The following is a 139093-nucleotide window of genomic DNA, read 5'->3' on the forward strand; positions in this document are numbered from 1 at the left end:
GTTGTTTGTTCTTCAAGTCAGTTGTATTCTTAATTTATGCGACTGAAAAAGAATCTATCTAATGACACTTGTTTTTGCCTTCTTTTTTTATTTCTCGGAAATGGAAAATTGCATTGTCGTTGGACAGACTCGTTGCTCACACACTGCTACAGCTTTATTTGGGTAGTTGTTTCCTTCAAAATTTTGCACAGATTCCCACATTCCACACATTTCTATAATCTAATTTGAAGTGAAGGGCATCTCTCTCTTCTCACTTCTCTCTTCCTCAGACAAGATACCCTCCATAAGCTCTCCTGCTCTTGCGTGCAATAGAGATCTACCAGTGGATCTACGGTCACCTCCTGGCCATGTTCTTTCACTTCTTCTAGAATGTCATCCTCATCCACCTTCGATCCCATGGCCTTCCCCAAGGACACAATCTTTTCGACAAATGGTGGCTGCTGTTCACGAGCTAGCCCCTCAAAGTCACGTTCAATAATGCAATCAGCCCACAGTTTTCTCTAAGCAGAATTTAAAAAAAAAAAAAAAAAAAGCTTCAAGCTCACATACGCGTGGTTGCAATGCTATCTATACCTAGTTTCCTATCGTAAAACACAGTCATGTTCACACGTGTGTTCATTTTTCGAGTGAGGCACGCTTACCGGAGGGGAGAATATTACCCACAATTCCACTGTACATGTGTGGTACAGTTGTGATAACGTGAAACTAAACAAACAAAGCGCGAGTCAATGCGAGTCATCGCTCGTTAACCGAATCACTCGATAACCGAAGCTTCATTGTACCTGTATCTGTAGTTTTCAATATAAAAGCGACAGATCCATAGCATTCCAAGAATATTTTTTTCTTTAATAGTTTTGGATAATAAATTTTCAATCTATTTGAAATTCTAAACATCATTCACAAGAGTACCGTGAACGTAAAAAAATTAAAAGAATCCCTGAATTAACTTGTAAAGAAAGTCACATGCTCAGACAATGTGAAATTCCTTATTTAAAAAATAATTTAATCATCAATAATATTCCAATATACATGTTTTTAAGTGTGAGAGACAGACTATAATTTTTTGTTATTTAAAGTTCTCACTATTGAGGTGCATGTATCAGTGCTCTTTGAGCTTGGCACTAATCGCTTTTTCATGAAACGCGTCAAACAGTATCGCCCCCGATGCTTTTTATCTCTTTGATGTGTCCTAATGCGTTGAAGTTTAGATAAGCCGCCGGGAAAACCCACTCTAGAAACATCATCTCTCTCTTTTTACTATGTAATTCTCTGCGCCGATGGCAGATGGGAGGGGGAGCACTTGTTCTTTTTATTATTTCTCAATAATCTTACTGAAATATCCGTGAGAATTTCAAAACATATTCTATAATTAGTTTTGATCATTTTCTGGTTCTTTTCAACACCAATACGTCAAGTTTTCGTCTTGATAATCGGACCTAAATTTACTTTGAGGAAAACGGTAAGTTTCTTGTTCGTCCATTAGAAAAATTTTGTCAAATACAGCTACACCATACCGCTATTTTATGCAACCAAATGGGTCAATCGGAATGGAATAGTTTAACCCTCTAGTTCACACCCATAAAAACGTATTCAAAAAAAAAAAAAAATTTTAAGAAAGCGAATAAAAATTGTTGCTGTCACCATAATTTTAATTGAAAAATGCAACAACACAACAATTTAATTAGAGTGGATTTTTTAAATTAGCTAAAATTGTTAAATGGGTAAAATTTAATGTAATTGTTAAATGGGTAAAATTTAATGTAATTGTTAAATGGGTAAAATTTAATGTAATTGTTAAATGGGTAAAATTTAATGTAATTGTTAAATGGGTAAAATTTAATGTAATTGTTAAATGGGTAAAATTTAATGTAATTGTTAAATGGGTAAAATTTAATGTAATTGTTAAATGGGTAAAATTTAATGTAATTGTTAAATGGGTAATAAATTTAATGGGTAAAATATACAGTTTGCCTTGATTTTAATGTTATTTATAAGCAGATAAAATCTTGCTTATCTGAATTGAATAATATATTTTCACCTTTAATTTTATTCCCAATCCTTTCAATTAGGTGTGATTTGAAAAGAAAAAAACTTAAAATTTCAGCAGCTTTCAAAAAATGACATTAACATGGAATCAATTCTTTGTAGACAAAAAAAAAAAAATAAATAAATATTGTATTTATATATAGCTGCATTTTGTACTGAAATGACACTAAAAACATACTTTCAAATTAAAAAGAAAGAGAGAAAAATGGTATAGTGGGTTTCTCTTTGACCATGTATTTACCATGTATATTGAAATATCAACGGAACCACATAGAGTGTTAAATCAAATTGCAAACATTTGGATATCAATTTTCAAATTTGGAATTTTTTAGATCAAAATTATAATGTATGACGGAATTTTAGACAACAACATTACGATCAGATCAGCCAGGAGAGCGAGAGAGATGTCAAATAGAAACCGAACTTGAATTCAAATTGACATAATTAAGAGACGCAAGTTGTTAATCTAGTTATCTCCTCATTATAATTCGTTGTTTGTTATCGATACAACTTATTGATTATTCATTTACTTATACTTAACCGGAACACACCAAACAGCGACCGGTCTGTAGAGCGAACTGGTTGTCCTTGCGGATCATTTTGTAATATCAAACTTTGTTTCTTTTGTGATGCGAATCCGAAACTCGACAGTTAGTTGGCTTTCAATTTTCGTCCGAATCGGAGATGGTATTCAATTTACTTTGCGATATAGCCGAAATTTTTGAGCTTAAAACAACACAGGGAAAGAATAGAAAAGATTTGTTAGGTATTTTATGTGTAAAATCCTATTCCCTTTTTCTCATATTTGAAACAGAAAACAAACAGTAAAAAAGCTACTCGAATCGTCGTGCTTGGCGGGAAGCTTCCTTATTTTTCTCTTCCTCGTTTTTTATTATTATTTTTATTTAGTGAATATTTCCTTGATCACATTGGCAGCAGTAGTGCTTCTACTGTAGCATTCTGGTCTCGATGACTCGCCTCGTCTCGTCACCGTGACGTCATGCCGAGCCGGGATCCGACAGCACGAGCAAAAAGTGAAAATCAAAGTCAACAACAGCAGCCGCGCGACAATTCCAAGCGCTCTACTGGCTCGCCTGTCCTTGTTATTGTCAGTTCGGTCAACCAAAGAAATACTTGCAGGACAAGAAAACGGACAACCGCAAACAGGAAAAAATCATTGGTCAAGTGCATTGTCAAGGTTTTGAGTCCGGTGAAAACTAAACAACGAGAGATCTCTTTTGAAACTGGACAGGACAATCTACAAAGTTTCGATAACAAACCTGAAAGTTCTGAAAAAGGGTAAGTAAGCGATGATTCGTATAACAATTTTTCATCGCCGCTAATCAAAATGATTTATGCACGATAAATATAATTTTTTTTCCTCCAGGTGTTTGTGAGATATATTAATACTATATACCATTCAAATATTAAAAAAATATACATTATATACAGTGCTATATATATATTGAACGAGAATTATAATTGCCAAAAAAGTTTTCTGTGACTCGCTCTAGCAAAGAGAATTTTGAAATTCTTAACATACATGGTTTCATAGAAAACCAGTAAAATGAAATCAATCAATAAATTCAATGAATAAATAGAAAAAAACAGAGATGTGTGCCTGAAAGAGATTCCATTTTTTTCATTAAAAATGGCTCTTCGAGTCAAAAAATTCCTGAAACCGCTCGTGTGAATTGTGCGAATTAAAATATTACAGAAAAGGAGAAGTCTCTCTCTCTCAGTTTTAATAAATTGTGAGAGAAATGACAGAGGGGGATCGCAATCAACCTAAAACATTGAAAAATAGATGGTAAATTTTGATATAATTTGGCATATAATAGATTTAAATTTGGGAATCAATTAATGACACATTTTGATATGTTACCAAAAAAAAAAGCAGTAATAATTCTGTTAATATCACATTTGTGTGAAACCATTTTTTCTCTAATGAATAATATTAAAAAGAAAAACCAATTATATATAGTTAGAATTCGGAAGAAGCTTTAAGAGTGTTTCTGTCCAAAAAAATAAAATATTCCACAAATTTTTCAAGCTCAGATATTTAATTAATTTCGTTTCAGGAATTTCAATTTTTTTAATCATAAACAGCAATATGCTTTGTTATTAATAATTAATGATAATAATTAATTCATAATTAATAATTATTGCTAATACTTAAATAATTAAAGTTGCAATTAGTATTGTATACTGGGCACGATAATCTACAGTTTCGATAACAAACCTGAAAGCTCTGAAAAAGGGTACGTAAGCGATAATCCATTTACTGTACTTCATCACCGCTAATCAAAATGATTTATGCACAGTTAATAGAAAATTCTTCGAGATTTAAAGTGTTTACGAGATATATTAATGTCATACCATTCAAATATTCAAAAAAATATATACACAGTGCTATATATTCAACGAGAATTTTATAAACTGCCAATAAAAATTCACCGTGCCTCTACTAGTAAAAAGAATTTAAAAATTTTTTAACACTTATGGTTTTATAGAAAAAGTAAAGTTTTCTGATGCAAGTTTTTGAGTTGCTACCTAAGTGTTGTCAGTGGTGTCTTGAGTTGGCGGGTCAGTGGGACCTAAAATCTAAGAGGAGGTCCCAAAGTTGTTGGGGACTTCCATTCATTTTTAATTTTCATTGATTTTTTTAGTCCGTGCATATTTATGTGTATTTTTTCAGAATTTTTTTACATTCCATGTGTATAATCTGACTTTCTGTGTGAGCCGATTTTTTCATTCATAATATAATATTGTAGTTCAATGGAGTCTGAATCCCCCGAATTCCTAAAGAGTGTGCTAAAGAGTCAAAACCAAAACTACACTCTTTTAAGTTATAAATTGCGAAATAAGTCCTTTCGAAAAGATGAGATCAAAACATCAGTTTCTATGTGATTTATATATTTCATTGCCAAATATATTTCCATAAAAAGAAAAGGGTTTTGTGAATCGTCAGGATTTGTATGTAAAATAGCCGCCAGACAGCCAAACAAACAGCTGCTACTTCTCACTGAATTGCAAGCAGCTGCGAAAATTTTGCTATTCATGTAGAAAGGGAAAAGAAAAACTTTTCGCAATGTCTAAAGTGCAATTTGGAATTGTGAAAGAATTCTTGTAATTTTTCGTCCTAAGACTAATGAATGGAAGTGTACCTGTAAAAACAATCGATATCACATGCTATGTGTTTAAACAGTGATATTCTCTTAGATCAGAGTTTCCTAACTTGGGCAATAAATTCCCTTAGGAAAGTAGAAGCTATAGATATTACATGCGATCTTATGTGATTTTTTAACAATGAAGGCGATGGGAAAAAATAAAATTCCTGAGAGGGCTTTGAGAAATCGGTTTTGAGAAATTCGATGTTAGACACTTACGAAATATAAGTTTTATCTGTCGACAGGGTCCACAACCGAGGGAAGGCAGGCAGATGTGGTATCACGAGTGCCTCACCTGGTGCCAGTGCCGTTTTAAGGCATGAGCCCACCCGGGCACGGCCCGGGAGCCTCAAGAGAAAAGGGGGGTCTCACAAAAATGGGATCTGGTTGAGATTTTCAAAAATTTGCCTGGTAGGGCCTCAGAAAAATCATTTGGCTTGGCCCGGGGCCCATGATGCTTTTAAGACGGCCCTGCCTGGTGCCGCAAATTCAATCTTTGCTTTTATTTAACCACTCGCTAAACGTCATGATTGCCCCGGATGATGAAATACATTTTTGTATTTATGTAGTCATGCCCCCCCCCCCCCGTTCGTCGATAGTTTAACCCTTCAAGCGGCATGCTAGGAATCACTAAACCCTCTTTAAAATGCATTATCTTTTTCATGAATTAGGTTTTCCTACGATGTTCAGCAAATATAAATTGAGGCAATGTTTCTCAAAGTGTGCGTCGCGGCTCCTGCGGGTGTCGTCAATCTATGACAAGGGTGTCGCGGCGAGCTGTGGATATTGATTTGTGTGCCTAGTTATGCTTTGAAGTGGTTCTTTTATAAGTGAAAATATCTACTAAACTATTCTGGATAGGTGCAGATGAACCCATGAATTGGGTAAGAGAGCCGCGGGTGACAAAAGTTTTAAAAACACTGAATTAAGAAGCATAGGATAAAGTGTGTTTTATTGAAAAATGAGCTTTACAAAATATCTGGTCTTGTCTCAGAGTGTCAGTGATAAAATAAGAGGGTTTTAAGGAGGCGAGATATCTCGTAAATGCAGCTTAGAGGGTTAACACAACATCGACGGTTTATGAGAATCCTTAAGCTTTCAATTCTGCCCTGGCGGCTATTGACGAAAATTATCAAATTTATATACTTAGGTAAATTATATATATACCATACCCTTTGCATAGATATCAAGAAAATAAAAAGTCGGTAATATGCTAATAAATGACACATAAATATTTAAAAAAATTACAACCTACATTTTCGACTTACGGATTTGAAATGCGTTTGTTTTCATTTTGATGTCATATTAACATGAAACAGGTAACTAGATTCTCTCGAAATGTTTTATAACTAGAAATAGAGATGTCTAATTATTGTTTTATTTTTTTTGCCGCTCAAATAATTTATTGACTGCGAAGAGGAAAATTGATGAGGGAAAAGGAATGATTTGTAAACGAAATAGAGAAACGCTAACTAAGTACTAATAATGAATGACAAAAAAAAATTGTTCTTTTATGTATTTGAAGAATAAGGAAATACATGTAACCTTGAATGGGGTCAAGGAATTCATCCGCCGCTTATAGAGTGTTTCCACTTATAATATGGTTATGCATTTATTCGCCGGTCGAGTCAATCAGTTACAATGCATGTTCGTTTTTATGTCGGTCTTAGAACTTTATTGAATGACACACACTTGAAATCAATGAAAGTGTTTTTTGTCCTCCAAAATCTTTTGATCTGAAAAAATGGCCCCGACAAGGAATCGAGTCTTCTTATTTGTAGATCAAAAAGGTATAGTACTTATACATAGCAGGATTTTGTACTGGAAATCAGACTAAATGATGTACTTTCTAAAATATTAAAAAAATTGAAAAAAGAAATTGGTATAATAGGTTTTGTTTTTCCACCTTTGATATGCCACGAAGTTTAGAAATTCTGGCGTTATTTTTATGTAGCCTAAGTAGATCTCTAAACCTATATCAATCCTAAAATTTCAAAATGCTTAGACACGAAATCCTGTCTTTTCTTCTTCTTTTTTTTACCCCTCTCTATTGTCAATCACATAGGGTGACTAACTATCTACTGATAAAGTTCTACTGCTAATAGAAATCCCAGGTCTTTTAAAATTATTCCCCCCTCCCCCGGTTTGACAAGTTAAAGCTTTTGTAAATAACAGAACGATAAATGCGATTAGAAAATCGTTTATTTACTACTACTCTTTTGCTGTAAGCATGAGTAAGAAAACTAACAGAGACTCCCTGGGATTCTATTCCTTTTTGAAACATCTATTGGGAACTGTCGAAGACACTGATTTGGAAACACAAACAAGCTTTTCGAATCGGAAGAGTAAGTTTGCTAACATTTTTATCTTCAATTTCCAACAATGATTGAACTACTTTGAAGATTAATTACCAGGGCCCGATTTTCACATGAGCAAGTGGAAGTATTTCCTTGTGCCCCAAAATTTGAACAATATATCTGTGCTCAGATGGCAAAATGTCATAAGTCACTTTTCCTAAAAAATTTAATTTTCCTCATTCCGGAGTGTTGTTTTAATTTTTAGAAGGGGAAAAATTTCGTAATAAAAATAATCTTTCGGTTTAGGAGAAAACAACGGAGACAAATTTTAATAAGTCAAAAAGCTTCAGAATCACATGTTGGCAAAATATCATTTATAATTTGTCATCTTGAAATTTTTAAAAAAGTGACATAACATTTTGCCTCTGAGCACAGATTATATATTCATTGACTAACCAAAGATCTTTAACCTTATCCGCAGTTTTTCCACCAATCCCTGCTTTACCCAGGGCCGGCTCCCTTATGTCAAAGTCGGGCACTGCACTGCTAATTGCTCATAAATCTAGACAGAAGACTCCGTAACGCAATGTTTCTCAAAATGTGGGTCGCGGCTCCAAGGGGCGTCACAAACCTTCGTCAGGGACGAGTTGGAAATATCGATGTCTGTGTGTGTGCCTGCCTATTTATGTCTTGAACTGGTTCTTTTATGAATGCACAATATGCATTAAACTATTTTGGGGAGCCGCAGATGAAACATTAACTGGGCAATGAAGCCACGGGTGATAAACGTCTGAGAACCATTGCTGTAAGGCTGTAGCGGATGCTATGTCACAATGAATTATCGTCCTTATTTCTCGATTTTGCTTGTGAGCAGGTATGACGATTCGACACCGAGAACATGAATTAGCAATGAGCTTCAAAATTTTATTACCTTGTTTCTTCGAATATCCAGCACGCTGCTTGCGTTTTTTTTATATATGCCCAAGTATAAAGCGCTTGTGGCGCTTTATACTTGGTATATTAGTGCCTTAAAGAAATGTCTTTTGCATTCATGTAATGTGAATTGAATTATATTTGTTATATTATTTAAGAATGAATAGCCTCTAACACACCCAAAATTAATGAGTTATTGAAGGAATAAATGCTATATTTATTAACACAGACACAAGAAAAATAAATGCATTTTTTAAAAAATTATTAATTATATTATTTCAATTCATACAAAGAAGGCATTACATCAGTGGTTCCTAAGTTCAGACCATAGAGCTATCCCTTGCTGTCCTAGGATACTGAGGGGCCCACGGGTGAAAGTAAATTGAAAGAGGAGCCACGCGCTAGGGGATCAAGGTGTAACAGAGAGCTGAAAATAAAAAATTCAGATGTGAAGAAATGAAGCTTTTCAGTTAGACATATGTACCAGAATCATTTTATCGCATAACATAGTATAAAATAATTTATAATTTGCCTTTGATTATTAAATTAAAAGAAAATTTAAAAAGCATGGTACCGTCTCATGAATCGACTATATGCTGTTACTTTTTGTTTATCTACATCGGAAACGTCTCCCACAAAAAAGTCAATAATTTTATTTTTTAATTATTTTTTAAATACAGTCAAACTTGGTTAGCAAATGACATCGAGAAAAATTCAACCACGAAATTTTGCCATTATAACCGAGGTTGACGTTTTCAAGAAATTTTAAGTATAAAAGATGTAATCAAACACACACACGCAATCGAATGCATGGAATTATTTCATTATGATTAAGGTAACCATATTTTAGCGAGAATAATACTGGAAATTGAGATCATACATACAGGACATTTTCGATTCTCGACAAAAAATGTTTCCAAAGGTCGGCGAAATCATCAGTGTTGTTGTGTGTAAATAACTCTAAAGTGCTACAGCATGTCTGCGATGAATTTAAATGTATTTCACGGAAAGAAAAGTTAAAAAAACACTGCAAAAATGTGTGATGAATATTTATATTTATTATTTAAAAAAAAATTATGAACATTTACATTTTCTCCATCCTTAATTTTAGTAGATTGTAAATTAAAGTAAAAGCTTCATTGAAAAGAACACGGATCATTTTTATAAAAACATCGGGAAAATACGGGAATGTCTTGTATATGGGTCATACCAATGAGCAAGTCAGAGCGTCAAAAAAAAAAAAAAAAAAAACGTAATAATTTTTTTTCATATTAGAACAATTCCTAGTTCTAGGAATTTCTTGAGAAAAACACCAAAAAAAAAACAAAAAAAAACAACGGAAGCAAAATCATCGAAATAATTCCGTTATATCGGGAACTGGCGTAAAGAGAGTGTAAATATGATACATATTTTATGGGACATTCCCGTGATTTTAGCCGCATCAACTTTTTTATAAAATGTCCCTTTTTTCCCCCAATTTTTAACAATGCTTAGTTGAATTTTTGAAATCAAGAATTCGGATTGTTTTCATGACTTTTACGACTTTTCATGACTTTCATGCACTATATTATAGTAATTATGACTCTAATATAATTAAATATAGTCATATGAATATATTCATCTCACATATTTGTCAAACGAACAAACAAACGTTTTTTTTTATTTTTTTGGTGAAAAAATGTTGACTTACAGTACCCATCATCCGTGACTAGCGGATTTTTCAGCAATTTCAGCGAGAGTTGACAATTTTTTTTTTGGCTGCAATTCACATCTTTTCCCTCTGACAATTTTTTGGGCTATAAATGACAACTTTACTTTCCCTTTGAAAATTTTTACGGCTGTAACTGGCAACTTTACTTGACAACTTTTTTGGCGATATACCGTATTTTTATGAAAGAAATATGGTTATTTGTGGTTTATCGTGTTGCGTGTATTGATATTTTTCTACCAGAACACCTTTCGTGGGCCTGAGGCTGTGCACCCCTGGTGTATATATCCTTTAAGACCCTGGTGCCACAAATGTGTTGGTTGCTTTTTCTCACTGCAGAATTTTTGACCTCGGGGGGGGGGGGGGGGGAGTTAAGTCCTGACTTAAGCTTTTATAATAAATTAAAATAAAAGCATAAATGTAATGATAATAATAAATAGCTATGTGTGTAAATTATTTGGTAGGTCATTTTAGTTCTAATTAAAAACAAAAAAAACAATGTTTTTGAAACAATTAGCTCAAAACAAATTGTTTAACCTCGTACTTTAAAGTACCGTCAGAATATAAAGGTCTAAAGTATCAAGTTAAATAATTTGTTTTGAACTAATTGTTTCAAAACCATTGTTTTTTTGTCTTTAATTAGAACTAAAATGACCTACCAAATATTACGTGATAACTATTTATTATTATCATTACATTTATAATTTAATTTTAATTTATTGTAATTTTCTTCTTACCCTACTTTTCACAATATCGGATATAATGGTTGTAAAGTTTTGTGTAAGTTTTGAGTTAGAAATATGGTGAATATGAATTTTGGATTCTTTCATCAAGAGGGCAGCACTTAAAGCACTTAAAGTTGAACTTTTAGGAGGTTTTTAAAATGGCTCCCAGGAGAAAGTGACTCCGGGAAAAGTGTGATTTATTACATAAAATTTAGCAATAAAATTATGGAAAAAATTGTATGTGAACATGACTATACCCTGGCATCATCTTGGATGAAAAAAATTGCACGAAGTAAATTATTTCTCCACAAAATTTTTTTTTTAATAAAGATTTGATGACATTTATGTTTTTATAATGCATTTTTTGAGTATCAAAAATGCAAAAACATCTCGAAAATTGCAAAAAATGAACGCTCGGGTTTGAAAGGGATATGGTACCCGGTCCGCAAAAGGACCCTAGTTCTAGTCCCTCGGACCAGATGACTTTTCTTTCCGAGTTCACCTCGGCATAATACCCAGAAAAATATCTAATTCCTTGATGTATCGGGCTGAGAATAAGTCGTCTCACGATTGTAGAAAAATCCACAAAAACTATTCTTCATTATTTATGGAAATGACTTTTAGATTTGGTGGGGTGTAGTGGTATATTTTTATTATAAGGCCTGCATCATACGAGATAGGACGAATCAGCTATACATGCAGCGAGCTTGAGAGATTTATCCTCGACTTTATTTCCGTTGATATATAGGCGTGATGAATCATTTTCTGACACACAAAAAAAGAAGCTGATCCAGCTTGCTTTAAATTATGCCCGTTTTCGAAACGAACTTCAGACTTTTGATCGGCTTTAACAAAACCGCAGACTTCCGGCTGTCATTTTTGTTGAAAGTACCCAACATCCTTCCTTGCATTTTAATGGCTAATATTGATATAATCACTTGTCTTGTTTTTATTTATTTCTTTATCATTAATGCTTGAGTTTCGGAGCAAAAAGAAGATATCGTTTATCAAAGGCGTAAGTATTGCCAAACTTTCATTTTGCTGCATGTCATTAAATGACAAAAACATACGCCTATAGCCCTTTCAGATCCAAGCATTCATTTTCTGGAATTTTCAAGTTGTTTTTGTATTTTTAATACTAAAAAAAAAATAATTAAAACATAAATGACATCGCATCTTTGTTTTCTTTTTCCAATTTTTTTAAATTAAAATTTTTTTTTAAAGAAATAATTCGTCTTTCAAATTTTTACAATCACGATGATGCAGGGTGCATTCATCTTTACATTCAATTTTTTCCAGAATCTTATTTTACGTTATTAAATATACAGGGTGGGCAAAAAACGGTTTGCAGTGTCAGCATCGCTAGGCCACGGGAATTTTTTTAAGACAGGAAAAAGGACAAAAAAAAAACCCCTCAAAAACAGCCGATAGGTAGCACTGGTACAAGCGACTTCGGTGGAAATATGTAAATGAGACAGTTATAAGAACTTGCGCTCCTAATCCACAACCACTTCACCGTTGTAAACCGCATATGTGGACCTGCTGCACTCTGCTGTTGCTGGATTTGTGACTCGCCCGCAATGTGTTGTCCCCTGTGTGGTGGTGGTCATGTGGAACACATACTTCTGTAATAAACGATTTGGAGGCATTCTGTTCATTATTTGCGTATCTTTTTTTGACTTGTGTACGTCAGCGCCGCCTATCGGCTGCTTTTGAGTTTTTTTCCTGTCTTTAAAAAATTCCCGTGACCTAGTGATGCTAACCCTACAAACCGTTTTTTATTTCGGTTATTTTTCCGGTTTTTATGAATTTTTTAAGTTTCTACGGACTTTTTGCCCACCCTGTATATATCATGAAATCTTGCAATTTATTTGTAATTAAAAACTACATAACTAATATTTGCGACTATGATCCTATTCATGCATCGCAATCTGTAAAATTGTCGAAAAAAAAGGGCACCTGTTTATAAAATTTGTTTAAAAAATTTAAACAATTTAGTTTAAACAATTAGTTGTTTCAAATTTATTAAAAAACCTTTTTAATAAAAAAAAATTATACTCCTTTGGAGAATTTTAAAAATCCCCTGTTTAAACTGTAAAAATTTTGTGTCTTCATTCTGAATTTTATATATCTTTTTACATTTTATTATCAATATCATTCGTTATTTTATCCATTTTTAATATTTTTTAAAATAGTTCATCCGACGTATTTTCTATTTTTATTCATTTACCTCATGCATTTTTGATAGTTTTATTCGTTTTTTTTAAATGTCTTTATTCTTTTACTTGTTTTATTTTTTGTGTGCAACTCTTTATTGTTTTTCTGTCTCTCTACAACTGTAACCACTAGCTCCTATATTCTTCAATAACAATATAAGAGGTGGTGCCCTAACTCGATTTTCTGTTGTTGGAATGATTTATAAATAAATAAATAGGTAATGCAACCCACTCCGTGAACTCTAGAAACATGATAAAGTGAATATTGTGGATCTCCGTGCCTTTATGACTGAATATTCAACGATATCACCAGGAATATCATTTTTTGAAGTTTCACTCGTATCGTGTTAACTTTATGGAGGAGGGGTTTTTTAAGGTGTTGTTCCATCATTTATGTTAAGATATCGTTTGAATCTAAGAAATGTAGACAATGGGTTGTTCCTCGTTTTCTCATACATTAAAGATATTTATGGGGTTTTTTTTTTAGTTGGCCTTGATAGTTCTGTGAAAAATGTCACACTCCAAGAAGTGACGGTGTAGCCTTTGTTATTTGAGGCTCCGAAGATATGCGAAAATTGCGGTTTTTCTAGATTTTATTTCTTTCTATCGTTCGTGGGTATATTTTAACAATAATTTTCAGATTTATTTTTCATCTATAGCCAAAAAAAAAATATGATTGATGGATTTTGCAAACAAGTGAAAATGTTTTTTTTGTCCTATTTTTTATGGATGAAAATTTTATGATATTGGTTAGGTTCTGAACATACACACATATCTTAAAATAAAGCATAAATGCTATTTTGGCCGGAAGAAAATTTACTAATAGAAAAAGCTAACAATTTACTTAAACACGCAGATACCAGCAATGAACTTTCATACTTATAAAGGAAATGATGGACTGTATGCTCAGTGTACAAAATATGGCCACAAAACCAACTTCTGAAGTACAGTAATTTTCTGTGCATAATTCGCAGATGCAAATTTCACTACTTCTAAAAAAAACTATATCATCGTAAAGTCCACTGCGGCATATAAGCAAATGGAAATTTTATTCATTAATAACGAAATCTTGAAGAAATTTAGGGGTTTGTGACAATTTTTTTGGTTGAAAATTATTTCGATTTTTTTAATCGCATCTATACTCCATCTATAAATATTTGAAATTATTTTTGTATAAGTTAATTTTTAAAATATTTATTCCTACAGTCAACCCTGGGTCTACGAACATCTAGGTTTGCGAACAATTCGGTATATGAACAACGAAAAATGATTCGGTTTGCGAACTAATCTTGGCTTACGAACACGCGAAACGGCCTATAATTCTAGATGGAAATATATTTCAGAAGTCTGAGATTACATTTTTTTCGATAGCCTTTGGTTGAAGGATTATATATCATTAGAGTAAAATTCCCGACACCAAATACAGCTCCTGTTATCCAGCCCATGGATCAGCAGATCGTTCCAAACTTTACCAAGCTCAGAAGAAAATAACTTTTTCAAAGATGTTTTCAAATAATAGAACAGTCAGTAACTTATGGAAATATTATTTTATCATCCTGCATTGCATAGTTCTTATTTACAAAGCTTGGCAATGAGTGTCTTACAGAAACTATCAATTTGGCTTGAAGTATATACTGTGGCCAATAGTGTTGTAAGCGGAAATTTTGTGGGCTTTGACAATGATATTATAGATGATTCATATTGTAGAAACCAGACTTTTCCCTCTGACATCGTTTTCATTTCACTTGCATTTCATCTCTTACGAATTATGGTAATTTTTTCAGTGTTGGTTTGATGATAACCATTGGCTATGTACAGGAGCTGTTGTAAAAGTTCGCAATAGAAATCTTCGGAGTCCCAAGAATGGATTCATTCATTCTACATTGATCCCTAGGGAAAATTATTTTATTTTGCGAACAATTTGGTTTACGAATGGACTTCAGTTATGAATTAAGTTCGTAAACCGAGGGATGACTGTATTCCAACCTTTTAGAAGAAAAGCTGCAGATAATACACATCGGTGCAATGGCGAACGCAAAGCCCCCCCCCCCCCCCTTGAGCCCAGATTATAGTATTTTGCAGAAAAAAACGTAACCCCCCAGAAGGAGAAAATATTTGAAACCCTCCCCCTTGAGAAAATCCTGCGTGCGCCTATATGCAGCGGTGTATAACTCGCATCAAGAAATTCTCATGGTTTTTTTTTTCTAACTTGTAATCCACCGATTATACGCAGGAAAATACAGTGTATTCAAAACATATTAAAACCAGTGGGCTTAAAAAAGATAATTAAAATATAGCGTTGAATATATGATTTTGTAAAGTTATAAAAAGACTCGTAATGACATTAGCAACTTGCCATCTTTGAATCTTGCCATCTATGGCATCCTATTGCGACGAATTCCATTCCTGGATGAGTACTTTTTGTGACACCTGCAGAGTTGTAGGTGCTAGGACGGCGAAAATATTTGCATTCATTATGATAATTTTGTTTCATTTCATAAATCAATATATTTTTACAGAATCAAATCTATTCCAAGATCTTAATTTTAGAACACTTATTTACAGTAATGTACAAGCGAGAATTTTTTCTTTCTTTCTTGATTGTCCTGTTGAATAATCAATCAGTTAAAATGGATTATTAAGTAATCCTGAGGCAGCATGTAATTTTTTTAGGTAATTTGTTAACGATGAAGCAATTGCCAAAATGGAAATTCATGACAGGGTCTGACAGAAAGTCTATGCCCTTAAATTCATCTAAACCAATTTATCTACGGCAAATAACGCTCGCACTCTGTATTTTTTGTGGCCGGACAGGTCACGCTGGACAGAGAGGAAAAGAAATTATCACCAAAGGCATTTGTTTTTGATATTAGGCTCCGTTGTTTTTTATCTCTCCCATTTTTGCCACGGGCTACCAAACTGGAGTTTGGTTCCCAGAAGACGAGAAAAAGAAAATATGAAATGAGCAATGACTCACGAATATATCGTATATCTACGAAAACCGAAACTGACATGTTAACCGGTTTTTTTTTCGAAGAGAAATCAACTAAATTAACAAGCTAGAAATAAAGGAAAGAATAATAATAACATTGCCTTTACTTCCCAATTCTTTTCTTGTTAAGATAGAAAACGACCTTGTTCTTACACTGCCTAGGATCTTTCATTAGAGAAGAATAGAAAAAAAGAAGAAGCTGTGTGTTGCAAAGAAAACTTCGGAAGAAGATACCATGCAACGGCTTCTCTTACACGCGGTATTATCTCCAATATCGAGTTCCAAACAGTTTCTGATTTATATTACACGTTCTAAAGCGAATTCGATTAGTAATTCGAGAGCAAAAACCGTGGGGCAAATGCTAGTTTCTGTGGAAAGGACAAGTACCGGCTAGTAGTCAGTGGATCGTAGTAGGAGGTCTATAGGTTCGCCACCTAATGCAGGCCCCCAGGATACTCCAATATCTATTGTGCCTATGGCATGATTCACATAGGCTTTAGAAATAGAATCAAGGAAATTTTAAACTCTCGTTGTGTGCTTCTTTGATTTTTTTTTTTTTTTTTTTTGGTACAATGCAGGGGTTTTGAATTCCTTTTGATAAGACTGATTCAGACGTGAACTCATTTATAAGTTTGGCAGTTTGGCACGAAGAACGGGTGCATAATTGAAAATATGAATGACATGAAAATAAAATTAAATAGCAAAAATTCATGTGAAGTATACGACGAAAGTTGAAATTAATAGTGTTAATAAATAGAAAAAAAAATTGTTTTTTTTTAATATAACAAAGCACAAACATATGTACAGACCCAAACATATACAGTATATAGACACAAACATATAAACGTAAAAACATACAATTTGTGACCTCAGGGGACTTTAAAGGTCCTTCCAGCAGGTCTACAGGGTTAAAATTTCGAATATGTTTCAAGCAAAAGAGAGAGAGAGAGAGAGAGAGAGCTTATATAAAGACTAGATAAGCCATATTGCATATTTGTTCATGTATTTATTATTTATGATTTCAATATACTTCATATAGTTAAGTTACTCATTGTGAAAATCATATAGATATGTAATTAAATAAAATATTGTGAAGATCAGTGCAATTTTCAAATTTTTTTTTTAATTTTTCTAATTTTATTTATTTATTTATTTTTTGAATTGCGATTGTCTCTATTCACATTCTTTACAAGAGTGTCTAAAAAGTGGCACTATTTAGACATTCGGTAAACTTCTAAATGTCGTAATTATGAACAGTGAGATCTATCAAGATGTAATAATTCTTAAAAGATAGCTTATAACCCTCTATGAGTAAAACTTCGATTAAAAAGACTATTCAAACTACTCCGAACTATTTAGTTGTATTGAAAAGACAAGACAAAGTTTGTGCAGTTTCAGTGAAATTCTGCGGCACAAAATTCACAATGGCAAAATATGTCATCACTCGCAACCAAATACATACCTCATAATCGCAACCAAATAAATACCTCATTCACCGTTACACTGCAGCCCATTTTATGGGCAGTGTATTATATTTTTCATAATTATTAGTTTTTCGTGATAATAGCTATTATTTTGGGTTGCTGTACTTTAAATATATTTGGCATTCATAATTTTTTCTGAGAATCTATTTTCAGCAACCTTGTCGGGGATTTTGCTTGTTGTGGCTTTTGTGTTTGTAATTGTATATTTGATTGAAACATTATTAACATTTAATTTTACCTCATTAACCAATTATAGCTCTTGCTGTTTAAGTCAAGGAGCCAGATTGTTGAAATTTAAAAAATCTCGATGTACTATTTTCAAAAAATGTAAAAATTTCAAAATTATAAACTATTTCATCATAGTATTGTGGCCCGAACAGACTATTAAATCACTTGAGTAGCCAGTGCTCTCTATAAAGTGGAGCACCCCTGGATTAAAGAGAGCGTGATTAAAGCGAAAAATTCGCTATGTCAGAGTATGTTTCGACAGCAGTCGCATGTAAATACACATAAAACACTTTATAACAGGATCATTTTGCCCTGATTTTACTGGGTAAGAAATTTTGAAATAAACAGGGTGTATAAAAAAAAGTCCTTTTATTCTGGAATTATTACTCACGAACCGTTGATCTTAGGCACACTTCCAATTAGATAAGTGTCCAAATAAGGTGTAGACCTCACATACGTCGTTCAAATTGTAAGGGATTGTATGGTTATTAAAATAAAAAAAATTAACTTCTTATTTGGTCACCCCCGTCCTACCCGTCCATGCCGTCCCCCATCCCATCCATCCTACCCGTCCCCCATGGCACTCTCGCGTGATCCCCAAGGTGTGCCTTTGCAGTGTACCTTTTCGGGGCCCCGAGCCAGACTTTTCCTTGGGGCTCTTCTTGAAAGGGTTATTATTATGTAAATAAAAGTGTAAATTTTATTTTGGCTCCCTATTTGGCTCGGGCCCTGGGGCAGTGACTCGGTCGCTTCAGCCTAGTTACGGCTCTGGTGACCTCCCAGCACTTCAGTGGTGCCATAACGAGCCGGGATTCACCTGCTGAAAGCAGGTTGACGGGGTGAACTCAACTATGAAAAAAACTAATTACGTAGAAAGTAGTTGCCCTGTCTCTTCTGGGCCCAACAAAAGCATGTTTTTTACGTACAATATTCACTGAGATATTTGAATTACAAAATCGCTAAAAATGAGGGAAAGAACAGCATATGAAGTGTATAATCAGTTTGTTTGAATGAATGAGAGAGAGTTTATGTGGTTATTTCCTTCATGTTGAAAAATTTTCAAATGAAATACCTAAGCTGATATGGAACCTAAAAACACAGAATTTTTTTTTATTGGACTCAAGACAGACAGAGCAACAACTTTCTAATTGGTTTTTTTCAAGTCAGATTGACCAAATGAAAAGTTTTTTTTTATTTGAATAGCATACAACCCCTTGCGATATGAATGACGTATGTGAGGTCTAAAAGTTATTTGAACACACTTTTCCCCTTCGGAAGTTATACTTCTAGAATGAACAAGTTATTCCCAGGGTAAAGGGGCTTTCCTATGCACCCTGTATATAAATACAGGGCGCATAGGAGAGATTTTTGACGCGGACTTCATCTATAGCATTTATATTATTATTATACTATATGTGTACATTTTTCCTAAACTTACTAACAGAGATTTTTTAACGGAATTTTTTATCTTCAAAGAGTTTCTACTCTTTCAATACATTTAGACATTCATCAACAGTTTTCAAATCTTAACAACCGATTTCTTGGCTAGAAGTCAGTTGAGAAATCTCGATTTTGGAAATAAATGTCGAAATATTTCATCGGGAAAAATCAGTTTGGTTTTATTTCCCTTGTTTTTTTGAACGTTCTCTTTCTGCCACGCTACACGACTAAAAGTGACGGGAAATATCCGAGTAAACGGTATTTATTCTCACTTATACTATTGTGGAGGCTTTGTCACGATTATATATATTTGAAAAAGAAAATACTGTGCAACAGTGACGTCGGATTTGTCACTCACCAAGGTCATGTTCACACTTGATTTTTTCCTCACTGACTGGACAGTTTTCCATCATTCTTCTCCTTGCACCTGTTTAAAATATGCTGTGACAGGATGTGATAATAATCTTCACATTGTCAATGGGGGTGTGTTTTTTATGGAAGTAGTTTTCGAAAAACTATGTACTCTAACTCAAATACAGTAAATGTATGTAATATACACGTTATTATTATTCTACGAAAATTTTTCTACTAACACGGCGATCCTTTTGTTGTTATACTCATGATATGGTGTCTACAAATGATTTGAGAGGTTTTAAGATTTTATATCGTAGGCATATGTAATATTTACATTAGATCACAAAAATTTTATAATTTCACAACTGCATAGCAAAAGAACTGCAAATTTTTTGGCTTAATCGGGAGAGAGTGGAAGCCACAACAGCTGTTTGTGAGTATCATTCCCAACATTGATGATCTTTGATCGCATCTACTGTAGAATCTTGAAATAGGACAGAGCACTATCTTGTTAATAAATGAAGTCCGCGTCAATAATCTTTAACTGCTGCGTAAACAAATTTTTCAACGCGTCCTGGAGCAGTGTGTTCACAGAAGTAAAAAGTAAACGCATTCTTGCTGTTCGACGCTATCTTATAGACTAAACGACGACACACTGCCTTCTTACAACTCGAGAGAAAACCAAATACAACTTGGAGGAGATATACTTGATGATATACTTGGAGATATATATACATCAAACTCAATCACCATGCCTGTAATACTGCCAGCTATAAAAAAAATCACAAAAATAATTCAATCATTTGTAGACACTGCATAAAATAATTTCTTTCATTTTTGTCAAAACTGGCTCATTTTATACAAATTAATGAGTCACGATACCAAAAAAAAAAAAGAAGAAAGGTCAGAATTTCAAAAATCCCATGGCACTCTCGAGTGATCCACAAGGTGTGCCTTTGCAGTGTACCTTTTCGGGGCCCCGAGCCAGACTTTTCCTTGGGGCTCTTCTTGAAAGGGTTATTATTATGTAAATAAGTGTAAATTTCATTTTGGCCCCTATTTGGCTCGGGCCCTGGGGCAGTGCCTCGGTCGCTTCAGCCTAGTTACGGCTCTGGTGACCTCCCAGCACTTCAGTGGTGCCATAACGTGCCGTGATTCACCTGCTGGTAATCATCGATTCCCGGATGTTGCGGACCTAAAAAATTCTGAAAAATTACCACAAAAGTTCCCAAAAACTCGAAAAAATGCCTTAAAAATTCGTAAAGATGCCTTTATAACTGAAGAAAAATTCTCTAAAAATGACAAAAAATGCTATTGAAATAACGAAACAAATTTCTTTGGAAATTAATTGATTATGTTGATTATATTGACTGAAAGTCAATTTTTTTAATAGTATTGAAAATCACATTTATTCTCAACATTATATTTCATTTTTTAGACGAGATAGTGTTGTTTAAAAAAAATCAGATCACTTGGATAACTAAACAACAGTAACATTACATATTTTCGTATATAATTTCAGAACCAGAAACTTCAGAAATTCATAAATGTCATTTTCCGTTTCATCAGGAAATTGTAAGTTGTAAAAGCAATGTTTTTTTTTTAAACATTTTTTATCCACCAGGAGTGAGGATTCTTGAATTGGGGAATTTACGGGACACCCAGTGCCATCTTAACACACGAGTCCCGTCTGGGCACGGCACGGGGGACCTCATTTGCGTAGGGGCTTCGACGATAAGATCACAATGATTCATGACAATAAATATGTAAATTAAAAAGTTTTGCCTAAGCGCCCTCTCTCATTTTGCCCTGGGGATATGATGCTGTTGAAACGGCAGTATAAAGACACATTTTTTTAGATAAATATTCAAAACTAGTTTGAGTTCCGTGGAACAGCCTCATTATCATCAAGGGTTCCACGGAACAGCCTTATAACTATCAAGGATTCCGTGAGAAATTTTGCGTACGAAACCGCTGCTCTACTGTACCTCCTTACAAAATCTTAGTTACGGCCCTGGTTTATATATGATGGCCGATATTCCTTTCAATGAAAAATTTCTCTTCAATTTTACGATAAACAAGAAAACGTTTTAACCCGCAAAAGTGTTTGTCGCTAAGGGAAAATTCTAGTATACGCTCCATGCAGAGTAATGCTCTGGTGACCTTGTGAAATGACAAGTTATTGCATAAACGTAAGGGCGCATGGCTTCTCAAAGGAGCAAATAGACATACTAAAAAAGAAATCGTTTTTCTCTTCTTTTTGGAATTTTCCTGTGTTATTAAAGAAAATTCTTCCGATTTGTTTTTTTTTCCTTCTACGAAAATCGCCATTTTTTTCTGATGTTTCGAAATTCGACAGAAAAACAGGTTAAAAAATATTTTTGCCAGAGAAATGAAACAAATAACAGATATGAATGAATATACATACAGTATATACGTGCGCGTGTGTGTTTTTTCTATGTAGTAATAACACTCAATTATTTTCCCATTCTGCATCAACAAAACTGGTTTGATAACCGGTTGAGCCAATTCAAAGCTGGCAAAAAGTTACCGATTCTATTTTTGAATGTACGTGCATTGTAAGTTGCGAATTGTTTTGGTTCGTGAAGTGATTGATTTCTTTTTAAAGTAATATTTTTGTAAAAAACTTTCGAAAGATTTTTATTTACGTATACGCTAACATATTCGAACAAATTAGGAGATACCAATTTACACATCTCAGTGATCTTTATATACATATCACAGATACGATCCGCGATCTCAATCTCAATTAAAATATTAATCATTACGCGAAATGATGATCCTGGTTGTCCTTTAAAATTTTTATTATGCTATTTAATTCGTAACATTTCAAAATTCGAAACTATTTTTATTCTATTGAGTTTCGTGATCTCAGCTTGCAAATCACTTATATTCACTCTCAGAAAGTACTTCCATAAATCATAGATATACTGTTTTTGGTTAGCTATGAATGGTTTTCCAACAATGGAACCCTTCGTTTCGTTTAAAAAATGCTTTATATATTCCTATCGTTCTATATAATTTGTTTTCTATAAATTCTGTCACATCTTTTTGGTTTATTTTACTTTCTTTAGATATATGAAAACTGATCTGAAATCCATTCCTGGGATTTGATAGCGTCCCCCTCGTTCTAAAAGCACGAATGCGCATATTTTCACTTTTTTTAAATCAGCTAGTTAGATACCTTACTTTGCTATATCTAAGTTTTGCTTGAAAAACGAATGTGTATTCCTATTGAAACACGTACGTGTTACAAAACATTTTAGGAAAATAACTTCTATAAAGTAACATGGGTAGAGTAGATTCAAACGTCACACACACACACATTTCCCTCGTTCTTTTTTTTCTAAAGACAGTGTACATTCGTGCTTCTAGTATGAGGGGGGGGGGACGATATACTGTACAGTAATGTAGGCAGATATCAATTTAACAAATTATACATTAAGATGAAAACTATTTTCTCGATTTGTTGTAAGAGAAATATATACGAATTTTCACTAGAAAACCTCGCTGCTGTAAATGAAACTGGAGTTACAATAAGCTGCTTTTGTAGAATTAAAATCAAGATAAATGAATACAGTAAATCATATTTTTAATGTGAACTCGTCAGAGTTTGCATAAAATTAGCATTTACCACAACGACAATAGTCCTTAATATTTATCTGATGAACAAAAAATTTAAATACAATGTTACCATTCAAAAGTTGTTTTTATAATGAATTTACGTGTAACAATCGTAACATATACAGGACTGCCTCACTTTTAATACACTAGCCAATATCTCACAATTTTTGGTTGTTAAAATCATTGGTGAGTGATCTGGATCATAAATTTACTTAAGGTACGAAAAAACAAATAATTCGAGTTCTATTTACGACTTATTGCGGTTTATTTAAAAGCATTTCATTAATTTTTTTCTTCCAATCCTCGAGATCACTTTTTTTATGCTTTGAATACGTCAATCACTCTAGAACGAATAGTACTAAAAGGCTTAATAGTAACTGTATGTAATAATTACTGTATTTGTAAAATAAAAAATTGACTATTAACACATTCAGGAATGACAAGTAATAAATGGATTATTATAATCTAATATGAACTCGCAAAACAAAAAACGAAGTATCCATCATGTCAAGTAATCAAGTAGGCCATGCTATTACCTCTATTGCATTTCAATGAAGAACTTGTGCTCTAGATTGCCAATCTGCTTTTAGAGTTGATATTCTTTTTTCAGTTTCTTTGGCATTCGTTTCCGTACGTCTTTACCTGTCCTCAAGAAAAACCGAGTCTTTGGAGTCTCATTTAATAAGCGATGCCTTTAGGTCTTTTCCGCACAAATAGCATAAACAGAGTTTGTCTTTTTCTTTTCTCTACTCAAATACTTTTCTTGTAGTGTTCTGATTTACGTATACACAGGTACTTCACTGTTTAGTAAAGCTCACGAGTATATTTATTGAGGTTCATGGTTGTTACGCCGTAAATGACATTACAGTACAACTTCTAACAATGATCGATTAGATACATATACAGTCGAACTTATATACAGTCCAAAGTCAGTGGGGAAAAAATTCGAATTACACAATTAATCTATCCTGGATATGTAAAATGAACACAAATTCCAACTTAATCATCAACATTCATATAGGATAATACTAATCACACACATCATTAAAATTTTATTATCAGTTGCAAAACTGCTTCTTATATTTTAATAATTTATAATTTATTAATTATAATAATTGATCTTATCTGTTATATTGTTCCCCTCCCCTCACTGCTCTGGAACATGCATCACTGCAGAATTTCTTGACTACGTTCTGCTTTACGAAAACAGTTTATGATCATCAGTTTTCCAACTGTTTCCCAAATTTTGCTTATCATTCGTACGCTATCAAGGAAATATAAATATACTTTCATTAACGTATTACAATCTGAACTTTCTGATTCTTTCCATACTCTTGATGACGACAACAAAATTCAGAATTCTGAATGGTGCACCTTGATCTATAGATTAAAAAGCATAATTGGTATTCAGTGGTACACAGTCTCGATGCACTCCAGCTGAACAAAGTTAAAATGGGCATTAAACTATCAAAAAAAAGAGTAGATAAAAAACAGAATTTTCAAACTTTTATCAGTCTTTAAAAATTTGTTGTTTAACAACTTGATCGAGAAAAGCAAAGTCTAGCTTCTTGTATAATTTTTCCGAACTAAATTTTTTTGCTCTTACAAAAAACATTTTTTTCCACCAGCTTCGAATCATCCAAAAAATTCGAACTAAGAAATTTTAACATTAAATTTGATAGAAAACTGTCAATGGGAGTTCTTAAAAGTACGAATTATCCAGAATTCAAATTGATCAAGTTCTACTATATAAAGTATATTCAATTTGGAACAATAAGATGAATTTTCACCGAGAAATGAGTGTAACGATTAGCTTTCTTTTTTGAGTAGCTGCTGAACATATGTGACTTGAACCTGATTGTCTCATTTATATTCAGTAAGTTGCTGCATAGTAAATGGACCGGTTTGATTAGCATACAAGAGTTGCACAGTATTACTGTATACTTTCTTTTCAACGAGCTGGCTTGGTGTATTTTCATTGTTTTCGATGCCATTGTCTAAAACTAAAGAACAAAACTGTACTGTACTTTTCAAATGGTCGCTTCACAGGCTGTCCCGAATTGTTTGCACAGCGAATATCTCTGCAACCGTAGACTTTAGAAACATACTGTACTTCCAAGTACAATTTTGTTTTGGAATGACGGATAGGGATAAGAAGTATCTGACATATAGTGAGCGATGAAAAGCATTTTTATTTTAAAAAATGCAGAATAATCTAAATGAAACAAAAACCTGTTTCATTTAATGTGTCATTTGTTTATAGTCCCTAAAAATTAACATTTTGAGGCAATTAGAAGTTACTAAACCATAGTGATAAGCATAGCGGGTACAGGAGCCCCGTCTCGTTCCCCTCCTCGTTCAGTAAAAAAGTTGCATTATTAGCACAAGCGGGAGGGCAGAGCTGGACATTCGCCCTCCCCTGTAGGAGCCTGTATACGCTATGACCAAAAAGGTTCTCAGAATATAGTAATTTTTAATAACCAATATTTCGGTAAATATTACATTTAAAAAATGTGGAGTTTTTTGTGAAAACGACTTTTCAGAGCGGGATTCATATTTCACTAATTGGAAGTTTTAGAAAACACAGGGTATACATGAAAATTTATTTTTCTTTCGTATTGGGAAATTCACGACATTTTAAGTAACTGCACGTCATTTAAAAAAAATGTTGATTAGAAGTATGTTTTTCAAGTCGATGGTTATAGAGATATCTACTGTGCAAACAATGTGGGACAACCTGTATAGCAAAAGACCCATCATATCTCGATACACATGTTTATCTAAAAAACCGGTGATTGAATAAAAACATAGATAATTTAGGTTATTAAGTTAATTAGTCTTGATCAATTAGTGCATTCTACACGTATCCAATACGTTTTTCCAAAAATCAAATGAGAGGTTTCTTATTTTTCATCTATACTGTATATATATGTTGCGGTGAATGTGACAAATCCTGTTTATATCGCACATAATAACCAGTTATTATGCATGATCGCCAAGCATTTTGGTAAGTTTGATAAATTTCCCTAAATTAATAACTTTTGCCGGTGATTATGCATAATACCCAAGCGTCGCGTAATTGGTAATCGTGATAAATCGTACTATACATGATAATTCATACGTGCAATGCATCATTACATCGGGGTACGATCGTAAAATTTGTTATCATTATATCGGGGTCCGACTGCGTTCATCACTTGTACTAGAATCATTTGGAATGTTTTTTCATATTTATCAAATTCACCAATTACACTAAGGTATTATGCTTAATCACAGATAAAGGCAATAAATCAGTATTAGATCAAGTATTTATCAAATTTACCAACGACACTTGAGTGGTTATCATGTATATTCGCCGGTAAAAGTGATGAATTTATTAAACTTACCAAGACGATTGGTAAGTATGCATAATAGCCGATTTATCACATTTTTAACATATACAACAGTCGCCTAACGCGAACTATCAATATTTATAACGTAATTTTGTAAGCGGAACTTCATTAGTATATCAATTGAAGTTCATATAGAAACAGCTGTTTCATATCCGTATCTATAGACAACTATGCAATCTCATCTAACTTATCAGTGACACAGGTATGAAAGACATTATTGTTTCTATTGTAGATTTATTTGTTAGCCATCTAATAACAGTTACGATCTCTTTCAAACCCTTTCGATCCAAATTTCTCCGTATCTTGCAAATTCATCTATTTAACCTTCTTCTTTTATCAGTATCAGTTGCGAAATACCGGGGGTGGAAATGATTTTTTTTCAGGGAATCAGAGATTATTTTCAACTTACTCCTGTCTGCTACACTTTATCACATTGGATTGTATTCAATTATTACTAAACAGTCACAAATAATAATAATAATAAAGGGGTATGAGCCTTATGTGGAATTCTCCTTTCCATCCGGTGACATTTGTGCTATTAAATATGAGCGTGGTCATGAAAGAAATTGTGGTTTTATGACCACGTTTCCCTGTAATCAATAAGTTGCTAATAGAGAAGCTCTACAAATTTACTGTTTTCGACTAGACAGCAAGTATTATCATATCTACGGAGCAGAAGCGGATTAAGGTCGGTTGAGAAAGAACGCAGAAAGTCGCAGAAGAAAATATTGTGCCCCTTTAAATAAGAAAAAAAGGGTGAAATTGGTGTTTGGTGGGGCCTTTTTAAGAAGTGGGGGCCCAAGGCGCGTGCTCGGTGCGTCCACCGTTAAATCTGGCCTCTGCTGAGGAGATTAAGTACACTATTAAGATATTTATTTATTTATTTTGATCTCCAATTAATTATTAAGATAAAATAACTTGGCACGCATTAATGTGTGAAGACAACCGTAGAAAACTAATGTAACGGGCAGTACACGGAGAGTTACAACGTGAAACTGAGATGGTGGCCACGCGGCATTGGCTTGAAAAGTGGCTGAGAGTTCCCGTTTGTAATGTTCTAGACCCTAATGGCTATTCCCGAAACGAACTCTTCTTGCCATTATATAAATTTAGTAGAAATACGTGTTGTTAAATACAGTAATGTGCAACCAGGACCCCAACAAGGGAAGGGCAATGAGGTCTGGTACCCTGGGTCCTGAATTTATTGTTTTCTGTTTTGAAATTACGGCGGGGGGGGGGGGGCAAAATGGGCATTATCCCTGGGTGACAGTAAATTTTCGTTTCTAGTTGCGGCCGTGTGTACAGTATATGGATGTCACGAAAAGTACGGGAAGGCGAAGTTGGTATACTTTTAAGAGTGTATTATATTTTAGATACCTTTTACGCAATAAAATTATCAAAAATAAAAATAAGAAATCCCAACTAATATTTCGTTATTTCGAGGTATATTTGCCGAATCTGTGTTTTTAATTGTTATATTATTCACAACTTATTTGTTTGAAACTTCCGATTTGTACGTGGCTTCCAATATGCTGGCTTGTTAAAAAGCCTGGCTAGTGTAAGGTGTGATAGATAGTTTTCGCCTCAAGATTCGACTGATTCCACTATGACAGGGTTTGGGTTTGAGACTGAACAAGTAGTTTTCATTACTTAAAACCGTCTGAAAGTGTGCGAAACCTCAAAGTTATAAAATACTTACATGGTAAACAATAGATTTTCTTTTAATCAAAGTAGCATACCAAAAACCCTTCAAGCGTATTTTAAAAAAGACTTAATCGAAATCTGTCGAAAAGTGTTCTTAACAGTCAAAATCTGTCCAGAAACTATCCTTTAAATGCCAAAAATTTCGCGAAAACTAATAGATATTTTCCTATAACCTCTTTGCTTGAGAGGTATACATGTGTGTACCTTAGTTTTTACGGTTTTAAATGGTTTTTAATGATTCTTTTCTCAAGTTAAAACATGAGGCACACACATGTGTACTCAAATAGTCCTAGTAAAGATATCGACCCAAATTAATTAATTAATTTAATTTTTTTCCCTTTTTAAAGTGCATTCGCCATACAATATAAACACAAATCAATCAAAAATTTTTTTCATAGTCAATTTTGGCTCAGATGTGAAGAGGTTAATGATGCTAACATATTAACCCCTTCGCTTACAAGCTGTTGGCAAGAATTCGGATGATCTCTTTTTGACGAATCGGCGATAAATATGGTAACCTTGTCTTAACCTAACCGCACATTAGAAAAAGGAAGAGAACGAGAAGGAAAAAAATTGAAAAGAAAACAGTATAACAGATAAGTCGATAAGGGAGTAGGTACGAAGTAGATTTCTCTTTTCACCCTCACCCTACTTGCTCTCTTTTGCTCTTATATGTATATAAGAGCGAAAGAGAAACACCTCTAATTTTCTAACTCCAGCTTCATAATTTTCCAATAGAATTAACCATTCCCAAAAACCGAAACCCATCTTTACATCCACAGATTGTTTCAAATTTAGTTTTTTTCCTCGAACAATAACCGATTGGAATAACCTCCCATCAAACAATATTGATTGTACAACAGTTTCCGATTTCTTTTGTAACATCAACCGTCTCCTCTGTCAAATTTCACCACCGCATTCCCTTGTATAGGCCTCGGCCAAACAATATTGAATAATAAATCAATATATAGTAGAAGGATACATCATATGTGGGGAAAAAATCACTAATAGGAGAATAAAAATAAACGGAGATAAGATGAACAAATTATTTTCACAGGGTTACTCCAAAGCTTCACGATGATGAAAATGAGGGAAGAAAACAGAAAGAACTTGTTTAGGCGTAATATTACGTCCTTGATCGTGAAAACCACAAGCACATTAAAAAACTGTAGACCTAAAAAATCTGTTTAAAAAAATATATAAATCAGTCTAGAGAGTGTCATTTGATTAGTATCTTGGATGTTTGATTATTTTGCCAAGTTTGTGGTTTTAACTTTTTACCCGCCGAATTCAGAGATGGATTGATATTTATAATTTTTCTCTTTTATATATCTTTCCGAACCTGTAGTTAAGTTTTCATGCAAAAAAAATTGCCTGTTTGTTGTCTCGACTTGCCTATGATCATAGAAACAACATTAAAATTAAAAATCAAAAAATTAAATTTTATAATTCCTAAAAAAAGAAGTGATTCAAAAAAATTATGAAATAAGTGCTGAAACGATTTAAGTTTTTGGTTTGTAAATTAAGTTTGGAATCTCACGCCTTCAGAAAAAAACTGAAGTGCTTTAATGAACGGAAAATATTTTTTTATAATTAATTAAACCAATTGAGAAGATTGGGAACAGTGGTTATGAGGAGAAGGTTTCAGACAGTCCATCTCGACGAGAGCCGAGAGGGGTCTTGGGGTGTCCTCTCTTGAGGGCACCTCAAGACCCCTCTCTCCCTCTCGTGGGCGGAGCTCGAAGAGAGCCGAAGATGGGGGGAGGGGCTTTGGGTGCACGGCACCCCCACCGCATCCCGCTTGATAGGTGAGGGCTACAGTTCGCCTGCATCATCATCATGCTCCCCCAGCAATCATCATTGTGCCCCCGCCCCAGGCTTTCACGTCTATCTCCACCTATCATCTTGAATTTGCAAGCCAATTTCCAGGATTGAAGTTAAACTCCAAGCCAAATTTCTCAGGTTGGAATTCCTAAAATCAACTTTCAAAAATTTATAATTAAATCGCGTAAAGCGATGGATACCTGTACTATATTTGTTATGTCTCCCTAACGTTTTTATAACATACTGTACATTTCAATTAACTAACATTTTCTCCATAGATCTCTGAGCAGAATGTGATTTAAAATGGAGTTCAGCAAATTATTTGAAGTATTTATTTTTTTGTGATGATTATACAAGTATTATAGCATTTTTAGGAATTTCATCAAAAATTGTTTTTTTTTGGCGAAAGTTGGCGATTTCCTCTAATCTCCAGTTTTCATGCCGAGGAAATACGCGAACACTTTATCTCGCATATATAATAAATAAATAAATCATATCAAAAAAATTTTTCTCTTTTTTCAGTATGATTAAATCATGAGAAAAGGGATGTATAAAAAACAAAAATTGCAATGATCCCCTCAGATATTAGATTTTATCAGTAATGCGCGGTCACGAAAACTCATATCCTAATAGTTTTATCATAAGTTTACTATGCATTTATTTTACAACTCGAAAATATTCTTTTAGAAATAAAACTTTTCGGAAATTAGTAGCGTGTTTTTAGAAAATATTAAAATGTATTATTAAATTTTTCGAGTTATATATATAAATGCAAGGTTTCTAGAATATAAATGGGCGATGAGAGCACTCCACGTCTCTCTAACCGTACCCGCAAAAAGTCGATAGTAAATATTGTGTTGTGATCGCTCGTCATCAGTGATTGCGTGATTTTTATGGCGCCAAATGAGTTTCGGTGATTAACTTTGAAGACTTTTTTTTTTTAGTGAGGTGAGTGTTTTACGCTGTCAACTACATATGTTGTTATGGACTAAGAAATAAGTAAGGAATCAGTTGGAAACATACGATGAGGTAAAAAAAGATCTTAGATCGTTTCGAATGGTTTCGATTCCATCGGGATCACAGATGTCAATGTTATGATTCATCACAGAATTTAGTTCGTGTTTTTAAATGTCATGTAGCTCAATGGTCCTGATTTTCAGCCAAGTATAGCCATTTCAATGTTTTGACAAGTCACATTATGTTTTGTATTCAGTATTATAAATAATCAAAGGGATATAAATGGCTGTGTTATGGAGTAATTGTAGTAAGGAATCAGTTGGAAAGGTACGATGAGGAAAAAAAAAGATCTTAGATCGTTTCGAAATGGTTTCGTTTCCATCGGGATCACAGATATCAATGTTATGATTCATCACAGAATTTATTAATGTAGTTCGTGTTTTTAAATGGCACGTAGCTCAATGGTCTTGATTTTCAGCCAAGTATAGCCATTTCAATGTTCTAACAAGCCACATCATGTTTTTGTATTTAGTATTATAAATAATCAAAGGGGATATAAATGGCTGTCCAGGTAGACATTCGTGTTCGAAGCGACATGCGAATCTTAACTTTCCCACCCTCAAGGAATGATGCGCTAACCACTTTATTGTTAGGTAGCTCACTTTTTTTTTTAGTGAGATGAGTGTTTTACACTGTCAATCAACTTAATATATTGATGTGGACTGTTTATGGACAAGTCAGTCCATAAATTGGTTGGAAATGCTTGATGAGGAAAAAAAAAAAATCTTAGATCGTTTTGGATGGGTTCGATTCCATCAAGATCATAGATGTCAATGTTATGATTCATCATGGAATTTATTTATTCAGTTTATGTTTTTAAAATGCAAGTAGCTCAATGCTCTTAATTTGTTTAGCCATTTCAATGTTTTGGCAAGTTACCTTACATTTTCGTATTCAATATTTTGAATAACCAAAAAAATCTAAATGATTGTATCTGTATAATGGTTGTAAATATGCAAACCTAGTCATGCCCACACTCAAAGAATATGATGCACTAACCACTTTATTGTTAAGTAGCTCATCCTTTTTTTAGTGAGATAAATTTTTTACACTAGTCAACTTAATATAAAATGACAATTTATGGACTAATTGTAGTAAATCAGTTAGAAATGCTCTATGAGGAAAAAAAAAGATCTTAGATTGATTTGAATGGTTTTGATTCTATCTAGATCATAGATTCATCACAGAATTTATTCATGTAGTTCGTGTTTTTAAATGGCAGGTAGCTCAATGGTTTTGATTTTTATGAGCCAAGTATAGTTCTTTCAATGTTTTGACAATTCATATTCTGTTTTTGTGTATTCAGTATTTTAAATAATCAAAGAGATCTAAATGACCATCCAGGTATAATATGGTGAATATTTACTAGACATTCATGTTTGAAGCGGGATGTGATGCTAAACTTTCCCACCCTCAAAGAATGATGCACTAACTATTTTATTGTCGGGTGGCTCATCTTTTTTTAGTAAGATGAGTGTTTTATGCTGTCTATCAACTCAATATATTGTTTTGGACTATTTATGGACTAATGATAGTAAGGAATCAGTTGAAAATGCACGATGACGAAAAAAAAGGATGTTCAATCGTTTTAAATGGTTTCAATTCCATCAAGATCACGAATGTCAGTGTTATGATTAATCACGTAATTTAGTTATGCACAGTGGATCCTGTTTATAATGCTTTTCAAAAAAACTGTCATGAAAGAAACATTGTAAGCTGGAAAATGCTTTAAATGGGAGAAAATCTTAATGTGCATTAATTAGAGTGGAGAGACCGCAAAAATAAGTTGTACTAAGCAAAAAAAACTTTCAAAGTGGGAACATTATAAGTGGGATCGCCTGTAGTTTGTGTTTTTAAAACACAAGTAGCTCAATGCTTTTGATTTGTTTAAACATTCAGTGTTTTGATAAGTTACATTACCTGTTTGTATTTGGTATTTTAAATAATCAAAGAGAGATCTAAATGATCATACATGCATAATGGTTGTAATATTTACTAGACATTCATGTTTGAAGTGAGATGCAAACCTAGACTTGCCCTCACTTAAAGAATGATGCACTAACCACTTTATTGTTGGGTAGCTCATCTTTTTTTGAGGTGAGTGTTTTTACGCTGTCAATTAACTCAATATATTGTTTCAGACTAATTACAGTAAGGAATCAGCAATGAATTCCCAGTTGAAGAAAAAAAATTAAGATAGTTTTGAATGTTTTTGATTCCATCAAGCTTATATGTGTAAATGTTGTGAATTAATTGTAAAATTTATTTACAAAGTTTGTGTTTTTAAAATGTAGGTAGCTCAGTGCTTTTTATTTGTTTATCAATTTCAATGTACAAGTTACAAGTTTTTACAAATTACATTACATTTCTGTAGTCAATATTTTAAATAATGAAAGGGATCTAAATGATTGTCTAAGTATAATGATTATAAATAAATATTTACTAGACACTCATATGTTCACATCGTTACCCAAACCCAGATTTGCTCACTTCTCAAATGAATGATGCAGTAACCACTTGATTGCTGGGTCACTCAGACTGTGTGCCATCTGATCTTGTCACTGAGGAGAGGCAAATATTATATTCTTTACTTTTCAGTCATTCACGAGTGTCCATACCATGGAATAAATTGTTATTTGTAAATCCTTTCAGTTCCCAGGGTTTATAAACTCATTTTACAAATAAAATTTTATTTTTCTACTCAATTATTACTTCAAGATTATTGGCATTGAATTTTATACACTTGTGCCAATAATTTAAAGAAGCGAAAGTTTTATGCTGTTGAATAACTAAGTATATATAAGAAGACAAATGTTGCATGAACAAATAATGGCCAAGTATCAATTGAAAATAGACTATGAGGGGAAAAAAGTCTTTTATCGTTGTGAATGTTTTCAATTCCATTGAGCTTTTTATGTCAATGTAGTAATTCATAACAAAGTTTTATCTATGTAATTCATGTTTTTAAAATAAAGGTAGCACAATCAATATGCACTTGATTTGTTTAGTTATTTCGATGTTTTGGCAAATTTCATGGTGTTTGTGTATTCAATATTTTGGGTAATCAAAGAGATCTAAATACAAATACAACGCCACAACAGGCAAATTGCCCAACGAGATGGCTGACTTAAGAACATCATGGATCCTGGAGCCATTTTTTGGAGGCCCTACCTACTACTGCTACACCACACATGCACCCCGCCCACACCATATCACTGATCATACCACAATGATCATATGAGCATTTTTATCTCATTTCTTAGTTTTTATTTTGAAATAATAAAATACATTCAGTGGCCAAAAAATTAGAAAAACTCCTCACTCAAATTTTGACTCGTCTGTGCAGCAAGCGGACGTAATAAATCAGATTTGCTGGTAAAAAGTGTTTTTTCATGGTCAGAAGCACCAATTAACTTTTCAATTTGCCTGTTCATGGGAAAAACAAGAGATTTGAGTGACTTTGAATGTGGTATGATTGTGAGTGTCAGAAGGGGCGATTCAAGTATCTCCAAAGCCGCTAACCTTTTTGGCTTTTCTTGTACAACAGTATCTTGAGTCTTCAAAGAATGGCAGCTAGGTCAAAAAACTTCAAGCGGAATAGTGGACCGAAATCGCTTGTGAGCAAAAGAGTTGCCAGGCAATTGACACGCATTGTGTGCAGCAACAGAAAAGCTACAATGCAACAAATTGCAGTGCAATACAATCCAGGGTCATCGTAAAGTATATCTGTGGGCTCTACAAGATGGATCTTAAAACAAATTGATTTTAATATACAACAACCAACAAGACTCCCTTTGATTTTGCTGCAAAACCAAAGAAAATAGTTTTTGTGGGCTAGAGAATGCCAAAATTGGTTCCGTGATGAATGGAAGAAGGTTGTCTGGTCTGACGAGTCAAGATTTCTTCTCCATGACGTTGATAGCAGGATCCATATGTGACACATGCAGCACAAAGCCATGGATCCAGCATGTCACATGACAATTATTTAAGCAGGTGGCAGTAAAATCATGGTCTGGGGAGCATTTTCCTGATACTCTTGGTCCCTTATCTCCATTGGAAACATCCGTCAATGCTAGCGCCTATCTTCACATCGTTGCTGACCATGTGCACCTGTTTATGGCCATAATGTTTCCTGATGATAGCTATTTCCAGCAGGACAATGCACCCTCCCACGGGGCTGGAATTATCTCAGATTGGTTTGAAGAACATGATTCAGAGTTTCAGTTGCTTCAGTGGTCCCTTCAGTCACCCTATCTCAACCCAATTGAGCATTTGTGGGACAAGGTTGAAAGGTCTGTTAAGAGCTCTGAAACACCACCTTCTAATCTGAGGTGATCTAATATTCCTCATCAATGGTTTCAGCAACGTGTAGAGTCTGTGCCTTAAAGAATATCTGCTGTCATCAAAGCCAGAGGAGGTCCCACACAATATTAGTGGTGAGTAGCATGGTGATCCTAATTTTTTGGCCACTGGGTGCAAATGTAATAATAATTTCAATTTATAGCATTGAAATTTGTTTTTATTTTCACTTGGTGTACTTCAAGATACTATATGACATTCATATTTTTATGGGAATTTTTTTTCTTTGCATTTTTATACTAACAGCAATTTTGGGCATTTTGCCTGTTGCGGTTCTTGAATTTGTGTTTATAATCAGTGGCATTAGAAGTGTTTAAAACCTGAGAGTGCTCGGATTGAGCTCTATGTAGGAGATTTTGACTTCCAAGTTGATTCAGGTGTGTTCAAGCACTCACAGCGCCATACACTCCAACGCCAGGTAATAGGTCTAAATAGTAAAAAATAGTTATCATGTTTTGTGGTGCACTAACTGTTTGATTGGCAGGCAGATCATACTTTCAGTGAGATGCTACAGTTGATGCTCACTGTTTAAATCCAGAAAGTTTAAGACTCATCATATGTTTGAAAAAAAAAATTGAATTTCTTGCTGCTTGATATATGAATTTTTTTTTCCGAGGTTATATAGAATGAATATAAATATTTTATGATAACAGCAGATTAAATGGTAACCAGGAGAGGATTGCATTTTTTCCGAGATTACATAACCATCAAATGATTTAATTTAAAAGATTTCATTGTGATACAGATCAATATTAAAATGTTAAACAATCGCTTCAAAAAGAATTGAGGTTCCTGTGGCCACCTGCTCTCTCTCTCACCAACATTTGGTGTGAGAAGTATTATGTATATCAATAGTTTTTCATCACTATGTTATTGTGGTGACTTCATTGGGATAGCCTGGGTTTGATCTCTCCATGATTGCAAACTGGTGATTGCTGAAACTTTTTTTTTTTTGTAGTTTTCAAATTTTGAGGCTCACAGTGCTCATTAGATTCATAATGCAATCACTACAATATTCTTCCACTGCTGATTTCTTATTTCTAGTTTAGAAGTTGGACAGTAGCAAAACTATACTTAAATACATACACATACTAAACTCTTATGCACACTTGTGTATTTGCCAGCAAAATACTTCAATGCAACTCAACTATCTGGGCGTAAGCAATAATACAATTGTATCAATCGCTATAGAATAGAGTTGTGGATGTTCGGGAAAGGTACATTGGTTTTTTTTGCCATTTGTCTTTCACGCCTAATTGTTATAAAAAATAGAGATGAATTGACAGTGAAGAGAAGAAGAGAAATGATGTCAATTATAATTTTTAAAATGATTGTTTTAAAAGACTAATTTTATTTTTCATTTATTTCTGTATTCATGCTAATTATTCATTTTTAATAACAGAAAATATCCTCTATTCTAGATCAGATTATCAGGACATTATGATTAGTAGAACAAATTTAAAACAACAGCTCATGAGGGATCAGACTCGGATGCTGGAGAAGAAAGAGAAGGAAATTTCCTCTTCACCTCCTACAAGCTCCTTGTCTCATCTTCAGACATCAGCGATTAAAGTGCCTATAGATTCTTTGCCACAAACAAAAAGTCCTCGTCAGATTCCTAAAAAAGTATTAACGGTAAGCATCCGTGTGCTCCTTTTGTTGCTCTTTTTGTTTGACTTAACTGCAAATTCTGTGAATTAGAACATTTTACACATAGATGAAACATATTAGGTGTTTGCAGCCATTATTTGCAATACAATAGATTTTTAATTGTTTGGCTGTCATGAACAAGTGATAAAGCATGACATTTCCTTCACACGAGTGACAAGCATACAGAAACTTATGCCATCTGGTAATCTTAAAGTTGTTATACATCCTTTATAGTTCACAGTATCAATGTGTAACAAAATATGTAAGGATGTTACAGAGTTAAATGAGTGCCATCAATAGATAAAGGATTAAGGAAGAAAAAAATTTTTTCAACTGCTCTGCATATGCTCAAGTCATGCTTATTCCAAGAAATTCTATGCATAAAATTTTGAGTTCTATATTTTGAGATGATGCTGTTTTTAAATATATTTCTCTCTAAGTGCTTGTTGTATGAATGTTTTTTGTTTTTTTTTTGATAAACCAAAGATATTTCATTCATATGTATGCATACCTCATACACTAAGACTATCACCATAGCCAATGAAGTTTTAATTGATTTTTTTTAGGTGAAAAGTAAATTAGAGAATCCAACTCCATATCATGTGAAGCAGAGCCAGCAGAGACAAGTTCATGAGTACCTATCCCAATCTCGTTGCTCTGAAAAAATAATTGCTCTGCCACTAAGCAATGAAGAAAGTCCTAATATAGTGACAGGGATTGGTGATTCTACTAGCCCAGAAGTAAATTTTTTAATTTTTTGATTGCTTAACGTAATCTAATAAATTTAAATTTAGAAATTTATATGTCTAATCCATCTATCTTTTTATATAGGCTCATCAACAGCCAGTCATATGTTTATAAAATATTACAATGATAAAAATGATTAAAACATTTTCATTACTAAGACCTGAATTAATAACCTATGTATATCCAATGTTTATACACCTTACAGAAGCTTACCTAGAGGTGTAAGAGATATGTGACACAACCATCTGGGACAGTACTATCTACTCATGCTTATTCTGATCCCATCCGAATCATAAGCATAGGGTCATAAAAATGACTTTAAGAATAATTCGAAAAACGCTACCAAGGAATCATTCTTAAGTCCACTCCTTAAGGTCACTTGATGTGAATAAGGGAAAAATAAAAAAAATGCTTTCCACACTCAGGGAAAGATGATTTTTCCCTTTGACTGATCTACCACTGACCAATCAACACTACACTTGGGATATACAAGTACTACTACACGTTTACGAAATTTTTTGCTCGGCTATGGTGGCAACGCAAATTCATTTTTATTGCAAGTGCAAAATACAAATCCTAATACTGTAACGTTAAGAAAACTAGTATACAAAGAGCTTGAAGCAAAGAAAAAAGGTACTCTTCCCCATAGGCGTATGCAAAATTTTCTCGGGGGGGGGGGGGGGGGTTCAATTTTTTTTCTTCTCGGGGGGGGGGGGTTTACTTTTTTTCTTGCAAAATAACACTATAATCTTGACTTGAGAGAGGGGTTATAAACCCCCCTACATACGCCAATGCTCTTCCCTCTTTCATGCAACTAATTTTTATGACCATGTTTGGTATAAACACGAATATAAGAGATAAGATCTGAGAAAAGAAGCATTGGATTACATAATAGAAATGTGTGGGTAGGTCTTTTGCGGTGTGGAAAGCCCATAATAGGTTATGACCCCGGCTTTGATTGATTTTTTTTGTCTGACAATGAAAGGCTGTTTCACAATTCTAGGTATAGAGAAGCCAAAAATGTGGAGAAAGGTAAAGGATATGCAACCACACACACATACACTATATACCATATTATATAGCCCTGACATGCAACACCCTGTTTTTTAAGCAGATAAAGATCAGTGCAGGAGGAAAATATCTACAGCTTTATGGGGTGTTGTCCGAAGACACAGGAATGATCAATGAACGTGATTTAGGTTTTTTTTTTACTTTAAAAGGAGGTGACCCTGATCGGCTTTTTAAATACCAAAACATTGTTATGCAAGTGGGAGAATAATTTGTTCACAGTTGAAACTGCAAATATCAAACGTTTGCAAAGAGGAAAGGGGGATGGAGGATGAGGGTTACTGTGTGTGTGTGTCTGTTTTTGAGGGGATATTTTAGTGACGGAACACTTTTTAATCATTTGATCATTTTTGTCGCACCACAGTCATTTCTGCTCACTAGAGCTAATGTCCCAGGACCTACAGTTTATTGCCAATTCAGATTGGCAGCCTTTTTTTATACTCACCGAGATGTTGGTGCAGTAACCCCCCAGTGTGGTACTCCCTGTTTTTTTCAGGTTAGCCAATGGTCTTTAATGGTCACAAATCAATGCTGTCAAAGTTATTTATCAAGACTTGGGATTGCCTGAAAAGACAAGTCAATGCCTTTGAGGAGGAGCTAAGTGAATATGATGGAAGATGAAAATTTGGGACTTGCTGATTTTAAAAACTATTAAACTTCCACTATTTCAATTGTTTACAAAAATACTTAAAAATATTTAATGGGGAGGGGCTTGAGTTCCCACAATGTTCCTTGGTGCATGCCTCTGAATAGCACCCAGAATTATTGTAATACTCATAAGAGCAGATATAGGCTCTGTGAATGGGGGATAACAGCAAGTGTGATGGTTCATATATATATATATATATGTCAATATTAATTATTTTATTAAATTTCTCTAGTTATGAAATTCTAATTGACTATTTGATTTAGCTTATTTTACTTTAAACTTATGGGTGTGTATCTATGGAAAACAAGGCTGTTCCAGAGAAATTCTACTCCTAGTGGAATTTCTTTTGGTTGTGGTACTTTGCTAGCTGGCCATATCAAATCCAATGTTTCTAATGTCCAGAGGAGGCTTAAGCGGGATGCAAGGGGTGCGGCAGGTTTTAAGGGGCAGTAGCGTAGACTTTAGCTAGGTTTAAAATTTACTTATTAACTTATTTTTTGTGCCATCTGTCTATTCTCCCCCCAGGCTGGAATTTTTCTTGGGACCCAAACCAGATTTCCCACGGGACTGCTTCTGCAGTTAATTTGTAATGTGAAAAAAGAAAAATTATAAGGATTTTTAGTCCCAGACCCCCCAGCTGGACGAGTTGTGCCCCTCCTTCACAATTTATCCAAACAATTCCTAACAACAAAAAAAAAATTTATCCTTTCATCTTGCTCCTCTCCAGAGAGAGCAGACAGAAAACTTTTTTTTGCGACCAATGGAACCTTCTTTTACCCATTCACCTCGGATTTAGCACCCTTCTTGAGCAGTGCCCCGTGCGGCCGCAATGGGTCGCATGACGAAGCGCCACCTCTGTAGTCTATCACATAGAGCACAAGTGTGCATTTTGGCTCCCTCATTCAGAATTTGTTCCAAAATAGTCAAATGAAAGCAAAGGAAAAATTTGGCTTCTCATTTGTTCGGTCCCTGGAGTACCAGAAACACCTTTGAAAAAATTTCTTAATAAAAATAACCTCGTTATAAATCATCTTTATGGGATAAGTGATGATGGCTCACAAAAATAAGTGCTGTGTCGAAGTCTGACATTATTAAGAATGGTAGAATAATTCTGGAACAAAAAAACGAAACATCTACTTCAAAAGCGGGACGTATGGTCATGCACATTTTGCATGGTAAACAATGGTGTGCTGCATTTTTCTGAGAAAAAAAAATCAGGTTTATCTCGGTCCTCTTCACTGAAGCCCTGTCAGCCTATTACCAGGGGTGCCATATGAGGCTTTGCACCCGGGTGGCAGGTAAGCTCAAGCCGCTCCTGCTAATGTCTGTTCCTAAAGAAGTGAAAAAAAAGAACAGAGAGAGATATTTTGTGGACACTTTCGTATCAGCAGACCTAAAATGTCTGAGTGGGTTTTTCAATGCTCCAGGAATGGAAACATAAGCAATACAAAAAAGAAACACAGTTATGTAGTAAGAACTCGCAGGAGACTGAAAACATTGTGTAATTGAAATTGTGCAGCCCATGAATGAAATATTATATCAAACTCTTGATTATGCTCTATACTTTTTATCAAAAAGTATAGGGAATAATCGAGGTCACAAACCTAAACATTGCATAAACGGAGAAAGTCATATAAACAGAGTTCTATTGTAAGTGATTTTGGGAATTCTGGAGAAATATGATTTCCTGTTCTTGAAGGCTACAAAATGTTGGGAATTTGGAAATCTTTAATTCTGATAAGTTAATAAACTTATTTTTGTGTTTAAACCTTGTGGTGTTTAGTTTCACTATTCTCCAATAGCAAACACTCCTTGTAATAAACAACATTTTTTAACCTGTGCCAAGAAATTCCATTGTATACATATATATATACAGGGTGGGTGCATAGCAAACAGAGGTTATGGCATTTTACTGGTGAACCATTGATCCTAGAGGCATACTTCCAATTAGAAAATGTTTTCAAACAATGTTTAGTGCTCAGATATGTCATTCATGTTTCAAGGGGTTGTATAGTTATTAAAATAAAAAAAATGAACTTTTTATACAGTCCCAAGTGTGCCCCAAAACCCTATTAGAAAGTTGTTGTCCTGTCTCTCATAATGCCAACAAAACAAAATGATGTTTCTAAGTGCAATATTCACTGAGATATTCAAATTCGAAAAATGGAGGAAATTGGAGGAAAAACAGCTCTATATGCGGAAAAACCATTTTACCTGCATTTAATGCTGTTTCTTCCCAACTTTCGTCGATTTTTTGAATTTGAATATCTCTGTGAATATTGCACTCAGAAACATGGAATTTTTTTTTGTTGGCATCATGAGATAGGACAACAATTTTCTAATTGGGTTTTGGGGCACACAGGGACTGTATAAAAAGTTAATTTTTTTTATTTTAATAACTATACAACCCCCTTGAAACATGAATGACATAGCTGAGCACTAAATGTTGTTTGAAAACTTTTTCTAATTGTAAGTATGCCTCTAGGATCAATGGTTCACCAGTAAAATACCATAACCCCTGTTTGCTATGCACCCTATATATACAAAGTGAATCCGACCTATTCTGCCAATGAAAAAGGATGGTAGACGAATCCAACTGGATTACGAAACACCCCATCAATCCTGTCCTATCTCAAACAGTTTTCGAGTTATGGTGGGTAATCGATTATGGAAAAAAAATGTGCCAAGTCTGGAAAAAAACCAGAATTTGTGAAGTTTTTGAATGGTCTATATACAAACTAAGCACAAATTTTGGAAAAGCAGAGAAAATGCTATAAGGTGGCACCAACTTCATTGAAATGTTTGGTTTTAATGGCGAGCTACAAGCGCGGAAAGATAGGCAGAGTTCAAAATCAAATTGTCGCCAAAAGTTTTAATTGCCAATTCTGCAGACACCCTTTTAGCTACAATCTGTCAAATTTGCTAAAAACTTGTCCATCCCACCAGCTTCCGAAAGAGCTTACAATAAAGCATATCAGTTTTCTGGTTCAGGAGAAATTTAAAAAAATACATCACTAAAATCAGTGTTTGTCAAAGTAGATATTCGACAAAAATTTGGAATTGATAGTTACAGATTTTGGTGACAATTAGATTTTGCACAAAAAATGCTATATGCTGCCACTACCTCTATCTACAGGATATCCGTATTTAATGGGGAACTACAAGCGCGGAGAGATTGGTAAAGTGAAAAATCAAATTTTTGCCGAAACCTACTAAAATTACTTTGACGAATGCAGATTTCAGTGATGTATTGCAAACAAATAACTAAATTTCTCCTGAACTAGACCAATTTGGTTTATTGTAAACTCTTTGGAAAGCTGGTGGAATGAACAAGTTTTTGGCAAATTTGACCGATTGTAGCTAGAAGGGTGTTTGCAAAATTGCTGATTAAAAATTTTGGTGGCAATTTGATTTCAAACCTTGTCAATCTTTCAGTGCTTGTAACTCACCATTAAAACCAGATATTTCGATGAAATTTGTGTCACCTTTTACCATTTTTTCTGCTCTTTCCAAATGTGTGCTTAGTTTACTTATAGGTCTTTTGGTAACTTCACAAATCCGGGTTTTTTTCAGACTTCACACATTTTTTTTCCCCATAATCAGTTATCTACCATAACTGGAAAATGGTTTGACATAGGACTAGACTGGTGGGGGTGTTTCATGATCCACTTGAGCTGGTCTATCACTCCCTTTCGTTTAGCAGAATAGGTCGGATTCACCCTGTATATATATGCATATAATGTTTCAGTTTTTTTCTGCCTCAGAAGCATAAAATCAGTGTTTTAATGAAATTTCTTAGGTTGAAGAATTCTGGCAAGATTTCATTAACATTCAGACTAAAATATCTGTAGCTGACAGTGGTGTTGATCCAAGTTTGGGTAACATAGCTTCAGTAAGTTGTCTTTATTTTCAACTGCTCATTTTGTTTGTAACAATCTGAGCAATATTGTAAGTCTAGATGAAAAATTTTAAAAATAAGTTTGGTATTTCCTTTAATTTAATATTAAACTCATCTCAATATATAATGATATAAATATTTTTGGTATCTTCAACATTAGCTCTTTCACAATTGCTTGCAAATAAATCACTCTTAATGGTGAGATTCTTGTTATAACAGACTTTTGCTGTATTTTTTTTTTTTTTTTTTGGTCAACAGAATATCAATTGCATTGAGATTTCACTGTATTATATTAATTTGTCTGTACATTTTTTTAAAAATTATATGCAGTTGAGTACACTTATAACATATCCTAGGTATAACATTCACCGTGAACATAACATACGGTTTTGTAATATGGATATAAAATATTTTGTAAATCCCCTATTTTTGTCCCATTCATTTCCATATATTTTTACCTCTATTATTACATACCCCTACTTAAAACATACAATGTGGATATAACATACCAAAATCATTCCCTTAACCTAGAAAATAATTCGCATATAATATACTGCAAACAAAAACCTGGAAAAATGTAGTCAAAATGGACTTATTTGTGCACCTTATATTAGTGTTTCTTAACCCCGGACCACAATTAGCCATTGCATTTTTCTTCATTCATTTTCCATTGTTCGTGTGTTTGACCAAGCCTTCCACGCACAAAAATGAATTGGACTGGACCACCAGCTTGCAAAGGTTGAAAACCACTGTCTTATATTGTATGCCGGTGATATCTTGCTTGATGTGTTTTGTTTTTTTTTTCACGTGGCTACAACACATTTTATTCGCATTTATGCTTTCCCCCCCCCCCCCAACTTTTCTCTCTTTTTTTTTAATTCAAGTACCACAGCGAATAGTGAGATACTTGACTCACTTAGAAATGTGGAACATTTTTTCCTCTGCCTAAGTAGAGACAGGGCAACAACTTTCTAATACAATTGAATAATCAACATTTGCGTGTACCCAAAATTCCAAAACGAACGCGACTATACGCGTTTCGGAACTATATGAAGTTCCTTCGTCAGTAGCAGAAACAACACACTTTCTAATTTAATAACTATGCAATATGAATGACGTATAAGGATGTAACTTCTGATGTCCACACGTTATTTGAATTCTTTTTCCAATTAGAAGTGTGCCTCTAGGATCAATTGTTCACCAGTAAAATGCAGGGCAAGATGTTAGCTATGCACCCTGTAAACCTTGTACTATGTACTTCAATAAATTTTCAAAATTTTATTCATTCTATATTAAATTGAATTACATGCTGTGCAAGCTTATTTCGTTCGAGACAATCTCAATAATGCACTTTATGCATGCATACAAGTGTTATATAAGCTAATTTCAAGGCCTTGCTTATAACATACACTTCTCGAATCACCAGGGGGGGGGGGTAAATTCATGATCACACATGCGTGCACATGCACACACACACACAAGAATATTCTTTAATTGAAAGCTGTTATAACATTTTAAAGTGACTATGCCAAAAATTGTTTTGTTTTAAATGTTTCAGGCAATGAAAACTGAATTATATTTCATAATACTGTATGAAAAAAATTAGTGATTTTATTCAATATTTAAAAGAAGAATATTCTTGATTATTTTTAAAATTTTACATTAAGGAGAGAATATTCTCCTTCCTCATATCTCTAATTGTAAGGTTCTAAAACTTGCCACCTGGCAGTCAAGTGTTCGTATCATGAAACCTGTGGTTCAACAGATCAGAGTTTTTACATGAATATAGTGTTCTAGCAGTTCAAAATAGATCTGAACTGTTGATCTGTGTCTAATTTTCCCCACTAAAGAGTTAATAAAATATCTGTAGTGTGACAAAAATAACAAGATCTAACTTCTATTTCAAAGGAAGAAATTAATTTTCCCAATTAAATTCCCTGGAAGGATCATGCAGATCCCTTAGGAATATGTGAGGATCACATTATTATTTTAAAAAAACCTACAAATCAAAGATTTATAGCTGCAAACTACAAATGAAAAGTTTTACATATTTTTAGATGTGTTAATTGGCACCCCTATTTTATATTATCATTTTCATATCATGGAATTTAGATGGGTCAGTTAATAGAGCCATTTCAAGAAAATAAACATGTTTTTAGACACTATAGAGTGCAGGGGTGTAGCGTGCCTTCTCTCTTAGGGTCCCAGGGCAGGCTTTTTCTTGGGGCTCCTTGAAAAGACTTATGCAAAATAAGTTTAATATTTTTGTGGGGGGGGGGGGGCCTTTCAGCTCAGGGCCATGGGACAGTGTTCCAGTTGCCCCAGCCTAGTTACAGGCCTGATAGAGTGTAAGGCTTTTAAAATGCATTGTAATATTATAATACAGCAAAACCTCTTGTATCCGAAACAAGTGCTCGAATGGCCTTTTTTATAGCTCTACAGAGATATTCCCTCATGTACAGTGGAATCTGTATGAAACAGAATGTCAAGGGACCAATAATATTTTATTTTAAACAGGTTTCTGTGGGGTTTCTGTAATGGGTTTTACAGGTAAACAGGATAGCAAAATGGGTAAACAGGTTTTTTTTTGGGGGGGGGGAAAGGGAGACATGGGTTCCCATGTTCTCTCTGAGTTTTGCTTTTGTCGAAACTCTGGGTTTGGAACCTGCGATTGCGCAGTGGTAATCAGCTAAATATGATTTTCTAAGGTTTTCCAACTTTGAGTTGGCTACCCATCCCCCATTAGTTCTAATATTCAACCCTATTTCTCAAATAGGGGTTGTTAATCTTCTCTAATAGGGTTGTTAATAAATGGAATAGCTTATCCCCGGGGTAGTAAATTCTAACACAATTGACACATGTGAAAAGAAATACAGTAAGCATGTTGGGGATATTCGAGAAGCTATCCATACTTAGAATAAGACAATCATAAATATTTTTTATGGACATTGTATAATATTTTATTGTGTATATATAGTTTTTATAGTTGTATTTTTAATTGGGTTGCTGTATTTTAGAAACATGATATCCATATTTGTTATAGGCATCTTTCTCTCAGCCACCTCTGTGGACATTTTGCCTGTTGTGGCTCTGTATTTATAAAGGTGCATATTAAAGCATTAATCACTGATAGGACTATCTTTTGATACTGTCCAAGATATGTTTCCATCTCATGCAGTGGTTGTCTTAGACAGATTTCAATGTATAAACATTTTCTTATCTAATATGGGTTCAAACCCCTTTATTTTGGATGAGGAAGGTTCTGCTGTATATTTAAATTTAACAACAAGCTATATTTCATCAATATATGTATGATTTAGGGGTGTAATGTGATAGGCCTCCTCGTGGTGCACTCTGGGTAATGCTAAATCTATCACACGTCATTGTCATCGCTTATTTGTGCTCATATCCTTCACTTTCAATAGCCCAAGATTACATGTATATTTCCACACATCTTACAATACTTGTCTTGCATCTAGTTTTGTCTTGTTTATGTCCTTGTCTTTTGTGTGCAACCCCTCGTGGGCCCCGCTCAGGCAGGGAGGGGTCCTCCCAGACAGGGCATTGCTTCTAGCACATGCCCTATCTGGGACGCTGTCTACCTGCGTGTTTGCCGTGCGTGGAGACCCGTAAGGCTGGAGATGGGGATCCTGGTTAGCCTGATGCTCTAGCTTTGGCCTCGGATTCAGCCGAAACAGGAGGCCTGGATTATCCCCATCTGGGTCAATCGGCTGGTCGCCTCAGTGGCTGAAGGGGTTACACTACTGGGCAGGTAGAGGGGCCGGGCCTGCCGGACGTCGTTGAGGTTTGTTGGTGCTGCTTCACGACGATCTTGGATCTGGAACGCGTCTGCTCGCCTGTTTTGGTGATGTATAGTTCCTAACCTGGCGTTGCCACTAACCTTCATCAGTTACGTGTGCGCGTCCCCTTGTAGGGCTCCATGGTGGGCATGGTCAGTAGGGGCCAAACACATTATCCCCAAAATGGGGAAAATACAAAATGCACCAAAATGTCAACGAATAGCTATGAGTGAAACAATTGTCACTGAACCTGCTCCTATCATCTCATTTTTCTTCCTGCATTTTTCTGACACCGATAAACAGCTGGCTAAGGTATCACCATTCTTAATAGACAAAGCTCTCTATGGCACAGTAGGCACATTAAAATCAGTGAAGGCCCTTCGTTCAGGAGACCTTCTGATTGAAACTAGCACTCCCAAACAATCCGAACTTGTTCAAAAGCTCACATCTCTTGCAAACATTCCCATAACCGTCAAAATCCATCCCACGTTGAATTATTCACGTGGTGTCATTTCAGATACTAACTTGATTAACATGGATGAAGAACTACTAATAGAAGAGCTGGCGTCTTAAGGCGTAACATCTGCCAAGCATATCATGAGCCGCAAAGATGGCAATCCAGCTCCGTCACGTAACATAATCCTGACATTTTCATCACCAACATTGCCGAAAGATATCAAGATTGGCTATTACAGCCTCGAAATCCGGCCATACATACCTAACCCTGTAAGATGCTTCAACTGCCAGAAATTCGGTCACTCACGAACGGCGTGCCGAAGTTAACCCACCTGCGCAAAATGTGGTGAGAAGGACCACATTTCGGACAACTGCACTAATTCTCCATTCAAGTGCGTCAATTGCGGTGGCGACCACCTCGCATTTGACAGGAAATGTCCGAAATGGAATGAAGAAAAAAAGATCCAGAAGATCAAGGTACTTAATAACATCTCATATATTGAAGCACGCTGTCGTATAACCTCTAACCAAACTCCAATAGCCGGTAAATCATATGCCAATATGACTTCACCATCACCGACTACTAACAAGACAGTGTCACCAAAATCTCTATTACAACTCAGACCGAACCAGTAGCTAACACATCTACTCAAACTTCATCCAATCAACCATGCAATAGTTGTGGCTGCTGTTGCTCCGCTGGATTCCGGAGGGAGTCTACCTCCGAAGAGGAAGAAGCAGGAAAAGCAACGGCAAACACATGCAAAATATCTACTGGTAAAAAACCCAAAATTAGTTCTGTAAATAAATCAAAAAAGAAACCATTCACGACCGGATATTCGGAAAAAACCATACAGAGAGCTCTGAAACATCCCACAACTAAAAATATGTCACTTATCTATGATACATTGATTGGTGACATGGACCTCGATAATCCTACAGAATCCGGTACTACCCGCCGCAAGATTGACCGGAATAAATTCAAAGACCTTGAACCGTCTACTTCTATTTGAAATTTAAATTTATGGCCAACATAATTCAATGGAACATTCGTGGTCTTAGATCCAATTATGAAGATCTCAAGGATTTGATCAATCATTATCATCCTGTTTGCGTGGCACTCCAGGAAACTTTTACGAAGCCCTCGGAGACATGGAACATCAGGCGACATTCCCTTTTCCGTATTGATCACGATGACGGGAGTAGAGCCTGCCACGGTGTTGCTCTGCTGGTTCCACATCACGTGTCGTCACGCATTTTAACGCTGCCCACGAACCTGCAAGCCATCGCTGTGGAAATCTCTACAGGCCTAAGAATTACCATCTGTTCTATTTATTTGCCACCAAATGACACCATCTTACAGAGAGATCTAGGAGATCTAATTGATCAATTACCTCCACCATTTTTTCTTCTTGGAGACTTTAATGCTCATAATATGATTTGGGGTTCTAACAGCAACACCCCTCGTGGGGAAATGGTTGAACGTCTGTTAGACAATATGGACCTCGCCATCATGAATGATGGTAGTTTCACTCATTTCCATGCCCCAAACAATAGTTTCACTGCAATAGATCTATCCTTATGTTCACCCTCACTCTTGCCGAACTGGTCCTGGTTGGTTGATTCAGACCTCCATGGGAGCAATCATTTTCCTCTAGTGGTTAAGTGCCTTGATTGACGCCATAGCTTACCTGAGGGTCCTCCTCGGTGGAAGCTTGTGGCAGCCCGATGGGCCGAGTTCATGGTCAGGGCAGAAATCACAGAGGATATGGTCTCACAACCCGATGTCAACCACTGTGTTGACCTTGTGACCAGTTGCATGATCTCAGCAGCCAATGAAACAATACCCAAAGTCTCCCCAAAACTTCCATGAAAACAAGTTGGCATTTTTAAAAGCAAAGGCGATAGCGAGAAGAACCGGGCGCCAGGCTCAATGCGAGTCCTGGGAAAAGTTTACGACAGGAATCAATTCATCAACTTCATCCAAAATCATTTGGGACTGGATGAGAAAAATAAATGGCCATTACCAGTCTCATCCCATCACCATTTTAAATACCAATGGCACTATCATCAGCGATGTGAGGGCTATTGCCGACACCATCGCCACACATTTCGCTACTGTCTCCAGTGATGCAAATTATCCTCCATCGTTTCATCGCATCAAATCATTGGCCGAATACAATGCGTACACCTTCCGGCCTTTTATACCGGAGGGGTCCAACTCATTGTTCACCCTTCGTGAACTGACGACGGCCTTGCAGCGAAGTCCTGACTCAGCTGTAGGGCCCTATGCCATTCATTATTCCATGATTCGGCATCTCTCACCAGAATCACTGTCACATTTACTCATTTTGTTTAATCGGATCTGGGTCAGTCATTCATTTCCTGACACCTGGCGACCAGCCATTGTTCTTGCATTCCCGAAGCCTGGCAAAAATCCTCAGCAACCTAATAGTTACAGACCTATTGCTCATGGAACGCATGGTCAACTATTGCCTTATGCACTACCTTGAGGTTAACAATATTTTATCGACACATCAAAGCGGCTTTAGACGGTTCAGCTCAACAACATGCAATTTGTTACGCTTTGAGACTTCAGTCAGACAAGCATTCGTAAAGAGGGAGCATATGATAGCCATATTTTTTGACATAGAAAAGGCTTACGACCGTACTTGGAGGCACGGAATTCTTTCCGACCTCTATAACTGCTGCTTGCAAGGCAACTAGCCCATTTTTATTAAGAACTTTCTGGCTCGCCGCATCTTTCAGGTACGGATCGGAAGCACGTTATCAGCTCCTCAAATTCAAGAACAAGGTGTACCTCAAGGTAGCATTTTAAGTGTAGCACTTTTTATTTTAAGACTCAACGGTGTGTTGAACCAACTCCTGTTGTCAGTCACTGGCGCACTCTACGTGGATGATCTGTTGATATCTTACCAATCAGTGAATATGAGGACAGCCGAGAGACAATTACAAACCGCTCTCAACAAGATCAGCAAGTGGGCTCATGATAACGGCTTCTCTTTCTCAGCCGACAAGACTGTTACTGTGCACTTTTGTCGGTGTCAAGATTTTCATGATGACCCACAATTGTTTCTAAACAATAGTCAAATACCAATAGTAGAAAATACAAAATTCCTCGGCATCACATTTGACAAGAAACTCACTTTCAAACCTCATATTGTGCAATTAAGAGCTTGTTGCATGAAGACGATGAACCTCTTGAAGGTCATCTCTTCTACATCATGGGGAGCAGACCGTAAGTCGCTCCTCCACTTATATAAAGCTCTAATAAGATCGAAGCTCGACTACGGCTCCATTGTATACGGGTCGGCATCTCGGAGCTATCTGAGTGTGCTCGACCCAGTCCACCATCTCGCCCTGCGGATTTGCTCTGGAGCTTTCCGGACGTCTGCAATGGAGAGCCTGTATGTCGAATGCAACGAGCCATCACTGACATCAAGACGCCAGCAACTTTCCTTGAAATATTATATCAAGATGAAGTCTTTTCCAGATCATCCACTTCATCGTCTCATCTTCAATCCCTCATTTCATAGACTTTTTGCTGCTCGACCTTCATGTGTTCCATCTTACGGTCTTCATATGAGGGCACTTGTGGAAGAACTAGAATTAGACATCAGTCGTGTGGCCCCAGTTGCTTTTCAACTGGCACCATGGGAGCAGTCTCTGCCAGATGTCTCTCTTTCATTATCATTATACCCTAGAACCACCACAGCAGATGTCATATATCGACATATATTCTTTAGGCACAGGGGTAGGTACAACAGGTACTTCCCCATATATACCGACGGCTCTAAGAGCCATGGGTATGTTGTTTGTGCCTACATCTGCTGTGAGGATACATCTTTCAAACTATCAGACACATTCTCTATTTATTCGGCAGAACTGTACGCAATCGTTCAGGCTCTACGCCATAATAAGGCGCAGTTTTCACACTCATCCTTTCATTCATGCCATTTTTTATGAATTACATTACCTCATCTATCACGGTACCACAGTAAAATTTTACTGGGTACCAGGTCATGTTGGAATACCGGGCAATGAAAAAGCAGACAACGCAGCTCGAACAACAACTAACATCGACAATAGCCTTTTGGTTCCTGCCAGGGACCACTTCTCAATCCTCCGAGAAGTGAACCATTGCCGCTGGTAGGATCATTGGAACAATGAAATTAATAACAAATTACATACCATCAAGCCCACACTTGGTCATTGGCGTTCGAGCTGCAGGACTAACCAAAAGGAGGAAGTTCTGCTTGCCCGGTTACGCATAGGACACAGTCGCATCACACAATCATATCTTTTACTACGAGAGAGTCAACCGCAGTGCCCTCATTGTCAAAGTCTATTGACCATTGCTCATGCTTTTACTTGTTCACATCATCATCATTTTACGACCACTTTTGGTCAGAATCATCTTTCACTTCGTGACATTTTATCTGACAATAGCGATGCATCTCGCATTTTTAAATTCATCAAAGCCATTGGTTTATATGACAAATTATAGTGTTTTACAATTTATGTCATTTTTTACGTTTTACTCATAGTTTTATTTTCTGCACTTGACAAGAATGAGTTTCATCTTATTTTTAATTAATCATTTGTTTTGGCGCATTTTGGCCTTGTTGGCCCTTGCGCCATTAAACCAAAAATCCAATCCAATGTATGATTTCATAACTTTTTTTTGCATTAACTTTTTTTCCTGCTGTCTGAGTATTTACAGTGTTAAAGTGATTGGTGATATATATTTTTAAAGGGTGCTATTATCACAGAAGATAGTGAGGTTTTAGAGGTATTCAGTTCGATACCAGGTATGGGTGTTACATCCTGTTCTACAGACATTTCTGAAGATGCTGAACTCAATTTTTTTAATGAAGAAAAGCTTCAACAGTTTCAAAAAGACAGATTAAAAAAGGAGAATCATAACAGAAGTAAATACACTTTGAAGCATTTTATTTTTTTAATTTATACATTTTTTATAGATTTTTTTTGAGAAATTACCACCTAAGATTCAACAAGTGTGTGTTACATAAAATAGCTATGGACATGGATGATTTTGCCACGTATTAATGGTGCTTTATATTGTAATTGCCTGTGTGGTTGATACGCACTATATATATATATATATATATATATATAGTGTGTGTGTGTTACGGCAAATGTCATAAATCTGGTTATATATTTGCATAATTATCTACTATTTTGGTAAGTTTGATAAATTTTCCGAATTTATCACATTTACCAGCATAGGCATATGCAGGATTTTCTCAAGGAAGGGAGGGTTTCAATTTTTTTTCTTTTGAAAGTTGGAGTAAGTTCTTTCCTGCAAAATAACACTATTATCTCAGCTCAAGAGGGATGGGTTATAACCCCGCCCCCCCCCTGCATACACCTATGTTTACCAGTTATTATGTATAATCCCTATCATGTATTGGTAAATCATGAATTAATTACTTAAATTTACCAGAAATATTGTTCAAACTTTAGCCTAGGTTAATGGATTTGATCAGTGATGTTGATTATGTTTGAAAATGTTGATCATGTTTGAAAATGTTGATAAATGTGAAGAAAGATAACATTGTAATGCTGATAATCATTTATATTTTTTTATTCTCATAACACTTATTTTGATTTGATTTAATTTTTATGGCAAAATATGTATAGTGCACCCATCACATATGGGAAAAACTAATAAGTGGTTGAATTCAATTAATATTTCTGCATGATTTCTTCCATATTTATCGTACTTAAAAACTTCAATCAGGAATTATGTATAAGCACCAGTGAAAGTGATACATACAGAAAAATTTATTGAACTTCCGAGATGATTGGTAATTATACATAATTGCACCTATTTGCAACATTTACCATTATTGCAAGATATACAAAAAACTGGATGTTGTGAAGATATTTATTATTTGAGATGTTGATTTTTTTAATGAAGGAAAAACTCATCTCTGCCTCTACCGGGAGTCGAACCCGGGTCCCTCGATTGCCAGATGAGTGCTCTGACCACTAGCTACAGAGGAGATAGCGATTTTCCTCCGCTAGAGCGTATATATGCTGAACCAAACCGTGCAATGGACAGTGACACGATCAGCTAATAGCTCATGGGTGACAAGCCACCAGATAGCTATATATACCGGGGCCTCGGGTTCGACTCCCGGTAGAGGCAGAGATGAGTTTTTTCCTTCATAAAAAAATCAACATCTCAAATAATAAATATCTTCATAACATCCAGTTTTCTGTACATCTTGCATTAACAAGTGGAGAGCGACATCATGTCATATATTTACCGTTATGTATGTATACATATATATGACTTGTGTGTGCCCAATTTTTTTAATTCAAAAGTGAAGGGAGCACGTTAGCCCAGCTTGATAAGATACTCACCTAAAGTACTAAAGGATGTTTAGAGGCGTCGCAAATTTGATACTCTGTTTGTTATAGTCAAAAACTTTCCTGAGAAACAGCAACAACATGACCACAGAAGATTCTTGCTACCGCAGGGAGTCCCCTCACTGAGGGGTTAGCTCATCAACCTCTTGGCAAGATATGTACAAAAGGCAAAAATGTTGATTGCTCCCATGCAGGATCGGCAATAAACTGTAGGCCCCGTCTAATTAACCCTTGTGTGCAGAAAATGAATGACAATGTTGCGACAAAAATTATTGATCAGTTCAAAAGTTAAAATAAAATGTAGTTGAGAAGTTCCAGGAGCTGAGTTGTTATAATAACACTCCTTTGATACTTGATCTGAATTTCCCCCATTCAAGGGAGAGAAGGGGAGTAGGTTGGCAAAAAGGTGATTTAGACAAAAGAGAGAATAGGTTTTTCTGATCAAGAATCAAAAGAGTGTTAGTGTAGTATAACCAAGACTTCTTCACATATATGTGTGTATGCTGGAAGTAAAGAGCACTCTATGACCATTTTTGTCAATATTGGGATAACACTTTTAATTTGCAGTACTTTCATTACACTTCACATAGGTGTAGGACACTGTCCTATTTCAATAAATAACAGATATTTACTTTATAAAACAAGCAAGCTTCATAGAAAGACATACTAAAAAAAATTCTTAAAACGGCTGTCCTATAAAATTTCTCTTTCGTGACATGGTGCATTTTACCTCCGGCATGCAGAAGTATTATGTATAAAAAAAAAATCTTTCAACTCCTTGAATTTGAAAAGAAATAGACATTTACTTGTTTTTGTTTTTTTTTAAAAATAAATAATTGAAGTGCTAAGTGGTTAAATATGCTTGTATGGATTTCAGTTGAAAGACGACGACGTTTCAATATAAATGACAGGATCAAAGAGTTGGGTAATCTCTTACCAGGAAATAATGAGCCGTAAGTTGTACTTGAGTACTATATATCTTTGATGGTAGATTTGCCATAATTTCCTTGAAAGTTAATTCTAAGCTGTTGACACTAATTCAAAGCACATTTCTATTTAATATTTTTTTTCCCAGACACTTTGACTCTAAGAGATTCTATTTGATTCAGTTAAAAAATGAAATTTTTGCTCAAGCAAGTCTTTTGGTCCTAATATTATACAATTCTCAAAAAAAAACCATGAAGAGTATGTTAAACAGAAATCTGTGGTAAAGAATATTCATGTTTATCTTACGTCCATGTTGTGTATATAGGCCTGTAGAGAAGAGAAGAAACATGACTGTTTATTTTAGATGGATAACCATATCCTCAAATGTAGATTAAAGACTGAATATCACAAAATATTTATTTAATAACATAAATATTTTTCTGTATAATATGGCATGGTACAAATAAAAAATCCCACCATCGCCACAGTGGTAGTCGGCTGAAGTTGGATTTCTGTGGTTCCCAACCGCAAGGTGCGAATGTGAGCTGATCTCCCATTTAAAAAGTCTCGCAACAGACCTACAAACAGTACAAATGTAATTTAATCATAACACATCACTCACTTCACTTCTGAAATATAGATGGCGGCACTGAAAAATCAAACACAACACTACATACGTACTCAGACTGTTAGGTACACACAGTTACACTTCCGGCACAACTCACTAGGTAGTAAATCATATATAGAGATGGTGATAGACCTGAGTTGTGCTCGGTTTGAAAGAAAGAAAAGAAAAAAGGTACATATAAAAAGGTAGGTGACACATGAAAAACAACCAGCAGTGAGTTGCTTGCTGCAGTGTCAGCCTCATGGCTAAAAATATACTCACTGAATTATAGAGGGCATTTACCTCAGGTAAAGCCTGCTTTTTACAATAAGTTTTTTACTATGTTTTAAATTTTTTACCATCACGAGACAACACTCAAATGATTCCTTGCTCATTGCAGAGATATTTACAAAACAACTTATTAGCATTATCTGTCAGACCAGACAAGGCCTGGGCTATGTCCCTTCCGAGATTTTAACTCTACCCAGTTGGGTTGGGCCATGCTGGATGCTGGGGAAAAACTACCATCATCTGGTGATGTGATATATTTGATGTGATGACATGTTATAAATTTACAAATTTTTATTCATTCCAAAATATATTCTATTTCATTTATAATTGCCAATGAATTGGGTATCTTCCCTTTAGTGTGTCACCTTTGGGTCTTTGTTTTTTGAAATTCTTGAATGGACTTGCCATAGACATAAAGTATTGTACAAAGATACAATACTTAACCCCTTCGCATACAAGCTGCTGGTGATAAATTTTAATGATTTGTATATTAGATGTATAGGCGATAAATGTGGTAGCCTTGTTCCAAAAAAAAGTTAAAGGCCCCTGGTTTCCATTAAAACTTTTTCCTTTCTGTTATTTTTCTTAACGTAGCTTATAAATTCCATTGGCTTATTTACCTAAAATTTTATGGTGCATGCTTTAGTGTTTTCTCTCTTTCGATAATACTGTATGAAGGTTTTTGTAACAGTATGACAGTAATGATCTCAAATAATTCCAAACTATGTAGTATATTAAACTATTTCCATTCAACTTATTCGTGAACCAATTCATAAAATAATAAAATTTTGTGTTCAGAATTCCGTTTTTTTTTTGTTTTTTTTTTAAATAGATAAAGGTAAGATATTGTCTAAAGTAGCAAAACATAAACTGTCCTAATCTATTTCACAGTATTATGATAGCGGTTCTTGTGTGCATTAGTGGAGTCAATTTTTTCTTTCACTAAACATTATTTCTTTCAATAAAAATTATATCACAAATGTACACCAGGAAAAGAATATATGGGAATTTTTTTTGTATATCCTCTTCAAACCTTAACCAAAACTGGCTATTAAAATTTTTTTCTCAATGGATTTGTGTTTATTGTATGACAAAATCCCTTCAAAGAGACAAAAATGTTTTTGAATTAATTGATTAATTAATTAAATAATCAATTTGTGTCAATATCTTTTTTTAAATCTTCGTTGATTAACAATTTATTATCTTCATTTGATGTATTGTGGGCTGAGAAAATAACATCTTTCTATAACTATTAATGTTTTGTATGACGTTTCATTTTCAAGGGTGCAGTTATAGTAAATTTATGTGGAACTATTTGTTACACCTATGTATGAATTTTTTAGGTATTATGAACTTGTGAAGGATATTAGGCACAACAAAGGCACAATATTAAAAGCCACTGTAGATTTTGTGAAATGTTTGAAAAAAGAAGTTAAAAAAATACCCAGGCTTGAAGACCGATGTCGTGCAATTGAGCAAATGAACAAAAAGTTTCTCTTGCGAATCCAGGTAAGTCTTTTTTTTTTCTTGCAAGAGGTTTAAATTTGATTTTCGATGGAATTTCATGCTACACTGGTGTCTGAAAGTTGAAAATAATTTGCAAAAAAATGAAAACAAGGAGCTTTAAATGGAACAGATGTACGAAATGCATCAATTAATGCATAATCTATTGATGTTTAACAATAGTCTTATTAATGAAAATTTTATTTTGATGATGGAAATAGATAAGAGTAGGGGATGCTGAAGTATTGTGGAAATGGAATGTTCCAAAGTGAAGCAGTACAAAAGCCTGGGTTCCCTGTGTGGGTGGTAAAACAGTAATAAACACACAATTGAATCCCAATTTAATTATTGCAATATTTGCTGCTGTTTCTTTGTTAGAAAATTTAATATGTGTGGGATTCTTCAGCATTATTTCATGCGGACCGTGAGTTTCAATTTAGTTTCAATCTGTTTGGTTTCTTTTCACACATACAAGTCAACAGGTGTTCCACTTGCCTTCCCCCAACAATGTAGAACCCTATTTATGTGGTGTCCACATGATTCAAGAGAAAATTTTTGTTGGTTTTGGTCTGACCATTTTTAGAATGTTATGTTGATCAAGATAAAATCTTTGAATGAGACAGAGTTTGTGCACCTATGGGTGAAACTAAGAAATTTTTTTAATGCATTACGATGTGAATTTTTAAAAGAAACACTTAGAAAAAACATTTTTGTACCTACATATTTTTTAAAAATATATAATTTAGTTGAAACCCATTGGTCCAATGCTACTTAAAAAAATTTTAAAAGTGTTAAAATATATATTTATACATTTTATATATTTATAGGCATATTTTTATATATTTTATATATTTATAGGCATATTTTTATATATTTTATATATTTATAGGCATATTTTTATATATTTTATATATTTATAGGCATATTTTTATATATTTTATAGGCATTGGAATTAGAATTACAACGTCATAATATCCCCATCTCCCAATCAACGTGGTATCCATCTACTGACACGGATATCAATGCCATAGTGAAGCAAGAACCTACCTATAGTGGAATATTTAGTAGTGCCACATCTTCATCTGTTATGCCTAGTAATTTTAGGTCTCAATTCAGTACGCTTGGAAAAGAACAATGCATGCAAACTGTGAAGAGTGCACCAAGTCATTCTATTCGCACTGGTCATCCTATTATGCAGTTTCTAACTGTAAAACAAGACTCTACTCTGCATGCTACCCCACCAACATCTTCCACTCCAAGTCCTGCTACATATTGTGCAAGCCCTACCCCCGTATTTTCTCAATTTGAAGAGCTTATGATGGATGATGATCAACCAGTGAATGGTGATCCCATGCTTTCATCAGCCTTTTTGTTCTGATATTAGTTCATTTCATGAATGTCATTCAAGTGGTTGATTCACTTGGCGTTTTATTTATGTGATTTTATGTTTCATTTTTTTTCCTGTTTTTTTTTTTGAAGGAAAAAAAGAGCTGTTTTAAATAAATACACTTGTATATGTATATTTGTCTCAAAATTCCAGGTTGTTACCTCTTTGAGCATTCATGTGTAGTTATATTAACAAACTAGTCTGTATCACAGCACTCTATTGCTGTAATGAATCCAATAGTATTTTATGTAGTCAGCTGTGGTTTTAATTTTTTTTCAGTCATGGATTTTTTTTTAAATTCAAAATAAGATTTTAGCTCATGAAATAATATTTCTAAATTTTGCATTTTATTGAGCTTAAACAGACAAATTTAAATATGGTAAGTTCTGTATGAAACCAGTATTTCCAAAAACTAGAAATAAATTTTAGCAATAAAAAAAAAAGAATTTTGTGCCAATGTACCTTGTCCTTGAATCAATGTCTCTTTGCAGAGTTGAAAAAAATATTGAAATTGAAAGTTTTCTTTCTTTTCAGTAATGCAGCATGTTTAACATTTTGCAAAAGGATAATGATTAATGTGTGATATGAAAATTTAACATGTGATAGAAGAGCGGTTTTAACCTTAGAAAGGAGGAGCATTCACAGACCCTTGAAAGGGCATTGAAAAGATTTGGGAGAGGTGTATGTGAGTATATGGATGAGAAGACAACTCATTTTTAAATAATATTTTGTCGGAAAAAGGGGTGTGTGGAACACATGAAGAGTTGAGAACTTCTGTGATAGATTGAGATAACTCTACTCTGTGTCTTTCCCCCCCCCCCCCCAATGCCAAAAATATGCCTTTTCATTGAATTAAACAGTTTGATGTATTTAATTGTGTTAAAATGAATATATATATAAATTATGAGAAATTGATACTTCTTAACTATATAACAGACATGTTACAAATATAAAAAAAGATAAATAAATAAATATATATATACATACAATTTTACATGAGAAATTCTCTAAAGTATATAGTCAAAAAAATTTTATTTGTTTCATGAATTTTTTCTGCTTTCATGATTGCAATATTTTCACTTCGCAAGAATTTCTTTCAATTTAAAGTTTGCTGCATATTCTGGAAATGGTGTCAGATTTCAAAACTTGGTGAGTTTGACTTAATTATTGCATAACTGCAGTACATCTCTGTTGTGTTCCTGACTCTGCCACGAAGCTGGGCTGGAAGAGATCTCGGCAACAGGATAAGTCCAGTGGCAAAGTTCTGGCATTCGTTCAGTACATCTCTGTTTTAGGGAAAAATTCCATAAAAATGTTTCCCGCCCCCATATTTGAATGAATATTCTTTTAAAGTTCGTGTTTTGTTGTTATATTTGTGCATATTAGAAAACCATATGTAAAGAAGTTCATTAATTCTACACTTTAGCTTAATAGTTGTCATGCAGTTAGAATTTGGGCATTTGTAGTTTGTATGGCAATTATGTGTGAGAAACAAACTTTGCCCCTTTTTTTATGTATGCTATGCTTTGTTTTATTGAATCCCATATTTTTGTGTCAAAAATGTTGCAAGTAAATACAGAGCTTTTGCTGATAACAATTTCAAGGATTTCATTGGTGTGGTTTGCATTTTTTCCCTAAACTAAAAATGATAAAGGCTGTGTTGTCATCAAAATATCAGATAAGTTAATATAAATAAATAATTTGTATTTAAGGATATCTTGTTCCTGAAGGTAAAATTTTGATGCCCAAACATGTAAAAAGATAACTTTTTGAATAAAGTGGTTAACAATACTTTTTTTAGCAATAAAATATATATATTTTTGTATAAAGTAACATTACGTTTTGCCGGTGCAGCCTGAATATTAATTATATAGTTTTGTGCATGATGATTTGGCAAATCAGTTGCTGCTATTTTAGTAACATGATGTGTGTGTACATATTATGTGATGAAAGAAGTGCCTAAAACTTGTACTGCTTAACTTTTATGGCATTAAAATCTGTAACGTAAGAGGTGCAAGGTAAATTGTCATTTATATTTGGTAAATGTTTTTCTTGTGCAGCGGTCTTCTCTTCTGATTATATTTTCTTGAACGACTAATATAAATTCTACAAGTGCATTGGAACATTTCAAAATGTTGTTTTGATCTGTAGTTTACTACAAGTCCATGAAAGTTTTTATATGTTAAAATGAGCTAATATGTATATAAATTCTTGAATTTTTAAATGTTTAAAAATGTTTTGTTTCAATATCTTAAAGACTGCAATTATGTTAGTGAATCAGTCTTATATCTTTCATGTCAAATATAATATTGTCATTATGAAATTGTTCTGTTGTGTCATAAATGTAGATTTAGCAGTGTTTCCCAAAGTGGACAATATTGCCCCCTGGTGAGCAATGGAACAGTCCGGGCAGGGGTGATAGAAGCTACGAGTATGAGATGATAATCCTATGAGTTCACTTGAGTCAGGGGCGATGAGAGAAAAACAAATTCTGAATAAGGGGGCAATGGAACAAAAAGTTTAGATAACTATGATTTAGCATGTAAAATTAAATTATTATGGTGCACTATGAATATTTGATTTGCAATATAAATCAGAACAATAATACAAATTTGTATACTATAAATACTCAGTTTTTATTTTAAATTATGTGTTGGTTAGTTTTATTAGAAGTATGTGCAAAGAAAGCAAATGAATATCTAGAATGTAAAAATTTATTTATGAATGAGACATAATTTCTAAAGAATATTTTGCTACTTTCTTCATAAAATACATATAAAAATAAAGAGAAATTTCATGACCATGAAAGTCAGGGCCTACCCAATAAAGTTTTATCAAATAAATTAAAAAGTTAAATATTTTTGATGAAATTCTCATAGGTATGGATTTAAAATTTTTATATATATTTAGGTATTGCTGCAAATGACAAAAAAAAATTATTTTACATTGCTAATAGATAGAATAAAAAATTTAATTTCATTCACGCTATGAAAATTTAACTTTTCACTGTTTAAAGTGTTCTTAACATGTCTTGATTTAAATTTACAATTTATATTACATGAGATGTTTCAGTTGTTCAGGTTTTTTTTTATTCTTGTGTTTATTGATATTTTGACAAGAGACTTTTTTAAGTGCATATATTTGAGATTCAAATTAATATTTTTTCTCCAAAATATTTTCTAGTTATTTTGATTCCCATTTCATTAATTATTTGATTGTCAATTTTATACAAATATAACGCCACAACAGGCAAAATGCCCAACGAGGTGGCTGATAAGAATACAAGAAGACTAAGACTAATTTAATTTAAGAAACATTGGAAATTGTGATGCTTTCTCTTGTGAAGAGATTGAAAGTGTTTAATTAAAGTATATTTTGCATTGCATGATATACACTTTGTGACTAAATAATATTTATTAAACACCAGTTGTTTCATTATAGTTGTAGCAGTGAAGAACTAGCCAGGAAACTCTGGCTTCTCATTTTTAAATTTTAATGTATTCAAGAAGACTGATATTTATGTTTGAGGTTTGTTTGGCTTATAAATTTTCATTTTTATTTTTGGCATAAATATGTTATTGAAAAATTAAAACTGATTTTTTCAGTACATTATGCACCCCACTCAGTAATATTGATAGACTTTCCTCTTTAGTTGTGTTGGCCAGTAGTGTTAGAAATATTAATGAAAATGTTAGGTAAAACCAAGAATGTGTGTGTGTGTGTGCATTTTTGGTTGACTTGGCCCCCCGCCCCACCTCTGATTAGAAACATCCTTTTTTTTTACAACACAGTGGAAATCAAGTTTTTTTTACCCATTTTTGAATTTTATTTCCCTTAAGATTTAGATTCCATTTTATTTCTCACGTTTATATATTTTTTAAATGTAAAATTTATAATTTTTGTTGAAATTTTAATTTTTTTTTTCATCCATTTGAAGTTCTTTGCAGAGAGAAAGCACAACAGATCAAAAACTCTGTAAACATTTAAATGAACTATAAAAATCCTATCTATTTGTTTGCAGCTGTGTACCTGCGTTACCCTGAATGCAGAAAGAAATTATGAAACACATTTGGAAATTACTCAAGTTATTTTTTTCTAGAATAAGCATCCATAGTCCTGACATTGAAACATTACCAGAAGTTTTGGCTGCAATTATGAGGAAAAAAAGAGACATAGATCAGGGTTTGACTAGTATTTTGTTGAATACTTTTTCAATGGCTTTGAATGTAAACATTTGTATCATATTAAAAATTCCAGTTTTACACATTAAATATAGTTAATGGAAATGTCTGTTGCTGTTTGGAATGAGATGTCTGGTTGTGGCTTAACCTCTAGATTGCGTATAATTTCAGAGGGAACAGGAAATGTTATGTAGAACTCTATTATTTAAATTGATTGGCCATCTGTAGAGGGAGGGAAGAATGCTTTTTCCTCAGATAGTTTCTTTTATTATTATTATTGTGTTTGCTTGTTTTGTCTATGAAGTGTCAATATTGCTTTTAACTATGCTGCATGTAATTTGTAATTCTACAATATTTTTATCTTCAATTTGACTAAAATTCATTTTCATTGTTCCTTTTGGTTTTTTAAGTGACACCATAAAGTTAGTACACACAATCTGTACTTATTTTCATCCATTGTTAAATAGAAAATTCCAGTTGCTTGAATTGTGATTGTATCCTAAGTTAAAGTTTAAAAGTTTTATTTTCCGTTTTTTTTTTATCAGGCATTTGCCTTCAAGCCATGGCAAATCCATGGAAGCAGTTGAAGCTTGTTAAAATTACTTTTGGGCTGGTAGCCCAGGTTCATAAGATACTTGCCTAAAGTATTGAAGGATGTTTAGAAGGAGATGGGTCAGTTGTACTGGAAGGTAGGTGTGGCTACCAAATTGCACTGCTTCACTCTTGTTATCTATGCCTGAATTTCACTGGATGCTGCACCCCCCACTTTTCTGTTGATACTGATTGCTAAAAGAAAGCTTTTTCCCCCACCCCGCACATTAGTTTTCCTTCACACTTCATCTATGCTTAAGACTATTATGGAGTGAAAATTTCGATTTCTGTTATGAACTAAATTAATTATCCAATAATTAATTGTAATAAAAATTTAAAACTAAAATGTCAACCCTCTAAATTGCAAAACTAATTTATTAAAGAAGATGTACATGGGTATCAATGCAACAAAATTAAAATTACTGTACATGTCCGACTTTTAGTGACTAATTGTTTCTTTTTCATAATAAATGAAATTTTGAAAAATTGAGATTCTTTATTTAAAAGACTACCTGCATATTATCACCTACATTCTAGCTGTTTGTGGTTACTGTTTTCGCAAGCAAAAGTGATGAAAACCCCATTTGCAAAGGAGTAATGACTAGTATATGTGCTTGCAAAGCTGCCTTCCTAGCTTTGGAAATGGTTCCCACTGAGCACATGGAAATTGTTCTAAATAAGAGTGTTGAAATTCCATTTGAATACGTGTGCTGGCTCGCATTCTAATAAAATACTTTTTTATTAAATTATTATCATTCATTATAAGTTTAAAAAGAAATGGGTCTTTAGTCATTAACACAAAAGAAACTTTGAAAAGGCATCCAAAAACTTGCATGTAAACTGAGGCAGATTTAACAGCAGGCACACTGGGCACATGCGCTGGACACCAATTTCTGAAGGGCCGTGCAAAATCTAAACTTTACACTTTTTAAATGAATACATCTTTTAAATCATCTGACGATACTGGGAGCATTCACAAAAAGTTGTGTGTGACAAAATTCTTTAAACACTCATATCTCAGGAAGTACCAAACGCAGGTCAAAAGCAATGGTATTGTCAGATACACATTGCAAAGGTGCATTAAATGATATTCCAGTTCCAATATCTCATCCCATCTGAGCAGCAGGCCCAATTCATAACAAATTGTTTTCCACAATATCTTGAACAGTTCACAACAAAAATAGATGACGTTGGTATTATTTGTTAGCTATTCCAATCACAAAGCAGATGATAATATGTCATTACCTACCACACGATTCACGGTACAAAAAAGATATTCACGTCAAAACTTGCGGCCATGTCTATGACACAGCCTATCCCAATTTTTCTCATTTCAGGGAACCGATATAGTATTTTCTTCTGACTCAACCTGCCTCTGCATATAAGTGTGTGTTTTCTAAATCCTTGCAATTTACATATAAATATTAGGCACATTAAAATTTTGTGACACACATTTCTGAGAGCAAAAGGTAAAAAAATGAGGTGTCAGAAGGATAGGTATGATTCATATTTTTGAAATGAAAAATTCAATATTTTGTATCATTTCAATTTTCAGGAATATAATCAGTCAGCCATATATTAAATTTTTATTCTACATCTCACACCCCCAAAAATGCTTTCCTGGGGGCACCCCTTGTTAAGAACCACTGGTCTAGTACATACTTCTTCCAACTACTATAGATAAGATAAGGTTCAGTTAATCTTATCTAGCCTCCACCCGTGCAACTAATCCATCTGATAAGAGGGGGAATCCAGTGCAATTAACCCTCGGATTTGATTGACAGGTTTTACGAGCAGTGCAACTGACCCTCATCCATTTAGAGGTGTTGCGAGTTCGATACCTGGTTCGTTCTTGTCAGAAACTTTCCTGATACAGGGGAGCATCAGACATGCGACATGACTGTAGAAAAAGATTGCTGCCGTAGGGAGTCTCACATCAAGGGGTTAGCGCACCCAGGACTGCAACTAGAGGGGAGCAGGCAGATCTGCTACCCTGGGCACTGAACCGGAGGGGGCGCAAATTTCATCTTTTGATCTCTCCTTCAACATTACAAGGGGGCACCAAAATGTGTGCTTGCCCCAGCTGACCAAGAAACTAGTTGCAGCCCTGACCACACCAACCTCTCGGTTAGTATAAAAAAGTCTGCCATTCAGAATCTGCGATAAATTGTAAGTTCTGGTCTAATTAACCCTTGTGTGCAGAAAATGGCCATGATGACACAAAAATGATCCAATGATAAAAAAATTACTTTTGTATTATTGTATATAAAAACTTGTGGTTATGTTTGTATTGCAAGAAATGCCATTTTATTATGTTTCAAGACACACGATACAATATAATATATGTACAATCACATGAAAGATGAGGGTGAAAGATATATTGAACAAAAAGTGCTTCAAAAAATCCATGTTTTGCATGTTGCAAATAAAAAATATAGTTGACTTACTGCAAAAATTGTTTCTCTTTTGAAAACAAAGTAATTTTTTCTGTGCAAATATGTGTAATTGCTAGATGTGTGCTAACATCATTTAGCAAAATTGTGTTACAGTGCAGTGTCATCTTAACGCATGGGGCCCACCTGGGCGCCACAAGAGAATGGGGCCTCACAAAAATGAGATATAGTTGAAATTTTTCAGGAATATTCATGTAAATTTGCCTGGTAGAGCCTTGGAAAAATCACTTGGCCCGGGAGCCCATGGTGCTCTTAAGACAGCCCTGTTACAGTGATGTACTACGACTGGAGTTTATGCTTGCATACATAAAAATATAGAGGATTCCTGTTTTCTAATTTCTTTTTTGCAAAAAATAATTGTCTTTGGGTCATCTTTATTCTGTAGACTGGCTCATATTGCTGTTGTCAGCGTATTCAATTTTCCTCCATAGCTGAAAAAAGATAACAAAACTATTGTTATGGAGTGTGATCTCTGTTATTATCAAAACTCAGAGCTGTAAATATACATGGTGTCCTGTAAGTGCTAATGTGACCTTTATCTCATCAACTGTCCATCGTTGAGGTATAGTTTCAATTTAAAAAATATTCAAAAGGCATTAAAAAATTACCCTGCACCAGTTGTTGAGAGTGAAAATACAGTGTGACACAAAATAAGAAATCAAAATTTTTATACGGTCCTCCATCCTCTAATTTTCAATTACAAAGTTGTAGCCCTGTCTCCTGATACCAACAAAAAGAATTCCAAGTTTCTAAGTGCAATATTCGCTGAAATATTCGAATTCAACCGTCAGAAAAGTTAGGAAAGGCCAGCAAAAATGAGGGAAAGGAGCATTCTTCGTTCATTTTTATTGTTCTTTCATAAATTTTCGAATTCAAATATCTTAGCGAAACATGGAATTTTTTCTGTTGGCCTCATGAAATACAGGGCAACAACGTCCTAATTGGAATTTAGAGGAGAAGAAGACTATAAAAATTTTGATTTCTTATTTTGTGACACACTGTATTTTCACTCTCAAAACTGGTGCAGGGTAATTTTTGAACTCCTTTTGAGAATTTTTTTAAATTGGAATCATACCTCTACGACGGATGGTTAATGAGGTAAAGGGGCTGTATTTTCACTTAAAGGACACCTTGCAGAAACTTGTTAATCAATCAAGTAACTTCATGAAAAGACCATATACAGTAGACCATGGGATAAATAATTCACCAACTTGCTGATGGCCAAGACAAATAGAAGCCAATATAGATTTGGTCATTTATTTGTTAAATCTGAAGTTATGTAGCAGCTACATGCATGGGTGCCAAAACCTTGGGGCTGGGACTATTTATGCTCCCCCCAATAAATTTTACAAGGGGGCTGAGCCCAGTGCTATCTTAACGCATGGGCCCACCCGGGCACCTCAAGAGAAAAGGGGCCTCACACAAATAAGATCCGGTAAAAAATTTCTAGAATTTACCAGTAAGGGCCTCAGAAAAACCACTTGGCCCGGGGGGCCCCGATGCTATTAAGACGGCCCTGGCTGAGCCCCAATAATTTATTAATATACAATGCAACGCACCAATCCCCCGCCTGCCTAAGGGCTAGATATGGGACAACTGGAAACTTTCAGCTCCCCTCAATGTTTTCTTCATTCCGGCACCTCTCGCTACACGAATTGGCCAAAATGCTGACCGGCTCTTGAAGACCATTGCAGTAGATGCCGCTTCCGAATTGTGGGCGGGGTGCATGTGTGGTGTAGCAGTAGTAGGTAGGGCCTCCAAAAAATGGCTCGGGGATCCATGATGTTCTTAAGTCAGCCACCTCGTTGGGCAATTTGCCTGTTGTGACGTTGTATTTGTATAATTATGGGGGGCGTTGCCCCCACCCCCCAGCGTCAAAAGTGGAGTGGTCAAATCTAATGTATATGTGTATATATGAATTGACATCATCATCGTGCCCCCCCCCCCCAAACTTCCAAGTCTTTCTCCGCCTATGTGGATAATGTTATCACTCAGGGATTGCTATCACTTTCCCAAAGTATGAACTTCCCGGGTCTGGGTCCCGACAGGGTCAAAATCCTGACACGGTCGAATTTAAAAATTCAATTTCGCCGTATAAACCACACTTCGCGCTTTCTGTTGGGATTTGCATTTCTCGCGACGAGAGGGCGCAGATAAGAATACTTCGCGAACTGGCCAGCCCAGTTGACCCAGCCAATGTCCGAATTACGGACTTTCGCCGGGCCCTACATGTCGATCCCTATATATGGATCACTAAGATATCGATATTCAGATTCCTTTGACTGTTAGAGTTGCCATAGCTAACCATAATTATTATGGTTAGCTATGGCTAATTATAAATGGCCATAATTGTCACACAAAAAAATACTCCAATACGGCGATAACCTCGAATCATAGGCATCGATAAAGGGATATATAGCGATCGATATACACAAAGGCCAAAGCCCGTATTTCGGATATTTGGAAGGGTCAACCGGGCTAGTCAGTTCGCGAAATGGCCAATTTCGAATGCAAATCCCGACAGAAAATGGCGAAGTGCGGCTTATACGGCAAAATTAAAATTTGAAAATTTATTTGATCGCAATTTATTATTCTTATCTGCGCCCCTCATCGCGAGAAATGGAAATCCCGACACAAGTGCGGTTTATACGGCGAAATTGAATTTTTAAATTCGACCTTGTCGAGATTGTGAAACGGAACCTGCACTTCCCTATATCCTAGCGTGAAAAAAACTTCATTTACAGTGTGACGACCGATAAGTAAGGCCCCTTTCACACGCAACGATTTTGGTCGTCCGAGAAAAGTGCCGGCAGCCATTTTGTCGTGGTAGGCGAGCAGTCAAGTGAAGAAAGAATAGGATCCTTTCACAAAGCACGACGGATGACAGTGATGGTAACTCGTGGGAAAAATTGGTCCACATGGGAAATTTCTTGGCGTTTGTGGGAAATTTTGAGAGGTCATCAAACAAAAGAATTTTTGTTGAAAAAATATATAAATGCAAAACACACACACACAATGCTTTTCGAGTGTAAAATAATTGACTACATATTTCCAGCAATAGATGGCAGCACAAATTTCGGAATGTGTGGGAAAAATTTAGTCAAAAGGGAAATTTTGCTTAGCGAGGTTACCATCACTGAGGGATGACATCTGATGGCGCTGATGCAGTCGTCCCAACGACTGACAATGGACGACGTCGTGTCCTCGCCGTGTTGATTGTCGAGAGACTACGTGACTCAGTATCAATACTCTACCCAGCTTTGGGCGATACGTTCACCATCTTCCTCACGTCAGCACACGTGTTTCTCGGCTATGCGTGCGCGGCGAAGAAATTTTTCTCCCTAGTACGCAAGTTACTGCAAATGGCGCCAAGGCCGTCTTAAGAGCATCATGGGCCCCGGGCTAAGTGAAATTCTCGAAGAATTCAACTGCTTCTCATTTTTCTGAGGCCCCCGGGCCGTTCTCGGGTGGGCCCATGCTTTAAGACAGCACTGGATGGCGCTTGGAGCGCTTCAACTCGTATATGAAAGCGTAGTTCATACAAGATATACAGAAGACTGGATGTTGTGAAGATATTTATTATTTGAGATGTTAATTTTTTAAGGAAGGAAAAAACTCATCTCTGCCTCTACCGGGAGTCGAACCCGGGTCCCTCGATTGCCGGACGAGTGCTCTGACCACTAAGCTACAGAGGAGATAGAAAAAAAAAAATTAACATCTCAAATAATAAATATCTTCACAACATCCAGTCTTCTGTATATCTTGTATTAACAAGTGGAGAGCGACATTCATGTCATAAAGCGTAGTTCCTTATTTTGTGATTTGGCTACTACTGGAGTGCTTGGAGTTCTTCCATCTCTGGAAGTAACTTTCCGTTGCTAAGGTCTCGGAAAACACAAGTGTATCCAACTTTTCTTCTTTGAGGACCGGATCCACCAGTTCAGTTGCCTATGCTGAATTACTGTCAACTGCCGCCCTGTCACGTTGGACCAAGGGCGGCTCTAGCTCACCTGCCGCCGGGGTGCAAAACCTCATGTGCCGCCCCTGAAGACATCCATTGTAAAAGGCTGAAAGGGCTTTAGTCAAGGGGACTCTGAGATAAACCAGATGTTTTTTTGGTCCAGAATTATTTTACCGTTCTTAATTATACCAGATAATTTTTTCCACATTCAGCTCTTGTTGATGAACCCTTATATTTCCTTCCTTTTAGGATTCAATTTTTCAATTATTCTAATTTTTTTTAAATACAGTTGAACTTTATTAACTCCAAATATACTCAAGCTTCCCAAGGTGGAAATTAAGGAAATATCTTCTACTCCTCTCCCCTTTCTACCTGACCTATTTTTGAAAAAAATATCGTATCTAGAGATGTGTAAGACGGGCTCATCCCCATCGTTTGCCAAAATTTCTGTAATGGCTGTATCTCGGCCATCCACAGAAATCAGTTTGCAAAATGTCTTTATTGTTACCCCCAAAAGCTTCTAGCGTTTATTATAAAACACATTTATAGAACACATTTAATTTTCGCTATGTTGCATTGTTGGGTCAGATGCCATCCAATTGAGTATACTACATATTTCCCTAGTTTTACTCAATGATAATTTTCACTGATTACCCCACATTACCTTCTGACAGGTCTGGGAGTAAAAAACCTCAGCCTGTCGTAAATCTCGAAGAACCCCCCCCCCGCCGCCTATTCAGGTGAATTTCATCCCAGCGGACATGTCGGAAAGTCCAAGAAATTTAACCCCGAGCAAAAAAACAAATGTCCTTCAGACCTGCGTCAAACTTCTAAATACTGCCCTATACCAGCAACTTTCCCGAAGCAGTACTGGAATCGCTGTCACCCCTCCAGAGTGGATACTAAGAAATTTTTGTATTCAGAAAGATTCAGCAATTTTCGCTCCTACCTCGTTAATCCCAACCCATATAACTACCTTTTATTTAACACCCCCTTTTCGAAATATTCTCCTTATTGAGTAATGCTACTTTGGCGTTTTTTTTCAGAACACCCCGTTAGAAAGATATTTTGTTTAAGAAGGTTCATAAAGGTCTATGTGTTTTAAGAAAGATTCAAAGGTCTATTTCGTTTTAAGAACACAGGAAAAATATTTCAGGGGTCGGTCGTACCAAAACCCCCTAGGAAGCTTTGATCGTACTGTCTTGGAACAAACAAGTTTTTTGTCACTAAATCACTTTTGCTGTATCCTCAGCGTAAGAAGGGGCGAATCACCGAGGGTGTGTATGTGTATAGTGAATGTCCACCTCTCTCCACCCTCAGGCCTATGTCAATGTTAAAATTTTTTTCTCTGAACGGGTCTCTCCTGATCCCCTCTATATATCCACCTATGATCTTCAGTGTTGTTTCGCTTTGGCTCTGTCTCTTCAAAGAATAGAAGGGGCGCGGTAGCCCGGTCGATAAGATACTCGCCTAAAGTACCGAAGGATGTTTAGAGGTGTCGCGAGTTCGATACCCGGTTCGTCCTTGTCAGAAAACTTTCCTGACATAGAGGTACAACAAGAAACGGCGACTTGACCGCCGCAAAAAATTGCTACCGCAGGGAGTCCCCCATCGAAGGGTTAGCGCACCAATCTCTCGATGAGTATAAAAAAAACAAGCCTGCCGTTCGGAATCGGCAATAAATTGTAGGTCCCGGTCTAATTAGCGTTCGTGTGCAGAAAATGACCGTGGTGCGACATAAATGATCAAAGAATACCGCTGAAGACTTCAAACAAGGGAAATTTGATGCTCCGTCGCTAAACTGGTTCTTTAGACCACTTTACCTGACAAAAAGAAGAATCGTATGATATGTGTATGGCGTGTTGCAGTTAATAAGTGAATTCTCTTCATTCTAGGAGTTTGCATACAAGTCTGCGTCAATAATAGTTGCTTTCAAAAAAATAACCGTTGTCTGTTAACAATATATGGTTTAAAATGCCTTGCGTCATGTCTAGACTAAGTCAACTCAACAGGAAAGCCTTCACGAATCGAAGAGATGTCAATGTAAATACCGCAGATAGACAAACATTTGTGCAAAATTTTTAAAGAACAAACTGAACTTGGTTCCGGTTTTTGATATCACACAAAATAACCGAAATCCCCTGAAGCAAAATATATGGCTTTGACACCGGATTCGAATGTTTTGGCAGACAGTAAACTAACTTAGGCGCAAATGCGAGCCGATCCCCCCGTTAAAAAGTCTCGCCGCAGAAAGCAACAGGCCTACAAACAATATGAATATTCAGTCATTACATTTCACTCACTTTACTTCTGAAATATAGATGGCAGCACTGAAAACCATACACAACACTCATACGCACTGTTAAGTACATACACTTACACTTCCGGCACAACTGACTAGGTAGTAACTTGCCCATGGTGATAGACCTGAGTTGTGCTCTGTTTAAGACAAAAGAAAGAAAGACAGACATTAGGCCCCTTTCACGAGCAGACGCGGGTCCGGACCCGCATGTCCTTTCACACGAGCACTAAAGATGCAGGCGTTTCGCCCCGCACGAATTTCAAATAAATTTTTTCACGAATTTTTTTAATTAAATTTAAAAGTTATTACAGTATTTATTCAATTAAATATTCGTAATGAATTACAGAACGGCTTATAATTTTGGTCCCGTCAGTGGCCGTTGTGGGCAGGTTTTATTGTATAAAATTGTAAAGTATTCACAAAAGGCGGCTCTAAAGTGGCTATATCTCCTTTATCTCAGAAGGAAACGGAGGGATAGACGTATCTGAGTACATCCTTTTGATGAACAGGGACCTTCATATGATATTTTTAAGGGTATTTATGGCAAATAATTAAAAAAAATTCATGTGTAAAATTCATTTTAAGAAGTAGCCAAAGATGCGGGCGAATTTCACCCGGACACCAGTCGTGTGAATAGCTCCGAATAACCCAATGTACAAAACTTGTATGTTCGGATGCGGAGCCCGCACTTAGGTTTTGACACATGCGGACGACATCCGGACCCTCATGAACACTTCCAAAGGTGTGGGAGCATTCCGCATCGTATGAAAGGCTCCGTATGTACCAATTGTTAAAACTTCTTCCGGACCGCTCCGTGTGAAAGGGCCCTTAAATTACTTACTTTTTTTTTCTGCATCAAATTTTGAAAAATTTTCTCAAGGCCCGAGATGTGACAGCAGTAAAATACCCACGGCTTTCGATTTTAGCCATTCTATTTCACCACGGTAACTTTTTTTTTTTGCAACGCAACAGGCAATGCAGTTCCAACTGGGAAGCCCAACTATGATTTTACAAGACAAACCAGAAATAGATACGCTTATTACCAGAGCGCCAACGACATGAAGGAAACATGGGGAGGGGGAGTTGAAAGTTTCCACTCCCCCTCCCGTATATACGGGACTCCCCTGTTGGACATATAACCCTCATGCAAGAGGAGGAGTGATGCGTTGCATTGTATATCCATTCGCCTTTCCTGACCCAGTGGTACAACAGAAACGGCGACATGACCACAGAAAAAGATTGCTACCGCAGGGAATTCCACATCGAGGGGCGCACCAACCTCTCATTGAGTATTAAAAAAGACTGCCGTTCTTACTCGGCAATAAATTGTAGGTCCCGGTCTAATTAACCCTCGTGTGCAGAAAATGATCATGATGCGACAAAAATGATCAAACTTTAAAAATTTGTTTGGCCTCTATTGAGGAGGATTGAAAACGACATGCTGCAATAAGTGTTATACAAATGTCATAAAATCGAATATAAATCATGCTTTGAGATGCTCTCATTTATTTATTACAGTATTTATCGAAAGACCTACGACATTACGAAAAAAATACATTTTCTGAATTCGAGAGATAGATAGCGGCACCATCATATTACTCGCTTCGTTCCGTATTAGGTAGTGTTACCAGACGTCCTCTTTTTTGATGTCATTTCAAGCGTCCTCCTACGTTTTAGAAAATTCGCCTTTTTGTCACTCTGAAACATATATCTCTTCATTGATATTATTTGTGTGAGCGTGTGTATTTTTTTTCCACATAAGTTCCCACACTTTGACGAATCACTTTCAAAATTCCCAGAATACAAGAACCCAAGTTGCCGACAAGCAGAGCAGATGCTAGGTTAACCACGGCCTAGCTTGCTCCTTTATAATATAAAAAAGACAGTCCGAAAAACAGCTCTGGAAGAAGAAAACCACAACACCCATTTTGAGATTACCATTTTTGTTCACCAACAGCCTGGGATGCAAGGGCGTAGCCAGGGGGGGGGGGGGACTTGGGGGTTTGGTCCCCCCCCCGAAATGAAAGTGGTCCCCCCCCCGAACGAAATTTCTGGCTACGCCCCTGCTGGGATGGTAACCTCGTCAAGCGAAATTTTCCTCGAAAATTTCCCCTTTGACTAAATTTTTCCCACACATTCCGAAAATTGTGCTGCTATCTATCGGTGGAAGTATGTAGTTAAGTATTTTGCAATATATATATATATATATATATAGAAAAGCATTGTGTTTTGCATTTATATTTTTCTTTCAATAAAAATTATTTTGTTTGATGAACTCTCAAAATTTCCCACAAACGCCAAGACATTTTCCATATGGACAAATTTTGGCCAATATTTCCCACGAGTTACCATCACTGCCAACAGCTAATGCCCTGTACTAAAGTGGGGAATTGTCCAACTGTTCAGGGTAGAGCTTAACAAGGCTCAGATATGTCAATGAGTGTAACAAAAGTCGAGGTTCTTTGCGAAAAAAACCTCTTGTTTTGCCCCTAGTAAAGCAATAAAATTGACCAGACGGTGGAAACAGTTCATTATAAGTGAAGGGAGATGGATCGCTATTTCCGATTTCCCCTTTTTGCTTTTTCAGCAGTTCTGTTTTAATAGGGAAAAAATATTGTGGTGGTGGTTTCTTGTCAGGATAGTGATGCCATCTGTTATGAAAGTTGGGAAAACTGGTGTTAGCAAGAGTGCACGCGCAGGTGTCCTCCTTTCTCAGTTTTTGAATCTGGAAAGCCTGGTATTAGCCATATATGCACACTGTTCGTCTTCTCTATAGACAAATATTCCGACACAATTCACCTCCGTGAGGACAAATCAATAGTAAATTGATCCATTAGCGATTGAAAATTTGCGAGTTGAAAGAAAGACGGTAATGTATGCTCAATATCAGGAACTCTTTTGGCAATGCCAATATTGCACACATTTCAGTAGGGAAAAAATCAGACAATAAAACCGAGGTCATAAACGAGCTGATCATACTTTGCTGGGGCTATTTCATCAAAACGTATTACTATATGAGCCAGTACAGGGCGTCCATAATTAAAGACCCTAATTTAAAGTAGCCTACAGGCAAAAACCAGTCATCAGAAAAGTGTGAAATTTTGTGGAGGACCTCATGAAGTGATGGGAATTTGTTTCAATAGGAAAAAAAATTAGTTGCACATGTCCCCACTAGAGGGTGTTTCACTTTGAATACCTGTAGTAAACATGTAAATTTATGTGATGTCACGCAACCGTTGGAAACATTCACGTAGATCTTGTTTCTCAATGTGTCTGCTGCTCACAATGACGATTTTACGAGATCGTGCTTTCTTGGTTAAATTGTTTTACCAAAACAGCAATTCCGCAGTAACTTCTCTACGGAAATATCGGACTTGGAAGAGGATTCAAAAAGGTCCAATGAATGTTAAAAACCTTCGGCGTATGATGACGAAATTTGAAACTACGGGATCGTTGGCTGTTCGTCCTGGAAGAGGAAGAAACCCCGTTTCTATAAACGCAGTACAGGAGAGTTTTCTTCAGGTGGAAGAGGCAATACCCTCTAGAGCAGAAGGTGCTCTAGAAGGTGTTGGAAGAGGACAGAAGCTTCAAATTCTCGTGGTAGCACTAGTGTTAAGCGTGTAGCACAGGCGTTGGATAGGCCACGTTCAACTGTCCATAAGATCATGCGAAATATTCTCCGATATTATCCGTACAAACTTTCACTTGTGCAGTGATTGCTTCCACATGATTATGACGCTCGAATCTGATTTTTATTACAGTTTCTAGCTCGCGTTGAGGTCAATTCAGAATGACCTTGGAATATCCTCTGGACAGACGAAGCGCATTTTTACTTGGATGGTGCAGTCAATACTGCCGAATTTGGGAACCAGAAAATCCGCACGCTATCTTAGAGGTTCCGTTGCATTCACCAAAAGTGACGGTCGGTATGGTGTGGATCTACTGCATCATTCATTCTCGGCCCCTACTTATACGAGGAGTTACGTTCACAGGTCCAGTGACATGTTCGATCACCGGGAAGCGATATGCATTGCTGTTACAGAACGAAATTGTTCCGGCTCTGCAAGCACGTCACTGCTTTGCAGACACAATCTTTATGCAAGACGGAGCTCCTCCACACATTGCAGTGTGTGTTAAGAATGTTCTTAAAACACATTTTACAAAGAACGTGCCATCAGCCGGCACTTCCCTAATCAGTGGCGTCGGAGCCGGGGGTGCTGTGGGTGCTCGAGCACCCACGGAAGTTTGTAGAACGGGTCCGAGCACCCACAGAATTGATTCAAAAATCGAAATTTCCTACATGAATCTCAAGACCGGCACCCACAGGTTCAAAACACTTCCGACGCCCCTGTAATCTATGGACTCCCCGATCCCCGGACCTTAATCCATCCGATTTTTGGCTTTGGGGGCATTTGAAACGTCTGGTAAGTCGTGACAATCCAAGAACTCTACCTGTCCTTAAAGGCAGCATTTCACGCCACGTGCTGAACATTTCCCCGCACACACTTCGGTCAGTTGTGGAACATGCCATCTTGCGATTTCACATGGTATCTGAAAATGATGGCCATCACGTGGAACATGTTTTGTTGCAGTAACAATTGTAAAAGTGTTTAACAATTGTTAAAGTTGTAAACGTTTGCCTAAATGTGTCATTTCTTAATAAAACGCCCTCTGGTGACGACATGTGCAACTAATTAGTTTCCCCCTGAAACAAATTCCCATCACTTCATGAGGTCCTGCACAAAATTTCACAATTTTCTGATGACTGGTTTCGTCTGTAGGCCAGGACCGTAACTATGCTGGGGCAACCGGGGCACTGCCCCAGGGCCGCGAGCCGAATGGGGGTCCCACAAAAAATCTACACTTATTTTGTATAATAATAACCCTTTGAAGGGGGCCCTGAGAAGGCATGCTACGGTTCTGCCGTAGGCTACTTTAAAATAGGGTATTTTAATTATGGATGCCCTATATTAAAGCCCTATACACAAAGCGTATTCCCAGTATTATTCTCAAGGCATGGTTCTTCATTGTTCACGAATGGCAAATAACTAGTTCAGAGAATTTTACGATCTCATAACTCTCGATAGGCCTTCTAAACTCTAGATCATAGGATCTGAATGAAAATCGCTTCAAAGTTGGGAATGCCCTACCTAGTTTTCCAGATGCTTTTCTACGACCATACTTGATAGACAATATCAACATGTTATATTGTAATTCCAGCACAAGATTCTCTGAATTACCGCGATTCATATGCACTATCATTCGAGTTGAAAATGTATCAATACACCATTCTAGGGGGTGATTCTATAATTCCCCTTGCTACATTTTACTGGCAAACCGTTGGTCCTAGAGGCATACTTCCAATTAGAAAAACATATCCAAATAACGTGTAGACTTCAGGTATGCCATTCATATTGCAAGTGGTTGGAAAGTTATTAAATTGTAGAAATTAACTTTTTATAGGGACACCCTGTTCTGAAAACCCAGTTATAAAGCTGTTGCCTTGTCTCTCCTGAGACTAACAAAAAAGTTCCACGTTTCTAAGTCAATGTTTGCTAAGATATTTAAATTCAAAAATCAGTGAAAAGTTAGGAAAAAACAGCATGTAAACTAACGGACAACGCTTCTTTCCCTCATTTATGCTGTTCTTTCCCAACCTGTCTCAGATTTTTGAATTCATATTTCCCCGACTTTTAAATACACATTCGAATATTGCACTTAGAAACGTGGAGTTTTTTTTTGGTGGACCCTAGGAAAGACAGGGCAACAACTTCCTAATTGGATTTTTGAGGACAGGGTATCCGTATAAAAAATTGTTTTTTTATTTCAATAAAAACTGCACAACCCCTTGCAACGTGAATGGCGTATCTGAGTTCTAAACGTTTTGGGACATTTTTTCTAATTATATGTAAATAATTGTATGTATTTCCAAGTACGTCTCTAGGATCAACGGTTCGTTAGTAAAATTCGGCAAGGGGAATTATAGAATCGCCTTGAATATAGGCGATTCGATAATTCGGTAATATTTCAAATTGTTTGTCCACGAGGCAATCTTTTTAGGCGTCGGCTTTAGGATTAAGTATACTTGCAATTACAAAAATCTTTTAATGACGTGCGGTTTCTTAAAATGTTCTAATTTTATGAGGGGCTTAGCAGAGCTTGATGGTACAAGGTGGATAAAGTTTCTTGGCTGCTTTAAAGAGCTGTGCAGGAGTCTAATGCGTAGATTGACGTGAAATTCGGGAAATCATTTTTTCTTTTCCAGCATGGGCTCGAAGTGTCCAACACCCTGCGACGGCAATACGTCATGCTTACGGTAACGAAATTTCAAAAAAAAAAAAAAAAAAGGAATGGTGACATCCGACTTTCATTGTAAGAATCGGAAAAAGCACAATGAAAAACCGTATTGGAGCTTTTGTTCAATATTTAGAAGGGTCTGCATAGAACCCCTGTACGTATAGTCCAGAAATAAAGTGAAGAAAACCTCGAGATTTTCACGAGAAGTTCACTCTATTGCTCACAGCTATCCAGAGCTGTCTTAAGGCATGGGCCTACCTGGACACGGCCCGATAGCTTCAGGTGGATAATGAGATATGTGGTGCTATTATTTTCAAGAATAAAGTATACCTCGGCTAACGAAGATAATTCGTTTCGGAATCACATTAGCCGAAACGCGATTTTCCTTGAGTTTCTATGGAAAACCGTTCAATTCATTCCACGTACTGCCCAAAATTTAAAGATACGGTTTCCTGTTAAATCACCAAGGAGTGCTGTAAAAAAGGAAAACTGACCAAAGGCTAAAATGAACAACTTCAAACTTCGATAAATGAGAATATAAGGGAAGATGATTTGCTGAAGATCTTTTTATTTTACACTATGCACACAATCAATACACCTGCTTCTGTCTACTAAAGCTGGTGTTAACACAACTAAGTGGAGTTCGTCTCCCCTTAGTATCTATTTATGATTTGATCAGCTGTGTCTCGTGCATGCAGATGGAAAAGCCAAGCTACTAGAATGATCAGACCAGAGGTCTTCAACCTTTTTCTTGTCGCGAGCACTGCCTGTACCCAACCTAAAAAGAAGAGCAATCTCACGACAAGTTTGACATAACGAATGCAGGAAATCAGCATTCTCTGAATGCAATTTGTAAAGGGTGTTCAGTTGCAAAGTTGATCAAGTGCTCGCGAGATCGAAATCGGACACGAGCATCGAGCACTCTGGTTGCTTCAGGGAACACCGTGGCAGTTCCGTCTTAAAGCATGGGCCCACCCGGGCACGGCCCGGGGGCCTCAAGTGAAGAGGGGAATCACAAAAATGAGATCTGGTTGAAATTTTCGAGAAGTTGTGTGTTAGGGCCTCAGAAAAATCAATTGGCCCGGGGGCCCATGATACTCTTAAGACGGCCCTGCACCGTGGTGGTCGCGAGCAAAGGGTTGAAGATGCCTGGTCTAGAACACAGTTTCCCAAACTTTTTGTTCCATCTCCCCCCTTGTTCAGAAATTTTTCTCTCGCCCCCAACTCAAGCGAATCCATAGGATCCTATGTTACACCCGTAGCTTCTATCGCCCCCTGGACCATTCCATCGCCCATTTTGGGAAACACTGGTCTAGACTGTTTAGTTTAATGCTAAGAGTCTTGCACAAAAAGAACACGTGCTATGAAAACAAACAATCCTTTTTTTTTTCTTCTTTTTTTTCAATGCATCTTCTACTAGCTGAATCTTTCATTTTACATAAAATGGTTCAAAAACTTTCAGAAAGAGAAGTGAAGGTACGTTTTTGGGAAAAGATTCCGAGGTGGACATTAGTTAATCGGACTCGAATGACAGTAATTCTGATGTGATGATTGGCGTTACAATTTAGCTCACGACGCGGTCGTTTTATGTTATCGCGTGCATTCAGGACAACGTAAATGTTCGTTAGCTGAATCCATTTACGTTAGTTGAGGTAGGAAAATCACGAAAAAAATCTTCATTAGCTGGGGCATTATTGTACGTGGTAGACTGATATTCCTAGGTAGGTAGGAAACCCAGAACATCTCTTTGCTCGCAGGCTTATTGTGCCATTAACCCTTTAAGCGGCACAACAGAAGATACAATACACTTCAAAATGCCATTCTTTTTTAATGAAATAGACTTTTTCCTCATTTTCAGGAGGTGCAAACCAAGGGGTATAGGGAAAAGTGTCCCGTTGAGAAATAAACTTTACAAAGCTAAGAAGGTGAGATACTCGTCAATGCCACTTAAAGGGTTAAAATGGCCCCTGCAGTTTCCGTGAAGTTCCCGCCAAAATGCGTGAAGCCTGGCCGAACTAGCCTTTCGTGTAAGTCCAATACATTCTAGATACAGTACGTTCTTCGAAACACTCTAGGAGGTAATGGTTAGTGAACACGTCGAGACAACCTTGTGTGAAGCTATTTAATTTTGGAATGGGGTAGTACTGCATGGCCGATATTCACTAATTTAAAATGTGATTCGAAAATTTTTTAAGGAAATGAGTATAATTTATTTTTACCTTTCTTTATTCTGTCTCATTCCTTCGTGAAATCCCGGGTAACAATCCTGAAAATTAAAAAGGAATTTTTTTTTTCGTGTATATGACTGACCTATAAGAATACAATAGTAAATCACAGTAAATTATCTTTTATAAAAACTCACTTCAAATGCTTCTTGCCATTTCTGAATAGGTTGTTGCACTATCTTAATCGCACAAGCCATCTTATTTAAAGCCGAAAGACTAACGACCTAGAAATTGCCATTGAATTATTTAAATTACATACGTAGATTCCATCTATACGTAGATTACATACTTACATGCGTATGTACTAGAATAATTATTAGTAAGTAATTTTTCAATATTTTTATACCTTCGTTAATTGCGTAGGTGGTTGATTATGTTTGGCTATCCATTTTGAGACAGTTGTCATTTGCTCACATAGTTCTTTTACGTTCGAAACTTTCGTGTCATCAGCGAGACAACTCTGCACTACACTTGTTACCTATAGAAAAATGAATGGGTGTTTTATTTATAAAAAAATGTTCGAAGATTACCGTCTAAAATACTTCACTGTATTGTTTGAAATTTCTAATATTTAAAGTTACAGTATACAAGGGAAAAAAGAGGGTAAGGGTACGCATGGAATTTTTTGCTGTTCGTATGAGGGTAAGTACATAGAAGCGACAAGTTAGCACGTGTGTTTTGAACTGTCTTAAGAAACCGCCATTATTGATAACAGCATCAATATCTTCGGTTTATTAGGTAAAATATGATTTTGTTATTTCGGTATGTAATTTTTTCGAGAAGGAGTCTCTCTCAATTTTTCTGTAGATAGAAGATTCGTGAATGCTCTTCTAAGGCTTAAGTTATTGCGAAGAACATTCTCTGCCGAACAATATGGAGACGTTAAAATTTACCTGTATCGCAGGGTGTTTCTATCCATAAGCGATTTAGAAAAAGCAGCACACGGGTTTCTAAAGGCCGCTATACACACACTACTCCATCAAAAAATCGACTCTCTCAACAAAATTGTCATGAAATTTTAATCCGAAGTCCACTGCCCAGCGTGTTAACAATACTACCATGAAGATTAGATTCAGTGTGGAATATTCAAGGAAGGTGGGGTAGCGTGGAATGCCCTCGTACATGCTCCAGTTACGAAATGTACGAGGGCATTCGTTTTGCAACTACATTAAATTTCTGGAGGCGTAGATCTTGTTCGCACGCCCTGCGTACTGTTAGCCGACAAACGGAAAAGAAACGTTCTAACTCATTTTTTTATAAAGTTGAGGCTTTAATTTCTTGTACCTTTATATATTCCTTGATTTGATAAACTATGTTTTACAAAATGTTTGAAAAATGTTATAGAAAATCTACTAGGTGCGCACTCCTTACACTCCGTTCCTCTGCATTTCTTACATCTATTCCAATCCAAATAATCTTTTAAAAAAATGGCTTACTTTCATCCCTAGATGAGAACTGACACAGTCCAAATTCTCTTGTCTGTGATAATCTGAAGCTATTCAAAAATTAAAAACAAGATAATATATTAATGATAATAATACGTTAATACTTACGCTCCACGCTAAAAAAAATTGGTAGAAAGTATTTCTGACCCTGCAATGGTTGTATAACAAAATGATTGTTCCTGTGTGTTTTTCACTTCTTGAAGCTTCGCCCTTCTATTTGAAACATCGTGTATAAATTAAGTGTGTAACATACTTGTGTATACATAATACGTACAGAGTGAACCTAAACATAGGCGTAAACTTGTATCTGGCCCATGGGTCTGAGAGAGAGAGCCTTCGCCTTTCTTACTATAATATTTAACACCATCTCCATAAGTACCTATAAAAATATTGAGTTTGAGTCCTTCCTCCTAATATTTTTTAGTTTTTTTTAATGTTTTCAATAACTTTACGCCTATGAACTAAAAGTAACTAGACTTTTAGAAACGTAAAAAAATTGAAATTTTTTTATGTCAGTGTAATAAAATTTGTTTCATGAATTTAGATTAAATTTTGGCAATAAAACATAGTTCAATATTCTGCTGGTAGGTGGCATTGGCTCTGTCATTTTATTTTTTGAATGATATTTAACGGAAGGAAACTTGCTTAAATAGTGTACGATTGCTTCATTAAACAGTGATTTCGACCACAGGTAACCGCTTCATAGAAATCCACAAGTTATACGGATGGACAGTTGTTTTTTTTTTAAAGAACTATACTTAATAGCATTTTCATATTACCCTTCTTTTTAAGCACTATTTATCAGAAAAAAATGGAACTGATTTCATTGTAGAATATCTTGTAATCTGAATTCATGACATACATATTTGATGCAAACCACAAACTAATTTTTTTTTAAAAACAACATTTTTATGAATTTTTAAAAAGTCTAGTAAGCTTTGATTTTTTTGATTCACCCTGTAAATTATATAAACTGAAGAGCCAAAATAACTGGTACAGGCATGCGTATGCAAATAAAGAGATATGGAACTAATCAGAGTACGGCGCTGTGATCGGCAACGCCTATATGACACAACAAGAATCTGGCATAGTTGTTAGATCGGTTATTGCTGTTACAATGGCAGGTTATCGAGATTTAAGTGAGTTTGAACGTGATGTTATAGTCGGCGCACGAGAGATGGGACATATCATCTCCGAGGTAGCGATAAAATTTGGATTTTCACGTACGACCATTTCACGAGTGTACCGTGAATATCGGGAATCCGGTAAAAAATTAAATCTACGACATCGCTGCGGCCGGAAAAAGATCATGCAAGAACGGGACCAACGACGACTGACAAGAATCATTAAACGTGACAGACGTGCAACCCTTCCACAAACTGCTGCAAATTTCAATGCTGGGCCATCAACAAGTGTCAGCGTGCGAACCATTCAACGAAACATCATCGATATGGGCTTTCGGAGCCGAAGGACCACTCTTGTACCCTTGATGACTGCACGACACAAAGCTTTACGCCTCGCCTGGGCCCGACAACACCGACATTGGACTGTTGAGGACTGAAAACACGTTGCCTGGTCTGACGAGTCTCGGTTCCAATTGCTTCGAGCTGATGGACGTGTACGGGTATGGAGACAACCTCATGAATCCATGGACCCTACATGTCAACAGGGGGCTGTTCAAGCTGGTGGAGGCTCTGTGCCTCCTGTCTAAGTAAGCAGACAGTAAGCATCCTGTCTGATCACCTGCATCCATTCATGTCCATTGTGCATTCCGACGGGTTTGGACAATTTCAGCAGGACAATGCGACACCCAACACGTCCAGAATTGCTACAAAGTGGCTCCAGGAACACTCTTCTGACTTTAGACACTTCCGCTGGCCACCTAAATCCCCAGACATGAATATTATTGAACATATCTGGGATGCCTTGCAACGAGCTGTTCAGAAGAGATCTCCACCCCCTCTTACTCCTACGGATTTATGGACAGCCCTGCAGGATTCATGGTGTCAATTACCTCCAGCACTACTTCAGACATTAGTCGAGTCCATGCCACGTCGTGTTGCGGCACTTCTGCGGGCTCGCGGGGGCCCTACACGATATTAGGCAGGTGACCAGTTTTTTTGGCTCTTCAGTGTATTACTAATGTATTAAATCTTTCTTGTTTTATCAAAGAGGTGTCGAATACAAAACCCTGAAAATAGGATGAAAAAAAGATACGATATCCCAAGGATAACTCGCGTCTTACAGAAGAAGACATTGCGACGATTTCTCATGATTTAATTTTGAAAAAGTTACGGTAAGGAGGAAAAAAAAGCGTCTCATGTATCTATTTAATAACATGAGTCGTCGAATTGGTGGGATGACGATGATGCAAGTTACAGAATTGCACAAAAATGGAGAATCCGTGACCCAGATCATACGCCGAGATCAATCTTACAACTACTTAGCCCTCAACTTCCCTTTCGCCCTTGAAAAGAGGTCGCCAACTATTTCAACTATGAAATACCTTCCAAGCTTTTTTAACTTTTACTATTCCTTAAAACTTTTCGTCTTAAAAAATAAATAAATAAATAAAATAGAAAATCATTGAAGGGAAGGCTTTCACTCACCCTAAATTTTCCCGATAAATTTGCAAAGAAAATTTCCACTTACATATTTGAATATAATATTGATATGCGTAATGATATTGCTTTTTTGGGGTTTGTTCCCAAATAAAGTAGGCTATAAAGCTAATAAGAAAAAGAAATAGCACGGTAGTGAGGTAAAAACGAAACCAACGCCATGTCAAGGACAAGTGAAAACAACTGGGTTTTGGTTTCCTTCTCGGTCTTTTTTAATGGCTTCTTCCTTTCCTCGAGTTATTTATTGTTAAACTTTAGAATACAAACGTGATTAGAAGTGTATATCATGGTTCATGGTATGGGGTTATTACATAAGGAGAATCATTGTTTCTTTTTCTGGCTATTGTTTGAAGAAGAAAAAAAGGAAGATCTTCGTTTTTGACGCGTCCGAAATGTCAAACAATACAACTGAAGGAAGTTCTGTCAACAGATGATCTGTTTTAACTGATTAGAAATAACGAAAAATTCTCAAATACTTGTACGAATATTGTAAATTCTTCTACTAATACTTCTGTCTTAGCATAGGCTCAATGAGAAATATGTAATGTTTTTCACGTAGTGAGAAAAATTAAAAACAAAATATAATATTTTATACGATTTGTTTTTTCTATAGGAGATACAACGTATGTACATGGGGCACCTGGAAAGTTTGCAATTCTAGAAAACGCCTAGACAGAGATAGTTTATATTTTGAAGAGAACTTCAGCTTTCTATAATCATAAACAGCAGGTGGTTTGGAGCTGTGAGCAGTTGTTCTTTATCGGTAGAATTCAAAAGATGCCAAGGTGGACGAAAGTGGAGTTTGCGATTTTGCGGGTGTCTACGTAGATTGAGCACCGTTGATTGTTTAGAACTATCATCTGATGATTGTCAAAAACGACCGCTCCCAGCTGCAAACTACCTAGTGTTTATGATTATAAAAAGCTGAAGTTCCCAAATAAAACTATTTTGCTTGGTAGGCTGTTTACTGGAGAGTCACAAAGCTTTCTTAGGGCGGTATTCACCGACATGGTTTAAGCTATAGTCACAATTTTTTGATAAGAGATCGACACGGATTGGTTAAATTCAGGGTTTTAACCAATCTATGTTGATCTCTTATCCAAAAATTGTAACTACAGGTTTAAACCATGTTGGTGAATACGGCCCTTAGTGACAATTAAAAAATTTTCTCCATAGGAATAGTAAAGGTGGCTACACAGGTAACTGTAAGCTTGACAAGCATGCGAGTTTAGTCTTTTTGTACAAGCATGCATGTTCAATCTTTTTTGGGCAAGCATACACAATTTTCCTTTCAACAGCACATGGTAAAATTTTGTTTGCACAAGCGCCAGTTTGCACTTGGAATATGTTGAGCTCAGACGAGAGATTATGAGCTCGCTTTGGCTACTTTCGTTCTTGTGTACAGAAGAAAAACATGAAATGTGGTTTCAAGACTGGTTAATGGAAAGAAAGCATATTCTCACATTAACTTACTACGTGAAATGAAGATATATTCGCGAGGCTGTTATAACTATTTCGAAATGACTGAAGAAGTTATTTGAACCTTTTGTCACTCTTAATACTTTCGATTAAAAAGAAGAATACGATAATGAGAGAATCTGTATACTGTAATACCACAATGTGAGCTCGTAAATTTCATCAGTATCACTGTAAGAGTGGCAAGATTCTTCCACTTTCTTTTTTTCCCCGTTCATAATTTGTTCTAAACCAGCGGTTCTCAACATTTTTTGATTCGCGGAGGCCTTTTAAGTAAAAAATTCTATGGCGGAACCCATAGGACAATTTTTTAATTATTCATCGAAGTTACTGATTTATTTTGCTATTTAAAAATATTTATAATTATTTTTTTTAATTTTACTGGTTTTTTTTTATTTTCATCGAGTGGCCGCGGAGCCCCTGGAGAGTGCACAAGCAGCCCCAAGGGCTCCGCGGAGCACCGGTTGAGAACCGCTGTTCTAAAGGAATTGATTTCTTTTAAACCGTTTCATTATCAGCATTTAATCAATTATAACCGGTATTTCTCTAATAATATATATCAAGCCCTGTCCTTCTTTTTTTTGTCGTGATATTCTTTTTATTTCACCCACCAACGACAAGGCTGGCTTTGACATACATACCTTATGAAGTCCTCTGATTGTTTCCGGTTAATTTTTGTTAGGTCGCTAGACAGACCACAACACACAAAACCAAATATCAATACAAAAAATATAAACAACGAGCAGAGCTCACAGAAGAGTGAAGACCGGTACAAGCTACCTGCATGGTATACACCTTCAGTTTCACTTGCGCATGCACGGTTTATGAAAGCATGTATAATCGAAATTCATTCAATCTTCAAACCGCTAGTATAATTAAAACACTTGCGCAAAATTCTCCTACAAATGCTCGATCGTGCTTGTACGAAGAGATCCAACATCTAGCTTGACAAATGACCAAGTTTGATCATATGTGTAGCCGCCCTTAGAGCCAATTGCAATAGCGTCCATGCCCAAACCGTTACAGTTGAATACTCGATTGCCACAAGCAATGTATACACCTTTATCTCTCCCACCCCCCCCCCACATTTTTCAAAATTATATATGAATATTTTATTTTCAACATTTTCCTCCACGCGTTTCTTGTAAACATTGTTCTCTTTTGAGTTGGAGAATTAATATGGATGAAGGAAACAAAATCTCCGTGTGTTTCCTCCATCCCAGCAAGTATGTTTCCTTCAAAATTATATTATCCGGGATGTCTGCCTTATGTCTAACTGTGATTGTATCACTGACTAGGATTTTGTTGGTGATTACGCTATATAATACGGTGGCAAATGTAGTAATCAGAAGGGTACAATAACCCTAGAATTTGATACAGTATGAGAAAATTCTGCTTCTAAATTATGTCCTAATTTTTTTAGATGTTGTGGAGTGGTCGTTTTAAGGCATAGTTGTGGAACTCTTTTGCAGAGAGTGGATCCCAATGGTTTGCCGAGAAACAACAACGGCCTTCATCACCGTCTAGATCTAGAGATACGAACATTTGAAAACTAATTCTTGTGTTTTGATACTCAATGTAATTCCATTCGCCACCAGCGCAATAGTTTCTAACATATGAGAGAAAATATCCCATTTCAGCTGCTATTGATGTTTTAATTAGGAAGATTCATTAAAAATCGTTATTTTCCCCTAAAAGATGATACGAATGCGTATAGGACCAATGCAATCAAGGCAATATACAGCTATGAAAGGAACGGACATCCAATTGTGAAATATTATTTTCTATATTATTTTAGTCTTATATATGTATGAGAATAATTTTTTTTTCTAATTGCTAAACAGCACGCATAAATACATAAATACAGAATACAAATAATATACAAAATAAATAAAGACAACAGAACAAAAGACAAAACATACACTATACAACTCTTAGGGACCCATTTGGTCCGTCCTAGAGCTTAAAAAAATTCTACATATAATAAACGGCACGCACACACACACACACACGCACGCACGCTCTTGATTTATTTTGTTTATTTATTTTTTTAAAATTATTTTAGATGAAACTGGTTTTTTATGATTATGATTAAAATATTTATTAAATATACCATCATTGTTATGAAATTTTTTAACGGTCACTTTTTCTTGATATTCTTGAAAGCGGAATGCCAGGGACACACGTGCGACCTATAAGCAATGGACCTATGCAAAACAAGGCGAGGAAAAACGACGGTAACAAGATATTGAGGACACGTGATGTAAAATAAAGAAAAGGTTAAAAGTTAATTGATTATTCGGATAGATCTTCTTCGACTGGATCAGTACAATTCGAAGCATGTTTCATTCTAAACGACAAGTAACAACATTCGAAATTAAAAGAATATGTCGGTAATCATTATTTCAACACTGACCTATAACCCTTCATTTCTCTAAAATCACTGAATACTTTATGTCCGTGTTTAAAAAGATTTGCAATCGGAAACTGAATAATCGGCATGTTATATTACAAACACAAAGGCCACAACAGGCAAAATACCCAACGAAGTGGCTGCAAAAAGCTGCCTATAAAACAAATATGGTTGTTAATTATAACTATATAAAATACAGCAACCCAAAATGAGAGCATTTATCACGAAAAAACAAAATACTCGCGAGAAAATAAAACTAATACAAACGAATGATTATGATAAAATAAAATACACTGTCCATAAAAAATTATGGATGCCTTATCTAAGTATGGTAGCTTCTCGATTCACATCCCACACATAATAAACATCATATTTCTTTTTTAAACGTGTCAATTTTGGTAGAATTCAAAATCGGGGGTAAGCTATTCCATTTATTCACAACCCTGTTAGAGAAAAATTCCCTACGGCATCATAACCTGACGTTGCCCCTTATTAATCGATACTGGTGTCCTCCTTGTCGAAACACACTTGATGGATGGTGTATTAACCCTTTAAGAGATTTTTAAAATTTTTCTAATCCGTATTATTTCCGCCATTTTAAATTGCGAAACCATCGCAAATTGTCACCTATTTTCAAGAAGATTATTCTTTTTTTTTCTGATTGCGAGCTGACAACTGCTCCCCCCCCCCCCGACAAGAAAATTTACTCTGCCCAACGCTTTTATTTCCCTCACTATGATACAAAAACACCTGCCATAACGTGTGTGGCTTTCTATAGGACGGAAAATACTTTTTTTTTTTGGGGGGGGGGAATCTTTTTGTATCACTTATACTCAGTGTGCCTTCTTAAGGTATGGGTCCAGGGGCCTCACAAAAATGAGAAATGGTTGAAGTTTTCGAGAATTTGTTTGGTAGGGCCTCAGAAAAATCAATTGGCCCGGGGGCCCCATGATACTCTTAAGACGGCCCTGCTTATACTGAGTGTATATCTCTTTACTGTGCTGAAAGAAAAATGAAAAAACACACACAATATCTCTTTTTCTCATATCTAACCTTGAACAAGAGCTGACCCCGCCCACTGGCAGTTAATTAGTTGGAGGAGGGGATGCAAAATGTGTTTTACGGTAAAAATACCTTCAGCTCGTTTTTAGAAGACGAAATATTTTGGGGGTGATTGAAATTAAGCAGATAAAGTTTGACGAGATATCTCGGGATTGCCGCTGAAAGGGTTAATACCTCATTATGATGTATGATACTGCGGCTGTAAACCTGCATTACTCTCTGTATTTACATCAATTGCCAGGAAAAGTAGAAAGACGAAGAAATTTTTCATCTCCGTATTATTAAAATGCTTCAACTGTTTCAAGTTGAACATGCAACAACCGGTCTTATGATAAAGGGAATCTATTCGAGAAGATCCCGGGATAAAGCAACACCACACTAAAAGATTTCTAGTGTGGTGTTGTCTAAAGAGCCATGGCCAAGTATAGTTATGACTAGGGTTACCATATTCGAAAACTGAAAAAGGAGGACGTCTGTGCGCATCCTTAGTAACGTCATTTTTCCCAATTTTTACAATAGATGGCACCACTATTTTGACTAATAAAACCGGCCATAAGAATAATTTTCCCCAACTCTAATAAAACAGAACCGCTAAAAAAGCAAAAAGAGAAAAAATTCTGGGAATTTCGAACGGTTATTGGTGAATGCATGTGGGAAAAAACCAAAAACACCCATATCGATGAAGAGATACGTGTTTTGAACGTGGAGAAAAAAAATTTCCCTAGAAAAAAAGAAAAATAATTCTGAAAACCTGGAAAGGAGGACAAAATGGCGAATTTTCAGAAATGTAAGGGCATGTTTGAAATTATGACCAAAAAAAAATTTTTCATTCACATCTGGCAATACAAATCGTCAGTGGAAACTCGGTCATTTCTGCACTGCTAAGAAATCACATCGACTACGCTCCCGTCTTCACTGAAGATGCCCACCGCAGATATGAACGAAACGTTTGGAAGTCATAATTTTACCTGATCAATTCAGCGAATTTCTTATCTTGATGCTGGCTATGAAAGTCACATTCTTCTACAGAATTAATGTACTTTTTTCGTGTAGTCTCATGGTGACAAATATCAACAATACGATACTGTAAAAGCCCGAATCACAGTTTACTACGAGCTGTTACAAGTCTCATCACAGTTTACTGCCGAGCTGTTACAAGTCTCATCGCAGTTTACTGCCGAGCTGTTACAAGTCTCATCACAGTTTACTGCCGAGCTGTTACAAGTCTCATCACAGTTTACTGCCGAGCTGTTACAAGTCTCATCACAGTGATTTTATGCATACGACGACGGCCAATTCATCTGAGACCCATATTTTTTTATAGCCCCATTTCCACTTCCATATCTCTCATCGAAAGGCTGGTGCGCTAACCTCTCCATATATTATGAGTATTTTGAGCCATACGCTTATCTGGTTGTTACGGTACCATCTCTCTTCCTCAGACAGTCATTCGTACGTCCATGACAAGAAAGATGCTTACAAAAATTAATCACATTTCAAACTGGATAAACAGCGGAAAGTTCTTTTGGTACATTAGGAGGATATCTTATCGACTTGAAGCTACCACATCCAGTAAAACTCCGGAAAATGTTCATTTCGGGCTTTACTACCTATAAATATGTCGGAATTTTTATTCCTTTATAAATTATAGACCACCTCCCTATATGGGGCAATCTTTTTTTCGTCCGGAAATTTTTTCATACAAATTAGTTCACCTCTCCTAACGGCCAGTTATTTTAGGAATGGAAGATGTTTCACTGCACAGTATATATCTCATTAGCCCTTTAAGCAGCATTGATGAGATATCTCGCCTCCTTAACAGCTTCTTATTTCAGCGTTGACAAGTTCAGATATTTTGTAAAGTTGATTTCTAAATGGAACACTTCTCCCTGCAACCCTTACTTTGCAAAAGCTAAAAATGAAGAAGCCTACTTCATTAAAAAAGATATGACATTTTGAAGGGGGTTTAGTGATTTTCGTGCGCCGCTTAAAGGGTTAAATCAGTGTTTCTCAAACTTTTTCATCCACGGCTCCCTCGCCGTCCAATTCGTGGTTTATCTGCGGCTTCCCAGAATAGTTTAGTAGATATTTTCGCTTCTAAAAGAACCACTTCAAAACACAAATAGGCACACAAATCAACATCAGCTCACCGCAACGCTCCTGCAAAAGTTGGCAACATCCCTAGAAGCCACGACGCACACTTTGCGAAACACTGCATTAAACCATTATTTACCACCAACTACATAAATTATTTCAATATTTTCCGGACTTTTATCACTTCTCTGTGATAAAAGCTAGGATTTTCGAATCACCGGACTTTTCCCGTATTAAGCATAAACTATCCTTTTGTTTATTGATAATGAGGAAAAACAATAATGATTGGTGCGATTTGTAATTTACAAAAGCAGAGAAGCAGTCAGTGGTGTACACAAATTGTGACAGAAAATAATGAATATAATTTCCTCAGACAATCTGCTGCTATTGAACGTGGGGAAACCCCAGCCCAAAGCTATGCTCTCGATTTCGCGATCTAATAAGCAATCAAAAGTAAAAACAAACAGCCATAAAAAAAAGTCTTGCCACTGCGTTTGACAGTGCTTAATCGTCTATATCGAGAAATCGAGTTCCTATTTCACTATGTAAGAGAAAGTCGTTCTTTTTGAAAGCGTGAATAGAAGAGATAATGAGAAACAAACGAGCTTCCATAAATATGATCTCTCTCTTCACTCTCATTTTCATCAATGTTACCAAAAAAGAATTATGAGGGCGTTAATCATGATCTGAGACTAAAAAAAACTAAAATTCCATAAAAGCAATAAGTTTATTAACATCCCATTGACGTGATATCAAACTGAAGATGTTTTTGAATTTTAATTTCGTCTAAAATCTTAAATATTTCGTATACGCATGAGGTTGAGTTGTATAAACAAAATACAATGAATAACTTTTTATTAATTGGAGCGATTTAGGTACCGTATTCCCCCTTATTGGCCGGCATGCCATAAAACTCGGGGGACTCCAGCTTTCTGAATTTTAGAGTCTGGTTCATTCCTGGCATGCCGGGAAATCTGGAGTTTAATAAGGATTACAGAAACCATTCAAAAGACCAATATAAATTTATGTTAAGTGCTGCAACAGCACTTATTATGTTATTATGTTAAGTGCTGCAAAATACGTTTGCAACAGTGGAAATTATTTTATTCTGATTCACTTGTTTATTAACAAGTGAATCAGAATAAAATAATTTCCACTGTTGCAAACGTATTTTTTCCAAGAAATTGATACTCTTAATAGAATTTAAACATTTACTTATCGATCTAATTTAATTAACGCCAACCCAATACGAAATACAGAGTTACTGTATTTTGCACTTTTTTTGCATGTTCATAGATCGGAGAAATATGCTGTCATGTAGCATTAGCTATATCTAGCTGATATTATACAAATATCATATTTTTCTGTTTTTCTGTGCAATTCTTCAACTTTTTGCTCTGCTTATTCAATTTGTTTTTTCTGTCAGTGTACGCACAATAAGACAGAAAAGTACAAAATTACAATGGACAAAAACAATACAATACAATATAGTAGGAAAATAAACACACACTTTTTAACCGTTAGGGATTCTACAAAAATCCTTCCATCAGGTCTAGATGAGATATTTATTTGATTGTTTCAATGCAACCACCTAGTTAACTAATAGGATATCTTGGTATAATCTTGTATTTATTAATCGTATTTCAGAAAAATGTAATTCGCAATGGTGGGAGATCGAACATTTTACACACATAATCAAGGAATACAGAAATACTTCGCAGTCTGCTTATATATACTGCATTTCCATTCAATTCTAATCTACGTGAGCGAATATGCAAAGTGTTTGACATTTTTAATCAATCAAGATTTTGTGGTAGTAAAAGATGGAACTATCTGAATAAAGGTTGTGAAATAGAAAGGATACTCTAAAATGCAGAGAACAGACAAATCAGCCAATAAATCGATTCTTAGAGAGTCCAGATATTTAAAAATTACCCGGAATCTGTGATTTGAATTTTCCGGCATGTGCCGGCTAATGCAATACGATAACAGAAGAAAAAAATCCTAGCCAAATGGTTGAAAAGGGTAGTCAAATCGACGGATGAATACTCGTTTTATTTGGTGAATTCAACCGCCAAACAAATCATTTTAATACGGTTTGGTTCAAATGACGATAGGAATAGAAAGTAAGAATTTTAGTCCGATGAGTCAAAAAGATTTATTAAAGTGATTAAAAGTTAATTTAAACTGAAAATTTGAGGTAATGTTTTTCATACTATAAATGAATTTTCGATATAGCGAACCACGCAAGAATCGTTATAAAGATCATGGAAGATCAATTGGCTCCTTTCTTAACTTCATTACGTTTTGTCTCATGGTCACCATCCACTATCCCAAAATAATTTCGCCAGATTTCAAACGATAAGAGATCTACCGGCACCGATCCGTTGCAGCGTAGACCAACGTTATCATGTCCTTCGATCACGCAAACATTTTGTTCAAGTTAATCTCCATTAACGTGATTAAGTGCCAACAATCAGACTTCCTTGGACACATTCAAGGATTTACTCTCACTCGAAATCACATTAAGTATACATACAACAGAGTAAAGTCTAGAGGTTCCAAATTGCATAATTACGATTGCCAATTCTTTAAATATATGTAGCTCTTATTATTTCACAATTATTATTTTTCGGGGCTCACAATTTAGCTTATTTCCAAATGTTTTGTGTCTGTGTTTTTGATTGAATAAATATCTAATAACTTATCTATGTAGCTTGATATACAGGCTTGATATTCAAAACTCAACGTACAAACTTCTAGGGGAGGTAGAAAACACAAAAACACAAAACAGAATCATATAGGAATGTATGACCGGAAACCCCAACCTGATTAGCTGGAGGATAAACGAAGATGCAGAAATGACAAGCCAATAATGGGTGGAAAAACTCTTTTATTTAGCGATACTTTACACGAGGACAGTACGTGTACACGTTAAGTTTCACAACAAGAGCTCAAAGTTCTTACCATCCACAGTTATACACGCTTCACAACGGCGACGCATTGATTGTCGAACCCTTTCAAGAATACCCGGCATTTCGTGGACGTTTGCAGCTGCGACGGAGATTCTTGAGAAGAGGTCAGTGTCCGAGTCAACGGGCGTCTTATAGACCATGGCTTTCTGGGTCACCCACAAGAAGAAATACAGGCTAAATATCGCTAAATAAAGAGTTTCCGCCCATTATTGGCTTGTCATTTCTGCATCTTCGTTTATCTTCCAGCTGATCAGGTTGGATTTCCGGTCATACATTCCTATGTGGTTCTGTTTAGTTTTTGTGTTTTCTACCTCTCCTAAAAATTTGTAAGTTGAGTTTTGAATCACCCTGTATATAAAGGGTGATTCAGAACTCATAGGCAAAACTTTAAGCGCCATAGAACATATCTGAACAAGCAATTTTTGTCACACAATGCGTGGTCGTAACGCAAGCGGTGATACACCAGATGGCGCTGTCATTAATCGCATAAAGTGATGGTTTCGCCACTTACCGTCATTTCAATCGTGGATTGCAGGAGGGGGTGGGTGATTTCACGAATCAGGAGAAGGCGAATATGCATTTTCATGTATGGTAAAGTTAAGACTGTACCGGGAGTATTTTCTGACAAGAAGCGTGCCAAATCGGAAAACCTTGGAGTCATTGCACCGGTGTCTGTGCTTTCAATGGCAGCACCGTCTGGTAGTTCACCGCTTGCATTATAACCATGCATTCGCATTGTATGACAGAAATTGCTTGTTTTAATGTGTGCTACCACTCTCCAAAGTTTTCCCCCTAAATTCTGAATCACCCTGTATACATCAATTAATGACGGGGCCTGGCGTCGACTAAAGGAGAGCCCTGGACAAAGCAGGCATTTACTAGGAGAGGTACGACTAAGGTCAAGTTTAGCCAGTGCCAAGATGTTGGAAGTCTTAGACCAGCGGTTCTTAACCTTTTTCCAGCTGCTACCCAAAATCGACAAAATTTTATTTTTCGAAATTAGTGAAACCAGCCCATGGCGTCTTAACGGGTGGGCCAACGGGGCCCCAAGCTATTGAAAGTTTTCACTGGTTCTGGAATTATTTCTCTCACCAATTCTGGAATTATGTTTGTCCTTTCATTTCAAGTTCTCATCACTTGAATTTTCATTAAATGTGTTCATATCTTTATGCAGATGATTTTCAGCATTCCCATGCATTCTGAAAAATGTCATGCCATTTTGAATGCCTACTTCTCCTCAAAATCACTGTATATAAAACCATGACTCAAGACGGCCAAAAACATTTCTGAGTCCAGGCCACCGAAATAGTTAAGACGCTATTGAAACCAGTGATGCCACAAATAGGATTGTAAGTAGATTGATAACTAGATTATAAGTGCATTCGTATGGCCCATCTCAGGAGCTCCTGCAACCCAAGTTTGGGTCGCGACCCATAGGTTAAGAACCCCTGCCTTAGACACATATCCCACTTGCCCACGCGGTAATCAGACCTAGATTATTAAATCACAGAAAAATGAAAATAACATTTTAAATGTACATAAAAGCCACAACGCGTTCTATGAGAAAAATAAAATGGCACCTGAACCAACGTAGAATTCAAATCCAAACGTTAAAAATCAACCAAACCAAACCGGAACACTCGCATAAGAACCAGAAAATGATTGGCGCGATATAGACTTCAATCAGACAATCCTATATCAATGGTTTTTCTTTTAAATTTGAACCGTAACCGGTTAATGAAGAGCATAGATAAATATTAAGTCCACCTAAAATAAGTAGGTGACCCCAAGATGTCAACATTTATTGAAAAAATAGAGACACTGATTGTCTAGAAGAGGAATAAAACGAGGCTAATATTTATACTAGATTGAACAAATATGAACAATTCCTTCCTGAAGAAAAACGACTACTGCTGGAATTGTAATATACCCCAGATCCTCTCTAGTTCACTGTCCCAACCCACTTTAGTAACAAGGTTTCTGACCTCGGTCCTACCTGATGTAACTCTCCTACTACAAAGTGCATGAACATTAGTTTTTTTAGTGATAGATATCGTCTGTGGCTGTGTTGGTTCTCTTCTTTCTGTCGTTTCTTACACTTTCTTCGCTGTAGGAAAAACAATTTTTTTTTTTTTTTATTACGTCAAACCCTTAAGAAGAGAGAGAAAAATATTTTTATATAAAAAGAGACGCTTTTTTAAACAACCTCAGGCTATTTTTCGAAACCTACGGCTTAGATGGAAAAATTTCAAAATTTGCTTCTGGGTAAATAAAAAAAACCCGTGCATTTTAGGTCGTGACGAAAGTTCTGAGGTTTGTTTTAGATGGATGATATGCCTTTTTTATTATGGCGAAAAAAAATATTTTGCAGTTGAAAATCTATTGATATTTCTAATCCGGCCATAATCGGCGTGTTATGAATATTTTCAGTGTTCAATATAAGTGCACGCGGCTGAAAAAGTATAGAATTTTAGTTACTCGAGTTATTATTTTTTTTTTCGTATATTTATGACGTCTACGAGGATCATACAAGATTCCTCGAAAAACTGGTGATTTTTGGAGATGATGATTAAAAGGCAGAAAATTCATCTCCTGCCCCCACGGAGACTCGAACCCCGGTCTCTCGTTTGCCGGACGAGTGCTCTACCAACACAAATATCAACAATGCGACACTGTAAAAGCCCGAATCATAGTTTACTGTCGAGCTGTTACTAGCTGGTGTGTGTGTGCCACTGTTAAAGGCTGGTGTGCTAACCTCTCCATATATTATGAGCATTTTGAGCCATAAAACGCCTATCTGGTTGTTACGGCACCATCTATCTTCCTCAGACAGTCATTCGTACGTCTATGACAAGAAAGATGCTTACAAAAATTAATCACATTTCAAACTGAAGAAACAGCGAGAAGTTCTTTTGGTACATTAGGTGGATATCTTATCGACTTGAAGCTACCACATCATGCTACTGCTTTAGACGGTGTTGGCTCTACCCAGGCACGGATTTAACCGCGGGTACACCGGGCGCGAGGGCCGGGGCCCTGTCTTCTGAAGGGCCCCAGAAACCCAAACTTCACACTTTTTTTTCTAATTCAAGGGGCCCAATATTTTCTTTTGTGCCGGGGGCCTCAACCGACTTTAATCCGCCCCTGGCTTTACCAATTAAGCTATGAAAACAGATGAATTTTCTTCCTTGTAATCATCATCTCCAAAAATAACCAGTCTTTCGAGGAATCTTGTATTAACAAATGGAGAGAGGGCATTTCTACATATATGAAGATTATGTTTCTCTCCATGAATCAGCAATTTGAAATTTCAGTCTAGAACAGCGTTTCTTAACCTATGGTCCACGGCAATGGCACAGGTGATCCGCTAGCAGACTTGATAATTTCATTCTAAATAATTGAAAAATTATTTAGTCGTTGTAATTGATATAAATATTGTCCTTATGGATTCAAATAAAAAATTAGATATATATACAGGGTGATTACTTAATTCCCCCCCCCCCTGCCGCATTTTAACTAGCGAAACTCAGATACGTCATTCATGTTGTAAGGGGGTTGTATAGTTATCAAAATAAAAAACCTGACTTTTTATACAAGCACCCTGTCTTCAAAAGCCCAATTAGAAAGTTTTTTCCCTGTCTCTCCCGAGGATAACAAAAAAAATCCACGTTTCTAAATGCGATATTCGCAATGTTCGCAGAGAAATTTGAATTCAAAAACCGGTGGAAAGTTGGGAGGAAACAGCATAAACTAACGGACAACGCGTCTTTCCCTTATTTATGCTGTTCTTTCCCAAGGTATAGAAGATGAGTATCGGAAGGGATGGTGATCCGTTGCAGCGAAACGATGTCTTAAAAAATCGAAGAAAATCTAAAATTGATTAGCCTACTCGAAAGAAATTTATCAAAAAGATTCCAAACATTCGTAAAAGGTACTTTTAATTATTTATTACACAATTATTTTGTGAAAATGGCTGAAAAAAAAAACTTTAAGGATTGATATTTTTAGTTTGTGAAATGCAACGAAAAGGATTTTTTAAAGCCTCGCTTTTCTTTGGTCAACGAAAATAAATTCCATGAAATAAACTGTGATGTTTTATCAATCTACCATATGACCAGACATCGCACCACCTATTTCTTTTTACTCTCATAAATACAGTAAAAGTTCGTTATAACGAGTACGGCTTGTAACGAGAAACTCGCTATAACGAGTGATTGTCGAATACCTAACGTTAAAGATGCAAAAAATATCCGTTTATAGCGAGTTATTTATGAATGAATATCGGAATACATTCGCTATGACAACGAAAATTCTGTCGAAAAGCATGTGTGTTTTCCTTTCCTCATTCTTTCAGAATTTTTACATAAAATGTACTGGAAAGAGTGGAATTTTTTTTTTTTCAAAATCTCTTCACCCTAGTCATAGGTGTTTATAAACGCTGCATGTCAGTACCTCCCCATGGAGAAGAAAACTTGCTGTATCTTATCTTCTTGTTATATATAGAAGGTGGAAAAACACAAATTGTATCAGTAGGTGTGTTGGTTGGGCAGGTGGGGCACGACCTCTAATTCTGTCATCATTTGTTATTTTCCCTTTCAAAAAATCCTTTCCTCTTCCCGTCTCTCCTTTCTCGGAATCTTCCAAAACCGGGTACAGGGTGAACAGGTCTTAATCATCTTGTCTGTCTTAAACGCTATTGGAAATTTTTATAGTGAAACAAATACTCCAGTTGCAGAAACTGTTGCATTCCACAAAGTGCTAAATTTTGTTATACAATCAATATTGTGTATGCATAAATGTACAGTTCATTCTAGATGCATATTTCAGTAAAAGTAGTTCAAAATAAATTTCCCAATTTATGTTTCTACAGTCCAAAAAACTAAAATTCGTTTATAACACGAAGTCCGTTATAACGACAATTTCCCCTCGTATTGTGAACTGTCGTTATAACGGACTTTTACTGCATTCGGTTATAGCGAGTTAAGAATTAGAAAGCAGTCGTTGTAACGTCAAAATAATTCCCAAAGTTGCTTCTCTAGTTTTTCCTTCTCTCTCTTCAAGAATTGAACATGGTGACTCTTATCATGGCACATGCTCCTTGTAAAAATTACTCTGAAGTACTTCGAATGAAGAATGTACACAGAAAAGTCAAACTGATTTAACCCCACTTTTTTGTTTTTTGTGCTTCACCACTATACGCATGGAATACAGTAAAAGTTTGTTATAACAACAGTTTACAATCAGAGGAAAAATTGTCGTTATAACGGACTTCTTGTTATAAACGAATATTTTATTTTTCTGTAGAAACATAAACAGGGGAAGAAGCAAACTACATAAATTTACCTTTTTCTCCGTTTTGTTTAGAACTACTTTTGCTGAAATATGCATCTACAGTTAACTGCTTATGCACACACAATGTTGATTGTATAACACAATTTATAGCCCTTTGAGGAATGCAGCAGTTTCTGCAACTGGAATATTTGTAGCGCTATAAGAATGTCCAATAATATTTAAGGCAGATAAAATGCTTAAGATCTATTTATCCAGTGTCTAGTTTTGGAATATTCCAAAAAAAAAAGCGAGAAGTATTTTCTTTCCTAAGAGAAATAACAACGATGTCAAAACCAGAGGTCATGCCCCACCTGCCCATCGAACACACCTGCAGATAAAATAATATTTTTCCACCTCCTGTATACATACCAAGAAGATAAGATACAACACGTGGGCTTAGCTATGGGTAGGTACTGGCATGCCCCGCTAATAAACACCTATGAATAGAGTGAAAAGTTTAAAAAATAATTCCACTGTTTTCAATCCATTTCATGTATAATTCTTTAAAACAGGGAAAGGAAAACATTTTTTTCGATAATATCCGTGCGAATATGTGTTCTGATTTTCATTCATAAATAACTCGCTATAAGCGGAGAGATATTTTTTGTATCTTTAACATTAGCTCTCTTTTTAACAATCACTTGCGAATTACTCGTAATAGCGAGATTCTCGTTATAAGCCGTACTCGTTATAACTGACTTTTACTGTCCTTGATGATTTTATTCGGCTTTTGTCTCTTCCAGTGACTAAGGGATCTTCGGGACCAGACAGCAGTTCAAAATCTTTTGCGAAAATTGCTGAAAAATCGTGCTAAAAAAACTTTCCGATTAGCGGGAAAACGACGCGTTCATACGTCATGGAAGTGAGCAGTGATATATATAATGATTGAGACTCTTATTTGTTCAGTTGATTGACTAAATCGCTTTGATAAGACGGAATTCTATGCTAAAAATATATCTTGGAGAAGTAACTACTGTGAGACCAAAAATAAATTTCACGACATGTCATTCATATGAGTTCCGTTCATTCATTAATAATGGAACGAAAACGATCTAAAAGATTTTTTAATGCAGATAAGATAGCAATTTTTTTTTACCATTTTATAACCCGGTAGAGCAAAAAACGAAAATTCGTTTATAACGAGAAGTCCGTTATAACGACACTTTTCCTCGTGATTGTGAACTGTCGTTATAACGGAATTTTTATGTATTTTACCATCAATAACTCACTGAATCAGGGCCGACCTTACCAGACACGGGACGTGGTGCGAAAATAATAGTGGGGCCAGAGGCGTCTTGATAATTTCGAGGCCCTCCCCCTTAGCACAGAATTTTATATTGGAAGAATAATCCATGGGAGAGAGGAATCGAAAATTCAGAATAAAAATGCATTAAATAATTCCAAAAATCAAGAAAAATTCAAAATAAATGAAATAAATACTTTTAGAATCAGAATAAATCAAAGATAATTTCACAAATTGATGAAAGTTCCGAATTCCAAAAATGTAGAAAATTCCAGAATTATTTCTTTCTTGATGAAAATCGAGAACTTATGAAAGACTTTATTATTACCGTAAGTGCGGGGCCCGGTGCGGCCGCACCTGTCGCACACCCCCTAAGAGCGGCTCTGCACTGAATAAATTAGTGCTGTCAAATAAATGAGATTTTTGACACAAAACCAGCTAAATTATGTAAGAATACGATTTCGAAAATAAACGAAAAATAGCTATAATAAAGTGAATAATAATTCCAAAGAATAAAGGTAAATTCTTAAAATTTCAAGAATATCAGGAAAAACTCTTAATTTTTCAGGACGACGTAATAATTAAAGCAAACTTGTATAAAAATGTTTTCGCTTATGGATTATTAGAATCGAACTCAGTTCTATACGAACAAATATGCAGGACTTGTTTCTCTATAAATTTGACGATAGTAGGACGTCCATAAACTACTACATTGTTTTTTGGAGGACAAGGAAATGGCTGGCGTGGTCGAATTTTTCCACGTGATAATGTCTTGTGTCATTAGGATCTGCGAATTAGGGGACAGATTTGATGCGGAAAGAACAATGGATAATGATCTTTTGATTATGCTGCTTTCATTTTGATGGGGCCTCTCTAAAACGATTCAGTGAAATAGTAGATATTAGTTTTGATCCGAATTCACAGAAGAAAATAACAATAATAATAAACGTGTTAAAAGCTTGTGTCCGTTCAAATTATACGAGAGAGAGATTCACACTTTCTCTTGTAATAATTACACAGGTCTGCAAAAAAAAAAAAAAAAATTCAGCTGCATGGGATATTTTTGGCGATTTGTATGTTTTTTGGGTTGCTGAAACCGAAAATAACCTCAGTTTTTCCTCCATGAAGTACAGATTTCAGGCAAACTAAGAGGCTGGCTTTTTATTAAAACATACACAGGTAAAGAAAGGCAAAGAAAGGGTACTTTTATTATGATAGGTAATGAAAATATAAAACTGTTTTAACATTTCTATTAGTTTGAAGTGTTGAACAGATCGGACTCGCAGAGACGGCCCGTTTATAAAGTCACCAGGTAGTCATATGTGTTTAACGTAGTAATATTTCTACGGCTCTGTGTAGTTTTATCTGCAAAATACATATTTTTATTCCAGCCGTTCAGACATCGACTTATGTCATTCACTGTGACTGTTGCACCATGTTCATCTTTCGCTGGAAGGGCTTATTAGACCGGGAGCATTTTAGACAAACCGCATGGACCAAATAGACCTCACTAAGTAGCCTATAGCAGTGCATAACACGCCGGTGGTACGATAAACCAACAATTTGAAGAATATTTATACCGCAATTACTAAAACAGGTTTGTATTATTGCTCTAAATTTTAAAATAAAAAATAAATTTCATATCTGCAACCTTCTTAACGATTACAAAACCACAATGTAGAAAAGGGCCCAGCCCAATTTTTTTCCAAACTTGACGAGCCCGTTGTTTCAATTACCTCTTTACATACATATTGTAGAACATACAGTAAATCTTCTCAATCTCCGTGGATGGAAACATTAATGGTGAAAAACCAGAAAAAATATTCATACAAAATTGAGGTTTTTATTAAAAGATTAATCACACATTAAAACTTAAAATTTCGAATCATCCATCAGGCCGAACTTGAGCGTTCTGTGGCCTTACAGTGAAAACAATTTTGCTCTCTCTCTGTCTCTCTCTCTGAAACTCTACAATATTTTTATGCATGGCCCTAAGAGGCCTAGATTCTCAGGGAATAATATAAATTTAGTAGAAACTAAATTTCTAGTTCTACATTTTTAGTAGAAACTAAAATTCATGTTTTTAGGACCTGTCCTTATATGTGTGCTTATGTGTATTAAGGGTTATCATACCTTTTAACATGGTGAAAAACTGTGCTCTAGTACATAGTTTCCCATACTTTTTGTTCCATCGCCCCCAACTCAAGCGAACCTATATACTCCTATGTTATTCCCGTAGCTTCTATCATCGCTCTGGACCATTCTATCGACCACTTTGAGAAACACTGCTCTAGTATAGAAATATTATTAAAAATACTATAATTAGCCATGGATTTATTTCAAATTTCTTACACATATTTGTTATTGTATATGCTATCCTATGCCGGTATAAAATTCTACATGTCTCTAATAATTAATTTTGTTTTGCAAATTTTCTCAATAGCAATGTAGCTGAATAAAAACTAATTCGAAATGAAGGAATGTTCGATTCATGAAATTAAGCAAAAACGATTGAGATTTTATTGACTCAATCTTATTTAAAATTAAATTTCAATTTTGAAAGTTTAGAAATTAAAAAAATTGAATTTAAAATTTAGTTTTGAATAAGATTGAGTCAATGAAATCTCAATTTTTGCTTCATTTCATTAAGTAAACGGTTTCCTTTATTTTGAATTAGTTTTTATTCAGTTATATTCATATCATACTATTTTATCATGCGCGCAAGCTGTTTTTAATGTGTTTTTTTGAAAATTTGCAAAACAATTTAATTATTAGAGATATGTAAAATTTTATACTGGCATATCGGATATACAATAAAAAAATATGTGTAAGAAATTTGAAATAAATCCATGGTTAATTATAGTATTTTTAATAATATTTCCACTAGAGCACAGTTTTTCACCATGTTAAAAAAAGGTATGAGATCCCCTTAATTTCATATTTTAAGTCGCAAGACTCATATGTGTGACATATAATTACAAATTGCTAGAATTTTACGCAATAGTTTTGCTAAGCAGTGAAAATGAGAAAAAAAATTGATTATTAATAGTTTTTTATCCTGTAAGGCTTTATCCCCGGCCTCTAGTATGTTACGGCCCGGTGCAGCTGTACTCTTCAGAATAAGGCCATAACAAGAAACGGAAATTTACTTTGTCGCTCGGGGGGTCAGTATCCACTTTGGCGCCCGCCACGCTCCGTAATTTTGTACGGAAAAATAGTAAACTCGGCGCCCTTCCTGGCCCAGCACCAGACCCCCCTGCCGTACCGAAGTTGCAGTCCTGCTTCAAATCTGTAAAATCCAGCAGTGTCTTCACCACAATTACAGCCGGTGAGTTTGTTCTAAACATAGCATGATCTTAAGACTTATTAACTGGGCGATTTCTCTATTTACTTCTTTTCACAGTGTTTGCATTCACGGTGAGGGCCTGGGACCCAAAAAATCTTACAGGGTCGTTCTAAATCATGGGCCTCAAGTATATAGGGCCTCCTGATAACGAGATTTGATTCTATGATTCTCGAGAGTAAAAATGTGAATTGGTAGGCAGGCACTTTCAATTAGGCCGGAATTACGCTGTAAAAATTTAATAAAAGATCTTTTACAAAACTTCAAAAAAATAGCCAATAAGCCTATTGCATACCGAGACGCTTATTGGTTGCATTTTTGAAATTTTGTAGAAGAAATTTTATCAAACTTTTATTGTGCAATCCCAGTCTTAGAGACCCTAAAAAGTCACGAAGGCAAGGATTACACTATAAAAGTTTTAGAAAAGTTCTTTTATAAAACTTGAAAATGCAACCAATGAGGTACGTGAATGCATATGAATAAGGTATGCGTAAATGCTACCAATACGTATCAGTTACATTCGAGCGAAATGTGACCAACCTTATTGGTTGTTGTTTTTTCAAGTTTTGTTAGAAATCTTTTACCAAACTTTTATAGTGTTATTACGGCTTTACCCCGGGGGCCCCACTGCTGTTAATACAGCCTTCTCCCTGAGTCTAATTCATGTTTGAAGCCGGAATTACACTATAAAACTTTGATTAAAGTCCTTTTATAAAACTTGGAAAATGCTACCAATAAACGTATCGGTTACTTTCGAGCAAATGTAACCAATAGGTTTATTGTTGCATTTTTGAAGTTTTGTAAAAGATCTTTTGTCAAACTTTTACAATGTATAATTCTGGCCAAAAAAAATCTTCCATAAGAACACTTAAATCTTCATTAATTTCAAGTCCCTATTCGACATGAAAGACAAATATAAATTGAACATTCAAAAATGATTAAATAACAAAAATATTTTCATTTTAAGTCAATTTAATGTTACGTAAAAATTAAATTTCTATAAATTTTCAAACAATTCATTCCAAAAATTAACAAAAATTATATTTTAAATTAATAAATGAAAATACACGAAATAAATTTTTGTAATTATTTTCAAAAATTCGATTTCAATACGTAAATTATTTCGATGAACTTTTATGTTTTTATGCGAAAAAAAAATAAAATTTTCAACTTATTTTAAATTATTAAAAAATTAGTTGAAAAAATTTTCTATATACTTACAACAAACTTGATAAATAAGTTCCAATACATCGTACATGTTTGGTATGCGGCTGGACGATGACGATGGCGAGGCGACGATGGTCAAACAAAATATTAATAAACACAACATGATGTCATGTAACAACACAAACACATGCAATTGAATAGAGCTTATTGAATACACAAAATGAATAGGAAAAGCCACAATATGTCAGGTTTTAACTTTTCCTCCGTTTTTATATATTCTAGCCAATGTTTCCACTGTCGCCAATTTCATGACATTTGGCGAATTTTTTTATGATACGTACGAAAATCTCGTATGTTGGCGATATAACACAAAAAATATATTATTATCAATTTCCCCCGATTATATATATATATTTTTCCTTTTATAATTTTTAAAAGAAAATTTTTAATTTTCTTTGTATGTGCAATGCCGGCTTGGAAATTTGCAGCTCATCGCGAAAATAACGTTTTTTAGGACGGCATTACACTATAAAAGTTTTAGAAACAATATTTTATAAAACTTGAAAAGTGCAACCAATAAGCGAAAAGGTCAAGTTCGCTCGAATGTAACTGATGTGCTTATTGGTTACATTTTTCAAGTTTTGTGAAAGAAATGTTATCAAAATTTTATAGTGTAATTTTATAGTGTAAAACCGGGATTACACTATAAAAGTTTGATAAAATACCTTTTATAAAATTTGAAAAATTCAACCAATAAAATCACCGGTTGTATTTGCTCGAATGTAACCGATGCGCTTATTGGTTGCATTTTTCGAGATTGATAAAAAAATGTCCATTTATAAAACTTTAATAATGCTACCAATCAGATCATCGGTTGCATTTTCCAGAATATATAACCAATAATGTTATAGGTGAAACTTTCAAGTTTTATAAAAGTACATTTATGAAACTTTTATAGTGTAAATATTAAATTTTGGTAAAAGATCTTTTACAGAACTAGAAATAACACCCAATAAGCCTCTTGGTTGCATTCGCTCGAATGCAAGCGATACGCTTATCGGTTGCATTTTTCAAGTTTTATAAAAGAACCTTTGTCAAACTTTCATAGTGTAATCCCGGCCTTACACTGTACAGACATCATAGCCTCTGAATGGTAAATATGTTTTATATAAATCAATTTTAAATCTTTCTTTCTGTATGAGTGAATATGAATGTGAATTTGACTTGATTTGAATAACAATTAATTTATCAAAATAATTAATATAAATATGACTTCAGAAAATCACATCATGTATCATGTGACAAAAAAATTCGGAAAAAAACTACTTTTATAAACATTTATTTCTGTTTATAGTCATGAAAAAAAATTCCAGATCGAAAATCAGGATAAAATTTCTGAAAATTTCCTTTTTGAAGAGTCAAAACAAATCAAATTTCTTTGTAAAAAAAATACTACAGCACTCATTAGATCTTTTGAATTCCCAAAAACGTTCGTTTCATACAAAAGTTTTGTATGAAAATTACTTGATAAAAAATTCTTAACCATTTATGGGTTGTATACCGTGTATATTTGAATATACATGGCAAATACAAGGTCAAATAACCCATTATACCAATTTATTTTCTCAATTTTTTAGGTAATTTAAAAAGTACACCTTTTTAGTGTGATTTCAGTACAAAATACGGCTCTATGTAAGTACTACAATACTTTTTTATCTAGAAAAATTTGATTCCTTGTTAGGCCGGAATATTACACTATAAAAGTTCATTTATAAAACTTGAAGAATGCAATCAATAAGGCTATCGGTTGCACTTAATAGAATGTAACCAATAACCTTATTGGTTGAATTTTTCAAAATTATAAATGAATTCTTTTGGAACTTTTGGTGTAATCTTGGCCTTGGTGTCATTTTTTTAAGCTGCTGAAATTTTACGTGGTCAGAGATTCATAAAATCGCACGAAATTGAAGGGATTGAGAACAAAATACTAGATAAAAACTATTCAACTTTGCTAAGGCCGGTATTACACTATAAAAAGTTTGATAAAATCCCTTTTATAAAACTTGAAAAATCTAACCAATAAGGTTATTGGTTACATTCTAGAAAATGTAACCGTTGACCTTATTGGCTGCATTTTTCAAGTTTTATAATAGAACTTTTATCAAACTTTTATAGTGTAATACCAGCCCAAGCAAGATTTTATCTGTTTAATAAATAGCATTAAAACCAACGCACACTGTATATTTTACCCTTAAGGGGTCTCCTACCCTTTAACATGGTAAAAAACTTTCTTATGTAGAAAAATATTATTACAAATATTATTTTCTATTGATTTCTTTCAAATTTTTATCACATACCATATATTATATTGTGTGTGCTATCTTACCCCAGTACAAAATTTTATGTATCTTTACTACTCAACTTTTTAAAAATTTTGAAAAAAACTGTATTAAATGCATGATAAAATTGCATGAAATCAACGTAATTGAATAAAAAATGATTCAAAATAAAGAAAAATGTTCAGTGTGTCTTTATAAAATGATGAAAAAAGATTGAGATTTTATCGATTCAATCCCATTCAAAATTAAATTTTTTTTATTATCAATGTATTTATGAATGGATCTCAATTTTTTTTTTTGTCATTTTACGAATTGAGTAGTTTCCTTCATTTTTAATCAATTTTTATTCCCTTTCATTGATGTCGTGTTATTTTATCATGAGTACAAGCTGTTTTTTATGCCTTTTTTGTGAAAATTTGCAAAAAAATTAAGTATTGAAGATATGTAAAATTTGTAGTGGAATAGGATAGCATATACCAGTGTTTCTCAACCTTCCTGAAAACATGGACCAGTAAAATGTCTGAAAAAGTTTGACGGGCCACTTGTGACCCGTCCCACATTCCTGTAATTTTCGTTGTTCCGATTTTTTTTATACATTCGTCCCGTTTTTTCAATGATGTTTATTTGTAATATTTACTAAAGTCGCAATTCACACCCATAGCGTTTTCATAACATAAACTACGTCATTATTTGTCAGGTTTAACGTTTTGTCCTAATTGTTTTTGGAATTTTAACTACGATTGGTTATTGTGCTTACTTCTGACAATTATTATTTAATATCCAAATTTACCGAATTTTATTTTTCTCAATGAAATATGGTCATCAGATCATTTGAATATGTTTCTTCGTGTTTTTGTTTACTGCGATTTGTAGCAGCCCTTTATTTCCACACCTTCAGAAATTTTATAGTAGTAATTCACCAATTGCATTTAAAGCAATGAATTGTAAATTTTTGCAAAATTTAGTGACATCCCGTACTTAGGATCGCAATTTCCTGCATCCTCCTCAATGATGCATAGTGAACGTAAGTATGAAAGTATAATTTCATTTCAACCAAATGGATATTAATAAATAATTTCGGTTACGTGCTCTGTGCGACCAAATCCTTTTCTATTGTTCACTTCCATAACAAGGGACCATCCCTCATGCCGTGGCATTATAATTAATTGCTATTCTATCTCTGTAATCCATCTACTATACAGATTATGTAACATTTAGTTTAATATGTGATGGAAGCAAAAAAATATTTTTTTATACCGTTCAAATCTTATAAACTAATACTCGAGACTAAAACTTGGATATCCCATTGATAATAAATAAACGAACAGGGTTTTCAAAAAAAGAGCCGATGCATTTTAGGGTGCTACGTGGCACATTTTGAGAGTAACATTATACAGTAAGACTTCAGTATAACGTTGACCACACGTTCAACGTCACCCCGCCTCCAACGCCAGTTTTGTTAGATCCTGCTAGCGTAATTGATGAAATATTTTATTCGTTATTAAGTCACCCCGTTGATGAAGTCATTTTTTTCGCTCCCCAGAGTTGACGTTATACCGAGAAGTCTGGCTATAATATCAATTAAGACAGCAGTTTCCAACGGTATATCGCGTGGCACTTTAGGGTGCTTAAAGATTGGAAAGCGTTGCCGCTAACTTCGTCAGATATTCTTTTCATAACTTTGGATTTCAACGCACCAAAAAGTTCCTGTATAGAACACAATATTTAAACCTCAGCCCACCGTTTGACAAGCTGTACTGGCACAAGACTCCAAAGACAACTATAGTAGTATCGAAACTTGATGAAAATGAGTAGAAAAGTAGGTCATATTTTAAATATAACTGAGAATAAATTTTCGATCATATTTGACGATTTCGATGAGAAGATGACTAGTTCAGTGTTTCACAAACACTTTCGGCCACAGGCCATTTTTCCTTAGATAATATAGAGAAAACTCAGTCATTATATAGTCATTACAATTAACAGTCGATACAGTTTTGTGAAAATTTAACATAAATATGACAGTATCTCAGACCATAGTAAGATGTTTATTCAATTGAAATTATTCTATTTTTACCTATGTGAGTGTCATTATTGATTTTTTTTTTTAATTTCAAGGGAAAAAATAACGGGAAAAAGTTTCAACTCGAAAAAAGAAAGTCTTTTTCCCCATTCCTACATTTCAATTTTTGGAGTAAATAATTTATAAATGAGCTAAATATCGGGTACCTGACTCAATTGACCGCATCTTCAACGCTCATATCACCCAGTGCAAAACAGAAGTGTTTTAGACATAGGACTTGATAGGGGGGGGGGGGACGATGATGGTGTCAATTCATATTCAATATATGCATTGGATAAATTGTCTCCGCCATCAAAGCTTCGGAGGGGACAGGGAGGGCAATGCCCCCCCCCCTTATCTCCGGCCATGTTCGCGTGCGAGTCAGAGTCGACATAATTGAATTTGTTTGTCGTATAAATGAAATATTTTAACATTGAAATCTACAGATAGGAATTGTGACCACTGTTATCCGAAAAAATAATTTTCAAATTTTCAAGAATAATTTCACTCCTCTACAAAATTTTAAGGGGTAATTTTGTAAAGAGAGCAATATTTTTTAATGAAAAACAGAGAAATATAACTCTATTTAAAAAAATAGCCTAAAATTTGAAGGAGTATTTTCACTTCCTCCTTTGTAGGAGTAAAATTGAATAGTAGTGTACGCCGCGCTTTACTGAGATTTACGCCAATTTCCGCCGCTAGATGGCGCCACCAGAAATGTTTTCTATTTTTCGCGCGTTTTTGACCGACTTCCTTTTTTAGCCGGACTTCGAACCGGATTACCTGTCGACCGTATTTATTTTCAAAATGGCGGTTGGTCTTATTTATTTGGAAAAAAACTATTTTAGTGTCCTATCGGGATTCGAACCCATGACAACCGATAGAGTATATCGTTCTCCAGGATAGTGTGTTAACCACTGAACCAAACAGACTTACTAGACCTTATGCCTTATGAAATAAGTATATAAAAATAATAAAACGTAGAACGTTTAAGGAAGTGTATTAAAGAACGTCGCTCCTAAGTTTGATGTGCCTATGATCGACGATCGGCCACGGAGTTATTGGTGAAAAGCGCGCATATTGTGAACCATATCTACTGTTTTTCAATTATTTTCCACGAACCATTTTTATTTAAATAAATTTTTAAAAATTTTCTCAAGATGGTCGATCACGTGACCCACGTTGATGACGATACTAGATGGCAGCACTACCGATATTTAACTTCCGTGAAAATTATTCACTATGTCGTTATATAAAAAAATTTATGAAATGTCGTCCCGATTTTCTCTTTGGACATGAAGCTGTATTAGAAATGAATTTAAAAGAGAAAAAATTAAGTCGCCAAATTACGGCGAAAATGTCAATTTTGGCACCAAACTCTCCAAATCTCAAGTTTGAAAAGATATAGTTCGTTTGTGGTTGATGATGATGCTAATTAACCACTAGTGTTCAAATTATGCTGCTTCGAGAAGAGCCTTTTTATTAAAAAAATATCCAAGTTAATCAAACATGATTCAAAAAAAACGCTCACTTTCCAAGCGTTATTATTTTTACCCATCGTCTTTGGATCTTTAAGAGATTAGATACCAAAAATATGCACAAAAAAAAAAACCACACACAAGTTTTCATTGTCATCATTTCTATATTTCCTTCCATAACGAAACGATATTTGTAATTACACCCTTAGAAAGCTTATTCTTTAGACATCACTTCTTATACCACATAAATAAGAAAGATATTGTGTCTTCCCGCACTTTATTATTTTATTTCTATTTTAGTTTTTCATTATGTCACTTTATTCATGGCTTTTATTTTATTCACTTCAAACACTTAAAAATTTATTTATTTCACTTTATCAAACTTATTCTATATTTAATTATTCAAACTTTTATTCAAAAATTTTTAATATTTTCTTTATTTTATTATCTTTTTCATTTCGTTTATTTTTAATCATTCAAAATTTTATTTTTTAATGTTTCATCGTTTATCTATTTGATTTTATTATCTTTGTGTGAACATTTTATTTTCATTGATATTATTTTTTAAATTTAAACCTACTTTTAGTTTTTCATTATGTCACTTTATTCATGGCTTTTATTTTATTTTTTATTCACTTCAAACACTTAAAAATTTATTTATTTCACTTTATCCAATTATTCTCTATTTAATTATTCAAACTTATATTCGAAAATTTAATTTTTTCTTTATTTTATCTATTTGATTTTATTATCTTAGTGTCATAATTTTATTTTCAGTGCTAGCTTATTTTTTCATTTTTAGTTTATTTTTATATTACATTCACAACCACTTAAAAATTATTTATTTCACTTGTTTTAGTTCACTTTATTTCCATTGATATATATATTTTTTTTTTAATTCAAGCCTTTCCAACTTATTCTATATTTAATTATTCAAACTTTTATTCAAAAATTTTAATTTTTATTTATTTTATCTATTTGATTTTTATTATCTTAGTGTCATCATATTATTTTCATTTCGTTTATTTTTCAATCATTCAAAATTTTTTTTTTTAATGTTTCATCGTTTATCTATTTGATTTTTATTATCTTTGTGTCAACATTTTATTTTCTTTATGTTTTTATCGTTACTATCCATCTATATATCGTTTTTTCATTATCTTCGTTATTTTATTTTTATTTACTTAAAAGTGTTTATTTTGTCGTTTGAAGATTTTACATTTCTTAAATAATATATTTTTTAAATTAAAATGTCATGTGAATAAATTTCACGCGTAGTTCAAAAAATGAGACAGACTACAAGTTTATACAGTTCAAATATTTATTCATATCAAGATATCGATAGCATGCTCGATAAGTTTATACATTTGTCTGGAATTTAAATTAATTCCTTTTATCGTCGGTGTGTTATTGACAAAAACACGAATGTCATAAATTGTATTACATTTCGTGAAAAAAACACCATCACCAAGAGGTTGGGAACGAGAACAGTTTCCTCTAAATTTGAAGCTGGGGTCGTCGTACACATTCAACGCAAGGCTAGATAACGTGATAATCACGGACACAACGATGATCCCGATCAAGGCTTTCCCGGTCTCTTCACGGCTAAAAAATTTTCTCTGGGCCGTCACAGCGCTATCCTTTGATACGTCTTGCATAACTCTGCACGTATCACGATCTCCACTGGAAGTGACAAATGCTAGCGGGATTTCAGCAATTAATATGCTTCAGTATGAAAAATCGACGTGGTCTTTCTAGTGTTAAATTATATTTACGTTGAATTGGGTGTGAAAACCGTGTCTCTGACATGTCTCAATGAATAAAATTTTCATAACTTAAGAAAATATTCATTTCCTGGCGTTTTATGAAATATGAATGTTTCTTACGTTTCTGCTGAAAATATTTCTAATGTTTATCAATCCGGAAGGTTACTTCGGCTTACGTACTATGAAATATTATATCTGTATGTTTATTCGAGTTTTTTTTTTCATGAATTTTATGTTCCTTAGCAGACATTGTTATAACGAGAGGCATGTTTTTTCGAATAGTGATGAGAATAACAAAAGGCTAAAAATAAACTACGGTATCCGATATGATGGGTGTCAACTAAAGAGTGGACACGACATTTTAACTTTTATTCTTTCTCGCACCATTTTTCTCAGAAGCATGTGTGTATTCAATAAAATAATAATACTTTTATAAAAAAAGGGGGGTAAATAACACGAAAAAATGTTAAAACTCATAAAAATGATAGAAATGTTAAAACTCATAAAAATGATAGAAATGTTAAAACTTATAAAAATGATTCCAAAAAAAATCCACAAGGAATTTTTAGCCAGCAAGACTTCAAAATGAAAGTCCTTTTTTACTGTTTCTAAATCACATGTTATATCGTGACTTAGAACGTGACCTACGTGAGTGACACTTAGAATGACCAACTGAACATTATTCCTCCCTAACTATTCAGTGTGAATCCATTGTTTCTTTCATAAAAGTTCTCACAGTGAATGCTTTCCAAAAACAGTTTTTGGTTTCCAGTCCTTAATTCCGACATATTCAATTTCTCGAGATGAACGAATTCTCAGCGGTTTTCTCTCATTCAATTTACTATCTTTTACTAATTTTAACAAACTCTTATTTCAAATGAAATTAAATTTATTCTTTTTATACATACAAAAAAAAAAAAAAATTGAAGGGTATTTATGAGAAACATAACCGAGACAAATGCCTGTACCGACGATTAAAAAATTACATTGCAATTAAGGGATAAATAAAATATTTATAAAATAAACAAAATAATAATAAAAAAATACGTATATAGCTTTCATGTCAACGACTTGGTACTTATAGCGGCTTACCCTCCTTACGATAAAAAACATATTTTCCCCCCTTGACATTATTTTTCCCTGTTGAAATCGATTCAGTAAAAATACGAGTGATTTTTAAAAATGTTACTACATACACCACACACTACATAGTGTTAAATACCTAGATAAAAAACACAAAATAACACTAAAGACCATTTTTAGAGAAAGGTAATAAAAATTTATTCATAAAAAAAGGGGGGGGGTATATACAGGGGGAAAGAGCGACTGATATACGGCAAGATAAAAAAAAAACAATAAACAGATTAAAAAAAAGAAAAAAAAGGAAGCAAGCTTTCTCTCCGACCGAGGGAAGCAGCCGTCATGACCAGGGTAGTAGTTCTACAGCGATACAAGAAAAAATAATATCAAGTTAGCAGGCGACGCTTGTGTATTTAAGTTTAATATTTTTAAAACAGATATATTAACAGCTGAAAGACAGGGCCGTAATAACCCATTTTCTGACAGAAAATCTCATATGCATGAGAAGACTACTCAATTTTAAAAATATTCTATATAGGTGAAATCAATATTAAAATATATACACATATATATATATATATATATATATATATATATACTATTACGAGTGAAAAACTCGATAAACAATCGTTTTAAAAAAATTTTGAAACAATACGTCATACAAATTCAGTCAAAGCTTCTACTGGATAGCATCAGCCCTGGGTGTGAAGTATAGGACGCTGTATGAAATCAGCCTATGAAAGCATGGTGAGTCATATTATTAAGTTTTTTTTTTAATTGTTAATTATATCTTTTCTTGAAATAGAACTATTTTAAAATATATCATACACAGAAATAACGGCTTTAAATTTTAGTCTTATCAGAACGCTCTCAATAAGCTTTGAAAAAAAAAAAAATCGAACGTCTTCTTAAATTAAAACAGTAGAAGCTTTGACTGAATTTGTATGACGTATTGTTTCAAAATTTTTTTAAAACGATTGTTTATCGAGTTTTTCACTCGTAATAGTATATATATATATTTTAATATTGATTTCACCTATATAGAATGTAAATCAATATACATTTTTAAAATTGAGTAGTCTTCTCATGCATATGAGATTTTCGGTCAGAAAATGGGTTATTACGGCCCTGTCTTTCAGCTGTTAATATATCTGTTTTAAAAATATTAAACTTAAATACACAAGCGTCGCCTGCTAACCTGATATTATTTTTTCTTGTATCGCTGTAGAACTACTACCCTGGTCATGACGGCTGCTTCCCTCGGTCGGAGAGAAAGCTTGCTTCCTTTTTTTTCTTTTTTTTAATCTGTTTATTGTTTTTTTTTTATCTTGCCGTATATCAGTCGCTCTTCCCCCCTGTATATACCCCCCCCCTTTTTTTATGAATAAATTTTTATTACCTTTCTCTAAAAATGGTCTTTAGTGTTATTTTGTGTTTTTTATCTAGGTATTTAACACTATGTAGTGTGTGGTGTATGTAGTAACATTTTTAAAAATCACTCGTATTTTTACTGAATCGATTTCAACAGGGAAAAATAATGTCAAGGGGGGAAAATATGTTTTTTATCGTAAGGAGGGTAAGCCGCTATAAGTACCAAGTCGTTGACATGAAAGCTATATACGTATTTTTTTATTATTATTTTGTTTATTTTATAAATATTTTATTTATCCCTTAATTGCAATGTAATTTTTTAATCGTCGGTACAGGCATTTGTCTCGGTTATGTTTCTCATAAATACCCTTCAATTTTTTTTTTTTTTTGTATGTATAAAAAGAATAAATTTAATTTCATTTGAAATAAGAGTTTGTTAAAATTAGTAAAAGATAGTAAATTGAATGAGAGAAAACCGCTGAGAATTCGTTCATCTCGAGAAATTGAATATGTCGGAATTAAGGACTGGAAACCAAAAACTGTTTTTGGAAAGCATTCACTGTGAGAACTTTTATGAAAGAAACAATGGATTCACACTGAATAGTTAGGGAGGAATAATGTTCAGTTGGTCATTCTAAGTGTCACTCACGTAGGTCACGTTCTAAGTCACGATATAACATGTGATTTAGAAACAGTAAAAAAGGACTTTCATTTTGAAGTCTTGCTGGCTAAAAATTCCTTGTGGATTTTTTTTGGAATCATTTTTATAAGTTTTAACATTTCTATCATTTTTATGAGTTTTAACATTTCTATCATTTTTATGAGTTTTAACATTTTTTCGTGTTATTTACCCCCCTTTTTTTATAAAAGTATTATTATTTTATTGAATACACACATGCTTCTGAGAAAAATGGTGCGAGAAAGAATAAAAGTTAAAATGTCGTGTCCACTCTTTAGTTGACACCCATCATATCGGATACCGTAGTTTATTTTTAGCCTTTTGTTATTCTCATCACTATTCGAAAAAACATGCCTCTCGTTATAACAATGTCTGCTAAGGAACATAAAATTCATGAAAAAAAAAACTCGAATAAACATACAGATATAATATTTCATAGTACGTAAGCCGAAGTAACCTTCCGGATTGATAAACATTAGAAATATTTTCAGCAGAAACGTAAGAAACATTCATATTTCATAAAACGCCAGGAAATGAATATTTTCTTAAGTTATGAAAATTTTATTCATTGAGACATGTCAGAGACACGGTTTTCACACCCAATTCAACGTAAATATAATTTAACACTAGAAAGACCACGTCGATTTTTCATACTGAAGCATATTAATTGCTGAAATCCCGCTAGCATTTGTCACTTCCAGTGGAGATCGTGATACGTGCAGAGTTATGCAAGACGTATCAAAGGATAGCGCTGTGACGGCCCAGAGAAAATTTTTTAGCCGTGAAGAGACCGGGAAAGCCTTGATCGGGATCATCGTTGTGTCCGTGATTATCACGTTATCTAGCCTTGCGTTGAATGTGTACGACGACCCCAGCTTCAAATTTAGAGGAAACTGTTCTCGTTCCCAACCTCTTGGTGATGGTGTTTTTTTCACGAAATGTAATACAATTTATGACATTCGTGTTTTTGTCAATAACACACCGACGATAAAAGGAATTAATTTAAATTCCAGACAAATGTATAAACTTATCGAGCATGCTATCGATATCTTGATATGAATAAATATTTGAACTGTATAAACTTGTAGTCTGTCTCATTTTTTGAACTACGCGTGAAATTTATTCACATGACATTTTAATTTAAAAAATATATTATTTAAGAAATGTAAAATCTTCAAACGACAAAATAAGCACTTTTAAGTAAATAAAAATAAAATAACGAAGATAATGAAAAAACGATATATAGATGGATAGTAACGATAAAAACATAAAGAAAATAAAATGTTGACACAAAGATAATAAAAATCAAATAGATAAACGATGAAACATTAAAAAAAAAAATTTTGAATGATTGAAAAATAAACGAAATGAAAATAATATGATGACACTAAGATAATAAAAATCAAATAGATAAAATAAATAAAAATTAAAATTTTTGAATAAAAGTTTGAATAATTAAATATAGAATAAGTTGGAAAGGCTTGAATTAAAAAAAATATATATATATCAATGGAAATAAAGTGAACTAAAACAAGTGAAATAAATAATTTTTAAGTGGTTGTGAATGTAATATAAAAATAAACTAAAAATGAAAAAATAAGCTAGCACTGAAAATAAAATTATGACACTAAGATAATAAAATCAAATAGATAAAATAAAGAAAAAATTAAATTTTCGAATATAAGTTTGAATAATTAAATAGAGAATAATTGGATAAAGTGAAATAAATAAATTTTTAAGTGTTTGAAGTGAATAAAAAATAAAATAAAAGCCATGAATAAAGTGACATAATGAAAAACTAAAAGTAGGTTTAAATTTAAAAAATAATATCAATGAAAATAAAATGTTCACACAAAGATAATAAAATCAAATAGATAAACGATGAAACATTAAAAAATAAAATTTTGAATGATTAAAAATAAACGAAATGAAAAAGATAATAAAATAAAGAAAATATTAAAAATTTTTGAATAAAAGTTTGAATAATTAAATATAGAATAAGTTTGATAAAGTGAAATAAATAAATTTTTAAGTGTTTGAAGTGAATAAAATAAAAGCCATGAATAAAGTGACATAATGAAAAACTAAAATAGAAATAAAATAATAAACGAGGTGGGTTATCAGCCACCTCGTTGGGCATTTTGCCTGTTGTGGTGTTGTATTTGTATTTGTATTTATATAAAGTGCGGGAAGACACAATATCTTTCTTATTTATGTGGTATAAGAAGTGATGTCTAAAGAATAAGCTTTCTAAGGGTGTAATTACAAATATCGTTTCGTTATGGAAGGAAATATAGAAATGATGACAATGAAAACTTGTGTGTGGTTTTTTTTTTTGTGCATATTTTTGGTATCTAATCTCTTAAAGATCCAAAGACGATGGGTAAAAATAATAACGCTTGGAAAGTGAGCGTTTTTTTTGAATCATGTTTGATTAACTTGGATATTTTTTTAATAAAAAGGCTCTTCTCGAAGCAGCATAATTTGAACACTAGTGGTTAATTAGCATCATCATCAACCACAAACGAACTATATCTTTTCAAACTTGAGATTTGGAGAGTTTGGTGCCAAAATTGACATTTTCGCCGTAATTTGGCGACTTAATTTTTTCTCTTTTAAATTCATTTCTAATACAGCTTCATGTCCAAAGAGAAAATCGGGACGACATTTCATAAATTTTTTTATATAACGACATAGTGAATAATTTTCACGGAAGTTAAATATCGGTAGTGCTGCCATCTAGTATCGTCATCAACGTGGGTCACGTGATCGACCATCTTGAGAAAATTTTTAAAAATGTATTTAAATAAAAATGGTTCGTGGAAAATAATTGAAAAACAGTAGATATGGTTCACAATATGCGCACTTTTCACCAATAACTCCGTGGACGATCGTCGATCATAGGCACATCAAAATTAGGAGCGACGTTCTTTAATACACTTCCTTAAACGTTCTACGTTTTATTATTTTTATATACTTATTTCATAAGGCATTCGTCTAGCAAGTCTGTTTGGTTCAGTGGTTAACACACTAGCCTGGAGAACGATATACTCTATCGGTTGTCATGGGTTCGAATCCCGATAGGACACTAAAATAGTTTTTTTTCCAAATAAATAAGACCAACCGCCATTTTGAAAATAAATACGGTCGACAGGTAATCCGGTTCGAAGTCCGGCTAAAAAAGGAAGTCGGTCAAAAACGCGCGAAAAATAGAAAACATTTCTGGTGGCGCCATCTAGCGGCGGAAATTGGCGTAAATCTCAGTAAAGCGTGGCGTACACTACTTTGAATCTTAATGGGTGAATCACACGCATCTGGAAGCATATTGGCGAACACTGATTGTGATCCTCGCAATGCGAGGATCCGGATTCGAACCCCACAGTGGTGGTCGGCTGAAGTTGGTTTTCTGTGGTTCCCAACTTCAAGGCGCAAATGCGAGCCGATCTGATCTCCCTGTTAAAAAAGTCTCGCCACAGAGAGCAACAGTCCTACAACGATAAATCATTCAATCATAACACTTCACTCATAGTTAGAAAAACTGGTGGCAGATGGCAGCACTACACATAACAAGTATTACAGAGAAACAAAAAAAAACTTCACGTCAGGTTTCACTACACGTACACGCACATTCCCGCATGTACCGATTCGTTGGGGGTTCCGCGGGGGGGGGTGTGGGCGGGGTGCATGGGGGGGGGGTGTAGCAGTAGTAGGTAGGGCCTCCAAAAAATGGCTCGGGGATCCATGATGTTCTTAAGTCAGCCATCTCGTTGGGCAATTTGCCTGTTGTGGCGTTGTATTTGTATTGTATTTGTATTTGTATATGGGGGAAGTTAATACAAAGGAAGAACGAAATCTAACCGAAAGATTCTATTCTATTCACTAATTGAGTGAATTGATAGAATTAGTTTAGATATTACAAAGGAAAGGATTTTTCCAAGTAAAGAATGGAGAAGGTCTTGGTAGCGATGTAAATCGTTTACGACGATATCCATCTTGGCCGCACAGAGCACGAGTTGCACAAAGCACGGTCGCACAGAGTACGACAACATAATTTCATCAAGTCTGTCGTCGGGCCACCTATACCATCGTGGTCCGCAGACCATAGGTTGAGAAACGCTGTCATATACAATTAAATATATAGTATGTGGTTAGAATTTGAAGTAAATCGATGGATAAATAGTATTTTTAATGATATTTCTCCATAAGAAAGTTTTTCACCATGTTAAAAGGTAGGGTACCCCTTAATTACTCATTTTAGCTAATTAAAAAATCCACTCTAGTTCATCAAACTACTTACTATGTGATGTATTATTTCAGTTAAAAATATGCTAACAACAACCATTTAGATCCTTATTTCCTAAAAAACAGTTTTTCAATACGTTTTTATGGGGGTGAACCATATGAGGGTTAAACGAAGCATTGAGAAAACACATTGTCAGTCGAAAATGGGAAAATACGAAACAGAAATTTCATTTTCTTGGCGTGTTGGGTGTTCAACTGAGAAAATTTTCTCGTTGATAAAATTCAAAACTAAAAACAAAGCACCGTAAAGCATTTTTTTTTTAATTTCATTGATTTTCTCATCTTACCTAGAATCGCAGCGTAACCTCGTTTTATTTGCTTTGTGTGTGTTTGTTCTTGTGTACTAAATATTTTACTCGTTGTAAAGGAATGCTTAGCTGACACGTGGGTGTACTTTTCGCATGTTGATGTGAAACATTTGCTGCGTGCTCCAGCGTTAATGAATTTGTGAAAAAAATAACGTTTTTATTTATCACTTCCAGTTGCACAATATTGCAGCAGTCCTTATTATGAATTCCATTATACTCTTTACTCTTTACCGTGGCGGTTCAAAATTACTTGCCGCCTAGGTGCGAAGGCTCATGTGCCGCCCTTAAGGACGATCCTGGCAAGGGAGGGGGGTTGACCACAGAGTAAGAATAATATCTATTTATATCTTTAGTCTATGGGGTTGACAAGGCTTTTGCCCAGGTGACGCTGGTTTTTTGGACAAACACCATTGTTTACTGTACAAAATTTGTGTGACCATACTACCCATTTTTGGAAGAAAGCTAGCGTTAGAATTCAAAAATAAAAGTCACTTACCCGCGGGACCTACGAGAACCTACTGATCCGCAGACATCATGACTGGTTAAACGAAATCTGTTCTAAATAATAATAATTAATTTTCACAAATATATTACCATTTAGAAGAGTGATATACCACTAAGGGGGTGCAAAAAAGCCATAAAAAATCCGCTATGAATCATTGATTTTCCAATACGAGATTCTGTCGCGATCAATGTATCACCGTGGGGAGGGTAGTAGCGAAGTGGTCCGCGGGTCTCGGACCAGTGGACCACCAATGATTTTTGAAAGCTGGAAACTAACCTCCATTTTGGTTCAGGATCATTTTACCGTTCTAAATTCTGTGGTGTTTGGTCAGAACATGATATCTCCAAAAAATGGATTTTTGATCTAAAAGTAAGTCTTGCTAATTACAACTAATTAGAAGTGGGATAAATGCACAGATACGTGCGTGCGGCTAAACAACATGCTGATGTATGATATCTTCATTTGTGTGTATGCTTTATTTTTGATTTTTAAACGACACTGAAAATGCTTATATCTCAAAAATGTGATTTTGGAGTTATCATGTTCTGACCAAACACCACAGAATTTCACCAGACAATGGGCATTATGATAACTAAATCACCCACATATTAAAGAAGGGCCCCTAGGCTGGGATCTTGGGTGACCTTCAGGCCAGACTTTTCACGCCCCCCCCCCCTATAGTTAATTTGTTATTCACAACAAAATACATACAGGGTGTTCTGTAACTGCTAATTCAACCGTTCGTCGTAGAGGTATGGTTCCAATTCAAAAGAAATGCTAAAAGTATGTTCAAGAATCACTGTGTTAGTTTCCAGAGTAAAAATAGAGTGTATCATAAAATAAAAATCTAAATTTTTAGACGTTCCCCCGTCGACCTTAAATTAGAAAGTTGTTGCCCTGTCTCTCTTGATACCAAAAAAACAAAATTCAGTGTTTCTAAGTGCAGCATTTAGTGAGATATTTAAATTGTAAAATCTGAGAAAATTTGGGAAAGCAACGTAGTTTGTTAGTTTATGCCAAGGATGTTCAACCTGTAGAAAAGTGCGGGCCACTTCATTGGTTTAAAAACGTGTCGCGGGCCACTTAAGTGACCTGTAAATATGCCACGGATCACTTGAGTGATGTGGAACTGCACCGCAGGTCACTTAAGCGATCTATAAATGTCACACTTGATTCATTTTTCAAAATTCGGTAGCGTGCCATGGGTTTGGCACGTGGTTTTTGAATCCAAATACCTCGGCGAATATTACACTTAGAAATATGGGAATTGTTTTTGTTGGCCTCAGGAGAGACAAGGCAACAACTTTCTAATTGGGAGTTAAAGGACGGGGGCGTATAAAAATTTATATTTTCTTATTTTATGGTACACTGTATTCATAAAATAAATTGAATGTACCATTCACTGTACCATTTCAATCTCGAAACTAATACAGAGTGATTCTTGAACGCATTTTGAGCATTTTTTTAAATTTGAACCTGGATTTCCCCGACGAACGGTTGATGAGATAAATTCCAAATTAGATCTCAACAGGACACCCTGTATAATATAATAACGCCATAAAGAAACATACAAGACATATATGGCGATGTTTACAAATTAACTTTAAACGACGAGAGAGAGAGGAGGCCTATGAGGAGTCATCTGATGTGGACGCGACCTCAAACCTAATTTTGTGAAAATGAACGAGTTTGCACATTTTCAGATCACTGAGGGTTCCACAGCACATTTCTAGATCGCTTAGGGACCCGCAACACATTTCCAGATCACTTAACTCCAGATGGAAAATCAGGATAAAATTTCCAGAAATTTCATTTTGAGAAGTTATAAAAAATTATTTCTTTGCAAACAAATTTTTAAAAAAATATTATGTCCTTCTCTCCCTCATTGAACCTTTTAATTTCTAAAAATATTCACTTCATACAAAATTTTACATGAAAATTTATTTAAAATTTTTTTACCAAAGGCGTTGGGCAAAGCGTTGAGAGTTTGTCAATCAAAAATGGGCTAAGGGCCCCGCAGCAGATTTTCAGATCACTTGAGTGACGTGAGGCACAGTTCCATAACACTTATGCTGCCCTTGGCACATTTCCAGATCACTTAAGTGACCTCTGCGGTGCTGCTCCAGATCACTTGAGTAACGCGCGACACGTTTTCGAGCCAGTGTGAAGTGGCCTGCACTCTCCTAAAGGTTGAACACCTTTGGTTTAGGATTATTTACTGCAGAGCCGCCCTTAGGGGTGTCCAACAGGTCAACACCATCTATAACAGAACACGCGCGAATCTCGTGACGTCACTGAAGAATTTCATCTTACCTATAGCCATTGGATATAGTACCGAAAAGGGTAAAGATGGCGCATGCGTCGGAATGCCATATCCAATGGCTATAGTTGAGATGCCCTTCTTCGGTGACGTCACCAGCTTCGCGAGGAAGCATCACCATCTATAGCAGAAGGCCTCCACGTGAAGCTTTAACGCCACTGAAGTCGTCAATTTCACCTGTAGCCATTGGATATAGCAGGTCGACGCATGCGTTATCTTTAAATTTTTTTTGCAGTATATCCAATGACTATAGGTGAAATGGACTCTCTTCAGTGACGTCACGAGCTTTGCGGGAAGACCTTCTGCTATAGATGGTGTTGGCGGAGGCCTTCTGCTATGGATGGTGTTGACAAGTGCGGTCGCACCTTGCCCCGAGTTTTGGGAGCCCCCCGCGGTTACGGTAACAATAATTTCTTTCATAAATCCTGAATTTCCACCATGTCTGGAATTGTTGTTTTTAAATAAATTTTCATCAATTCTGGTATTCTGAAAATTTTCATCAATTCTAAAACTATTTCCTTCATTTATCATGAATTTTTTCATCAATTCTGGAATTATTTCTTCCCTTTATTCTGAATTTTCATGGATGATGGAATTACTTCCTTCATTTATTCTGAATTTCTGAATATTTTCGATTCCCCTTTTTCTCACAGAAGAAAGAAATCGGGGCTATGTTGCCCCGCGTTTGGTAAGGGCGGCCCTGTAATTAACGATCGAAATCCAGATCTTAATATCAAATTCACATAATAAAAAATATTCAAGTCTTCACATCTTAAAATATCAATATTCAAGCCACCAATCAAATACGTATCGTTATCTCGTTTGTATTCAAGCAAATAATTAATTTTGATATTAATAATTATAATTATAATTAATAATTAATTAATAGATTAAATACATTTATAACATGAAGGGTTCCGCTGATCGCCGATGGAAACCGCGTGGTGGGTCGTCATGCACCTCTCAGTTAAAGATAAATCTTATAATCAGGGAACGGATGTTGACGACATTTTTTTTTTTTTTTTTTTTTGCATTTTCCAATACTTTTAAGTCATTTTTTCAGGTTTGAAAGCATTTTTGACATTTTTAGGATATTTTTTTCTCTTTTGAAACTCTTTTCGAAATAAAAAAAAACAAAAAAAATGAATGTGTGCATTACTTTCATCACTTCACTCGTATTTTCCTTTATAGATGACAAGCAAAGTTTAGAATGGATTCCGGGTAAACTTAGTATTTAGTAAGAATTCTAATAGCTGGCCACACGCTTAACCAAACAATAAATGAAAGTAAATTCAAGAAATTATGATCCTAATGGGATGTTGAGAGGGAGGAATTTTCTTTATATAAAAGTGATGTGCGAACGTGGTATAGTACTTGCATGTACTGCAGGGGGAATTTAGAAATCTGCAAATTTTTATGTTGAATAATTTTGATCCGTAAGAATGCTACAGTAAGTTTTCCCTAGCTTTGTTTTTCTTTGGGAATATTGAAGAACTAATGTCGTACGCAAATAAGATCAATCTTCAGCATTCTCGTTTCCATCATTCAGTCCTTGCAGAAAAGTATGGAGATTATTGATGCTATCGATAAATTCAGTGTGTTAAAAGTAGGGTAGGCAAATTTTCTATCGTGAAATTCGAAAAACTTTTCGCCTGTGTAAAAAATTTTGATGTCTTTATGGGGGAACGGCTAAAAGTTTTGATATCGAAGAGAAATTAACACTGTGAGTAGATCAGACCCCACCCCGCAAAATATCTCCAATAACATCTGTTGCTGTTGAGAGACGTTGTTGAAGAGAATATCTTTTCATAAATTTCTATTTTGTCTTTACGTTTCCTAACCCATTCATAAATTATGAATTGTTTATTTGAAAAATTCCATTGGCAATTTTTGATAAAATCTAATATTGCGAATGAGTGCGATTTTCAATAGATGCAATAAAATTTTTTTTTTCTTTGACTTTCAGTCAATATAATGACTGGTTAAGTATATAAAGAAATTTGTTTTGTTATTTTAATAGCACTTTTATAGCCGTTTTTGGGAAATTTTTCTTCAAGTTTTTTTAAAGCATTTTTTGCGAGTTTTTGGGAAATTTTTATTTTTCAGGTTATTTTTCAGGATTTTTCCGGTCAACAACATCCGAGCCTTGCTCGTAATAAATATTTTTACATGAAAATATCTGGAAATGTGTTATACATAAAATAAGTGCAATTGTTTACTTTCACGCCGATGGTAGACCATAGGGTGCGAATATATAGAGCTAATTAGATAATTTCCGATTCTGCAAGTCCGCGCCACTACTTATTGGTTAAAAAACCTGAAATTCAAGTTTTTAACCAATCCGTAATGGCACGGATTCGCAGAATCGGAAACCAGCATGCACTATGTTCGCACCCTTAGACTGTCGTACGGTTAATAACTGAATGAATCAATTCAATCTGTAATATGTCTAATGTTGTTGACCCTGGCCAGGTCTTCAATGTTTGCATTTGTGTTGATGCCAGATTCCGATTGTCATGACCGTGCAATATTGTTTTATTATGTGAACGTATATAAAATAGATTGTATCTGTTAGAATCGTTATGCTAATTTAAGTGTCGCCGAGCCTCGAAACTGATTTGCTCCTGCGATCACGTATGGCGGGTAATTTCCCATTATATACCGGCAATCAGAGCCGTAACTAGGAGGGGGCAGTCTGGTGCCCGGGCGAAGAATTGGGTGAAGAATTCACCCTTTAATTGCTTCTTCTACAAGAAGCAAGGGACGCCAAAATGCCGGTTTGCCCCGTGTGATAAAGTATCTAGTTTCGGCCCTGCCGGCAGTGTGCTGTGTGTACAATCGCATTTCACTACATCTTGTGCATTCTTGCAGTCGACATGATTTGAAAGTCAGTAAAAGTGCTGTGTAGGGCTTCCCGATCCTCCGGATGTCGCAATATATGGGTAATTTTCACCCTGGTGGCTGCCTCTCACTTAGGCTGATACACTGAGCCATAAAGAAAGTGGAGTGAGGACTATGCGACCGCATCGGTTCACGAAACCTTTGCCCCCGATATTTCGCCTCCGACATCTCGCCCCTGGCACGTTTCGTCCCCAGTACATTTGGCCCCCGGAAATTTCGCCCCTGACATCTCACCCCGACAAACCAGTCACGACCCAGGCTCTGTCCCTCCAGGGATATAAGCCTTTTACCCTTGCGGGTTGGGTCGCGCTGGGGAGAAGACATCTCACCCCGGTACATTTAGCCCCCGGAAATTTCGTCCCGGACATTTCACACCGGGAATTTCGCCCTGACCTTCCGCCTGCCCTGACCATATCAGTGACCCAGTGAGTGACCATATGAGTGACTCAGTGAGTGACCATATGAGTTACTCAGTAAGTAATCAAGTAAATCGGAAATTTATCTCTGATATTTCGCCAGCCCTTATCGAACGCGTGACTGTATGAGTGACCAAGTGAGTGACCACATGAGTGATCAAGTGAGTTGAACATTTACTCGTGACACTTTGCTTCCCCTGATCGCATGAGTGACCAAGTGAATGAATACATGAGTGATCGAGTGAATTGAAAATTTATCCCCGGACATTTCACCTGCCCTGACCATATGAGTGACCCAGTGAGTGATCATATGAGTTACTCAGTGAGTAATCAAGTGAATCGGAAATTGACCCCCTGTCATTTTGCCTACCTTGACCGTACGCGTGACCGTATGAGTGAATATATGAATGATAGTGTGAGTGACCACACCGGTGTGAGTCGTAAATTTGGGAAAAATGTTTTATGCTTAAACTGAAAATTCCAAATTCTTAGAATCCATTAAAGTGTGATTCACTTGGTCTTTCAGTGCTACGTAACCACCTATAAAAAGGGAGGGGATGAGGAGGATCATCTTTGCAGACACTCCACCCTCGCACTTTGCCAATCACTCAATCGCTCACTCTGTCAATCACTCAATCGCTCACTTTGTCAATCACTCAATCGCTCACTGGGTCAATCATACGGTCATTCACTTTATCAATCTTTCGGTCACTCATGTAGTCATTCACTTTATCAATCTTTCGGTCACTCATGCAGTCACTCACTTGGTCACACATTCACTTATGCGTTCCATCACTCAGTAACTCCCTTGGTCACTCACACGGTCAGTCCCTTGATCACTCACTTGAACACTCGTACCGTCACTCACCTGGTCACATATACAGTCACTCACTTGGTCATTCATGCAGTTAACCACTCGGTCACTCATGGGGTCAGTCACTCGGTCACTCATACGGTTAATCACTCAGTCTCTCCCTTGATCACTCATATGCTCAATCACTCAGTCACTCGCAAATTTATTCAAGCACTCTGTCTTTCATTCCGTCAGCCACTCGGTCACTCATACGCTCAATCATTCACTAGGAAACTTACAAAAGTATTTAATTAGCCACTCATTCGGTCAGTCACTTATTCACTCAAACGTTCCATCGCTCAATTCCTCCCTTTGTCACTGACACGGTCAATCCCACTATCACTCACTTGATCACTCATACAGTTAATCACTTGGTCGTTCATGCGGTCATTCACTTGGTCACTCATACGTCCATTCGGTCAGTCACTCGGTCACTCATACGGTTAATTACTCAGTCTTTCCTTTGGTGACTCATATGCTCAATCACTCAGTCTCTCCTTTGGTCACTCATATGCTCAATCACTCAGTCTCTCCTTTGGTCACTCATATGCTCAATCACTCAGTCTCTCCTTTGGTCACTCATATGCTCAATCGCTCAGTCACACACTTGGAAACTTACACAAGATTTAATCGGTCACTCACTCTTGGGCACTCATTCACTCAAACGTTTTTTCATCACTCAGTAACTCCCTTTATCACTGACACGGTCAATCCCTCGATCACTCACTTGATCACTCATGCAGTTAATCACTTAGTCACTCATGCAGTCATTCACTTGGTCGCTCATGCAGTCATTCACTTGGTCACTCATACGTCCATTCGGTCAGTCACTCGGTCAGTCCTACGGTTAATTACTCAGTCTCTCCTTTGGTCACTCACTTGGAAAACTACATAAGATTTAATCGGTCGCTCACTCTTGGTCACTCATTCACTCAAACGTTTCATCGCTCGGTAACTCCCTTGGTCACTCACACGGTCAATCCCTCGATCACTCACTTGATCGCTCATACAGTTAATCACTTGGTCGCTCATGAGGTCATTCATTTGGTCACTCATACGGCCATTCGGTCAGTCACGTGGTCACTCATACGGTCATTCACTCATAAAGTCAATTGCACACTAGTTGATACGGTCACTCACGTGGTGAGACATTCTGCAACTCGATTAGTCATTTGTACGGTCACTAACGCACTCCTACAGTCCATTTCACACTCACTTGGTCACTCATACGGTCACTCACACAGTCAATCACTCATACGGTCACTCATACGTTCAGGGCAAGTGAAATGTCGGGTGTGAATTTTTCGGGGCCAAACGTGCCAGGGGCGAAATTTCCGAGGGTCAAATGTAACGGAGACGAAACGTTCCAGGGGCAAGATGTCGGGAACAAACTGTCGGGGGCGAAAGTTCCGGATCCCGACCGCATCACACCTTTTTGGAGCGAAGTAGGCAAAACATTCCCTGAACGTGTTAATGCAATGGGGCATTACAAAATACGAGACCTATACGTTCCGTTCTTTTTCACATTTCGGCCAATAATTATGCATTCTTCGTCTTAAAAAAATTTATAAAAATAAATACTTACTTTCGTTCAAGAAAAACACTCTTTTTTTTTAAAAGCTTAAGAGGAACTATTTTTTTAATAAAAAACAACAACGTACGTTTCTGACATTTATGTTTTGCATTTTGGTCAAAGCTTCCACTTCAAAAATTCAAAGCAGTGAATATTTCCGTGAATTAACTGCTGAAAAAGAACTTTCAATGCAAGAAATGAAAGAAAAATTAGAGAAAAACTAATATTTTTAATGACATTTTTTTCCAACACATTATGTATACAAACAAGTTTTTTAATAAACAATTTACAAACAGGTCCAGAGAGCATAATTTGAAATATTCCAATCGCAATTCACAAGAGCACTTATATGTGTTTGCTATCAAATAATTACTTAGTTACAATGCAAACTTTTGTCTAGTATTTTATACAGAAAAGCTCTGTAAATTTGACGGTTTTGAAAGAACTTTTTTTAACATTTTCATTAGATTTTTTTTTCGCCATGACTCTACAGCTGTCATGTTTTATTGCATTTCAAGGGTACCAGAACCTAAAAGTTTTTCCTCTGATTAAGACTGTAATATTACATGCATAGCTCAACAGTAATCAACACATTAAGAAAGATGACCAGGTGGTAGCTCAAAATTTCAATAAAGGATATTTCACAGACTTGCATTAGAATTTAAGTGAACTTGGAACTATCCAAAAAAAACTGTAAAAACAGGCATTTTCACAATTATACAGTCGAAGCTCAAGGGAGACCAGAGGTGCCAACAAGACTTTCTTCTCACAGCTTCCACCTATTGTTTAAGAACATTGTTTCGAAGAAGAGACTTTCATTTAAAAACGAAAAGTGTATTCTCTTTAACCAGGCTTAAAGAAAGCAATAGAATCAATCACAACTATTGTTCGTAATAGTAGCTTATGATAGTTGTTTGATAATTATAACTCTTTGATGATTATGATACATTGTTTGCTGTAGGATTTTTCATATTTAATCAAAAACTGATGATGTAAATAGTGTTAATTGCATTTTATTGCCCCTCATTCAGCCCCCCCCCCGGCTTTAGAAAATACACTAGAAATGGTATATATATATATATATATATATATAGTACATTCATTAAATGTGCTCTTTGTCGTCGTCCCCGGAAAAAGTTGAAAGGATGGTAGGTCCCGTCCACATTCTCACATTATTTTCCCAAAATTAATTTTACCAGAAATAGAAATGTTTAGGTCGTTTCTTTGATTTATACGGCATAATTATAGTTATTTAAGGCATTTCCAGTTTTTTAGGACATAAATGAATTTTTTGTGGAGCATATTTTGACAGTTTGTCGGTTATTTCGGTTTAATATTCTAACCCAAATAGTAACAAACAATTTCTACACGATTTCAAAAAAATATTTATGAAGTTTAAAATTCATACGAAATTAATTTATCTTGAATTATGCTCATTAAACAAAAATTGAATGTGAAATGAAAACTACATGCGTCTAATTTTTCAATTATTGTATAAAAATCAATGAATCTTTTAATATAAAACCACGTGACTTAACTATGAAACCGAAGTTTATATTTCCATCTTCCTTTAATTTTCCCCATCGGTTGATGCAATTATAGGCAGAACACGATATCACCATTTGTGTATGTGCAGATGGGCAGCTATACTAATGAAATAATGTGAAAACGGAAAAAATACTGAAGATGGAAGTTTCCCCAAAAGTTTACATCATAGTTTTTCAAACTTTTTGTTCCATCGCCCCCTTCATCAGAAAATTTTTTCTCTCATCGCCCCCAACTCAAATGAATCCATAAGATCATATGCTAGATCCGTAGCGTCTATCGCCCCCTGGACCATTCCATCGCCCACCAGGGGGCAATATTGCCCACTTCGGGAAACACTGGTTTACATGCTGAAATCGGTAATGTTTTGCCTACTTCACTCCGTCCTTTTTGTTTACCCGTAGTATCACTTGTTATCAATAATTAGAACTTTTGTGCCACCACTTTTTTCCCAATTTTCATATTTTTATCTCTTTTTTCCGCTAATCGGGTTGAAAGCTGAGATAAAGTTGAGAGTGTCCATTTATTTGATGATGTAGAGGAGAGTGTACAAGGTGATACACAACAAAAGGATGAAAATATTTACCTTATTGTGAAACATTGTGGAAAGTTTTATCCAGGGCTGAAGGTTTTCAAACCAGACGTCGAAAGCTATGTACCAGTTTCCGCTATGGTGAAGAAAGGAAAGTATTGTACATGTACAGACCCTGCTGACATCGTCTGGTATCGCGAAAATCAAATTGTAAGCAAAATAAGTCAACCAAAAGTTGACATGAAGTCGTGAGTGTTCTTCATAAGGGGGCTTAAAATTGTTAAAGGGAGATGTATATCAAACCCCCCAACAGTTCCTCAATAAAATAACTTTATGCAAGATATACAGAAAACTGAATGTTGTGAAGATATTTATTTTTTTAGATGTTGATTTTTTATAAGGAAGGGAAAACTCATGGCTGCCTCTACCGGGAGTCGAACCAAGGTCCCTCGTTTGCCGGACGAGTGCTCTCACCACTAAGCTACAGAGGAGATAGAGACTTTCCTTCACTAGAGCATATATATGCCGAACAGAACCGTGCAATGGACTATCGGCTAATAGCTCATAGACGACAAGCCACCAGATGGCTATATATATAACACATGGAGGAAAGAATAACAGGAGGTGACGTGACCAGCGCGTCCGTTGAGAAAGCATGGGGAATCTGGGTTGCCAGATGAAGTCAGTGATCGCTCTATTAAAGGGACCAAGTAAGACCAAACAAACCGTGGCTTCCCATGCTTTCCTATGAGAAACATCCCCGTTTTTAAAAATCATTTAAAAATTTACTATTCACTTTAGGAACTCGATTTTTTTCCCTCAAATTCTGTGGATCTATTTATACAATTGAACGAGAGCTTTTACAATTTTAGTTGTTATTTGTTTTCGACTATTAACTTCAACAACTAGGAACCTTTTGCAAAAATAACCAAAATTTACCCATATCTTGTGCCCCAAAATTCCTTCTCGGCATTTTAATTTTAAAAAAATTATGCCAAAGCATGTAATACCTCAGTGCTGAGAGAGACACAATGTTTAAAGACACTTGAACAAGCGGTGTTTGAAAAAATCTGACTTTTTTTTTGCGAAAAACATTATATATGCAAAACATTAGCATATATAATGCCTTTCAGCTGTTTATATTAAAATATCGTAGAAATACTTCCAGTCCAGGTAGAACAACAAAAACTCGAGCCCAGACAATTTTAGATTTCAAATTCAATTCGGAACTGTTTTTTGTCAAATTTTCGTACTCATACAACTTTAAAAGCAAAGTAATAGGTACAAAATGAAGTGGGGGGAAAAAAAACAGCCCAAGTGATTATTTTCCTAAATACTATAGGCCAGAGAGATGACTTATCGCAACTCGTAAAAAAAGTTTTTTATTTTTAATATTTTTTTTCTCAATACTACATCTACATAGCGGAAGGTTCGGATGGGCGGCATATATTTCAATCGTACGTATTCAAGAATATGAGAGTGGAACGGAAGAAGGGTGGCGAAATTTGTACAGCCTATACAGGCAGCAAAACCATAAATACACAGTGGCAGAGGACGCTCGAGCACTTCCAGTACTTTGAGTCACGGGGGCGGCAAAATGCTCTTTGCCCCGTGTGGCAAAAATCCTAGGTACGCCCCTGTCAGAAGGTGCTCGAGCACCTCAGGATTGATTCAGAAATCAAAATTCCTTATGTAAAGCTTAAGACGAGTGCCCACGGGTCTCAAACACTTTCGAAATGTCCCGGATCTATGATAATGATGAACGAAACAAAAAGGCAAAATAAACAGTTAAAAGAAAAAATTATGAAAATTGCATTTTATTGGAGCTTCATATGATTTTAATTAATCATATTTCCATAGACATCAATGTGATACATCGAATTTTTTAAATAAATTGAAGGCACTGAACTAAAAACGCGTGACGAGTTGAGAGTGAAAAATGATCTTCCCCTTTCAAAAATAAATTAAAAATATAAAAACCCCTTATACAAGGATAAACTTTTATCTTTCCCCTTTATTGGATCGTATAGATTACCTGAAGATGCATTAAACAGTCATGGTGCTTAAATTTATTTAGTTATTAATATTTTAAAAGAATTCGATCCGGCAAAACACATGTTAAGTATAGGGAAAAGAGCGGTTTGTTTGGGCTTACTTGTCAGCCCATAGGGTTGCCACAACGGCTTCAATTTTCGTGCCTGATGTCACCTCCTTGTATTCTTCACTCCATGTATATAACATGATACCGCTCTGTCCATTTGTTAATGCAAGATATACAGAAAACTGTGGATGTAGTGAAGATATTTATTTCTTTAGATGTTGATTTTTTTAAGGAAGGAAAAACTCATCTCTGCCTCTACCGGGAGAGAGATTGATTATCTAAAAAAATTAATATCTTCAAAACATCCAGTTTTCTTGCTTAACAAGTGCATTAATAAGTGGAGAGAGCGGCATCATGTCATAAAAATAATTTAAATCAAACTTGTTTTCTATCATTTTTCATTCGTCAATTTATAAAAAACAAAAAAAAGAAGAAAAATAGGGGAAAAGTGGCAATGTTTGGAGGGTTTTTATTAAAGCAGATACGTGGAAACGATAAAAGCAGTGACATGAATGTGACAGATCGAGTTTATAATGCATTTCAAAGACACATCATTCAATAGGTGAAACATGTAGGTATAATGAGTAAAACATTAGCACAAATAAATGCATAATTGAAGGAGATACTCTTTAAAAACCTCAAAAAGTGGCAAAAATTACAAAAAACAAAATTCACACACAACCTGCTAGGGTTACCATCCGTCATTTCAAAGCATCCTCTGACGTTTTAGAAAATTCGTCGCTTTTTCGTCCTCCTCAGGTTTCTGGAATCACTTTATTTATTTTACTCTGAAACATATATTTCTTCATTGGCTTGAGTGTTTGCGCATGTGTATTTTGTTTCCCATACATTTTTACACGCTTTGACTAACGCCCTCGAAATTCCCAGACGAATCCATGTTGCTTCCAAGCAGGTCAGATGCTATTCTAACCATGGTCCAGCTAGCCCCAATACAACATGAAATAGACAGCCGGGAAAACAACTCTGGAAGAAGAAAACCATAATATCCATTTTGAGAATACAATTGTTTGCTCACCAACAGCAGATGCCGTGTACTTAAGTAGGGAGAGGAGGGTTTATACCCCTATTCCATACAGAAATAAAGAAAATAGGATACAAGCAACACCCAATGCTGATTCCTCTGGAAAAAATACAACACCGGAAAGATAAAAAAAAACTTCTTGAGGGTTCTGAAACTCTTTGCTCCAGGCAAAGTAATAGAACTGATCACAAGGTGGGCACGATTAATTAAAAGTGAGATGAGAGGGGGGATCGTTATTTTTTTTTCTTTTATGCTCCAACTCATATGTCTGTGGTAGACATACAGGGTGATTCAGAAAAGATGGGAAAATTTCTAAGAGGTACTACACACAAAAACAAACAAAAAAGAATAATAAACAAAAATAAATAAAATAATTTTTTTTTGCTTGTTTGTTTTTGTGTGCGTACTTACCACCTCTTAGTTTTTCCCATCTTTTCTGAATCACCCTGTATATGTCAAGACTTGTGCAGACATTTCAAGTCCAAGACTATTGTATAGCTTTTTGGCCATCATCATCCTACTCCCCTTTCCGCCTGGTCTAAAATTCTGAAGAAAATAAAATTAACCAATGAGCTCAATTATGCATAACCACCGATCGTTTCGGTAAGTTTGCTACATTTGTCTCTTATACCGGTAATCATGCATAATTCCCGGATTTTTCAAATTTCTGTAACATATATAGCTGGGTTCTGTTTTAGTTGGGAAAAATTATTGCGGTGGTGGGTTTCTTTTATTGACAAAAAAGTGTCGCTATCTGTTGTAAAAATTGAGGAAATTGACGTCATAAAGGGTGCACGCAGACGTCCTCCTGTTTTCGAATCTGGTAACCCTATTTTAGGTACACACACACTCACACCTCCGGCACAACTCAATCGGTAGTAAATTGCCAGTGGCGATAGACCGAAGTTATGCTCGGTTTGAGAGAAAAAAGAAAGCATTAGACTCGGCTCTACGTAAGATACCACAATTTTCTACGGGTAAACAATCTCGAGACGTGGCCACATTTTTTACATGAAATGTTTTTGAAGGGATTTCAAAAAATTTCTTGTCTTTGTAAGTACCATAGTCCTCCTTTTTCTGACTTTGGCAACTCTGGACATCGTTTTTCTTTCTTTTCTTTTCGTTCATTGTTTTACATGTAAACATACCTGCAACGTTGAAAGGCCTCCTTACCAGGGTGACCGCATGACCAGTATATTAAGGGGCATTCCCACACTTTTCCTGTCCCGATCCTTTTTTAAAAAACGTTATCCGTTTTTCCACCGTGGCTTAGTTAAAAATTTCGTAATGTTTATTTTTTTAATAAAATCGTGAACGAAGATAATATGAGTAGCTTATTTTTAAAAAGGGAACAGTTCCATTTTTTTTTTTTTTTTTTGATAATTCATTTTTCAACGGTTTCTGAATCCATAGGATAAGCTTCAGATTATATTCAGGTATATTCCAATGGAAATATTTTTGGTAAAAATCACAAAGTAAAATTTGTTGTTTCTACCAAAAGGGTATACACCTTGTTTGTTCACTTCGGTATTTTTTTGTAGAACCTCTCGATAACGGTCACCCATGGGACCTAAAATTTAGTCCTCTAATGAGGAGTGTCCGTTAATGGATAGTAAAATACATTGGATCCCGTTGAAGTAATTAAAAAAGTGTCTATTCTAAGAGTGGAGGTGCCTGCTAACGAAAGTGTCCATTATGAGAGGTTCCGCTGTAGAAATGATGTTTTTTGTTAATGACGAGAGGACAGTTTAAGGGTACCTTTTCCTGGGCTAGGTAACACTTTTTGGAATCAACAGGTGAAGTAGAAAAATTACCAATTTTTCAGACTTGAGAAGCTCAAATTTTAATTAAAAAAAAAGAACATTTCCACTAATTTTCTTTCAAAACAGAACATTTATTTCCAACATACAAATGTAGATAACTCCCTTGAATGTTGATCAAGAAACATTATGCTACCCCACCGTCTGGCTAGTTTCTACTTCTCTAAAGCAAACGTATTCCGGAGGAAAACATTTTTTACTTCCACTGTAAATTTAGCAAAAAAGGAAATGTTCCCTTTTGAAAATAAGCTCCTCATACTAATCGTGACAAAAATTGTGAATGTTCATCGCCTGTTTTTGTCGTACATACAATTACGCATATTTTAACCTTTTACAGACCAAATTTAGATTGGTTTTCGGTATTTTTCCCTCTTCTGATGATAGTTTAGAGCAGCGGTTCTCAACCGGTGCCCCGCGGAGAGAGAAAAAAACAGTAAATTTGAAAAAAATATAAATACTTTTAAATAATAAAAAATAAATCAGTAACTTTGATGAATAAATAAAAATAGGCCTACGGGGCTCCGCCATAGAAATCATATCAACCTATAGGCTTATTGATTTTTTCAAGTTTAGTAAAAAAGATCTTTTATCAAACATTTATAGTGCAATTTGGGCCTTTAACAAACTTCAAATTTCCCATGAACTACAAATGATAGAACTGTGGAATTTAGAGGTTCAGTTTAATTTCCAGAATGCGATATGCAAGTTTCAGTTACCCGAGTAACTGTAATATAAAGATATGAGGGTGTCAAAAATATTTCGGGTTACTTCTAGAAAAGGATGTTAGGATCATGCTTGTTTTGCACGACTAGGCACAATCCCACTGATTTGAAAGTCATTTGGGCATGTTCATCTAATTTTTGTATAGATTTCACTGCTCAACATGAAAATCTGTCTGAAACTTTTTTTTTTCAATAGCACACAAGTCCAAGCATGTTGTTAAACTTTATTATAAAGGTATTAGGTACAACTTTTAATTGATTATAATACACAGTGTGACAAAGAATTTTTCATCTCAACCTACAGTGGTGCCATCAGTGTAATACTGTGCATGTGTGATAAACCCATCCTTGACCGTTGCTGAAGCACAGTCAAAAGTTCTACGCATTTGTTTAACTAACTCAAACGATACGGACGTTAATTAGCGAAGTACAATTTTTTCACGTTAAATTATTAAGATGGAGCAAAGAGCTGTTGTACAAATTCAATGCAAAACTTGATAAAAGTGCCTCAGAAACGTACCAATTGATGAAACAAATTTACGATGAGTTTTGTTAAAGTAGATCAAATGATTTCTGGAAGGAAGAGATACGCTAAAAGATAAGCATACCAGAAGATAAAGTTCATCTAGGACACCTGAGATTATTGAGAAAATGCGTGGTTTTGTGACAATCGCTGTGCGTCACTGAGGATGATGGAAGTGTCTTTAAAAATCAACAAAGAAATGATTCAAACAATCCTGCATGAAGATTTGGGCAAAAACAAAAGTCTGAGCTAAATTATTTCCACACACTTTAACCAATGAACAAAATTTGATTAGAAGTGCACATTGCCACTGAAAATGATCCAGACTTCTTGATATCTATTGTTGCAATTGATGAAGCGTGATGTATTCAGTATAAAAATTAAATACTCTGAAACAAGCCGACAAATTTTTTAAATGTGTATTTTATAAATTCAGGCTTCAGCAATAACTTTGTGTTATTTATTTGGGAATTTCTAGTTACTAGTAGCTGCTCACTAATAAGAAAATTTTGCTTTAAAGAGAAGTGAAGTATACATGCAACATCAAAGAGTTGATTAAATGATGTCGAAAATGTCCAGTTTTTTCACTTGAGATTTGACTCATTTCTTTTTATCTTATACAGTAATTGGTTTGTCTTAAACAAATTTTATAAAAGAGTCTATAATTTTAATACTAGCTCTATCTAACAAGGATGAGATGAGGTAATTTTAACCTAATCTGTTTTCTGCTTGAGTAAT

The 139093-nt window shown here is 35.3% G+C and overlaps 2 protein-coding genes across 5 annotated transcripts; one reads left to right on the top strand and one right to left on the bottom strand.

Annotated features, from left to right (window-relative positions):
* The first annotated feature begins 1228 nt into the window (after positions 1 to 1228).
* LOC149065610 (transcription factor EC-like) lies at positions 1229 to 59367 on the top strand. 4 transcript variants are annotated; one of them, XM_089253875.1, is made up of 9 exons: positions 1229 to 1459; positions 2956 to 3345; positions 36956 to 37169; positions 37751 to 37924; positions 43448 to 43540; positions 52580 to 52754; positions 55100 to 55175; positions 57391 to 57556; positions 58494 to 59367. In XM_089253875.1, the coding sequence occupies exons 2-9, from the start codon at positions 3047 to 3049 to the stop codon at positions 58926 to 58928; spliced, it is 1632 nt and encodes a 543-aa protein (XP_089110001.1). In that variant the 5' UTR covers positions 1229 to 1459; positions 2956 to 3046; the 3' UTR covers positions 58929 to 59367. The 4 variants fall into 4 exon arrangements, with proteins under 4 accessions (XP_089110001.1, XP_089110005.1, XP_089110004.1 ...); XM_089253879.1 differs by lacking the exon at positions 2956 to 3345; XM_089253878.1 differs by lacking the exons at positions 1229 to 1459; positions 2956 to 3345 and adding an exon at positions 30991 to 31106.
* A 6603-nt stretch (positions 59368 to 65970) lies between these two features.
* LOC149065611 (uncharacterized) lies at positions 65971 to 106357 on the bottom strand. The gene is made up of 6 exons (XM_089253880.1): positions 106172 to 106357; positions 82384 to 82442; positions 81294 to 81425; positions 81085 to 81171; positions 80942 to 80988; positions 65971 to 66593 (listed from the first exon to the last, which is right to left on the bottom strand). The coding sequence occupies exons 1-6, from the start codon at positions 106278 to 106280 to the stop codon at positions 66554 to 66556; spliced, it is 474 nt and encodes a 157-aa protein (XP_089110006.1). The 5' UTR covers positions 106281 to 106357; the 3' UTR covers positions 65971 to 66553.
* Positions 106358 to 139093: the final 32736 nt, after the last annotated feature.

This window comes from Pholcus phalangioides, unplaced genomic scaffold (genome assembly GCF_987345545.1).
Source record: "Pholcus phalangioides strain wild (caught in Gottingen) unplaced genomic scaffold, Ppha-v1.0 ptg000039l_1, whole genome shotgun sequence".
Classification (NCBI taxonomy): domain Eukaryota; kingdom Metazoa; phylum Arthropoda; class Arachnida; order Araneae; family Pholcidae; genus Pholcus; species Pholcus phalangioides.

Coding starts and splice junctions, on each gene's coding strand:
- LOC149065610 (XM_089253875.1), top strand. CDS start 3,047: ATGCCGAGCCGGGATCCGACAGCACGAGCAAAAAGTGAAAATCAAAGT. Junction 37,170..37,750: donor TTCCTAAAAAAGTATTAACG/GTAAGCATCCGT, acceptor GATTTTTTTTAG/GTGAAAAGTAAATTAGAGAA. Junction 55,176..57,390: donor TTACCAGGAAATAATGAGCC/GTAAGTTGTACT, acceptor TGAATTTTTTAG/GTATTATGAACTTGTGAAGG.
- LOC149065611 (XM_089253880.1), bottom strand. CDS start 106,280: ATGTTGTGTTTATTAATATTTTGTTTGACCATCGTCGCCTCGCCATCG. Junction 82,443..106,171: donor ACTTATTTATCAAGTTTGTT/GTAAGTATATAG, acceptor ATTTTTGAATAG/CTTCAGATTATCACAGACAA. Junction 81,426..82,383: donor GTTCTCATCTAGGGATGAAA/GTAAGCCATTTT, acceptor ATTTTTCTATAG/GTAACAAGTGTAGTGCAGAG.